Below are 142404 nucleotides of genomic sequence, written 5' to 3'. Positions count from 1 at the left end.
ACACGGCCTGGTGCTTGCAACCAGGTGCTTTCCCAGACCACCCTGATACTTTCATGATATTTAATATCTGCAATACTTAATAGCTGCAAATTCCATGAGTGTGTTTGGTCACCTCTTCCACTCATTTAAGCTTTTAGTGACCTGCCCTTTCTGATGACCCCGGGCCGCAGTGCCCAATGTTGCACATCTCGCTGCCATTGAGTGGCAGAATCTTGCTTGTTTTTTTCTTAATGTTCTGCCTCCTGGATGTGATCCTGGAATATGGCTACTACTTGGCACACCATGGCCTTTCCCATCCCAACAGCTGTCAGAGCATTGCTGAGGTGGAGGTATGTTAGGTCAGGACCTGGCAGAGGAAAAGGTGGCCCTCAAATAGAAAACTGACTCTTACAAAATGTCTCCTTTTGTCTCCAAAATCCAGCAAAACCATCACTTCTCACCTCAGGAGTCAAAATTTAATTTTATTACCAAATTTTCTCCTGAAGTCTGAGCTCATGTTGTGCAAACAGGCAGATTTATGAATTTGTTTGTGCGGAATTATTCACCCCAAGTCTGCTGGCTGTGTATCCACCCTGCTGGTTACTCAGATGTTCTTCAGTGCAGGGATTGTTCTGACTGCACCAGTCAGCAGCTGCTCCCTGGGGTGTCTCATCAGTCACCTACTTCACGAGCACAGCGCTCACTCCTCAGTGAGCTGAAGCCCACAATATTTTCATGGTGCCCACACAAGCACTTTCAGGGTGAATGTGCCTCAGTGAAGAGTGTTTGTGAACCTTCCTTGTCTTTCTCCAAGGACCTTGCCAAAGGAAAGGACCATCCTTTTTCTTTTTTAAGGAAAAATGCTCTCCATTGTACATGAAGTGAATGCACTTGGAGCAAAATTGTTCCATGAAATCTAGTATTTATTCAAGATCACAGATGAAGGTGTTTAAGTACCTGAGGCTTTGTAGAAGCACCCAGAGGCGCCAACTTTCAAACATCCCTTGTTCTGCAATGCCAGGATTTTTTCAGACACTCTCAGGAGAGGTGAGAGAGAGTCTGGAAGACAGCCCAATTCTGAGACAGTGCTTAGTCCATATTTTTCTCTGTAGGTAAAGTTTCTTAAAAGAAAGCTAAGAATTTGGGAGTTTAATGCCTCTGGGGAATTGCAGCTCAACCTCTGTCTTGCTTTATGCATCTGTTTTTCTTACCAATGCTTTGCAGGATTGCATTTTTTTGATCAAAATCATGAAGGATTGGCTCAGCTGGGATGAAGAAAGGGCCCATGAGCCTGGCTCCCATTGCTGAGTTTTAGGCACATAACTCCCTGATGGAGTTGCAGAGAGACAGAGGTGCCTTACTCAAGAATAGTGTCAATATAGAAGCAATTGACAGGAGATCTCTCTCTGATTGGTGTTCAGATTTTCAGGGCCTTTCCTTTCCTAACTTTTCTTACCCAAATTCATCCTGTTTTACAAGCCATGCCATTTTACAGAGTTTTCATTTAAGAGGTTGAGTTCCTGCCTATTGTGTCAGATGTAGCTCCCTAGGAAAGGACACAGGCAGCAGCCCAACAATATCCACTGTCATATGATAACAGTGCACACACAGACATCTACTTTGCAGTGAATTGCATTTAAGGTGAGGAAAGAGAGCCAAGCTTCATTTGCTGCAGGCAAAGCCCAGGACATAATCTTTTGCACCATGTCAGGAGATGTGCAATAGCTCATTAGGCAATAGCAGCTTCATCACACCTCAGATGCGCACATCCTGGCCAGTGTGGGAGGAGGACGGGAGGTAGACCATCCAATTTCCTGACATCCTTGTGTGGTTGTGTCATCACAGTAGCTGCAAATCTATCTTGAAGGTATTTTTACTCAAAATTTCACTCCAGCCCAAAATCAGTGTGCACATTCCTGAAAAGAAGCATGTCTCCAAGCAGGCAGCTGAGCTCAGATCTCCCAGAGTGGCAATAAACGTTCTCCAAGGAGCAGGACAAATTCAGAAAAACTGTTGAAGGGTCCTTGGCATCATCAACTTTCACTTTGGTTTCCACTTAGCATCTTCCTGAGGCAAGGCAGATCTCCCTCCACCTGTGCTCTCGTGTGCCCTTTGTGCTGAGATCACAGCATGGGATATTTTTGTAAATTATCTAATGACCAAACTGAAAAGATAGTCTATCTAAGGTTACCACTGAAGGCAGGGCACGGCTGCAGAGCACAGTATCCAAGCATCTTTGCTTACCCTGGGAGGGTGCTTGGCTGCAGTGGCTGCCCCGTGCACCCAATGAGAAGGGCTGCAGGGCTCAGGATCTCCGTGATATGAGCCCCCATAGGGTTTATGTCATACCTATATTTCAGAAGTTACAGAATGTGGAAGATATTATTACCAAAGAAGCATGTTGCAGAGCCAGCTCCTCTGGCCTAACGACACCTTCTTTTTAAAGGTGTCTGTGTAATGCAAATTTAAAATAAGGGCTCCGGAGTGGTTCTTTATTAGAAGTAATATGAATTCCTCTTGTCCCTTTACACAGAGAATGGAATGGTTGTGCAGCAGTAAATGGGCATCAGGAGGAGTCCAATGTGTAAAGCTGAGATCTGGTTTGGGAGAGCACAATATTAGCAAGGGCAGGTCTCGTGTTCACAATGACACTCACAATCTCCCTTCTGTACCTGATGTGAAGCTGAAATTATTCCAGGACATGAATATTGTCATATTGATCCTGCTGATGCATCTGTTAGTTAAACACACTGCTCAAATATTGTAGTGTTGGAATTCTGATTTATTTAATGGTTGTGAAGTCAGGCAAAATGTTTGTCCTTGTTTTTTAACAGAAAATTATAGCTCCTTTGGTTTGTGATTTTCAGTCTTACTGAATTATTTTGTTTACTTGTAATTCTGTAATGTAAATGAGCTTGCAGTACATCTAAAAAGGAATCTAAAGTTGGTGGGGTTGCTTAAAAGAACTTTTCATCTAATAATTTTCTTCTCACTTTAGTTAACACTGCGGTGCTCGAACTTTTATACTCTTTTAAGCAATCTCTCCTGGTTAGACAAAACATTTCCTTCAGAAGAAGTCTTTACTTTCCATACTTGCTGTACGATGAAATCACCACACTTCTGTCTGCATCCCAGGACAGCAGAGTTCTCTCATTCTGATTATCAACACTGCCTGTGAGAGGAAAGCAGTGATTTTAGTAGTGCTGGGTCTTGGGCTGAGTGAGGGCTCCTGCTCTCCCCTGGCAGGAATGCCAGATCTCTGATCATGCCCAAGAGCATCCATTCCTAAATCTGGTACCAAGCCCTTGACCATGGCTGGAGCATTTTTAGGACTAGGGCACATAGCACAACAAAGGTGGTTGGTCCCAGAAGTGACTTCAATGAGCAAATTGCAAGCAAATGTGGTTCTGTGCACCAAAAACTAACATAGGAAAATTCTGTGGCCAGCTCTAACGGAACAGGAACTTTATTCCTACTTTTTCTATTACTAAATGTGCCCAAGTGGCAATACCTTCTATTTGGGGAGTGGGGAACTCTGAAGGTGTATCTCATCCCCCAAATGCAATGCCAAGAAATTGTTGTAGAATTATTCAGAAAGACTATTATTGCCTTTGCATGGCCTAGTCCCCATCATTCCCCCAGAGCTGGGAAGACTTGGAATGATTCACTGTACCACCTCTTTATACAAATTGGGCTGCTGTGAAGGAGGAACCCCCAAAAAAGTACAGCAGAGAATGAAATCAGGGCAAAGTTCTCAGTCATGGCTCTGAATCAACAGAAATTTTCACTGTGTAAAGGAAGCAAGGCACACAAGCCCAAAGGTTCATAGGCATATGTGAACACTTGCCCCTCAAGTAACAAGGAATTGTTTAAGGGTAGGATACTGGGGAGATCAGGTTATAAGTTAAGAGGCAGAGTTGGGGCATTATGAAGGGTTCTCCTGAAGTTCATCTGGAAAACTGTTCTGCTTTTTGAGAGAGAGGATCATACACAGGTGGCTGTCCTTTGTAGGGATACGGTCTCCTGCAGGAGATACAAAACCTCTTTGGATGCTTGAGGTCCTTATCTGGCTTTGGAAAAGAAAATATTCAAAACCTTTTTTTAAAGGACAGAAAATGGGCGATGTTTAACTTAGTCAGTTTCCAGTCCTAATTCCCTCTGCAGATTTTTGCTTTTTGACATTTTTCCTAGCCCTTTTCCTTTCCCCACACCATCTGTAAAATTGGTTGGACAATATCCCATCTCTGTGCCTGACTTTGTGTGCCTGACAGGCAATTCTACTTTTCCCTCCTCCCAGAGTCATCAGGCCTAAGGGGATGATGGGCAGGAGTGACTGTTTGCAGGATGGTGTGAACTGGAAAGCCCTGAAAGGGTCACCAGGTGTGATCTAAGGCTTGTGGAGTTTTGTAGGGTTTGAGGAACAAAACAGTAGAGGCCCAAAGTGTGTTTTTGCTTTCTCTCTCCCGACTTCATTTACTTGCTCATTAAACTCAGAAGCATGTAGCTACACCCAGAGAAAATTACTGCATTTCGTAACCTTTAATTGATTTGCCTATTTATGGGGAAACTGGTTTCGGGACTATCCAACTGTGCCATGGCTATCACCTTTCCATGGGTCTGTCTGCAGAGAAGCTCTGCTGTGTGTTTGCCTGGCACAGAGCTGGCAGACCCATGGGCTGAATTCCTCACTGCAGGTTACTGAAATTGGGAGAGCTCTTATTTGTAGATGGGGCAGATATTAGTTGCAGCATGCTCAGCTCTGTTTGTTTGCCTGGGTGTTGGTATTCCAGCAAAGATTTTGAAACACATCAGCGTGCTGTTTGCTGCTGGTTATGTTCCTTTTCTGTACTGTTAGGAAAGGTAGGGACATGGCTGGCATGGAAAGCACTTCAGCCCACAGTTACTGACATGGTAATTGCTCCCCATGTTACCTCTCTCAGCCTCCTGGGATTTTCAGCCATTGTAAATTCAGGGATGTGGTAGGATGTCCATGTGAGCTGGGAAGGAGGTAAGGGTCCTCTCAATTCCTCTTCTGTCTCAAGGGCACAGTTGCTAAAAATCCAGTTCAGTGGCCCCAGCCTTTGCTTTGATGGTCAAATCTGTAAGGAGACACTGCAGGACAAGAAAATGCTGCTTAAACCACTTTGTTGATCTCAGCTTTAACTTCTTCTTCTACCTTCTGAGGCTGGAAAGCCTCACAGATAATGTACTGGCCATGAAGAGTGATCACTTGGTGTCCTTTCTGTAGCTGTTGCTGGGTTTGGAGCTGGTTATACTGCTAACCCTGCTGGTGTGAAAGGTATTGCTTCAGGCCTGGATGTTACAAGAGTCTTTCCATGCATAAATAATGATTGAGCTGCCCAAAATAGCCCTGTACAAGACCACCCAACCCAGAGCTGATACATGTCAGAACTGAGAGTCAGCTTCAGCTTCAGCTGAGGGGTTGCAGCTGCTCAAAGGTGGTGCTGGGTACCTGGTCCAGTAAATCCCTCCTCAACAAGCCTGGTTTCCTCAGGGAGAGCACAGTCCCAGTGTGCTCTGCTCTGCTCCAGCAGGTGTTTGGAACATATGATCAGAATAGGGCCCTGCTGTGGGGAAGTCCAGACCTTCTTGGTGAAGCTGCAGCCAGCTTGGGCAAGCCCAGGGTGTGCTGGGGGACAGCAGGGCAGTGGTGGCAGGGAGACCATGGCCAGCTTTAGGAACTGATGTCCAGCCAAGCTACAGCATTGGCAGGAGGACAAGCAGGGCAGGCAGGAGGCTCTGCAGGAAGCTGAGACCGTATGACACAGCAGTGAGGAGAGGAACCTGCAGCTCAGAGGCACCTGAGGTCACTGTGTGGCAGCTGGGATTCACTGAGGCTCTCAAGCCAGGCTGGCTCACAGCAAGCTGAGGGCACCGTGTGACCCTAACGTGACCTGCCTTTCTTTCTAACCCAAGAGCATGAACACTTATTAAATTTTGTATGTCTGGTGGGAAACACCATTCCTCAGCAGCTAGAGCTGATGCAAGAATGCTTTGTGGAAAGCAAAAAGAACATTCATCTGTAAAACACCCTGCCCATGCAGTGAGACCTTGCAAAAGTGTTAGCCCAGGGTTGCTTTGCAGCAGAAATTGGAGCTGTCAGACAGGGCTGTATTCACAAATGCAAACCCAACAAAAGGAACAAAAGAGGAGAAAGAGTCTGTGTCTTCTTGAAAGCATTTCCAACACTTCAGTCTTTGTGGGTTATCTGTTCCCTCCCTCCCCCCCCACCCGCCATTGTTCCTCTCTTCCATTTCTCCATCTCTTTCTTTCTCTTCCTTTTGGATGCCAAGTTATGCCCATTTGTCCAAGCATCTCTGCAAACCCCAGTCTGAAACCAGTCCCATCATGTAAGAGCCTCATTTCACTCCATCCAAAATGTGGTCTCAGAGGGGTCAAACTGACTGGGGCCAGGAGCTGGATGTTCCTTTATTGCTCTTGGCCCAGTGCCTGGAGCTTATTGCTACACCAGAAGCCATCACACACCCTCTCCCTTGAGAAAAATGACCTCAGGCCATGCCACCATCCCCAGGTTATCCCCTGCTAATTGCAGGACATCCTGGGGAAGATGGTGGCGTTTACACCTTTGATCCCAGTGCTGCCAGGCTGGGTTCTCTCTCCTGCAGGCTCGGGGAGAGTGTAGGTGTTTGCTCTAGGCTACGATGACATGAGAAATACCTTAGTGAGGCGAGGCGTGGGTGTATTGGGGCGTGACTCAGAGGAAGTCAATGTACAGGGATTTGTTTTGTGTGCAAGAGATCTATTCACTTTAGTTACCAGCATGGGTGTAATTACCTCTTTTTTTTTTTTTTTTTTTTTTTTTTTTTTTTTTTATTTTGGTTATTAATCATGGCTTAAGAATGGCTGAGCCACTGAAGATTATGTATGCAATTTCAAAATGTCCAAGATACATATTACCAAGGGCTGACTTGAGAGAGCCAGGGAATTTGATGACAGTTCTCTAGATTCTGATGAGGGACCAGTGCAAATCAAAGGGGCTGGTAGCCTGGGGCAGGATATCCTTCTTTAGAAAGAGAATAGTGAAGCATATACTTAAAATTGGGCTTGGAGTAGTCTTGTCAAGACAACTGTGGAGAAGATCTGTATGGAAACAGCAAGATTCAAAGAAAAGGAAGCTGCTTGTTTAATTAATCCAGATGTCCTTGGATTTGGAGTTGGACCTCTTTTTTCTCTTATTTGTTTTAATTGACAATAGACAAGATTAACTACAGTTCTTATACAGGACAAGAATCGCTCCGAGGTTATTCAAGTTTGCAGAGCCCTTAGTCTTGTCTTAATACATGCAGAGTCAATCTCTCTGCAGGAAAAATCTTGCCACAGTTTGGGGCCCTTTTCTGGTTCTGGACCCCTCAATTCAGGAAGAACATTGAGGTGCTGAAAAGGGCAATGAAGCTGGTGAAAGGTTTGGAGCACAAGTCCTATGAGGAATGGCTGAGGGATCTGAGGGTGTTCAGCCTGGAAAAGAGGAGTCTCAGGAGGGACCTTATCCCTCTCTATAAGTCCCTGAAAGGAGAGTGCAGCCAGGTGGGGGTCAGGCTTTTCTAATAGGCAACCAGCACCAGGATCAGAGGACAGTCTCAAGCTGAGCCAAGGCAGGTTTGGATTGGACATTAGTAAGGAATTCCTCACAGAAAGGGTGATTAACATTGGAATGGGCTGCCCAGGGAGGCGGTGGAGTCACTGTTGCTGGAGGTGTTTAACATCCACTGTTGACTGGATGTGGCACTCAGTGCCATGGTCTAGTTGACGCGATGGTGTTTGGTCAGAGGTTGGACTCAGTGATCGCAGAGGTCCTTTCCAACCTAATTGTGACCTGATTCCATGATTCTGTGATTCTATGATCCTGTGATGTGCCAGTAGAGCTGCTGTGGTGTGTCTAGAACAAATGTGAGGAATGCACAAGGACCACATGGCCCTGCTGCAGGAAAGCTCCTCTTGTCACCACCCTGCTGCATTCAGCAGTGAGATCACCACAGTAATACAACAATCTATGCCAAACCAAGTCAGCAAGCAGGTTGCAAATCCTATAAAAGTTAACTTGAGAGAAATATTACTTCAAAGCAAAGGGTAATTCATTTTCCGAGAAGAAGAGGGTAGATTGAAGTGAGAGGCACATGAATCATGCTGCCTGTAATTTGACTTCTGCTCCAGTTTGAGACTAAAATCACCATGTTAGGAGGTGAGTCAAGAGAAGCAGCTGGGCTGTCTTGCGCTGATCAAAACCAAAAAAAGTTCCTACAAACTGTGCAAGCCTGGAATGTTCTAATAGGCAGGTTCAGAGGATCTGATAATGTATTTCTGTTCCTTTGGAAACTCTAAGATATGTTTGCATTCATCCTAAGAGGGAGAAACAGTGTCAAGATATTCAGGAAATAACAAGGGGATTTTTTACAACTAAGTACAGTGTGTTGGTCTGGATATAGTCTATAAAACTTCTGTAATATATTTGATTAAAATGAAACTTTTGTTGGGTCTGCAAGTATTAAGAATTCTGAAGCAGTTCTCAAAAGTTGGTTTAAAATGAAAGGTTTTGGTTTGCTTAGAAATTCCAATTCAAATTATACTTGAGCCAAGACAGGCAAGAGGAAGCGTGAGGTCTGGAGGTTTTTGTCATGGGAAGAACTGGGTCGTTTTTCCATGGTAGAACATAAAATGGTCAACTGGACACATGAGACAGTATGTGCAGGCTGGAAAAGTGCCCTTTCAGTGTGCTAACCCTGTTCAGAAACAGAGTGGGCTTGCACAGCAATGCCTGGAGCTGTGACCAGGCCACTCCAGAGGTGGCTGGTTGTGTGCCATCAGCACAGGAGGATGTGCATGCGCTGCCTTCACAGGTCGTGTCAACCCAAGGCTGCCACGTGCTGAGCTGCTTGGGCATCTCTGCACCCACTGCACTGACACATCTGTGGTTGCTGTGTTTTGGGAGGAGTGACACTCCCACTGCAGCCTGGATGCTTGTAGGTCTCCTGGAGAGTCAACCAATCTTCTTCCCTCATTCATTTCCAGCGCTGTCACAATGAGGTGCCAGCATCTTCCTCTTTTTATTGCTGGAAGAGCGCATGTCACTGCTGATGCTGAGGAGTTCTCAGCCTGTAGTACAGAATAGATGAAATTACAAAAGTCTCTTATCAGGGACAGAAAAGGGAAAGAGACAGGAAGAGGCCAGTGCTGGTGAGTGTCAGGCACAGTGAGGACTAGGAAAACTTCCAAGCTCTTTCTTGCAGTTTGTCAAATCCCTGGTTGACTTTTCCACAACTCATTCCTTGTACCTTATAAATAATACTTAAGTCAACGCAGACAATTGTGGCTACTGGTGAAAACCACAGAGAGCAGCTAAACACAATGGAAATTACTTATTCCACCATTTGGTTTTACTTTGGAGCAAGCAAAAAACTTATGAAAAGAAATGAGTCATTTCTTTTTTTCATCTGTCTTGGCTTTTGCCTGCTCAACAACATGTCCTTTTTGTGTGTCGTTGTGGTCTTGATGTTTTTTTGCTATTTTTTATTTATTTACTTTTTTCCTGCTTTGCTTTCTTGGTTTATGATTGTCTCCCAATGACAACTGCTAGCACCACAGGGCTAGAACCTGGTAAAAGACAAAGCAAAACCACCATGCCTTTGGGGAAATGACTCTGCTACCTTGCCAAGAAACATGTTTGGCTGGTTTATAAGCCAAGGTGGAGTTGGAGTTCTCTGAGCCCTTCTGCCCTCCTTGAGAGATGTCAGGTGGGAACCTCAGCAAAGCTAATATCTTGAGTAGCATCTCCAGGGCTGGGCAAACTGGTTCAGGTAGAAGAAACTGCAGCTCAGAGTGAACCTTTGCCCATTTCTTGATGGGCTGAGCCTAAATTTTGTCTTCTTCCATCTCAGAAATCTAAACCTGGAATATGTCTGTCCTCAGAGCTTAACCTTCACATACATTGAGAAATGTATAGCTGGTATCTTAAAATCTTCCTCCTGCATGTCTGCCCCCCTGCCCTACCTTGAGGCTGATTGTTTGAACATCAGCCAGAATTTGCTCCATGCACACCCATCCCAGAGTGCTGTGGGCTTCAGGCCTCCAGCAGAGATTTACTCCCCACAGGACCACAAACTGATGTGTCCCTCTGGCTCTGCCAAGAGGGTGTTAGAAAGTAGGGGCTGTGGGGATGCATGTGGTTAGCCCAAGCAGCCTCTTGTCATTGTTGGAGAGTCTGTGTGGTTTTTGTGAGGAAAGGGATTGAATAGTATTCCTCTGAGTTGACTTAGAAAAAATAGAGTGAGGGGCTACATGGAGAGGTTTATTTTTGCCCTTAGGGCAATCCTGGTCATTACACCTCCATAAAGAATGGGTCTTTGCACAACAAAGTTGTTTTTCAGTTGTACCAGCCCTAGCTCGCTGCTGGAAGGGTTACAAGCTGCTCACCCAGCCTTTGTCCCAGCTGCTCTAGGAGGAAGAACAATTAGCCAGACTTTGTAAAAGGACACTTGGTGCAGGGAAAGATGATCTGCCTGTTACCTCCACAGAAGTAACATGTTAAAGCATTGGTCCCTCCCAGGTCATGTAGGATGGGCAGTACAAGATGGCCCAGTGATAAAGAGATGGCCAAGGAAGGAGCCTGCAGGGATGTGGCTGCAAGAGGACATGCAGTGTACAGATGGAAAGAAGGGCTACAGGACACAGAGCAATGGGAGAAGGTACAGAAAAGGGAGCAGTTTCTGACAGGGTAATCAGAAGCATTTGCTGGCTCAACATCTTCTGACATTTACCAGCCATGGGAGAAAATGGTGAGTGATGAAGAGCAGGGCTATGTACTGTATCCCTGAAATCTGGGATGGGCTCTGGACTGAGGATGTCTGCATAGATTTTGTCAGTAAGCCATAATGAGCAGGACAACACCAGGGTTTGTTTTAAATTAAATTAAGAATTTTGGTTTAAAATGTCTCAAAATCCAGACTGCTCCAGTTTCTTGTCTTATTTTGCAACTGCAGCTGAATCTATAAATTCCTGATGCCTCTGCCAAAGGGATGGAGGCACCCTTAACAGCTGCTCAGGCCTATAACATCAGCAGCTCTTCTAAGCAGAAATCAAAGGCCTTGAGTTAGCAAAATAATGCTCCTCTGGCCTGAAACTCAGCTCAGAAAATGCTTCTTGGGGTCCTTATGCAGCTCCTGACCTGCTGCAAATTTTCATAGAGCAGAGAGCCTTCTGTTTATATTTTTGCTTGCAGTTGGCAGGGGTTGGCAGGTTATCTGAATACTCTATCTCTGTCTATATTTGCCTACTTCTGATCTGTTGACAGTATAAGAGTGTCAATATTTTTTTCCTTGTAAGGTGATATAAGCAACTGCTTAACTGTTGACTCAACTGAGGATTACTAATTCCAATAGCTAGTTAACAAATCAGCCTACACTCCAGGGAGAAGGTAAGTGCCTGCCACTTCTGAAAGAGCCCTGGGAAGCCAACACTGATCAGTTGCTTGGAGCCCAGGGCTAAGCCAGGGTGGAGCACAACGATGCTCCCTTTGGGAGGTGGCTCACCTGGCCAAGAGATAACCTGGGTGGGGCAGGAGCAGGAATGGTGCTCCATGGGATGCATTATTTCTTCTTCCAGTTGTTCGGATGGTAGTTTCCAGTTACTCTGCATTTAAATTGTGGCAAGTAACTGTTGGATTTCTTTTCGTTCTCTTAGCATGGTTTTATAAAACTCATCCATCTTGCTTGAATCTCTTCAGAGAGAGAATGGAAGAGCAGGCTGTAGTTAAAGTTTGTAAAAATGTTTGTAGGGAGATTGCCAGCCCAAATCCCACCTGGCTGGGTCATAGTGAGGGTTTTTTGCCATGTGGCAGCCGTGGAGTGCTTTTAAGAAATAGGGTGGTTCCATGTTGTGCTGTGTTGTCCTCCTCCAAGCATACAGGCATTGACTCTGAACGTGCACAGTGTGTGCAGCACCTGTGCCTGCTCAGTAGTGCTTCCACTCTAATTTTTATTTTTATTTTTAGTAATCTTTGAGATACCAGAAAGTATCTCACTAGAAATCTCCTGTTCCATTTCTCTTTGTCTTAAAATGCTATTGAGATGGCCATGAGAATGTGGCGCAGGCTGTGACTGAATTTATCTGGCTCTGCTTTCTATTTGTTCTGCAATTATCTTGTAAAACATTGTGTGTGCTTTTAGGCGTGTTTTGTTTTGGTTTTTCCCAGCTCTGCTCATCCCTTTCTTTTTCACATATGCACTTACAGTTAATGTTTTCTAATGGAAATAATGTCCTGCAAAGGTCTTGGGTTGAGGGAAAGGGAGGAGCTGTGTGTGAGCTCTTTTCATTACACTGGAAATGAGTGATGATCAAGTTCCACTGGGGTATTTTCATGTAACAATAGCCTGGAGAAAAGGGGTTTTTTTGTCTTTTTTTACAGTTCTGCCATGTGTGTGAGCAAAATGAGCTCAAAATCTAAGTAGAAGATGTTGTGGTGGTGGGAGATGCCCATCTTGGCAGTTTGGGCACATGCCCACATTAATAGTTAATAGTTGGTCTGGTGTCCCTAGCTTTCATGAATGTTTTTGTCAGCTTCTGTGGAAAATACCACAAAATTATCAAACCTATTTTTATTTTCTGTCAATGCTGAGGGGCCTACAAAGTTGCATTTCAGCATTCAATTACCCACCCGAATGCCCTGTGACACATGAAAAGCAGCTGGCAGCTCTGCAGGACCAAAGCCACAGTTTAGTTACAGGTACTGTTCATTGCCAAAAATTCTGGGTGCCTTGCTTTTTTCACGCCACCTTTTACATGTGGAAGGACTTCTCACATAGATTGACAAGAAAAAGAGTGGGAGAAAGGAAATATTGTCCCTGTTTCTCTCGGGGGGAACTATTGCCCAGACAATTTCATCAATGCATCTGAGGTTGTGTGAGGAGCCTGGAGGGAGCTCTGAACTGCAGCGGAGTGTGAGAACATCACCCCTCTTCTTTCTACACAGCTGGGACAGTCAGGGTGTGGGTGTGACAGAGGGAGCTGTGCACCAGCTCTGTGGTCAGCCCAGGAACAGAGAAGCTTCTCAGGGCCCTCTAGGTCTATGCAGAGACACAAACTGCACCTCCTGGTGACTCACTCTGGGGCTATTTTGAGCACTGAAGACCTTCAATTTACAGACTCAGCTGCAGTTTCAAAATAATCCAATAGAGCTGGATTTTGAGCCACTTTAAGTCAAATCTCTAATTTGGATTAATATAAATCTTGATAGTTTGGATCCATTATTTCTCTTTCAGTGATTAAAAAGTTCCTATCCAGGTTGGTTGGGAAAGCTGCTTGCTCCTTACCTTCTTTACAAGAACAAGTATTTCCCTGCTTATCTCACTCAAAATCATCTATTTCACATTAATCATCTGAATTCAATTAAAAATAACCTGCAGCTGTAATTGTTAAGGGCTGTTTTTAACTGAACTCCCTTCATCCCAGAGCATGTGGGATTTCCCCCTACAGTTTTAAGAGCAGGTGGTCAGTGGGAAATTCCTATAAGCTCCTCAGTGTAGGATTGCTCTTGGGGGCTGTTCTCGGAGTATCAGATGTGATTTAGCATTCATCCCTCCAAAGCAGAAGACTGATTACTTCCCTGCTGCCCTTTCTATCAATACTTGACACAAGCTATGTGAAAAGGGGGGTTGTGGGGTGTAGACCCATCCCTGAGTTCTCCAGAGCATGTGTGGGCTATTTGCAATAGCCAGCCAGAGCATCCTCCTGCAAATACATTGCAGGGGCAAGATGTGCCACAGAACTATTTTGTTTCATTTTGAACATACAGAATGGAAGTTCCCAGAAAAACTTGTGTGACTAGCATAGTTTATATCATACAGCCATTAGAAGTGAATGGTTTTGGAGTGTATGTAAGCATTCATTTGTCATCCATCTCTTATTGTTAATGGGAAGCTTCCTGTTAAGAACTGGGTGAGGCACTGCCTTGCAGAAATGTGTCCAAGCAGCGTGAGAGATTCTTGCTTTTGTTTCTACTTTGTGGGAACTGTGCAGTGTCTGCAGCTCAAACTGAACTTCTGCAAAATCCACATCTCAGTCATGGAGACAGAACTTACTGTAGATGAGAAGAATGTGATTTGGCTCAAGTTGTCTTAGCTTTTCTATCCCCTGTTCTTTTTTCAGGAATCTTGGTAAAATGTACCATCCTTTTATTTTTTTTTTCCTGTTTAATTAGAGTGATTTTTTTTTTGGTGGAAACTCAAGGCTCAGTGGTTTAACTCTCCTCTCTGACTAATAGCAGAGAAAAATGTTAAAACTTGTTACTCTTTCTTTTTATTCAACTTGGCAGGTGAGGAGAAATAGTTTACTCAGATAAAATTTGGCAAGGGAGTTATCTCGATTTCATTCAAGGTCTTTGAGTGTTGTAGTGAAAATGGGTTTTGATTAGACAAAGTTAAAAGCCCTTGAAATTCTAATATGTACAATGTAAGAAGTGGAATCCTTCTCTTGCAACTTGTCATCACCGTGTAAATTTGAGCTCTCGGTACCTCTTTCACTGGCTTTGAAAAGGCTTTGAATCCAAGAGCTGCTCTTAGAGAAAAAGGCTTCTGCTGTCTGCTTGTTTGCTTGACAACATAGTCTTTCACTTGTGGTCCAGGACAGAAACACTGTGCATGTCCCACCCCACTCAAATAGCAGCAGTCACTGTGGAGCAATGGTCCCCACAGCCTGCTCTGAATTAGGGATCTGCTTGCACATTCTGTCATTTTTCAGCTGGAGAAGCTTCATTTCTGCTCCAGCTAGGGAACTTGGTCTCCCCCTCCCCTGCTCCCTCATCCCTTAATGCAACACTAAAAGTGATATTAACTTAGAAAGGTCCTTGGTGTCCAAGTACACCCACACTGGAGCCTGTCCAAATTTACATCTCCAAAGCAACTAATCCTATGCCCACTGATGACTTTTTTCAGTGACAGGGTGGGTGTCCCTGAGGTCCAGAGACACATCTTCCCTGGAGCAATGTTTGGCTCCTGTTCCCACGTGTATCCCTCCCAAAGCCCAGCTCAGGTAGGCAGTTTCACTGCAGCGATGCCCAAGTGGTTGCAGTCAGAGCTGCAATCACAAAACCCACCTCGTGTCACTTGTGTTTTGCAGGGCTTCCCTTGCATATGCACATCTGCTTCGTGTGTCCCCAGGCCAGCCCTGTCCCTGCAGCAGGGACAGGAACCCAGAGCTGCTTCCTTCTGCAGCAAATCCACCCCCAGCTCCCTCTCATGCCAGTGGGAAAGCAAGACTTGTAAAATGAGTGCTTTTCCAGGCTCTCTTTCTCCATGCTGAGACAGACCATAACATTTTTCAATTTTAACAATGGGCAGCTGGGTTTGGTGATTGGCAGACAATGAAGTCAGATTTCCTAGGGCTTTGTCTGGTGGATAATGAAGGGCTGGCTTTGTTTGGGTTTTTTTCCAAAACTTTCTTTCCCCTACTGCATTATATTAAGGCTGCAATGTAATAATAAGCATTATATATGCAGAGCAGAGAGATCCCCTGATGGACAAAGGGATCCTCTGCTGTTCAATAAAATAAGTCTCCCCCGTGGCTACTTCTCCTACATTCTAGTTTTGTAGATGTTCTCATTAAGATTAATTTAAATCTGATGAAGGCTGAACCACTTCTTGCATTCTTCCCTTTAAAGAACATAGGGCACTCATGTTTTCTACCTACCTGATCACCAGGCAGCATAAAATTTGTAAGAATTGGGAATTTTCCTGAGCATCTGTCAGCAGCAGTGGGAACTAACCAGTTCCAAAAGGAAAGTAGGGAAGTTGTAAAGGCAGAGATAGGAAAAGCATGTTATTACAATCTTCTTTAAAGCTTTCTAGCAAAGACAGTACCACCTTCTGCTGAAACCTTTGTAAGGAGAAATGGGAGCAAAGCATTCAGACACTGTCACAGTGCACCAGACCCTGAAGGAACACACCTTAACTGGTGTCTGGAGGTTTCTGTATGGAACTGGTACACATAAACTGGAATACATTCTTCTTTTTCTTATGCTTGAGAAAATGGCTCAGTTCTTGCAGGTCTGTCTCTCTCTAGTGGCTTACATTTCCTGTCCTGCTCCCCAGCACCACCACAGAATGGCTTTCATTCACTGATTCCTAGAAGGCCTCACCAGGTAAGAAGAGCTTACCAGGTTAAGAAGAGCATCTGGATGTGTTTGGCATACAGGTCTTATCTGAGCCACTACAGCTCTTCTTTGCCCTTTTCCATCTCTGCCTGATACCTCTGAAGGGATGTGTGTGCATCTCCTAGTTCTGCTTGAGTCCCAAGCTACAAGGCTTTACAGAACCATCCAAAGCAGTCCAGTAATGTCCCTTTACTCTGTGCTGATCACATGGCAATTTCAAATGACTGGAGCATTTCACATTTTTGTGTAATCTCCTTAATGTGGGGGCACTTGGGGAGCTCTCGGATTGCAGGGAGTTCAGGGTAACTTGAACTTGTTGGAACACTACAAGTTTCCACAGATCTGAGCATGGATGTTTGGTGGGGTTGGGAGCTGCAATGCTTGCCTGGGAAATGAGGAGGGGAATCAGCAGGTCCATTTTCCTTTCTGCTGGAGCAGGCATTTACTGAATGAGTAAGGACACTGGCTGTCACCTAACTGCCACCTTGCAGTGAGGAAGGCACAAGGAGAGCTGCATGTGGTGTTTTGCAGGGGTGATATTTCAGATTGAAGTGGATAATGATGCTGCCTGGAAAAGTTAATGTAGGTATATGCTGAAGAGTTGGACTTCGTTTTACAAGGTTACCATTCAGTCAGGCTTTATTGACAGCAGATTATTATTGACACACAGATTATTATGCAAATTCTCAGAAGTGCTTATCTGTGGTTTGTCGCTGTTGATCTATTCACAGTTATAATCTCCTTGCCTCCATAAATTTTTCTGCTCTTGGGAGATGTAAAATGTTGTAGGAGTAAAAGCTATTTAGGTGGAGCAGTTACCCTGAGTTTCTTGCTCATTATGTTTCCCAGTGAATTTTTGGGAAACATTTAGGTTTCTGGTAATTCAGTCAAGGTTCAAAAGAATCAGTTGATGAGTTGATGGTGCACATGAAGCAGTTCTGATAAAAGAGACAGCTAAGGAGGTGATAATTCCAGCCTCAAAAAAGTGAGGGAAAGGGGAAGAGGAGTCCACTAACTAGTGAGTGACATGGAGAAGGTTATCCAGATGCTTCCTGCTCACTTTCTCTCAGAAGCTGAAACATAAAAGTAAATTGGTGGCTGTGAAGTGCAGAACAATCCAAAGGAAAGTGCCTGCAACTTGAAGCTGTGCATTTCTTTCCTCTTACCAGAGTTGCTCTTGTCACACTTAACCATTACTTGGTGTAACTTGTTACTAAAGAAAGCTGTGAGTACAAAAAGCTCCTTCCAGTTTAAAATTAGGGACCTAATGAAAGATATATGACTGGGTTATTAAATGCAATATTAACATCTCTGACTTGACTCTGACTATTCCAGCTTCCAAAAGTTGGAAAACATTAAAGAATGATAAAGTCCTGCAGGTAGGGTCCTGGTGAGTCTGGTGTGCTGTAACCCACCCCTTTAACCCAAGGATGAGCCTGGTCCCTCTCCCTTAAGCTTCTCTTTGGGGTCCAACAGAACAGCAGAAAATATGGGAGGTGAATTGTCCTGTATCAGCTGCAGGATAATGAGATGTGCAAGGCACCAGCTCAGCAGGAAAGATATTGCTGTGGTTGAGATCCTACCATTCCCAAGTGGTGCAGAAGGAAGCCTGCATTGAAAGCTGGGTTCAGCCCTCAGAGGGCAGAATTTCTGTCAGCATCAGTGGGGATAGGGTGATGTAATAAACTTCAGCCTCCCTCTTTTTGTTTTTTTAAGAAACTGTATCTCCTCCTAGTCCTTCATCCTCTGGCTGAAGCCCAGAACATGAATCTTTGCCTTGTGTTTGTCCTTCAGAAATCATGAAGAGAACAAATGCTGAGCCCAGGCTGAGTCTGCTCCAGACTCAGTCAGAGATAGAGAGTTTGCAGGGTTGTGTGGAACATCTGGGGCTGAACACAGCAGTGACAAAAGCCAGAACATGCTGAAATACAATGCTGAATGTGTGCTGTCTGGCTGCAGAGGAGCTGGTTCTCCCTGAGATCTTAGCTCTTCAAGCAGCAGACCTGAAGTCCAGGAGGTTTCCTGTGTGCCAGCTGCCCCCAAAGCCCGAGGGCATCCTGGTCCTGCTCCATGCTTGGTGGCAGGGTCGGGGCTGCAGATGCTGCCAGCATCCCTGCCTCTGTGACACCTGGGAGAGATGAGAGGAAAAGGAGCTTGCTGCCTTCAATAGCTAGACTGCAGCTGATTGTCAAAGGCAGCCTAATTTAATTAGAGTCAAACTGGATCTTTATTTAATGAGATCTGAGACTAATTAATTTTTGGAGTCACAGTATGAAAGACGCTTTGTTCCTTTTGAATAGGTAATTAAGTGAGGCATATGCAGACAGTCAATGCCCTGCTGCATTTGCAAAGGGTTTGTTCTCCTTCTTATCTTCATCTTCTTTGTATAAGCACTTTGGAATTAGGAATTAATTGTTTTGCTGCTAATGATGTTGGGTATAATTATCTTGCTTTAGAACGACAGACTTTGTCCAGGTCATGGGTCATGGGTAGAGAGCAGAAGACAAGCTGCCTAGGATAATGAGTTGTCTTTGAACTTCCCAGAGCTAAAGCTACTTTTGCTCAGGAACAGAATGGCCAACTGGGATCCACTGCAGAGTGGCAGGTGACAGCATTTCTCAACACCAGCTCCAGCTGGCTTTCCAGTGTGGACAAGTTGTCTTTCATGTGGTTTCTCCTCACCTGGTTCTACCAGAGTAGCATGGTCACACCACAATATTTAGCTGCCTGGTTCTCGGAGAGGGAGATTTTTTTTTGTCCTTTTTCTTTCATTTGTAGTGGTGCTGTGTGTACCACTGCACTGGATCAGAACAGCTTGGCTGTTTTGATCCTCACACCCATAAAAGCCTCAGGGGCTCCAACGTTTGCAAGCACAAGGCAGCATCTCCTTAATTGAAGTGACATTCATTTACAAGCCAAGAATTAATATTTTGAGTTCTGATGTTTATAAATTAATCTTGTGTGACTTGTTCCCCATTGGCACCAGCAAATAACCCACAATGTTCAATATCTAGCAGGTCATTTCCATTAGAAAGCAAACTTGGTGTTTGAGCCCAGCATTTCTTAGCATGTCCTTGATGACTCTTTTTTCATTTGTGATGCTCAAGACAGAGGTTCATGGTCGCTGGCAGCTGAGTTAGCACATAGATGAGAACAACTTTGATTTTTCTGAGGACCATCCCTGTCCTGACTATTTTGTGGGCTCTCTTTTCCACCTCACTGCACATTTATGTACATTATCTATACCTGGGGTATAAATCTGCATGAGTCTACAAGGAAACCAGGTGACATTCACAAGAGTTTTCTTCCATGTGCACATGTTCTTTGTTGCAAAAGCTCAGTCTTTGAAGGTTGTGGGTTGGTACCAGATCATGGCTGTATGATCAGTTCAAGCCGTTGATGTAGTGTATGTACTAAAACCTCTGACCTCAACTCAACCCATTATTCAAAAAAAAAAAAAAAAAAAACTTCTTGGTGACCCAACTTTATCAGAAAGAAAAGGAATAGTTCATACTGACAATACATAGAAGCTAGGGCAATGAGAGTGTTTCCCTGTCAGGTGTCAGGATACCACCCTGACACATACCTAGGTTGATTTCTTATTTTTCCTCCCATCCATATCCTTGGAGATCCATTCTCATGTTCCAATGTCTTTCCAAGATCATAGCTAAACCTCTTCCAGTGGGCTGCTCCAGAATGGCACATATTTCAGACTTGTAGCACAAACAGGTTAAACCATTTCTGCCAACCCTAGTTTCTACAGCAACATATTCAACTTTGGAGGAGACCTGTACTCAAACACATCATCAGAGAATTCCTACAGCCCTAACTTTGGGATTCCAGCCTATCCTCTCTGCTGGGGTCTGTCTGTGCTGAATACAGTTTGCTATAATCATGCTTTTTTATCTTTCATTGCTTAAGGGCTGCTTCCCTATTCCCTGACAGAGTCATTAATTTTTTCCTACACTTATGAACCTCTTTCTACACTTTTAGATGGTCCAAACCTCTTGGATTTTCTTCAGCAATTCCCCACAAGAGGCATCTGGTGCTCTTGCCTGTAGGGCACTCTCTAACCACAGGCAGTCGCCTGTGTTAGCTGGCTGCCAAAACGCAAGGCAGTCCTGGCAAAGTTGCTCTCCATTTCATTGAGACTGGAGCCCGAGAAAGCCATGCTGGTGGCCACACCAGCTGTGTGCCTGCTGCAGGAAACCTTGGCCCATATGGCTCTTGCAGGGCAGGGGATGTTTGCAGAAAGGGGCTGCTGTTCCTTTGATCCTTTCCACGTGGCAAACAAGCAGTGACCACAGGGCCCTTTGCCCTTTCTCTTACCCTTTCCAGCTCCCTATCCCAGCTCTGCCCCTCTCCCTGCTCCTGTTCCTGCTCTGCTGGGAATTCCTGAGCTGCCTCAGGCACGGAGAGGTGCACTGGGCTTGCATTGATGTGGCAGTGTGGGAGGGCGAGGTGAGGGTGCCGAGGGCTGGAGCAGGAGAGCCTGCGAGCAGGTGCACTGTGGTTAGGGCATATGACTCTATCCCCTTAATCACCTCTGAGCAGGTCTCCACCTATTCCTCCCTCTCCTTTTCTGGAAAGTTACTGTAACTTGCATATTTGTGCTGCTTTCTGCTGCTGCAAGCAGGATGACTTGTTTACCTGCAAATAACTTGCTTTTGGTCAGCTGCATTATCTAAGGACAGCCTGAATCTGCTGAATGGCTTCCCCAGCCTGGCTTGCACAGTTGTTGACCATTGTGAAGTGCAGGAGTTTCTCCTACAGCCTCTGGTTGTTCTGAACCGAGATGATGGGGCACAGAGCCCAGCAGGATCAGACCTGGCTGGATTGGGAGGATGGCAATGCAGTGTTTGCAGACAGATGTGAGCCCCTGTCTGGCCTGGACTAAAGCCAGCACTGGACTGAGGCATGGCCATGTTGGTGCTGAGAATATTGGTCTGGGGTCTCAGCCAGACTCAAATAACTGCACAGCTTTGGGTCCTGAGCTGAATCTTACCGGGCTGGGGCTGAGCTTGCCATGGATCTGCTCAGAGACCAGCAGGACAACTCAACATACATGTCTCACAGAATCTAGTAGCTGATCCATCCAGATTCCTCACCATTAATCTTCATCTGGCATCACACATCTTGAGGTCAGCAGCGTTGAGCTCAGCCAAAATCAATATAATTCTACATTGTGAGTGTATGCTCAGTGCAGTGCAGCTGTCCTTGCTGTGCAGGGAGCATAACTTCATCTCCCAGAGCGACGTGTTGAATTTATTGCTTGGGATGTTCAGTGAACATGGGGTGGTGGGTGGGGAAAATCCAGGGGTTTGATTCAGAATTTGTGCCATATCTGTGAGTAAGAACATGCATCTGACTCAAAGCATGCAGCTCCTGTTTGGCTCCTGTGTTCCACTGTGCTGCCTCCTCCTCTCTTGGGCTTTGCAGTACAGAACTGGCTGACTCAGGGGTGCAGCAAAGGGAGATCAGGAACAGAAATAATATTGAATAAAATTGATCATGTGTGGGAAGAAAAACAGGGTTTTATCCTTTTATGCAAGGGGGAGGGGGGATGATTCAAATGAAGAGATTGATTCCCTTTTAACTTAGCTCTTGAAAAATGCCACAGTGAATTATTTGATCTCTTTAAGGAGATTCCTTCATCTGGCTTCCTCGCAGGTATTTGCTCACAGTGTCCATGTCAGGCTCAGCACAGGGAAAGTTGCTCACAGCTTTGACTCCTGTGCTAAGAGAGATTTCTGCATACCTGCTCCCCAGGCTGCTTGCTCTCTGAACACTCCCCAGGGCATGAAAAGTGGGAAAATACAAAAAAGGGAAAGATACAGCTGGAGTCTGTTAATTAAACTGAAAACAATATCCCAGTGGCAAAAACCCTACTGAAGTCAATGAAAATTCTTTTGTGACTAGAATAAGGACAGTTTCAGCCCAGACCTGGATCCATGTATCCTGTTTATATTGGTTTTGGGTCATTTAAACCTCTAATGCTTATATTTAGGTTTTGAACTTCATGTTGTGCTCTTATCCATGGGCTTTTCTTGGCTCTGGTCATTTTTCAAATGGTTCCTGAATGCAACACCAAAGTCCAAACCAAACAGACCTCTGTGGCAGAAAGAGAAGACACCAGTTTTCAGGATCTTTGCAGAGATAAATAAGACTTTGCTTTGCCCAAGGGCATAACTCCACATATGGTTGAGGAAAGCTTTAGGAGGTCTTTGGAGAATGCTAGACTTTGCTCTGCTTCTTCCTTGAGGCTGAAGCAACTGATATTATTCTGCTGTTGCTTTCCTTATGGCCTAAAGTTGAACTAGAATGACAGAGCAGGATTTTCTGGCTCTAGGACCAGCTTCAAGGAAGTCATAATGGAGAGTGGCTTCTTTTCATGCATGGTGTCTCCTGCAGGGTTATTCTCAGTGTGCATGTTATCGCCTTGTGTGATATATAATCACCCAGAGGCTAGGACATGCAAGCACATGGTTATGAATACCCACAGAAACACTGTGATCCCTTGCCCTGATGTCAGAGATAAATACTTTGACTCTGGACTCTATTATATGCGCAGAACCAAACTACTCAGCAAACCTGCCTCGTGATTCCACTCAGCCCTGTCATAATGATTTTAGAAGAAAACCACAAGAAACGTGGTGGTTTTGGGGCCTTGTCAAAGCACAGCAGAGGAGTGTTGGTTGATTACTTTTTAAAAATTCAATTTAACATTACATTCAGAGTGAAAGTCTGGGCGTATACCTAAATTTTAGAAATGTAAAGAGGGTCTTACATATAATTGTGGTGAGAAACCACTGGATATCATTTGAAAACTTACTGTGGATGCAGGAGATGAGATAATTTAAATATAACTTTGTGAAATCCCACCATGGAAACTGTATGAGCTTCTGGGTTACTCTACCCTTTCTTAGCTTTCTCTTTTGTTTAAAAAGCTATATTCTTTCTGGTACACTAACAAATATAAACATTCACACTTCAGCTCTGTGAATTCAACCTTTTCTTCTCCTATCCTCTTTGCCTGTGCTTTCCCCAGACACGCACACAAACAAAGAGTAGCCCATGGCATGTACCTGGGGAGGACATGCCCTCCTCTCCACAACTGGGCACAGACACAGTTGCAGGCAGCTGCTGTAAAACCAAATCTTTTTGTGATGAATAACAGCTCTGGAGCTCAGCAAGCATCTGACTATGACTGGTGAGGGGATTGCTGAGGTCAGTGGCGGCGTGTGCAATTACAAAACACTGGGCAGTTGTCCAGGTGGTTGGTGGAGGCACAAGCACAGCCCTACAGCTACAAGTGTGCTTGAGGCTCTGCACAGGGCAGGGTTCAGCACAGGGCAGTGTGGTGGTGGCAGCTCAGGCAACTGCAGCAGTGTCTTGTGACAGTGAGCAGGGCTGTGGGGAAGGTGACTGAGAGGCTGCAGAGCCTGCAGCAAGCTTCTCCTCCTGGGCTATCCAACAGCCAGCCCCAGCTGTGCAGGGAGAGTGGGTAACCATGCTCCCAGCTAGGTCAGATGTGCTGCTCTGGATGGTTGGGGCACTTTCATGTCTTCATCCAGCCCTCTTCTCTGCTGAGATAATTATTGTTGCAGCAGGCATGGAACACAATGGGGGCTTTGCCTTCAGATGCTGCTGGGCACAGTATGATGTCGGAAGTCCCCCCTTTCTTCATGTGGATGAGAAACTGGCCCATGAAGTGATAAAGCTGAAACACTTTCTAGGGATTTACTAGTAGGGATTTACCCTAGTAATTCTAGGAATTTACTAGTAGGGATTTACCCAAAACTACTAGGGATTTACCCTAGTAGAATGTGTGTGGTGTAAGAACAGCCACAGCAAGAGGAGCCAGGTGGGCAGCTGGGCTTGAAGCACGTTTAGCATCCACACCAAAATCCGCAGAATTTATGTCAGAGTTCTTTCCCAATGCTGTAACTGCTGATGCATCAGCTGTTCTGGATTGCTCATCTTGCTTTCAAGTCCTTGTGGGACAGGAACATCTGGCTTAGAGGCCACCAGCACACAGCACTGCTGTGGCCCTCTGGCACAGGGAAGTTTACAGTCCTTCCAAGAGGTGTGACATAGCAAAGGCCTCAATTAATAACAGGATCTGCTTCATGTGCAGAGGATCCTCTCCTCTTCCCCAGTGCTTAAAAAGGAGGGCAAAGGGCCCCAGTGAAGCCAACCTTGCACACCATAGATGGAGCTTCCTTAGATCTCTTTAACGGTTGGAATTGTGAAATATTTGTTGCATCTGTAATTAGGGAGTAGAACAGATGGCTAAAGCTTAGTTATAATTAAAGTCTAATACACAGGAAAATAACCCAATGCAGCCGGTGATTCAGCAGCAACCAAAGAATTTTAATTCTTTTTTTGCTGGGCTTAAGCTTCAATTGTAGGAACTGGGACTTCAGGGAAAGTCTGTTGCATCACTTATTACATAGGGACATGGCTTTATATTAAAGAATGGTGTGGAAAGTTTTGATTGCTATGTATTAAGTTATATTGTGTGGTCTTGCCTACCTTAGTGACTTGAAATCATGTGTGAAAAAGGCATGTGAATTGTTTTAACAACACAGAATCTGCATGTTGCAATTCGTTTTAGAAGAGCCTTTCTTAAAACCTGTCTGCCTAGTCATTGATTGCCAATGCTTCAGGTTAAGGTATTTGGAAAGAGGCATTAATTAGGTGCTCTTAGACAGGAACATATTTTATTTATAAATCTGTTTTAAAAGGAGCTTTCAGAAATATCATTTAAATCACATTTAACACCACTTTCAAGTAGAGACCTCATGACGTGAGAACTGGAGGCCATTGAATAAGCTTCTCATTTCCTGAGAGGCAGGAGACCAGATTAAGAGTTAGCATCAGGCAAAGAAACATAGAGTGGTGTTACTGTGAGCTTTGCAGACTCTGGAAATGGTTTATATGTTTGGGGTTGGGTTTTTTTTGCACTCTGCTCTTATTAGAGCAGAGGGAGGTCTATAATACATCCTGCCAGAGGTATGTGAAGCCAGCTCTCTCAGAAGGAGAACATGAAGAGTTCTGGACCATTCCTGGAGACTGGAGAAAACATCAGAGGAGTCCTTATGAGCATTCCCCTTCCTCGTCTTCTGAGAAAACTTACTGGAAAGATTCACCTGTATCTCCCTGGGATATGGGGACATCCATTGGTCCATTTATGATGCACTTGCTGAGCTACAGCTGCCTGAGAGGTGTGACAGGTGTGACAGGCTGGAAAGAGCAGTGTTAAGTGACAGGTTTTTCTCAAAGCTGTCATCAGCCTTGAGTGGCCACTGCTCTTCCAGAACCTGTCCCTGGAGGACCTGGGTGACATCTCTTTGATAGTGAGCATGAAGGGAACAAGGGATGCCAGTTATTTGATATTTATTGTGGATTGTAGGCATGCAGACAGCCCATAACTGCTCAGTGGCTAATCAGCATCCCTTGCATTTTGGTTGTCCCTCAGTGCTGTCTTGAGCCTCGGCAGATTTTGGTGCAAGAGTGGTGTGTACTCTGTCTGGGCTCCACAGGACTTGTAAGAGATGCTAGGTTTAGTGGAGTTATTGCTGGGAATCCTTGAGCAGGAGGCCAGTGGTGTTAAGGTTTCTGAACTGATGCTGTTTGACCAACCTGTGCCATGCTTTGGAGCTCTACTCTTAGGACGGGTGACTTGGGAAAAAAATTCAAACAAAACCACCACAAAAAAAAGCAGGAATGTTTCCCATCTCTGCACTTGTCTCAAATGTGGACCCAGGGGCTAAAATGCCCTTGCTCTTCAGGGCTAGTGCACTCCTGCAAGACAGAGCTGACCTCTGCTTTTACACCCACACAGACCATGGTCTCCAAGTGAATCTGGAGCAGCCCCTGGAAAAAAGTATGGAAAGTTAGTGGCCACCATGAAAGGCAGGATTTGGCTCTTGCAGCCTTTTGATGATGGCAATAGGATGGGGAGCAGAGGGACCTAGCTCAGTTTCTCTAAAACCCATGCCTGCAGGACTTTCCAGAAAATCCAATATGCAGGGAGAACACAAAGCACCCCCCTTCACCCTTATCCCTGCTCTGGAGTGCTTCTGACCTGTCACCCCACAAGACAACAGCAGTGAGACTTGGCAGTAAAGGTCTGTGGAGCACAGTGGAGCCAGTCTCACTGGTACCAGGAGTTTTGGGTGCCACTGCCCATCTGTCAATAATGCCATGGGCAGGGATCACCGATGGCAGGGATCACCGATGGCAGGGATCACCAGGGACAGGGATCCTGGGTGACAGGGATCCAGAGTGGCAGGGATACCTGGTGACAGGGATCCCAGGTGGCAGGGATCACCAGTGACAGGGATCCTGGGTGACAGGGATCACCAGATGGCAGGGATCCCTGGTGGCAGGGATCACCAGTGACAGGGATCACCAGATGGCAGGGATCCCCGGTGGCAGGGATCACCAGATGGCACTGTTACTCACACTCCCAATAACTCCCTTTCCTGCACGGCGCTGCCTCGGACCAGGCAGTGTTGCCGAGGTTTTTGAGAGGCTGATTGTTCTGATTGTTAAAAACCAGCTGTTGGTCTCAGTCTGCCCACAGCATTGCTGTCTGGGGGAGATTCGATCCCCTCAGAAGGAGGATCTGGGCTTCTCAAATGTAGGAGTACCTGTGTGTGGGTACCTCTGGTTTTAGCTGTGTTGCCGATGGTGTCACTTCTGGCAGCCTCACCTCCCAAGGATGAGCAATTCTGGCTTCTGCCATCCCGTGGCCGTGGGAAAATTACCCTGGTTTGAAAAGCTGAAGCTGAGCTGGGAGTTTGGGACAGGGAGTTATCTTTTGCCTGCTACAAGGGTGCAGTGTATGACGTGCTTGGGCTGAGTCACAGCAGAAATTGTTTCACTTTGGAAAAAGTGAGGTGCGAAGGTTTGATCATATCACATGTGAGGCTTTGTTTTTTTTCAGGGATGCATGTATGGTTATTAACATCAAAGCACAAGGATGGGGGTAATGCAAGAGACTCTCTTTTAGTTGTTATCTTCTCCACAAAGACGTGAAACACTGGCTCTTCAGCTTTCCTCGGCTTTGCTCTGAGACAGGAAAGAAGGTTTTATTAACTTAAGGGACACCAAACTCTTATTTTATGCCCTGTACTGTCACTGATTAAGTGAATTTTGTGCTCCATCCTGAGGAGGAAGCACCAACGAGCAGAGTTAAGTACATCCCACCCCTAGTGTATTTCAAACTGTAAGCCTGGAAAAGGACCCGTGCCCCTAACTGCAGGCATTCTTGGGCTCTATCTCCAGCACAGACACTGCCTGTGTGAACACACCCACCTTAATGGTGAGCTGGGTACTGCTGGCTGGGGAGGTGTGGAAGTGCAGGCTTTAGCAGAGGATGTGCAGGTTTGCAACCAGGGCTTCCATCGCCAGTGGTTAATGCTTTAGGGATTTTTGTTTTAATTGCTACTGTTCTTGAACTGGCTTTAATCCCATTAGTTCAGGTATGCCTGCAGGAGCTGTGCTTGCACCTTGGATTGCAGGAGAGACATAGCCTTAATGCTGGGAACTAGACCTCTGCCAGCCAAGCAGTGAGTTTTTGTTGTATCCTGTTTGGAAACGAGAAATTCTTTTGAGACCAATGCTTTTGCATTGAGGATTTATTTTCTGCAGCTGCCAAAAGGGTAGAGAGGTTTCTACTTTTGCAGAGCAGGTAGGAGATGGGAAGGTGCAGGAACAGCAGGGTTGATAGCAGCAACATGACATTGCTACAATTCAGCTCAGCTCTGACTCACAAGGAAGAGTCAGAGGCTGTGAAAGATGAGTGATGCAGCAATAAACTTGGTTTACTGCATTTCTGTGTCTTCCATTGAGGCTGACAGTAAATGCTGTTCTTGTTAGGAACTTTCTCTCTGAGTCAATCTCTCCACACGGACAACTTGATTCAGCAAATCTTTTGCTTTGCTTCACGTAGAGGAAGCCTCTTCTTTCATTTGCTGCTGGGCTGGTGCTGCTGGCTGTCACCAGCACTTCAGAAGCTGATACCCTGGAATTCCATGAACCAGCCTCTGAGGCTTCTGATGTGAACACCTGGAAGATGTGAGCAGAGCGTGAGAAAACTCTGGGATGGGTCTGTGGTGAGAGGATGAGCGTGAGCCTGTGCTAGAAAACTGATGGGAAATTGCAGGGAGCTCCCAGTCCTGCCCTCCTTCCCCACCCCCTCCACTGCACAGCTGGGCTGGGGCAGACCTTCACCCACCAGGGATGTGGTCACTGAGGTTCCTGTCCCCAACCTGGGCCTGACCCTGCAGGGTGTGATGACACTGTGTGTATTTGTGGCACAGCTCTTGCCAGAATGCCAGACATGTCGTGCGGCAGCTGAATGGGGAGACCAAGCCTTCCACCTACACAGCCCCTGCCACCCCTTTGATATGCAATCCTGACCCCCTGGCAGGGTGCTGCCACCTGTCCTGGGGCGCTCTGGCCTCCAGACCCGCTTGGGGCCGGGCTGTGGCCCCGCAGAGTCTCGGAACAACGCCTGGAGATGTGGCGCAGCTGCGCTGACGTCAGGCAGGGAAATTCCCTCCCTCCTGCCTCGGGTGGCAGGAGTTTCCCGTGGGAGTTGTACAGTGGCCTGCCAGCTCTCGAGGACAGGGGCCAGAGCTGAGAGAGAGCCTCCTTTTGGCCTTGCTTCTGATTTATCATGTGGTCGCTGCTCTGTGTTTTGCCTTCTTCACGTGTGCCTGAATAACCATAAGGCTTGGCAAGGGACATGGAGCAATATTCCAAATTTGGTCTGTTAGACCTGCTTCCCTCTGCTCCCTCTTCATAGGGAGAAGTGCCCTGATTTTTAGTAACAGTGGAAAGAAACCTCTCCAGTGCTCATATCTGCTCTTCACTGATGGTATTACCCTTATAGTTAGTTTTGTTTGATGACTCCTCAAAGGAGAGAAAATGGAGACTGCAGCTTCCAAAACACATGTTCAGCTTCAAGTCTGCTCCTATGCCATCTCCTTCCAGCTCGAAAACAAGGGTAAAAACTTTCTGCTGCCCTGACTTCTGGAGAAAATAGACACAGTGTGGCCCTCAGTGGTGGGAATGTCCCTAGGAGAAGGGACATCCATGGCTGTACTGAGGCTTAGCCAACAGACTGTGACATAGGAAACTACACCTCTGAGGACCTTGATGGGGGGTCAGTGAGATAGAGGGTGATGGATTAGAAGTGAGGCCAGCCTCAGGCAAGCTTTTTGGCTTGGCCCAATCCCATGGAAACACAAGGAGTTGGTGCTTGCAGGAAGCCCAGAGCAAAACTGAATTAACCTGCTGAGATGGGTGCTCTGGGCTTTCTCTTCCCTGGGACTTGGAAGATGGGAAAGCCTAGAGCAAACAAAGGATGCCACTCAGTGTCTCGTGGGAGCTGGAAGTCTCCATAAGCATGTGGGAGAACAGGAAAAGAGTAAAAAGTGCTTTGCTAGAAGCTGTGGGGTTGGAGTAGAAAGGGAGCCAGTGGGAAACTCCTGTTGTAGCTGTTCTGGGTTACTTTAAAATATTAATACTTTCAGGATTGCTCAAGCAGAGAACTAGGGCATGCCCTGAAAAAACTACAAAGTTTTTGTCGTTGGTGTGGTTGTAGATGGTGAGGAATGAGATCATGGAAGACTTCAGCTTTTCTCCCCCTCTGAGGAGGTCAGTCTTCCAGTCCGTGTCATCTGAGCTCCTGCTGAGACAAGATCCTGGGGACAAACACTCAAGAAGTGGTTTGTGCCTCATGAAAATATCTGTTATCCCTGCAAAGGAAAACACCAATCTATATGACCTTTGCTGTGGGTGGATGATGCTGTGACACTACAGCTGAGACACAGGAGACACCAAAGGCAACCAGACAGCTCTGAAAGCAGTTCCCATTGTCCTGTTGAGCAGGGCTGGAACAGTGCCCTGTCCTTTGTTTCCTCCTAACTCTGCCTAAGTGGTTGATGGCCAGCATGAGGATTGTGCAGAGCTCCAGGTGTGTGTTATTCACATGGCAGCTTGAAGCTGGTGTGCATTTTAAAGTCCACAGTTGTTGGCTCTGAGATGTCCAGGTTTAGCTGGAGAAGGATGTGGGGCGTGGTACACGGGGACACCAGGTGTGCCTGTGGGGGTGTGCTGGACTGCTGGCTCACTGGACTGTCATCAGTCCTGGGCCACACTTGGTGACCAAGCATGACCTGCCCAGATGTTGCACAGATGTGGGGAGCTGCTGCCTGGGCTCAGTCCCTCAGGCCCCACATGGGGGCCTGGGGTGTGAGTGCCCTTCTTTACTGCTTTGTGTTTGCACCAGGGACAAAGGTGCTGGGGGAATGGGCAGGATTGTGTGTGGAATTGCGGTGGTTTTATTTATTAATTTATTTTTTACAGTTTGCTCTCCTCCCCATCCCTTGTCTCTCAATATGGAAGGTGCAGGGGGAAAGGCTTGAAAGAAAGCCAGAAATTTGACACTTCTGAAGCAGTGGGATCAGAAATTAGCCTGAGGCAAAATCTGAATTCTTAAGGAAGCTTTTCCCCTACCATCACAGCATTTGGGTAGATCCTGTGATGGTCATACTCCTGTTTCCTCTTTCCCTTCACTGGAGTTACTGAATAGTTGTCTTTGCTTACTTCTGTTCATGAAACTCCTAAAGCCTTAATTCCTTTGAAACCTTTAAACATCCCTAATATTTAGTTAAAATTAAAAAATGTGCTCAAAAGGCACGCTGAAGTGGCTTTCTGTTCCCTTGGATAGCCAAGCTAAAAACATTTTCTTGATGGTAGGATGGAATTATTTCCTCTCTTCACCTTTTTCTATCAAAAAAAAAAATCCCCAAATATCCCACAGACTTCTTGCTCTTAAAAGAAATAAATTTTAACTTAACCAAAAAAAAAAAAAAAATTTAAAAAATCCAAACAAACAAAAGGACCACAACCACTCCCCTGGAAACCCCAAGCTGTGAATGAATCGTTTCATCTCCTGGCATAAAGGGTGGGTCTGATTTCAGGCAAATCCTGGAGCCAGCAGTTGCAAAGGTGGCTCAGAGCAAAGCATCTTCCTGTCTTCTTCAGCTCCAAGTGGTTCAGAGGTTCCCCGGAGCCACGGAACAGGGCTGGAGGCGCAGGGATGTCAGGGAACTGCCTCTCCCTTGTGCCCTTTTCAGGAGCGGGGCTGCTCACAGGCATCCTGACCTTGGTGGCGGTGCGGGGACCATGGTAAATCCCCCGCAGCAGTCTCCTCCCGGGGATATAAATGTTTGCCTCTCCACAGGATAATCTCCCGGTCATTTCAGCGCCAGCCTAAGGCGGGAGCGGTGCACGGAGGGGTAACGGGAGAGCGTCCCACAGCTGTTTCCTGGCTCTCCGTCTGCCGCAGACGTGGAAGCGGCGGAGCGGAGCGAAGCACCGCATTCCTGCCCACCTACACACATGCTTGGTGCGCTGCCTGCCCCTCGGGCTGGCTGTAAATCCGCTGTCCAGACAGATCCCCGGCAGCCCCGCTTCCTGCGGGACGCGTGCCTGCAGCCCGCACCGCCACCGGCCGCGCCGAGCGCGTCAGCAGCCCCTTCGCCACGGAAAGGAGCTCCCCCGCGCCTCTGCCCCCAGGCTCACAGAGCCGCGGCTTGGCTTGGGTTGGAAGGGACCTCAGAGATCATCCCAGCCCCTTGCGCGGGGAAGGGACACCTTCCACTAGAACAGGCTGCTCAGAGCTCCATCCTGCCTGGCCTTCGGCGCTTGCAGGGATGGGCGTCCACAGCTTCTCTGGGCAACCTGTTCCACGGCCTCGCCGCCCACACAGCAGAGAATTTCTTCTTAAAGTAAAGAATTTCTCCCTAAATAATTTCTTTCCTAAATTAAATTTACTAGTCCTCATGTACCCCCCCCCCCCCCCCGAAATCCCAACTCTCAAACGTCTCAGGCTCCATCTCCCAGTAGGTTTCCTTTAAGGCAATGCAAATGAACTTGGCCAAATACCAGGGACCCCGAGAGCCTCCCAGCTATGCACGGGGCACTGGCAATTCCCACAGGCACACACCCCGTGCTTGTGTTTCCACTGCTGACTGTGCTATGCAGCGTGCCTTGCAGCTGAGAGGAGCTGCATGCAACCTCACTGCACTGGTGAATATCCCTGCCCAAATTCCTGGTCAATAAACCATAGCTATGTGTTGGCTGTGAGCAGGAAGGCTGTTTGGGTTGCAGGAGAGAAATCAAGACACTTGCTGGTTTTTGCAGGGGGATTTTGTACACTACTGCCTCTGAGTTTCCATGGCTCTGTTTTCCAGCTGGGTAAAGCAAAAGATAGATATTCTGAGCCACCTCAGAACATGTCCAGATCTCTGTGGGAGGCTGAAAATGTCCAGTTCTCTGGGAAAAGCAGGCAGCTACTGTGTGCACTGCCAAAGAAAACCAAATCATGAGCAATTTGCATTTACCCAACTCCAGGCATGAGGGGTGGTACAGATCTTAGGCAGCCCCTTTTGAAGTTCTTGTGGAAATGTCCTTGCTAGAAACATCTCTCATCAGTGCCTTGTGAGTGAGAAGAGAGCCCTGCTACAAGCCACTATTTCTCATCAGAGTTATGTGGTGCTGCTTTTTTAAATTAATTTTTGCTTTGCAGGAGAAGTTATTCTTTTGCTGTGAATTGCTAGCTGGAGACTGCCACTTCTTAACTGCAGCACTGTAAGATGTGTTCAGCACTGCAAACAGGAACAACAGGATTGGGGGTTTGGGCTGTAACAGACTTATATTTACTGTGCCTGAGGTACCAAGGCTGTGCAGAGCTAAGGCACTGTAAAACCAGAGGGCAGCTCCACCCTCAAACAGGGGCCAGCCTGCAGCAGCAATGTCAGGAGCTGCCAGTTTTACTTCACAAAGCCCTTGGGATGTGTGATCTGGGCACGTGCTGGGTGAGGAGACTGGCCAAAATCAGAAGAGGGTCTGTCTCCAGCTGGGAGTTATTCCCTGCTCCCAGAGCATTGGCCACTGCACCCAGGTCATTCTGGGAAAGACTCTTCTCCAGCTCCCATGAAGAAGTAGAACAGGATTTCACATGAACAGCACTTTTCTCATGACATTTCTTTTGTCTTTCAGGTTGAAACCTATGAGGAGAGACCAACTTTTCCAGGCTGTTTGGAGAGCACACAATGCATGACCACTCTTCCATGAAGTCAGGCTTGAGGAGGTAACAGCTAATCCCACCATGGGCAGGGTAGACAAAATCCAAGCAGCTTCTGGGGTTTCTCCAGGAGCAAGCACGAGGTCTCAGCAGTGGGTCCAGAGCCCAGCCTGCTGCCTGTGTGCTTGGTTGGTTATCCATGGGTGCAGGTTGAAACCATGTCCTGGAGTATGAGAGCATGAACCCAAGCTCTTGCTCAAATGGGCTGGGCAGGGAGGGCACTTTCTGCTGTGTCTGTGGTTAACGGTGGATGCTCAAGGCCTAGACCAGAGCCAAGCCGGCAGTGTGGACCATGAATTGGTGTGGCCCTCCTTGCCCATTTCCAGGAGGTATTTGCCCACAGCCCTGATTTCAGCAGCAGAAGAGGATGCAGCCACTCTAAAGCTCTCCCTGGGCTGCTTTGTGTGTGTGCAAACCCTGCTGTGAATCTTTCTCTCTTCTCCCCAGCAGATTTGGAGTTTCCCATACCTCTTCCCCAATAACAGAAGCTAAAAGGTTTGCTGTTTATTCCAGGGTTCAGCCTAAGAGAGAGAAGGTGTTTGATATTTCTGTTTTTCCATGGGCCAGGCAGGGGAAGCAGTGTCCAGCAGCAGAGAGCCCTTAACTCCAGTTAATAAACATATCCTTCACTTCCAGCCTCTCTTCCTTGGTGAGTGCCACTTAGTGAAAGCTGCTTGGACTTGGCTGGGGATCAGCCCTGCGAGTTTACAGGATTCACAATTCACAGATGTTAGAAGCTATCAGGCTGAGTGTGGGTGGAGAATGTCAAGTCTGAAATAGCTCTCCTGCCACCCTGGCACAGGCAGCAAAGAAAATGTTTCCACGTGACATTCTTCGAACCAACATTTCCTACAAGGAAAACACAGAGGGGAAAAATAAGAGGCAATTGCTGCCATCTCAGAGGGTTCCTGACTTTTGCCCCAGGGGTGGCTGGAATTAGTGCTGACTGGCACAAAATATTCACTATAGGTGAGATATAGGGCAGTCCCTTACACTTTTCCTTGTCCACACAAACGTATGGGTCTGCTTGAAGATGCAATCCCTCTGGTGCACAGATATGTGGGTGCTATTTTTTTCCTGCTGGAATCCATTTTAATTTAGCTCCTGATTCATATTTCATTCATTCTCCAAATCCACAAAACCAGGATAGGTTTACAGCCTGTACTATTTGGATAAATCATGGAGGGGGAAAAAAACAGGGGGACAAAACAGGTTGCTTTCCTGAATGATTTTCTGTGTGAGTCAAAAGAGAGAAGAAAAAAAGAAAAAGAGGTGGTGGGAAGAGAATTAAAGCCATCCTTTCTTGCATTTGTCCTTCTTTAGGAAAATCAGATCAGCTTTTCATCTTTGGTAGTTTGTTTTGGAGGATTTCACTCTTGTTTCTCTAAGCTTTAATGTCTGACAAAGATGTGATTTCTATTTTCTTACTTTTACTTTCTCCTCAAAACCATTGAAAATATTGGGGGTTTTTTAATGTGGAAAATGTATATGTTATTTAGAGGACACCAGAACAATGCAAGATTTCTGTATCATCTCATTTTTGGGGGGAAAATGAAAAGCTATAAAGGGAAAAATTAACAAATATATCTGATAGCTTTCTCGCAGGGAGGAGGGCAGGAAGGGGAGGCAGAGAGGCAAAAGTTTAAAAAAAAGTTATTTTTGATTGAGGAATTTCCCCGTATTTTGTCATTCCGTTTTGAAACTGTGACCACAACAGACTGTGTGAACTGTGTATGGTGGGAGGGAGACTGAAAATTTCCCCAGGCAGCTATAAGCAGGTACTAACCCCAGAGCTGACAAGGGAAGCTTTCAAAGGAGGATGAAATTCAGCACAGGCACTGCACCCAGCAGAGGAAACTCTGGCCATCTGGAGACAAGGATGACCAGCGGCCACAGCAGTTTGTAAAATTGCAAGAGCTGCCAAAATTAAACTGTGAAGTCAGGCGGGAAGGCAACCAATGACCGGCGAGATCAGAAGTTCAGAGAAGCCCCAGATGAGCTCCCAACAACAAGTGTGGCCAGCGTACACCAAAGTTTATTAAGGATGTTGAGAGGAGGGGAAAATATCTGTGCAGAAGATGCCCAGCTGGCGAGGAGGGAGTGGTGGTGATGCTCGGGTAACTGGACGAATCCCATTGGCCAAGCCCCTGGCAGATCCCACCCATCCGCAAGTGTAAAATAAATCTCTAAAGTTGTACCTCGTGTACCACTTGACCTTATTGCTTTTAGCCTGCCGGCTTTATATCTATTTATTTATTTTATTTCAGTTTGTCCCCAGGGAGGGGTTGGAAGGAAATGAATTTTGAAGCAGCACCTTTCAGCACCTTGCCGTACTACCCCGATCCCTGCATCCCGCGGTGAGTGACGTAACCCCGCTTATCGCAGCTTTGATCGCAGCCTCCTGATAATCGTTAACTTTCCTGCTATCGGCCGCCGGCAGCTGGGCTGCACGCGGAAAAAATGTGCCGCTCTCTTCATGCTCAGTGGAGCTTATTATTATTTTTGGCTTTCTAACAGGTTACTGTTTAATTATAGGCATCCGTTTAAGATATCCCCTTTTCCTCTTTGGCATTAGAGGGGAAAAAAAAAAATATGATAAATAACACGAAGGCTGATAGTATCTTTGCCTGGTGTTTTGGAGCAGAAGGTTACACTGTGCTTTGGGTAGTACAGGAATGGCTTTAGGTTTCTGTTGTGTTTTTGTTTGTTTCTTTAAGTGAAAATACTCCTGGAAATAACACGAGCTGAACTACTGAGCCCAGAGATTTTGGAATTTAAAGGATAAATAATTAATTTAAAAGATCCAGAGGAGAAAAAAACTGCCTTCTAAGAGAGAGCAAATTTTCCAGGAATATTTTTTCCTTCTGTCTAACAGCCAGCGTCAGAGCCTGACAACCACTCTTATTTTAGCTTTGTTGTTACGCCGAGTTTTATAACTTTCCAGCAGATAAAAGAGCATGTCCACACGAGGTGTCACAGTATCACATTGTCTGTTTGTTTGTTTCTCCCAATAGAAGATACTATATTTAAGCATGCAAATGACATGTAGATGGTATTTTTCCAGTCGTAAAGTTTGGAGAGGTGAAATCCTCTGGGCACAGTCACTTGTTGAGCTCCTTTATAAGACTGGTTTCTCTCTGTGTTTTGTAAAAGCCCTGGCTGGTGTCTCACGGAGGCATGAATCCCTGGAAGAGTTAACTATTAACTCTGCATCCTCCACAGCGTGCTGGGGAAGGCTACCCTGCTGCACAGCTCTGTGTTGGAGAAAGGGCTCGGCCACCATCACCCAGCCCATGGCATTGCAGGCAGCTTGGTGATCTCTGGGTTGTTTCCCCACTGTTGTGCTTTGTTACAAGGTTTGTGGGGGCTTTTATCCCCCTCTAACCCGGGTGTTTGGTGCCACTGCTGTGTGAAGGTCCTGGGGAGGAGAGTGGAGACCTGGCAGCAAGGAGGGGCCGTGTCTGGGGCCAGCAGAGGGAAAGGAGAGGCTGGGAAATAGCTCACGGTCCTTGGCAGTGCTGCTGGGGCACAGGAAGGTGGAATGAAGCCGGGGGTATTGGATTCCCCAGAGAGACCTTCCACAACACCAGCCCAGGGCTGGCCAGGCACATGCAGCCAGTCTCTGACCTCCTGCAAATCCACCCAGCCCTGCTGAGCCCAGCAGGGATGTGCCTGTGGCAGCAGAAAGTGTGGGATTCACAAGAAAGCAGCACCACAGCAGTGCCCACCCAGCAAGGTGGGATTGGGCTGGCGGCTGTGGAGTCTTTAGCACATTAATGTCTCCATGGCTGGAAGCCCCAGCCAGGCAAATTCCAAAACTGAAAACGAAGAAAAAGGAAAAAAGGGAAAAACCCTGACATTGGAAAGCAAGAAGATGCACTGGGAAGTGTTCCTGAGCTCCGGGACAGCTTCCCCGCCTGTCAGCTCCTGCCAGTTTGTATCCCACCTCATCCCAAATAACAAGTTCTGAAAATTGGTGCTGTGGCTCAGGAAAAAATTCAGCTGGAGCATATATTAAAGAGAAAGGAATCAATTTGCTTTATTTGGTAGAACTTTTTTAATAAGCCTTTCAACCCCTGCAAATCTGCCTCACCCAGCAAGTCAGGCCTTACAGTAGAAATGCTGCTCCTCACCACATGCCTGAGCAGCATGATGAGTTTTTAAGTGACCACTGCAGTGTGGGAAGCCTCAGGACAAACAATTTGTGACACCCTTCAGTCATAAAACCTGTCTGAGATATAGCTTAGAGTAACAACATGTCTCAGCTGTTATGCATGTCTGTTTACAAGAGCCAAGAGTGGCATTTGTTCAATTGTTAGTGACTGTGCTCTGCCACAGGTCAAAATCAGCTCAAAGCTGATCCCAAAGATACTTTCCTCAGTCTGAGACATAGATGGTCTTCATCTTTAAGCTCCATTGGTTGCACATTCATAATATGTTATGTGACATTTCTCTGACTGCTTTAACATTCAATAGTTTCAGAATTGCATTTATTTTACACAGTTTGAAACACTTCTGCTTTGATGTGGCCAAAATACTTTATTTAGCTAATACCAGTGTGCTTCTTTGCAACTGTAAAATTACATCTAGTAATTATCTAACCAGCAAACTGATAATGTTGAGGTATGCTGGCAAAAAACCAATAGTGAAAAATATTTTAAACCCTGTTAAACTGCTGGGAGGGATGCATGCCACACAGATTTCCCTGTAGTTCGGTGTGAAGGGGGAATAAGTTATAAATCCCAGTTAACTCTAAGATTTGTGGCTTTGATTTACCCTCTGCTGTTGCTTCATCTACTTACCTCTTCAGTTTGGGGGTGTCCAGCAAGAGGACACGTGGGAGCCAGCTAAAACATTTCCTCTGTCAAGAGGTGAATGCAGAGCACAGTGAGGAGCATTAGTTAATGTGCCTTTATGAGGCTCATGTGCCTTATGCCTGCCATTTCACATGCCACTGTGAAATTATATATCCATAGAACACAGTAATTCAGTGCCCTAGATGAGGAAAAACAGCTGAGTGGCCAGACTCTGTGCTTTGTGGGGTTGTTTAAGCCACTTCAGCCTCTGTCTCAACAGCCCAGCTCCCTCATTGAGGCTATTAAATTCTTTGTAAACGTGGGTAGCAAAGCAAAGCATCACAAAAATCATAGGGAACTCAGCTGGGTCACAGGGCAGCAGCCTCCTCCTTCACAGCCTCACTCATTGCTGTGTGCTGGAGATCAGTGCTGGAGCTGCAGCCCAGCTGACAGAGGGGCAAAGGAGCAGTGGGTGCTGAGAAGGGGATGTACATCCTTTTGCAGAAGTGAAGGATGCAAATGTAGGTTGTGACTGAAGTGAGGTTGTTTGGACAGGTGTATCCTGAGTCTGCCCATCTTTCTTCTTCTTAAACAGAAAGAGCTGAGGGATGCTAAAATTCAGCAGACCTCAAAGTCTTTCTCCTTCTACTTCCCTTGCAAAGGGAAATAGTTGAAATCAGGAATATGCACACTCAGTGCTCTGGCTCTGGGACTTGGGAGGTGCTGCTGTAATGACAGAAGCACCTGCACTGAAGTGCCAGGCCACTGACCCCATGAATTACTGCCTTGGATGGTACTGTGGGAGCTCATCCTGTGCTGCAGAAAACCCAGGTCAGCTCTGAGTCATAAGAAGAGTAGATTATCTGAAACAGGCGGGATTTCCACCTTCCAAGAAGTGCCCACCTAGCTGCAGCTGAAAGCCACTAATGTAAGATGAAAAAGGCACTGTAATTATGATCAAAGTCCAGCTGTTGAGAGCTATGTAATTAGTATCTCTCCCCAAAGCTGCTTTTTTTTTCAGCTAATGCCTGGTTGGGGGAGTGATGTTTACAGATAAGTTACTTGTGTTCTTGGAAATAATGGTCATTAGGCTGTGCTTTACCCAGGAGCCCTCTTCTTTGGGGGCTGTTGGGAATGCACCTGCCGGTGCACTGGACTGAAGTCCTGCCTGCTCTGCTCCTCCCTCTCCCCATGCCCAGGCTAATTGGTGGCCTCAGGATTTCACATCAGTGCTGAAGGTGTTCACCGGGGCTCACTCTTCCCTTTTGAATGAAAGGGCTCTCACGCAAACTGCTCTTTCTCCTTTCATTTCTCACTTTGTATTCTCAGCACAATGTGATACAGTCCAACCTCCCAATTCTCACTAATAACAGAGGAACAGCCCTGAAAACCACTGCCCTCTGCAGCATCTGTGCTGGAAACCTGATTTCTTAGAGATGGTCCTGGGTTTTGAGGAGGTTGCTAAAACCAAAAAATCAAACAAAACCTCCCAGCTAGGTATGTAGAAAAAAAAAATCTATTTTTAGAAAGCAATGAGGAAAACTGTAAGAAATTACTTCAGGGAGGGTATTAGAAAGCAGTTGGAATGGAGGGGAGTGTTTGGGCCATGGAAACAATACATCATCTCTTGGGTGCTGTATCTGGACGGATTTTGGTGAGCAGGGCATAGTTCCAGGCAGCCAGAGCTCCAGGGTTCAAAGAGATCTTTCATCAGGAGCACTGCATGTGTCACTTCAACTTCCCTCAGTGGTTCCCACACGTATCAAACAGGGCTGGTGAGCAGACTGCAATGATCAGACAGGAGTCTGGCCAAGGTCAATGCTGCAGCACAGCACAAAGGTGGAAACTCACTGCACCCCATGCTCATCACTGCCAACAGGCACCAGTGACACTGCAGGCTTCTGTCCCTTGGGCTGGGAGGGGACAGACCCAGGCCAAACCTGCAGTGCTGGCAGCAGTCAGCAGAGTGCTGTACCCCTCATGGTTGTGAATCAGTGCTGGAGTAGTATTTTCACTCAGGTATCAGCTGGGTGACATTGCGACAGAGATTTGCTAAAGTTGTCCCACAGGAGCATCTCATCCCACATGCAGGCTCTGCAGAATCCTTGCATTTGGGCAACTGCACATTTTTCCCTTTCCTCATGCTATGCTTTGCTGAGGAATAGCTGAACTCCTGCTATGACAGAGTGGACAAATTTCAGTTGCCTTCACCTATGCAACGGGAGCCCAAATTTGCTGTGTTGGCAGAAAGACCTGAAGTCAAGTAAAGAAAGACACATGACTTGGTATAGATCTGTTTGCAGAAACAGCCAGTGATAGTGCAGGTACTTTCCAGAGACTCAGAGAGGGCCCAGAAATTGTTGTGAGCAGCTTGTGGTGTGCTCAGGGCAGCTGGTGACTCCTGAAGGAGCAGAATTGGCTGGATGCAGGAAGGAGAGGTGAGAGGGTGCTTTTGTTTCCAGCCTTTGTGAGCTCTCCTGTGGTCACGTCCGCAGCTACGCTGCCACCACTGGTAAAAATTCCATGGGGGAAGGACCAGAGCTGGAGGCAGATGCACATGAGAGGACAGCACTCCATGTGCCATAAAACTCTTGCAGAGTGGCCTCCTTGGCAGGAGGGCTTTGCAGAGCAGCTCTATAGGGGATGCCAGCATGGGACCTCTCAGCTGCCTCCAGCACCTCATCAGGCGTGTGTGCTTCTCATGGTGAGGAGGGGGGTATTTATCTCATATTTGAGGTCTGTTCTTTGGCCACTGTCCTGTTCTTGAACTGCAATCTCATTAGAAGATGGGTTTAAAATACAGAATCTTTGCAAAACAGCACTCAAGAGTTGCACATTAAACCCTCTCCAGTTCCCTCTTCCTGGCAGAGCCCAAAGTCTGCTTATCCCTGCTGCCCTCCTCCATTCTGTCTCTGCTGCACCCTCTTTACTCCACAGTCACTGACAAGGACAGCACTTTTTCCTCTTCAAAACAGTATAGCCTTCTCAAGAAAATACTTGTCTGCTTGGAGGTGTTTTTAGTGCTGCTTAAAGGATTAAAGTGGAACCAAACCAACCATTTTTTTTTTCTCAGATCCCAAAGGACTGCAAGGAGAATATGTGAAATCTTTCATGGGGTCTTTTGTACTGTGAGGAGATAATACCTGATTTATAGTGCCTTGCCCAACTTCCAAGAATCCTGAAGGAATTAAAGAAGCAAGTTCTCCATAGTTCATCTGTTCAGAGGTGTTTAGAATGTTCATGGTGCATGTTATAAGTTATAATTCCATGCTGATTTACATTGTACCTTCTGCTACAAGCTAATTTGCAAAAGTTCCTCTCAACAAGCACCAGGATTTCTGGTCTGATACAAAGCAAAAGGGCTCAGCTTTGATTTGGGGAAAAATAAAACCCTTTGCAGTTCAACGTGTGTTCAAAAGAGTATTGAAGCCTTCTGCATAAAAGCATTTCAATAGCAGTAATAAGGTATGGGGGAGGAAGGAGGGGCTTGGATGAGGAAGAAATCAAGGAAACTTGGCTTTCAGTTTGGTGCCTGGCTCTAAGCTAGTTTGGCACTTACGTGAAAACCTTCCTGGGGACATTGACATGGTGATGGGAGCCAGTGGTTATACTGCTATACAAATTTTTACTTCTTTTTACCTTAAAATTTTGTAGCCCATGATCAACACTGAAATAATCAGAAGGAAAATGTTTTGTAATAGATTTCTGAGGTTTGACTAGCTCTGCTGGTAATAGATAACATCAGCTCAGACAGCTTCATGAAAACATCTGTATCTGTTCTTAGGCCCTGCTTGGGAGTTTTTGGTGCCTGTTTACAATCACTCCTGTGTAGCAGATCACCTCCCCACAGGATTTTGCTGCTGAGTCATTTCCAATCAGGTGTTTAAATGCCACAGGTGGTCTGTGTGATAAATACCAGTACACACAAGCAAGGGGAATTCAGTTAGTGCATGGAGCTATAAAGAGAACAGCCACCTCCCCAAGTGAGAAGGGGGAAACCCTGCAGTAAATGATCAGGGCTCCAGCAGGTTCTTTGCAACATAAAAATAAGCCTGCTTACAAAACCTTGCCCTGGGAGGTTCACTGCCTGTGTGGTCTAGCAATGTTGATAGGCACAAAAGTCACTGCAGGCTGAACAAATGCATGGAAAGAAGCTTGAATTGTGCTGGTGAGCTGGATGTTGCAAACAGCAGTGGCTCAGCTTGTATTGCCAGCAGTGTCTGGGGAGCAGGAGCTGGGAGGAAATATCAGTGGGATGGCTGGAATTGCTGTCAGTGGGGTATATGAGGTGAAACAAATGTGAAACTGTTGTTCAGCTGGCTTTGAGAGTTAACATGGGCATTAGGTGGCCAAATATTGCAGGGTTAAAACTCTCCACATAAAACAACAAAATTTCTTTACACAGCTTTCCAAGTTTGGTTGTTCATATTTGTGAATTTTCATCTTAAAATATACAGGCTGGAAACATCATTCCTTTTTTTGATGAAAAAGGTGATGCTATATGTATTTATAGCACTGCAGCAGCTACAGCTTTAAGATTATCACAAGCAAAAATCATAAATCACATTAGGTGTGGCAATGTATTGATAAAATTATAGGGAGCCAACCCTGTAATTTCTTAGCACCCGGCACAGTTACAAAAGCAGAGATCCTGTGAGCGCTCCAGGTAGCATTGCCTTACACCAGCAGGGTTCCTGACAAACAGTTCATTTCTTCCTGTCTTCCAGGACTATAATCTGCTCTTAATTCTTTGTCCTTCATCTGCCCTGTCTTGGAGCTATTTTGTGACACACAGGAAGGTTTTTGTAAGTGCTCTTATTTTTGAGAGGAGGATTCTCTGCCCTTGGGTTTAGGAATAGCTGCCCTGCCACAGAGTTGCTACACGCTGAAAAATGCATCCCACATGGTATTTAGCAGAAGAGCTCCTTTTCCTGTAGGAGTACCACTGGTAGCAGGGGTGAGGAATGGGAGTTAATGCTTAGTATCCAAAACACACCAGATTTCACAGGCTGGCTGGGGGGGGGACAAGTTTGGGGAGCTTCAACAAAATTCATATTACAGGAATCTGCACCTAACATCTGCTTTGCTGGTGTTTCTGTTTTGCATTTTAATTATTTACTGAAACTCAGGATGTTGCTGTTTACAGCTTCCTGCTTCTAAAGAGTTCTGGGGACTTTCTGTATTATCATGATGATTTATTTGATATTTTTTTAAAAATTCAGCCTGTGAGAGAAAGCTTGTGAGAAGGACTTTATAAGTCCCCTGAGCAGTTCATAAGGGGGTTTTGTAACTAAAGATAGAAGCAGTTTTTGTAAGAGTAGGTACCTTAGGGAGTCAAGTGTCTTACCTGGCTCAACACAAAATGTCACAAACCTTTTGCAGTAGTCAGTCTGAGAAGTCTCCTGTTCTAAAAAAGAAGCGTGTATTTCATGCTCCCTGTCTGTCCCTCTCTTCTCTCACTTTATTTATATGACTAAATGCCCTGCAATGCACAGTTTCCCAGGGCTGAAAATCAGCTTGGGCTGCATGATTTCTCTTGCTTTGCTTCCTCTTGTTGGGGGGACTATCCTGAGATAGCCCATGTGGGATGTCCTCTCCCTGCTGCCTCCTCACAGTGGCCAAATTTGGGAAATGCCCATTCTGTGTGCACTGGGACAGCAGCAGCTCAGCACCTGCTGCTCAGCATGCAGGGGTGCCCAGTGCCTTCCTGGAGGCTGCAGCTGCAGCACACCAAGCACTTGGCCAAAAAAACCCCAGGAGCTGCTGGGGCAACCCTGGCAGAGGCATGATCTGACTCCTTGACATGCCAAAAAAGTTCAAATCTCAGCAAGTTTAAAAGAAGCTCCACTCTTGGCAGAGTGTGTTACTGTCCCTGGGACCGTGTGCCCTTAATACTGCTGATAGTGATATGGTGCAAGCAGGGAAGAGGCTGCAGGCAACATGCCAGACTTTGAGCAGAGCTCAGAGCATGTTGCAGGGCCACAACCCCATCATGAGCCATCGGGCCTCAGCCTTTTGCTCTTTGCATGACAGAGTCTCCACTTGTGTTACCAAGCAGGGCAGCCAGGAACTCACAGAGATCTCCCTTGCAGGGCCCTTGGTTTGGGGGCCCAGCCATACTTGTGATGAACCCTTCATTGGGGGTTTCTCTCAGGCAAACAAACAAACAAACAAATAAATAAATAAATAAAGCAATTTTTCATTCTGTGTTGTGGTCTCTGTATTGGTGTGATGGAGATAGACCAGTGAAAACTTACTGATGCTGGTTTCACTCAACACTGTAAAAGTTTGGCAGACAATTATTAAGAAAGTCCCATTTCTGTGGGAAATGCTGAAAGCTCCTTGTAAAAAATAGCAATGAAATCAGGTAGATAATTTTACTGGGTAAATGCTACGATAGCAGGAAAAATACTAATGACCAAATCTCAAAAGAGGGGAATTTGATTTTGCAAGCCTCAGGAATATGAGACTTCTGGCCATTGCCTCTCTAGAACTTTGCAATTTTTGTGATTAAATATCTAAAATCACTAGAGAAGTGCAGTGCTGAAGAGCTGTCATAGCTGTATTTTTCTCATGACTGACACCTCCTGAAAGTGACCTTACCCTTTTTTATTTCTGTGTCTGTTGCTTTATTTCTTTTAAAATTCCCTGGTGCTACAGAGATCTGAGTATCTGAAGGGATATGGTAAACTGGTTTAGGCTGCTTTGGACACTTCACACTGCTCCTCCAGGAGAGATGAGGGGTTTCCCCATCTTTCTGTGCAGCAGAATCCAACAGCAGAGATGTCTGCCCCACGTGCCCCCAGGCACCTGCTGCAGATTATTGATGGTGGATGAGTGGTCCATAGTGTGATTTTGGGTTAGAGAGACAAAAAATGGTCTTTGTTGTCTTCAGCTGTAGCTGCAGCTGGACATCAGAGGTTGGCATGTGGCAGCAGGGCTGGAGGTAGCACTGACCCATCAGGAGATGCCTCAGCAGCGAGCTGTGCTTGTCCTCTCCTCTCCTGAGGGGAGGATGCATCACTGCATTCATCCTGCTGTGAAACTGCCAGGGCTGTCTGGCTACAAAAGTCCTCTATCAACTTCCAAAGTTAGACCCAAATACGTGTTCTCATCTGGGTATTTGAAAGAGAGAAGATAATATCTATTACTTAGACCAAAGAGATTTTTTTTTTTTTAAGGGACTTGCAAATGTTTTGTGGCTTCTGGACAGTTTGCCTGTGAAGTTTTTCTTACAGCACTTATTTTTGGACTTGGACCAAAAATACCTCAGAATTTTGAGGGCTGGGCCTGGATTTCCCACTTGTGCTGCTTTTGAGAAGACTTTCTCACTTACTGCAGTAAAAGATCTCATCTCTGTCCAGCAGCTCTGACCCTTCTCCAGATGGGCACTGCTTCTCACCACCACTACAATAGGTTTGGGAAAGGGATTGACTGGAAAAGTGAGTTACAAAATAATGCAAATGCTTTTAATTGGTTTTGGGTTCAAGGCTTTCTTAAAATTGATTATTTACATTTTCTTTTATTATCTAAATTTGGAAAGTCATGTTTCCCTGGAGATGTACTGATTGTTAGCAAGTCTCTATGTGCTTTACCAGTTTGGGGATTATACCTTAGAAATGGAAGAACAAAGCTGGACAGGTGACCCAGGGGCTGGGGGTTGAGCTTGGGTGTCCTGAGCTCCAGGTTTGCATTCTAACTCTGGGCTTCTCCACACAGGTGGTCTTCTGTGGGTTATGAAGAGTTTGTACTCCAGACTAGAAAGCACCAATTGCAGTGGGCAGGGGGGGGAATTGCTGTGGCAGTGCTTCACCTTGGCCAGGGCTGAGAAAGGGAGTGGGTGTCAGGGCTGAGCAGAAAGGAGGGGATGTCCATGGCTGAGCTTTTGTGGATGGATAAGAAGGGGGTTGCCAAGAGTGTGAGATAAGAGATGTCTAGGAAAGTTCACAATATGCTGAAGGAAATCCTGAAGAAAAAAAAAAAAATAGGGTTTACAATTATGGGAGAGAGTCTCAAATGCTGGTGGAGTGCTGAGCTTCCTGAAGCCCAGAGGATGAAATCTCTGTTATGCAAAAGCAGTCCCTGTTGTCAGGCTGACAATGATGATATGTAGATAGCTGATTAGTCGAGCTGTTGATAGGAAATGCAGTGGGTTCCTGGGTTGTGGATGTACGGAAATTGCTCAGCTTCAGGAGGCCACTCCCAGCAGTTTGCAGGGAGCAGGCCATGCAGGGCTCATTCTGGGAACCCCAGTGGGAATGCAGAGGGAGTCTTTTCCTCCCAGAGGAGCTCTGCAGCCAGCACTGGAACAGGGCACTGGTTTGGGACACAGGGCTACTTTGAGGGGCTGCCACAAAGCTGCAAATGTTGCCTTCACTGCAGGCAGTCTTACTCAAGATGAAAGGAGATGATGAAAGGAGAAAAATCCCCCTTGTGTTTTGCAGCATGGTGAATTAGGAGGATTACTCTGTACAGCCAGTTTCACTTTGTTTGATTAGGTCAGTGTTGCCTGTGCACTGAAGACTTGAGTAAAAATCAACCAGGAAGCTGAACCATCCCTTCCTACCACTTTCCATTCATCTCACACATGTATGCTTCCAAAAGACAAATGTAAGTCACAGAGAGATCAGGAGGCACTGTTAGAGTAGACCCTAGCAGAACACTCAGCATTCCTGTGAGACAGAACTGCTTTATTGGCCCCCAGTACCATGCAGCTCACAGTTGAAACAGAGTGTGTGCAGGGCAAGCACCCTTCGCCTGGAGAACAGGAGAAGCTAACAGTCCTCCCTGGTCTGTCCTTTACAGATGCTGTAGGACACCAGCAGTGTCACAGAGCCTTTGCTGTTGCCACTTCCTGTTCCTTCATGTGTTCCCTACACCTCCTTGGCTGTTGGCCACTTCTGAGATCAGGGTTCACCCTTCTGGCAGTCAGCTTCTTTCATTTTCTAATGCGTATCCCTGTGCGACCCAACAACTTTCTCACTGCTGCTCCTCCCCATAACCTGTGCTGCTGTCCACATTTTTTTGTGAGAGACCAGATCAGTGAAACATCTGACAAATGTGGGAACTGGGGAAAAAACTGAACTATAGGTGGAAGTTCTGTTCTGTCTCAAAAGAATCCTGTGCTGGTGTTTGTTATCCTTACATTTGTCCTTTCTAACCCATGCATCTGTCAGTACTCTCTTGGAGTTATATTTTAGGACTGACACATAGGAGCAGCATTATATGCAAAGACAATCTGAAGGGTTTAAAGAGCTTGATGGAGGTCTAAATTTTGAAATGCTAAACCTGAAAGCTCGGCTTAAAATCGAAAGGAGAATAACGACTTGTGAGCTCAGTTCAGCACAACCTGCCTCTGCCAGGATGGGAGTTAGTCTCTTTTGGGCTTTTGTGAGTTAAGACCTTGGAATATGGCATCAGGCAAAGAAAGAAGCAGAAAAATGCATTCTACAGTGCAATTCATGCTGGGAAGAGAGGCTGCTTGTTGATGAAGTAGACATAGAAAGAGGTGCAGTAGAGGTAGATGAAATTCCACTGCAATCTTCTCCGAGGGGCTGGAGAGCCTGCCTGTCTCCCATTTGGCTTTCATCCTGCCCCGCTGTTTAGAGGGTAGCAACGAACCTGTTTCATTTCCAAAGGCCTCCAACCTTTGGGAAAGGGTTACAAGGGGGTGCTTCCAGGGTGTGCCCTGCTGGCTGAGGGTGGCTGCTCCAGGCAAGGGGACAAGAGCGCTCCGCAAGCCGGGGAATTCCAGATGACATCGCCTGCCAGGCGCAAGCCTGTCCCGTGCTGCCAGACCCAGCATCCTTCTCCTCTTGCACAGCTGTGAGCTTCATTAGGTACCGATGGCTACAAATCACTGCAGCGTTACAATGCAGAGCAGGGGGAATTCCAGCAGGACGAGGGCTGCCAAGTTCCTACAGTTTTAACGGCGTGATCTGAAAAGGAGCCCCCTCCCCACGCAAAAACTAAAAATACAACTGACTCCAAGATTCAGGCATTTAGGCATAATGCTCATGAACTTTAAATCCTTTACCACTGCTTTTGATGCGCTTCAAGGTGTAACTGGAGAAGGCAGGGACGAGCATGTGGATTGGGATTGCTGGAGCTGAAGCTGCTGACTCCTCCGTGACTTAAATCTCTATCCAGCTCACACCCTATGGTGGCTGAGGGCTAATGTATTAATATGTACACAAATGAAGGGATTAAGGGGTTAAATGCTGTATTAATTCAGGAAGAAAGATTAGGTTTTAGTCTGGATTGGAATTCTCATTCCACCCTGAACTCTGTGTGTTTCCTAAAGCTGGTCACAGCATTTCTGCAGCCCCTTGATTTTCATTCCTGGGCATCAGCATTTTGGTGTCTGAAGATAAATGAAGTTTGGGAGTTTCTTAGTGCAGGAGGAACAGTGTATAGTCTACCAGAAGAAATTAAGGCCTTTCTGAATTTCTCTACCTAAACACCCAAAATCACTAGTTCCTTTTAGAGCAAGCGCCACATTGCAACTTGGGTGACCAAGGTTGTATTTATGGCTTGCTGACTAATGGTGAGTAATTCTATAACCTCCTGGTGTCTTCGTTTTCTTACAGGTAATATGGGAGTAATCACACTATTTTCCTTTGTAGAGCACATGAATAAAATGAGGCACGTTCGCTATCATTATGTAGACTTTATTAATCATTTCTTGGGTACATTTGTATAATGTGGAAGTGCTGTCTTCATAAGAACAGATGTTCTTCTCTCTGCATCAAGGTTTCCTGAGTATTCCACTAGTTTATTCCTTAGGGGACTGTAACTTGTGAAAAAGAGTGAAGTTTGTAGCTTACAGACAAAGACTTTGCTGACCCCATCTTCATGTCCACTGACTGAGAACTACAGGCCAATGATAGAAAATTGTACATCATTGATAGACATTTCATAGGGAGAAGCAGAACGGAACACTGTAGTTTTGGAACAAGCAGAAAGAAAGCTCCAAATCATTTTGCTCATCCCTGCTGTGAAAGATTTTATTTTACAAAATTTTACAGTGTGGCTTTACACCAACATCAAACCACAAAGTTCTGCACCCATAAACCATACTGATAATTTCTGAGAACTTGCATACCGCTGGAGAAACACAAACCAAACCAGACCTCCAGTTTTTGAGGGAAGTTATGGAGAAATTGAGGTGCTTGGACCTCTTGAAACCCAACACAGCAGCTTCACTGAGATACCTTATTGATTTCTGGCTTCCTCACAAACCATGCTATCACTCCAGAGTAGTTGAGAGTGTTGAAGCACCAAGCCCGTTTTTGATGAAAACACAAAGGAAACCAGCTACCTCTTGGTTGCGACAGTCTTTATTTTTGGAAGGAGGTTGCTGGACTCGCACTTGTGCCAGCGGTGCTGGGGCTGCACCCTGTGTCAGATGTGACCCCTTATCAGTGCAAGCAGGTGGCATCTGCCTTTAAGGTTCAAAACTGCAGAGGAGGGGCTGGGCTGTGCATGCCCAGTCTCAAGCCTGGGTTTTGCTTTCCTCGGGAGCCCGTGGCTTTTCCCCAGTGGTAAGTCAAACCTGGGTGTTTTGGTTTAAGCCCTTTCTAAGAAAGATTGCTTGCAGTGGAAGGTGGTATTTTGGGTGAGAAGTGTTGTAGTGTTGCAATAGTTGAGTTTAATGGCTTTCTGTCATTGTTTCTTGGGGTGGTGAGTGGCCTGTTTGCTTTATCTTTAATCTCTTTAATATGAAGGTAGGAAAGGGGGTAATGTGGTGAAGAATGGAAGGATGTGCTTAGACTGAGCAGTGGGAGCAGAAATGGTCTTGTTTTCTCTCCACTTCACCACCACTTTTATGTCATGCTTGGCCAAGCCGTCAGGGCTTTGTTTCCTCCCATGATGGGACACTCAGCTGCAGGGAAAGGCGACAGCAGTGTGGCCACAGTTTATGAGAAACAAATGCTGTGCTTTTCCTTTTTTGGAAGGGTGAGTTGGTTTTGGTATGGGTTTTTTTCTGTAAACTCTGAATTGGAGTGCTCTGTGGGCACAGCTACAGGTGCGTGTTGTCATTGCCGTGTTTTCAGAAACGTCACTCATCAGTGGGGTGGCAAGGGGGATCAGCTGGGGCACATCCCCACTCAGGGGCTGTAACACAGCTCTGCTGGGGGAGTGCTCGCTCAGGAGGCAGCACAGCAATCACTGTGCCTGGGGCTCCAGCCCACCTAGTGAATTTGGAGAAGTGCTTTCACCTGGACTCTGGGCTGCTCCTGTTTCAGCAGATAAATGGGAGCTCAGTGGGAGGGCATGGTTGCCTGAAGCCTGTTCTGGGATCCTCCGGCTCAGGAGCTGTGTGCCAGTGCTGCACAGAGGAACGCTGCTCTTGGTGAGGTGCTGCTTCTGGGAGAAGACTTAACTTGCTATTAATAATCCCCTGGTGGTTTTTAAAGGAGGGGCTCGTGGATGCAATGTCCTATTCAGCTTGCAGTTTGATGGGGGCTGTAAATCCCCCTGTAGCTCCTGGTGCAGTTAGTGCTCTCTGTTTGTGAGAAGCATCCTGCCAGATAGTTCAGCAGTTGGTGCAGGGACCTTGCAGACTTTGAACAGAGACAACCTAGACAAGACTTACTGCTGTGCCTTGTTCTTTTCTAGTCAGTATTTTGATATAAGAGGTTGTGTTCAGTAGTGCTATTTCCTGTGATGGCCTTTGGGATGATCAGATGTAGGTAAAAGGATGTTGTTTAAGTGCTTGTTAATAAAAAAAGCATCTGGTTCATAGAAGCAATTTAAGCAATGCAATCTTGTGTTTAACTTTAGGCACTCAACAATTATTTTGCTGAAAGGAGAGATTTGCTGATGTGGGAAAAGACAATTAACTAAAGTAGTGAAGTTTATGCACAGATTTTATATAGACTTTAGCTATTATTTCCCAGTGGAAATTCAGACACTTAAGTATGTGTTTGATAGACAGAAGCTTCTCCTCTTTGTTGAAGGCTGTTAGTTAAGGAAAATAGATTTTGTTGAGGTTTAGATTTTGATTTTAGGTTTAGATTTTTTTGAGACCACAGGGAAGGAGACAGTTTATCTGGCATGCAGCTTTGTGCTGAGCTGAGGTTGGTTTTCTTACCTTTTGACAGCTCTTTCCTGTCTGAGAACACGGTGCACCAAACTGAGTTTACTGTAATGCTGGGGCCTCCTCTGTAATGCTGTGGCCTTGCCAGGGCTGACTGCCTAATCTTGCTGCCTCCTTTGGAAATAGAGCTGTACAGGTAGTAAAGGTGCTGAAGGAGTCTCTGTAAAAACATTAACCAGGAGACTCCTTGTGCTTGGTATAGGGAAATGTGCCCTTTTGGTCATCAGGTAAAATCTTGCAATGCTTTTCCTAGAATGAGTAAGCTAGGAGTTTGTCTGGCTACAGGGACAAAGATGCTGTAGCTGGAAAGTATCCCTCTCTGGAGAAATTCAGAGTTGTGGTTAGCAGATGGATGCACCAGCTGTGTTCCTAGCTGGTGCAATGCTTTCCAACAGCTCGGTTAGCTACAAAGGTGTAGAGGAGCAAAGCTGGCTCTATCAGTTTGTGCAGCTGGTATCTCATGCACTGCTTGTTGGGGAAGGTTTGTGCAATTGCATCTGAGCAGGACCACCAGGAGCAGAGCAGGCAGGGTGAACTGGGACACTTTGCCTTTTTGAGACAGAACTTTGTCCAGCAGTGAAACAAAGCTGGGGCGTGCTGAGGCATGCAGGAACCTTGTTGCACTGAGACTTTCTGAAGGAAAGGTCTCTGAGAGAGGTCTGGTTTGGTATAACTCTTTTTCCCTTGAAGTCAGTTCCTGTCTGTGTAGTAATGAAATGTGATTTTTAGTGTACAGTCGAAAGCAGTTGTTTTAAGTGGCAAATAATTGTTAGAAATGAGCACTTTGATGGCTTGAGAGAACCCATTGTGGGGTTTCTCTGCCCATTCCTGGTGGTCAGGACTGGGTGCAGGGTATTGAGCAATGCCTGTGGTCTGTCTGGGTGTAGCAGCAGAGGAGGTTGCAGGCCTTCCCACTGTGCAGCTCCAAGGCTCGTGGTGGCATTGATCTGCAGTTTATATGACAGGCTTTAGGCCAGAGCTGTTCTTCTGGGTTTCAATATGGCATTCTTGAAAGTGTCTTACCTGACTGAAAGGCTGAAAGGAGTAATTTTGGGTACTTTGTGGGATAACTGCTATTCTCAGAGGATTTGTGATTATTTTTTCACATGTAGTGTGGGCATGTGCTCCTATCTGTGAGGTAGAGCTATTACCCATGCATTTCTGCCTTTCATTTTTGTTTCTGGCTGTTTGTGAAATTTTGAATTATGCTGGAGGTTTTTTCCCTGATTGTAAAAAGGATGAGGAACTGAAGTGATGCTTTCACCTATTTTGAGGCATGCCCAGCACTGGCTCCAGGGGGCTTTAAAGCCACTTTTGTTTCCTTTAGCTTAGAATAACAATCTGCTCTTTCCTGAGAGCAGAGGTGAGGAAAACCCAGCTTTTTGCAGACTAGAGTCATCCTCAAAATGAAAGTGGCTATAAATATTCAGTAAAGAGAGCTAGATACCTCTATGACAGCAGCCAGAAGTAAATACTTCAGGAAAAGTGAAGTAAAAGCACTATAGTGTGATCTTCCCTCTGAAACACTTTTTCTTAATTTTGGCAGCTTAATAAATTAGGGTCTTCCATGCAATTTGTTTAGACCATTGTACTAATCAGGACCAATATGTGCCAAACCAAATATTAGTCCAAGTCTCTTTGGAATCCAGTTGTAACCTTGGCTCCTGCCATGGCCATTCCCCTGGCAGAGAATGTGGCTGTTCACTTGCATTGTGCTGAAATAACTCTCATATGGAAATTGTGCAGGACACCCCCAACCCTGTAGCAGGAAAGATGGTCACCTGCCTCATATTCTGAAGTTGAGCTGAGACTTTTTGTCAACTGCAAATATACTGGAGAAATTCCTCCCACCCCCTTTACATCTGTCAAGTATTTTGACATGGGTCTAAAAGCTGCTGTGTTTGAATTTAGAAATTGCCCAGTGGGATGAGAATGTGCAGCTGTGGAAGGCATGAGTGCTCCAGCTCTGTCACTGCTCCTCTTGGGCCCACCTATTTCTGTGAGGCTTGTGGGAGCTTAAGGGGATAAAAATGGCCAAGGTAATTAGCAGATCTGGTGGAAATCAGTTGGTCTGGCTCAGAAATTGGTGGAGGTGAGAAAGCAGTAGACAAGCAGATAAAATCTGATGTGATTTAACTTACTTCCATAGAAAAGAAAACAAAAATATTATTTTATTCTTGTTATTATTCAAAATAAAAAGAGGAAAACAACCAAAAAAACCCTAAACCAAGCAAAACCACAACTGAATACTTAGTTCATGACCTCAGCTGCAGTGGCTGGGTGTAGAAGTCACCTAAATCATTCAAGGGCATGCCATTTAGACAGGCAAACAGCCTGGGACAGTGGTATCCCACACTGCTTAGCTGCTTCACCCACTGCAAAGACTACCTGCTTCAGATGGGGAATTGATTATTTGGGGGAAAAGGGAAAATGGTTTGTTTGGGTTTTTTGTTTTTTTGATTTTTAAGAATCTCTGGGATTCTAATGACGCAGCATCCCAGTGGACTCTGATGGGTATTTAACTTACTGGGAAGGGTGGCCAAATTCTCTCCCATCTAAATGCAGCATCTGCAGCAGTGTGGAATGTGTGTTGTACAGCTGTGAATGTCTCAGGCATTCAGCGTGTCTCCTTTTTCACACAATAGCTTCTATTTATGGGTTTTCATTGAGCTGGACTCATGAATTCAACATGTCTTTTTGTGTGTGTTTCTCTTTTTCTTTTGGTTTGTTTTATTCTTTCTTTTTTTTTCCCTTTTTTTTTCCTTCTTTTTTTTTTTTTTTTTTTTTTTTTTTTTTTTTTTTTGTTGCTTTTGTTTTTTAAGGTTTGTAGAAACTCCGAGCCCCTTCTCCTGGAAGGAGAGTTACTACCGATCAGCCATGTCCCAAAGCTCTCAGCCCAGGGAATTCCTCAGCCCAGAGGTAATCCAGCACATCTGGGACTTCCTGGAACAGTAAGTAACCCTTATGTGGAACATATGGAAGGTGTTTTAGGGCAGGATGCCTCTGTAATTAGGCTGCTCAGGGACTGATGCTGGGGAGTTTGGAATCCTGTAGGTGTTGATTAGATATGGCTGGATGTGTCTGTCTGTTGTGACTGACAGCTCTGGAGCTCCCCAGAGGTCCTGCACCGGGCTGTGGGGACCAAGTGCAGGGGTCAGCAGTGGCACTGATTGTCTGCCAGGCCTCTGGTGCCCGAGCTGGCTGCTTCCTAAGGCTGGTGGTTGGCATTTCCCCTCAGGAAATGGGCTCATCACTCTGTGTCCAGGCTGCATGTTTTCCCCCTTCTGATGCCAGGGAGGGAGAGGAGGTGAAGATGGTGCAGAGTTCACCCTGTCAGGTCCATTGGCTGAAAGAAAACTGACTCTGTTCCCATTCCTGACTTGCCATGACTGATGCTGAAACAATCACTGCTGTAAATCCTCCATGAGCTCTGTCTTTGAGTGGTTTGACTCTTCTGCTCTTGCCTCAGAGTGAGTGAAATGTGCCTCAGGGCCCTGTCCTGTTCAGGGCTGCTGTAGTACAGTGGTGAGGAGGTGGCTGCTCCTCAGTAATTCCTGACTTTGCCATGAGACTGGCTTGTGGTAATGCCCAAATCCTGGGCACAGGGGAAGGGAAGGAAGGTGGGGTGGTGGAAAACAGAACTTGGCCAGTTTTAACTCCATTACTGTGTTCTTTCCAGGCCAATATGCTCGGTTCAGCCAATTGATTTAAACTTCATTGATGGCCCATCTGAAGATGGCTCCACAAACAAAATTGAGATCAGCATGGATTGTGTCCGGGTGCAGGACACCGAGCTGAATGACCCAATGTGGGTGAGTAATGAGAAACTTCCTCAAGCTTTGGGGGCAGAAGGGGAGTTTTTGCAGGAGCTATTCCAGCTGCATTGCCCCAGGGCCATCTTCCCACCTTGGCTGGCTCCTCACCTGCTCCTCTTCTGCAGCAGTGGCAGGAGAGAGGGATGAGGCAGCTGAACTGGCAGGAGAGCTGAGGAGCCTCTTGCACAGGCTACTCAACCATCCCTGCACTCTCCCTGCTTAAAGCTAGTTTGACCTCAGGGTTAAAATAATTCTGGGCATAGTTGCAATTTTGCTGACCAAGGCCAGAGGTTCTTCACTGGTTTTTCTTCTCTTGAGGGCCATATATGAATGAAAACTTGTTTTCAGACCGTGGTTGGGTTCTTTTCCCCTCCAGTTTCTTCAGACTAGAGAGTGTTTGTAATGAGTCTTGGCCATGGGTGTCTCAGGGATATGGCTCAAGACTGGAATGCAGATGAGGCACTGGTGCTTGCTGGTTCATTGCCTTTGGCACTAACAGACTTCTCTTTCTTAGCAATAGCTCTTCTGAAGAAGCCATGTGCTGTTCTTGCAGGCTGGAGCAGGAGGTGTTTCAGGAGTTTGAGTTGCTCATGTCCTGTTTCTGTTCTTCCTGGGTTTTGTATACTTCGGGGTAAAAATAAAGTGTAGTTTGGAATTTGTGTTGGTATCTGTAAATTTTCTTGTTGTTTCTCAGGATGTTTCCATCCTGAGAAACTGTTGTTGTTTAATTCCCTGGCTAATCAACCACAATTTTTGATGTGCCCAGTGATGGTGTGTTGGCAGTCTGTGTCCTGGTAGTGTTTGTGACCTGGAGGATTGTGTCTGCAAGGAAGGAGCTCCTGGGTCACTCTGGTTGCAGTCCCTGGTGGCAGGAGGTTTGACCTGTCAGTGCTGCACTGGTGTGACTGCTGGGGAGGCTGCAGTGCTCTTCCCTTTCCAGTAAGGTTGCAAAGGGTTAAAAAGTTGCTTTGAGGTTGGGTATGCCTGAATGATGTGGTGAACTAATCCAAGTGCACAAGGAGAGGTGACCTACGTCACATCTGGTTATCTTTTGATTCAGCATTTGGTGGGGTGCAAGCTTTCCATCAGCATCTGGATCTTGGCTTTTTCCACTATTAGAGCACAGCTCCAGTGAAATGGTGTCTCTTCAATAGTCCAAAAGATTCTCCATGTTTACAGGGGATTCAGATTTTCAAAGTGAAGTATAAGGGTCTGTTTGAACTGTCCCCCTGAAAACCAGTTCCTAACACTTTAAAGGACATTAGCAGTAACTTTTCTCCTTCCATGCTCAAATCTAGATTTGTGGCATTGAGCACAAGCTCACCTCCCCATCTCCTGTCCAGGCTGCCTGCAGAGCCCTGTGGTGGCTGTTGGGCTCACTGAAGGCCTGTTCAGTCTCCCCCTGCCTCAATGCTGCAGTGGAACATGAATGGAAAGTCCCTTCCCCTTGTTCTCTCTGAGCACCGCTGCCTGGGAAGGGGACAAGAAGCTTTCTCTATGCAATATTTCTTGCTGATGATGAGTTTGAGCCCAGCCTTGCAGGAGGCATTTCTGGAGAGGCCAGGCTGCAGGGTGACTTCTTTTAAAGAAGTGTTTTTCACTGACGTGACAAGCTGAAGGGGGAGCGGGGAAATTCCATCCCATCCTCACCCTTACTGTAAAGGCAGCAGCTCGGAGTACATTAATGTATGTACATTTATAAATGTTCCAGTTTGTCTTCAGTGGAAGACAGCACCTTCTCTCAGTTGAATGCTGGACAAAAGCCTTCACAAAGCAAAATATGCACTGCAAACCTGTGCAAACAGCCCGTCTTTTAAAATGAGGAAAGCTCTTTTTATTCCCCTTACCACCACCACCACCTCCCTATAAATTTGCAAACATCCCTGACAGGTGACAACTCCCCTTGCAGAGAAGTCTGTGTTTGCTTTGCTGTTTCTGGGGCTCGCAGCGGCTGCAGCTTTCATTGGCAGAGAATGTGTAGCCTGGGGCAAGGTGTTTGCTTTAATCTGAAATACCTTACAACTCTCTTCCCCTCCAGCTTCTCTTTTCCTTTGGATGGCTCCGGGGCACGAGCTTCCCTTGCACCTGTCTCTCCTGTAACCTCAGCCATGTCACTCCTAGACACGAGGTGCTGCATGCAGCTGATTGCAGCAGAGGGTTGAAGAGGGCAGATAAACACAAAGGAATGCAGCAGAAACAGAGGGGCCCGGGGAGATGAGCACTGAGATCAAGGCAGAGTGCTTTATAGTATTACATTTGTCTTAGGAAAAGAGCAAAGCCAGTTTTTGTCCAAAATGCAGCACCATGTGAGATTTAAATGAGCACAGAGCAGCTAAAAGAGTGGTTTATTTAAGTTGATTGTCCTTGCGTGGACTTTAAAGCAATTCCAATCAGCTTTTAAAATAAGATTTGCACTTTCTTGTAATTTATGGCTGAAAAATGAAACTTGCAAATGAAATGTCTTAAAAGATGTCCATCCTTGAGCCCAAGAGTTGTGTTGGTAGAACCTATGATTTTTAATTTTTCTTTTATTATTTGACTTTTGGGAGTGCAAATCTGGTTGTTTGGGAGTCCAAGTGTTGTTCTATTGTTCACAACAGAACTAGTAGTGGGGAAGGAGCTGCAGGGCCTGAAGAAACTGTCCCACAAGTGGGCTGGAAAATGAGCAGGAGTCCTGCCCTGTTGAACGCCCATCAGTTGTGTTCGTTGCCTTGAAAATGCAGTTCTTTGGGGAGAAGGCTGGCTGACACAGAAACCCCTCTCATCTGGGCTGTAGCCCTGTCTCTTGCTGAGACCTTGCAGTTCTCACTCACTTGTTTTGAGGAAGAAATAATCTTCTGCGTCTGTGTAAGAAAGGGGTAAGAGAAACTGGTGATCTGCACTAGCTTGGGATGAAAAGATCTGAAGGGGGCAGGAAGAGGTTTCTGGCTCTGGTATGACATTAGACAGTCAGCAACCTTCCCCAGCCGTGTGACCAGCTCTTTCACAATGTCCTGGGTGGCCCATCCTGGCTGTCAGCTGTGGCCTTTCCTGTCCCCTGCTGTGAACCACAGGCAGCCTGGGAAACCCCAGCGAAGATCTGCCTTTTTTGCATAACTGGAGTGAAGGGTTGGTGGTCCCTGTGGGTGTGGAGAGCACTTTGTGCCATGGCCCTGGTGTGGGAAGAAGCTGCAGATGGCCAGGAAGGTGAGTTGCACGTGTGTCCTTGTGGGCCTCCTGCCATTCATTTAAGTGCACCAAAGAAGGTGATCCCCAGCCTGTCCTTTGATCAAGCATGTAGCCAGCAGCTGTGGGGTGTGGTGGGGTGATGTCTAGTTCCCTGCATTCAGGATGAACACTGATTGCAAAGCCTGTATCCTGCAGTGCTAGAAATCAGGTAATGTTACAGCAATTTTATATTTGTGTCTGACTGGTTAAATGCCCTGGGGCATCAGGGAGGAGAGGTCTGGAGATCCATCTCTAGGAGTGGGTGTGTGGCAGTGCAATAACCCCTGCCTTGTCCCGGAGCCTTCTTAGTGCTGTCAGCCTGCTCTACCAGGTGCAAAATTGCTTTCTCTTACCCTGTCTCAAAAGTCCTGCAAACTCATTGATGCTAAGAGATGCTGGTCTGGACCCAAAGCTGCTTTGGGCTAAGGATTTCAGCAAGAGCCTTGTAAAGTAAAAGTGTTATTTGAGGGGCTGGCAGAGTTTGTAAATCTTCTGCCACCACCCCAGCAGCGTGGCCAGGGCCGCGGGGACGCTGCTGGCAGGAGCTGGAGTGCTGTCCCCAGGGATGGAACAGCTCATCCCCCTCCCCCTGTACATACCTTCCTGTCATGCCCCTGAGCGAGCCCAGCCGTCCTCCCTCCCCAGCCCCTTGCCTAACCAGTTCAGCGGAATGCCTGCTCCCCAGACACTGCCTGGCCAGAGTTTTCTTAACCTGGATCCATCCCTCCCCGTAAAAGGCAGAGAGAATTCCTTGCCTTTTTTTCCCTTTTTTTTTTTTTTAATTTATTTGTTCTCCTTCATCTTCTGCAAATAATTGTGGGGATTTGCTGTGTGTGGCTTGATCAGGCAGTGCTGAGCAGCCTGTGGAGTGGGTTTCTACCCTGGGGATGGTGGTGTGTGTAGGGCTGGGTTTGGGTGTACAGCTTCATGGGCTGTGGGTGTCCCAAGCGTGGTAGCTGCAGAAATTTTGCAAGTGCAGTGTGTGTTTCATAGTTTTAAAACTGAGAGCTTCAGCTCTGTGGCTCTGCTGCTCTCCTTTATGCAGAGAGGTGGAGGTAAGAGTAGGGTAGATATACTGGGTGCATCTTGTGCAGGAAATGGAGGTGTTGAGGCTCTCAGCCTCAGTGCTTTTTACCAATGACACATCTCAGAGTTGGTATCTGATGCTTCCCAATGGAAACAAGCAACCTTTCCCATATTTAATCTGCTGTAGGCTCATGAAAGTGCCACCAAACCGCCTTGCACAGAATACAAAGACCTGGGAATTCAGGCCGCAGCCCAGCAAGCTGGCTCAAGGTGGCTGCTGGCTCTCTTGTGCATGCTCTCAGCCTTAGCACCCTGTAAATCAGTAATTCATATTTGATGGCCATGCACAGAATTCCTGGTCCCCATCACGTGGGAGCTGTGGTCAGGATCAGCTGTGCACCTGATGGACAGACACAAAAAGCTCCCCCCCTCCTGTCCTGCACGACTGCTGCATTCTATCCAATGCTTTAATATTAAAGTGCAGGCTCTGAACTCTGTTGATTTTAATTGCTTCTTGAAAGTGTTTTTCTGGGTCTGGAGAAGAGAACTGCACTTGTTGCAAGGTAATGGCTGAAGAAGCAGCTGGAAGCTGGTTATGGGGTGGTGGAACTGTGGGATGAAAGGATGTCCCTGTGTGCCCACAGCAGGGCGGGGAGCTGATGTGGTGAGCAGTGCAGGAATGGTGCTCTGTGCAGGGACTGGCTAACACGTGATGTGTGCTGCCACGGGCTCTGGCAGCTGCCACAGCCCTGCATTTTGTTGGGAAATGGTTTTGCACCTGGAGGACGAGGCTGATTTGATAAGGAGGTGCAGCAAAGTGCTTGTGTGGCCATCCGTTTCCATGCCTAAGTATTCCAGGACTGACCATAGCAGAGAAGGAAGGAAGGACTTTGTACAGCACAGGGATGTGATCAAAGCTTTTATTACTGTCTGGTTTTTGTTTGAGAGAGTTTGAGGCTTGCCAAGTTTCTCTTCTTTGTGGTTATTTATTCGTTCCATAGCTGTGCAAAGAAAGTTGAGATTATGCAAAGACATTTCCATAATGAGCAAAGGCATTATTCTATTGGAAGCTTCCCTGCAGCACCTCTCCTGTTTGCAGTTGAACTCAGAAGCTCTCTTAATTTAGGCTTGGCTTTGTAAGCCTGCTGATGTTTAATCTTCTGCTTCATAGGTCCCTCTAAATGATCTAATCATCACATTTAGGGCTGCAGATCCAGATCTAGAAATGGTCAGTTCTTTCAGATAAGAATGAATGTAAAGAATGTATCTGTATGTTCAGTTTAATCAGAGTCTGAAAACTTCCCTTGTCTTGTGTCTAGCAGGGCTCTAAAGACATATTTATGTTTCTTTAAAATAATTTTTCCCTATTTCCCTTTCCTGTGCTATTTGGCCCTAGTTCTGGCTGCAGACCAGGGATGGGTATGTTTCTTCTTGGAGGAATGTAGCCAGTTGTGAGTTGGATCCTTAAACCAAGTGTTTTGTTTTCATTTTCACCTCCCAGGATTCTCGGTGGTACTGAAGAAAACTAATGGGTGATCTGTGTGCTGCGGGATCATTTTAGAAGCATATTTAAAATTCTGTTAAATATTTCTTCCTTTTCAGCATCTTGCTGTACATTCATCTTGGGAAGGAATAAACTAATTTTAAGCTGAAAAGCACACACCTACAGGGTTTGTCACAGTGAAATGGGGTGTTTCAGGAGGTGTGGCTTTGACTCCCCAGCTCTAGTGCTATGAACACCTGATGTGGAAGAGTGTGGTAACTGGAGTCCTCTGCCTATATGCAAATGCCTCCAAACAAAAGAAGCAGTCACTTCAGAAAACATCTTCCTCAAGCGGCTAGGCCTGCCTCCAAAGGTTTCCATGGTGCTACATGTGCTCCTTGAGCAAGTTTGGAGCAATAATGTGTTAATGCTTATTTTACATCTTTAAAAGGTCTGCACAAACACCTCCTAATTAAAAGGCATCTTGATCTTGAAACAATAGATTGTAGGCACTTTTTCCTACATTGGAGAATGTTTAAGGCTTATGCTGTCTTGATGGGAGCTTCACTCATTGTTTCTATCTAGGTGATAGGATCCTCTTTTTTTCCCCAGAATTCACCTTCCTCTGGATGTTTTGTTTGTTTTTTGTTATTTTTGTTGGGTTGTTTTTTTTTTTTTTTTAATTATAAACCAGATTGTGTGTAGAAGGAAAATAAGGTCCTTTTCTCTTGTTAGCTGGAAGGGTGATGAATTGAGCTGTCCATGTCCAGCCAAAAGAAAGCTTTATGGTACCCCTCTTTGTGGGGTGAGGTGAGTAGAGGATGGGAAGCACCTCACAGTGCTGTTTCCAGCTGCAGAGCTGACCATGCCAGGGAGGGGTTTCTCCTTCCAGGCTGAGACAACCCTGGAGCACAGCCCTGGGAGTGTCCTGCTCCCCTTCCTTGTCCAGCACAGCCAAGTGTCTGTGCTGCAGCCAGCTGTGGGGTGTAGCTTTTGTTTAAAAAGTTCTCTCTTGCATTAATTGGGATTCTTGCTTTGAAGAGAGTCTCAGGCATCCAAAGTCTCACTGTATAAGTTGCTTTGTGGTTGTGCAGATTCTGCCCACAGTCCTCTTAATGACTATTATTTTTTCCCTCCAATATTTCACGAGGAAACTTTTGGACTAGGTAATGTTTTCTACTGAATGAATTTCTACCATCTGCTTTCCACTTCACTGTCACTGATTTGATAGCGCTGAAATTAATGAGGGAATGAATTGTCAGGCAGTCACAAAAAATTAAATCTGTCTCTGTGAAGCGTGGATTGAAGGAGTGGTTTGTGGCCTGGGTTCATTTGCTCACTGCTGACTGAACTCTTCTTTAATCAGCAGCTGAATTTGCAGAGATTAATAAGAGATCAAAGGAGTTTTCAGTAACAAATATAACTGTCACTCTAAAAAGTGTGGACTTCTATCTCCAGCCTGTTTAAATAGAAGGAAAAGGTACTCTGAAGCACTTTTATTCCTCCTTGAGAGCATGGATGGGTATAGTGGACCTCATGGTGACATCCAGACTGGATTAAAATTAAACAGGTCTGAAGCAAAAATGATCAATCTTCTGGGGAAGAGCAGCACTGCAAAATGCAGCATTTCTTCATAGGAAAAAAAGGCATAAGCAGACTTCTAGGCTTCCTGCCTTGGGAAGTGTGTTGCACTCCAGAGCACCTGGGCAATATTGGATAACAGTGATGTTTTAATAGGAGAACTGTGAATTGCCATGGGTTGCAGGGTCAGGGTGTAACCAGGCATTTGGAAGACTCTTCTTGAATTATTGCTAAGTGGTAACTTTCTTTTAAATACTGGATTATTGTAAAAGTGCTTGGGTGGGAGGGAGTTGGCAGCAGAGCAGAGGCTGGTTAGAAGGAGCTGCTGTGGTTGTGCAGTTAGAAACAGTTGTGCATTTCAGGAGACCTGTCTGTAGTTTATAGAAGATAAGGGACTTTCCCCTCATCTGCTTGTGCAAGAACTGCCCTGGTCTGTCAACAGTTGCTCCTTTCTCTGAGTGAAAACAAAAGCTCTGTAATCTGTTGCTATCTCCTTCTCCCTTTCCCTGGCTGAAGTGCTTGGTCTCTGGGGATGTAGGTTTGTGCCATGACCCTGTCCTGTCTCCAGCTGGAGGGATGGGACTGTTTATGCCAATTAGGATCAATTTTCATGAATTTTCTTGTGTAACTTCCTCTCTCTTAACTTTTGAAAAATATTTTATAAATATGGAGGGTTTGGGGTGGTAAATTATACTGTGCTGAGCATGCAGAGATCCTTGTGAGGCAAAAATGCAGTTTGAGTGTTGAGGGTTGTTGCTCCAACCAAAGAGCTGCCCTGGCTTGAGCCCCCAGAGTCCCCTGGACACATCTACATGCATGAGTGTCTACTGACCCATGGGTTTGCATTCATCAGTGTGAAATTATCTGCTGGCTGGTAGTTTTGTAAGCTTATGTGCTGCCTTGTCAAGATATGTATCCATATGGTTTTACCTCTAAGCTTCCATAGTGAAAGCAAATTCCTTTAAAAATAATCACTAGGGTACAGTAAAAGTGAGAAAATTAGATAAAATGTGTGCCACAGATAAGCAGAAACACTTTTTGATAAATGATCTGTATGCTTTGTCTGCCTCCTATGTCATACCCCAGCTGTGGGAGGGCAGTCACTGCTGGCACGTGGGTGGGAATGACCCTTGATGGGGTTACAGGCTTTTTGGTTGTGCAGACAGTGAGGAAGGTGTGGGGACCTTGCATCACCTTGGCTGGAGAGCTGAATCTCTCCGGAGGAGTGTCTTGCTCTCTCTCATTAAATGGAGCTCAGCAGCCCGAGGGCAGAGGCCCAGGGGCTGCGTGAGCCCTTCCTAAACCAATATTGCACAGTGGTTGTGAAGGGAACTGGTTTTGTTTCACAATTCCTTTCCACCTTCCCTCTCCCTGCTCCCCCACCACCTAGCGTTATCTCTTGACATGATGCCATTAAGTCTCTAATTAGCCCTAGGGGTATTCTGGGGGAGATAACGAGACTGTAGGAGCTCAAATAAGCAGCGTGCGCAGATGTTTACCCAGGGTCGGAGGGCAGGGCTGTTGTGACAGGGATTGCCTTGGGGAGGGCATGTTCCTTGGGAAGGAGAAGCCAGCCTGCACCATGGGCAGAGCTAGGAGCTGGGCTCTCCTCCTGCCTTTTACCCTGCCCTTTTAAAATGTGGAGAAAAATGCAGTTAGGAGTCCTTGGAAGAAGGGATTGATCCTCAGTACTAAACACTTGCAGACAGGGCGTGTTTCTAATGTGAAGGTTTGTACATTTGAGTGCATTTCAAAGAAATTTCTGTACTTCAGACCTGTCCCTGGGTCAGTGGTGAGGAACAAGGAGGTTTGAATTTGTGCTCCCAGGTGCACAGAGAGGTTTCTCTGAGAGCTGGGGGTGCCTGGTCCCTCTCTTGTGTGTGGAGTTCCATGCGGTGCTGGGATGCACACAAGGCTGCAGCCAGTAGGATGCTGTCTTTTATACCTCATCTCTTTTTATTTGTTCTGTCTAGCCATAAATGGTTCAATTAAAAACAAAAAAGAGGAAAGTCCCTGTTTCAGGGACCACATTGTTTTTCCCTCTCTTCCTTGTGGTTTGAGAAATGAAGATCAGCTCTGCATGACTTTTCAAGAAGGCGGGTTGATTTTTGCTTTTTCCTTTGAAAGTATTTTTTTTTGGCTTTTTAACCTGGCTTCCTGCTATTGCAGAGTACACATCTGTCCCTGCAAGATCTGCACTGGAAAAGCTGTCAAAGCCAATTGGCAGAGGCTTGTTTTTCAAGCGTTCAGCAGTTACTCAGAGGTAACAGAAAAAAAATCCTCCAAAAACTATGTTCTATTTTTTCCCTCCTCCTCCTGTTATCTCCATCCTAATTTGTAAACATTTCTGAGTTAAGTGAATGTCACAGTCTGTGGTGACGCACTCGATCCAGATGCTATTTTTATATGAGTGGAGAGGTCTGAGCAGATTTTTTTCATTTGATCTGCAGGAAATTCTGCATGAACTGCCTAACACGCAGGCAGGTGTGCATGCACACACCCCCCTTCTACAAGAAATTACACAATCTCCAATTAACACTGCAGTTGTGATAATGACATTTTTAATCGTCACATTTTGTGCACTTACCTTGGGACCGGAGAGGGTTATTGAGAACTTGCCCATGGTACTGGTGAGAGGAGCTGGGATGAGCCATGTAAGAGCACGGGAAAAGCATTCAAACAAAGACTCTGAATCAGCAGTTTGACTTGGCCAACAGCTCGTTTTGGAAACTTAGGGGTCTTGTTTGCATTTTATTTTGTTCTTCGGCATACCAGCAGGAGCCACAAAGCATTGCCAGAAGCTTTCTAGAATATCTGAGTCAGACCTGAGAGGGTTGCAGCTAAAACTTTCAAATCTAACTAGCAATTATTATTTTTAGTTTCCTACAGTATTGGAGGTAAATTACTTTAAGACTTCCTTTCCTGAGGCTGAGCTACTTTTTTAATTTCAATCCAACTAAGCATCCAGAGCATAAGTGCCAGGCTCTTCTCTTGACACTGTTTTCTTTGTTTTCTACTTTATTCTTTTCCTGTTTGGGGTGGGGGAGAGCTTGTTGGACTCTAAAAGCAGAGTTAAACCTTGTTCATCTGCCCTCAGTGTGCAGTCATTCTTACAAATGTGTGAAAGGAGGGCCTTTGCCTGAATCTGTTTGCTTTTTCTGATTAGGCTAATTGGTATGATAAGGCATAATCTCTGTTTACAAAGATTGTCTTGCCATGACTTCAGACCGTTACAGTTGATGATTCCCTTGCAGACCTGTCCAGAAGACTCAGACAAATTATGACTATCGCTGTCCCAGAGCTGAAAAGTGAGTGTGCAGTGTGAGGAGGGTGGGGGTGGCCTTTTTTTTTTATGACTCAGCCATTTAACCATATGATATTTCAGGAAATCAAGTTTTCCTCTGAGAACCCCAAAGAGATGCTGCCTGGCCACCATTAGGTTGTTGTAGGTTCATCTATATGAAAATTTTGTACCTGCAAAAGGAGAGAATCAAATAGGGTCTGGGAATTTTTCTTCTTCATGATAAGGTAGAAAGGTTCAAGCTTTACTTTTCACTGGTGCCAGTGTGAATATCCAGAGGATGGCACCAGCCAGGAGAGCATCTTAGGAGGAGAGTGCATTTAGATCTGAAGCCAGTGAAACAAAGGTTGGGTCCCTGGGGTGATGAGAGAGACACACCTGTGCCTGGCTGTAGCAGCATTGGTGGGCACAGTGTCTGGTGCCTGCTCTGTTACCTCCTTCCACCCCTGCTGGTGTGGTGGTGTCCTTTTTTGTGTCCTTTGTGGATGGTGGATTTGCAAAAAGCCACTTGTCCAGCATCTGATTCAAGGTGACCGCACAGGGTAATGCATCTGAAACACCGAGCCAGGTTGGGGCTGTGTGTACAGAGGGCAGGTATTTGTGCTGACATGTCAATTTATTCATGCTATATACACCTCTCCTCGTGTTTGACATGCAGATCTCTTTGGATAAACTTCCACGTATCTCTCTGTATCTGGGTGTTGCTTCACCCACAGCCACCTGTGGGGCAGAAGATGGCAGATACCTCACACAACAATGCTGCATTAATGACCTGGAAAAGGAGGATCTTCTGAGTTTCAGAGCATAGCTATGAAAGAGGATTTTACAATGACCTGCTGAGGTTGGGAGATTTATGTACCTTTTCCTGCTCTCTCCTTCCCCTCCACAGTTTTTGAACTTATGGGCCAATATGAAAAAACTTGACAATATTTAGGGATCAAAATGGTCATTGGAGCATGGCATAATGTATCCTCACTGTTAGACAACAGAAGATCCATGGGTGACATGAATTCTTGCTTCATGTCCAGCTCTGTGTAAGCTTTGCAGTGGTGCTGCAAAGTGTCCCGTTTGGCTAACGGTGCTGTGGCTGCTCCCTGCAAACTTTACCTGGATCTCCACATTAGCACTGGTGTGGCTTTTTGGCTTGTGCCCATCCCAGGTGAGATCAGATAAGTACATTGGGCACAGTCCCTGGTCTCAGGTGGTGCTGGAGAAGATGGAGAGGAAGGCAAGGGGCCCTGGCAGTGGTCTGTTGAGCTGTTCCTGTGCTGTGGGAAACTAGCTGTGTGCTCGGCAGCTCTTGCTGGTAGCTCAGGAGCACTGAAGGTGTGTGTGAAGCTCAGGTGGCCCCGACCCGAGCTGGGATATTGCTGGTCCTGGTAGGTCAGGAGCGCTCAGTGCTCCTCTCTGCAGCCTGTTCTGGGAAGTGCCTCCTTGCACTGTGCTCGGTGAGGAGGAGTTGGGAAGGTGCGCTGGAAATGCTTCCAACCTTTTGCTTGCACCCAGCAGCTCCCGTGAGCTGTGCTTGCAGGGTGAGAGCTACATCAGACCCCTGATTCTTGTGGCAAGGGGCTGCTGCAGGGGAAGGGGGGGGACATTGTAATCCTCTGCTCTGTGTTCTTGTTTCGCTTCCTGCCTGAAGATGGTTTTGCCCCGTTCTATTAGTGGCAGCCTTAGGAATGTGCTGGCCGCTCCAGCCTGGTGCGCTTGCCATGTCCTTTAATTTGCAGAGCTGCCGTGTGCTGGGAAGGCAGTCCAGGGGCCGCCAGCCCCGTGAGCAGCACAGCCTGCTCCAAATCGCTTCCATCTCCCCCGAGCCCCGTGAGCAGCACCGCCTGCCCGCTTCCATCTCCCCGAGCCCCAGTCCCTCGCTGCGCGCCCGGGGAAGCCGGGGTTAAATGATGCCCGGGGCCAGGCGTGGCAGGAGCAGCAGCCGCTCCGGGCAGAAGCGGGGAGGTGCTGAGGCTGTGTGTGGGTGGCAGCCCTCCCCAGGACCCTTGTCCCTCCTTGCAAAGCCCCTGTGGTCGCTCTCTCGCCGCCCGCAGAGAGGCTCGGTGTTCCCTGGCAGCGCTGGCAGTCCGTGCTTTGCCTTTCGGCAGAGCCCTGCGGGAGCACCGGTCCTCAGATAAAGTTGGGAGCGCTGTCATTATGCTGGGCCGCGCTCTGATCTGGATGTTTGGTTTCCTCTCTCCCCCCTCCCCAGCCCTGTGGAAAGGTGTTCTGTTTCGCCTGGCTCGGTGGCGCTCCGGGAGCAGCCGCCTTTGTTCTGCCGCGCATCCCGCTCGCCCGGCCGATCCTCACGGGGCTCGGGTGCCGCCAGCGCAGCGCTGAGCTCGCACCCCGGCACCCCCGCTCCGGGGGACACCAGGGCAGGGCAGGGGGCTTGTCTGCTTGTCCAGAGTAAAATCACAGTGGGGATCTCTCCTGCAGATCTCGGCTAAGTGCTCTTCCTATCTTTTGGAAAGTTTGCCGTGGGCATCCTGTCCAGGTGCTTTTTACTGAGTGGCACCTGAAAACTTGTCCCATATATTAATTTAACACCGTGAATCCCTTTGGATGGGTTGGGTTGTTTTTTTTTTTTTAACTTGTTTTTAAATCATGATGCAAGTTCGAAGCAACCGCAGAGGAGCGGAAAAAATGTAGCTGGAGTGATGCCCTGCAAACACAGGACCTGTTGGCAGTGAGTGTGGATGGGAGCACACAGGTGACAGAGAATGTAGCTGGATTATGGTGCATGGAACCAGTGATTGATTCTCAGAAAGGCCCTTGGGGCTTTTGTCCCAAATCTGCACACAGCAGCAGCCAAATGCTCGGCTGCATTACTGTACCACTGGTGTTGGTCTCGATCCCTTCGTGAATATTTAGGTTCTCGGTAGCAGCAAAGCCTGTGCCTGGAAAAAAACAGCCCTGGAATCTTTGTAGTAAATAAATAGGAGAAGTTTCTTGGAGCAGCTCCTTTAGAGCAATTCCATAGCTCTCTTTTGAGTTCCTAAACTTGTAGAAAAGTGGCAGGGGAAAGTTATTGTTTCCTTTCTTTTCCCTGCCTGTCTTTCTTTTTTTCTTTTCTCTTTTTTTGGCCATCCCCCCCCCCCCCCCCCCTTCCCTTCCCTTCCCTTTGCTTTTTAGAGATTGGTGATAAGGAATTCTAACTACTTAATGAGCTGGGAGAGGCCTCTCTCCATTGGAGTGGAGGACTCCAGGTGGCACTTTGACAGATTGGACAGGTAAGGCAGGAGAGCCCCACCTCCTCCTCCTTGCCTATACTTAGGTATATAAGGGAAACTTCAATTATGCAGAGAGGCACACTCTGAGTCCTGTTATCTCCACAGTAGCATCCCATATTTTTAGGGTCTTCTAGGGGGTGGGAGGTGTTTGTCAAAATCCTGGAGCCAGAAGAAAGAACAGCAGCGTTGATCAATTTGACTGCTAACATGTTGTACCTGGAAAACAATGCCCAGTCCCAGTATAGCGAGGTAAGGACTCTAGGTTTCAGCTGTGATATCGCTAATGTATTTTTATTTTTAGTGAATACGTGCAATTTCTTCACCCCAGAAGTTAGGTGCAGAATATACACTTGTTTTTGTGAGACTTTTGCATTTTACAATGGGAAGCAGAGTTTGTTGGGCTAAATATCTAAATGAGAGCGAACTTCAAATCTTTACATTTGGGGCAGCAAATTTGTTTTGGGAAGCCTGATCAGCCAACATAATTTTCTTTCATTGGAGAAGCAAGGCAGTTTTTATGGTGGGCAATGCACACAGATTGCATTCCTATAGCAGTCTGAATACTAGCTGTGTTGTCTGCATTATAACTCTTTTATGAGTCTTTTATTGCCAAAATTACTGCTTGTGGTTTCAAGTGGATGGTATCTAGGAAATAACTAAAAATGTGTTAAAAATCCCTTCTTAGGTTACTTTTCAAAGCAAAATAATATGCAAACAAAGGTCCTCCGCTGCAAATGCTGCGTTAGCGTCTGCACCAACACCTCTGTTACTCAGTGCTGTTAATACCTTGCCTCATAACTTGCAGCAGCAAGGTATTTTACACAGGGTGTTTGTAGAAGTATATTATATAAGGATAAATGCGTGTACAATAGGTGCATTTTACTCTCTACAGCTCTCTGCACTTCATGAGCGTGCATGGGACACAAACTTCAGGTGCAGCTTTGATTTCATTTTTAAAAATTATTTTTTTAATTGCTTTTAACCAGCTTGGGTCGATGCTTCGTAAGGTGGCAGCGGAGAGGATTGCCACACGCTGTGCAAATCTTGGAGGAAGTTACCAGGGGTTGAGGGAGATCTAACAACAATATTGGTTTACATTCCAGCGGAGACAGCAGCTGTGTTGACACTTGCCAGAGTGGCAAAGCGGCCAAAGCTCTGTGTGTGTGTGTGCGCGTGTGTATATTCCTCAAGAAAAGGCTTCAAGTGGAGGGCACGGGGTACGAGCCCCAAAGCAGACAGAACCTCAGCCACTTGGGAGAGAAAACAAAATAGAAATTGAAAGGCTGAGAGCATAGCTAGGAGATGAGGCAGGTGGTGAGGAGAAGTCTGTCAAAGGTTTACTCAGGGCTTGCACGGCTGGGATGGCGGGTCTGTGACTCGGGGAGAGCGAGAGGTAAACTGAAACCAGCGTGCTCTCCCCGTCCCTGTCTGCAGGGAGCCCAAACCCCCGTGTGCATGCACCGGCTTCCTCTGCTGCCTCCATGCCCGAGACCCAAATGGGTGACTTTTGTTTTTTTAACTGGGTTAATTATAAACTCTTAAATGTGGAGAGAGCACTTCTTGGAGTGTTTGCTTGGTGTTATTTGTCCGCTGCTATCTGATCAACTTTCGCTGAATAGCAGCAGTGGGGCTGTGGAGTCCCTATGGTTGACTGGCTGGGCTCATCTGTCAGGAGCAATGTGCTCAGGAGCGTTCTCGCTCTGCTGTAATGCCACTCGTCGCTGTTGCTGTCAGGGGAGGTTTTTAAAAGTCTTTAGCTCTAATTTTTTTTCCTCCCCCACTCTCCCTCTTACCTCCTTGGATTTGAGCAAGGTGCACTGACTTTGTTCATCCAGTGAAGCATTGTACTCTGGGGAAGGCAAACCCCATTAGCATTGACTTGGCTTCATTTCTGAGGAAGAGCAGCCTCGCTAATGACTTGTCTCAAAAGAGAGGGAGACTTGTTAATGCTCAATTAAAATATATTGGTGATGATGAACCTCACCCATCTTAAGCTCACAAACAAGAAGTAGACTTTGGCATGATTTCCTTAGAAAAGAAGAAAAAAGTTCTCAGTGTGCAAATAGAAGCAGCACTTTGTTGTCACTGGTAATTGCAGTTCAGATTTTAGAGCTGTTGCTGGGTTGGTCACAAGGCAGACGTACCAACTCATGAAAGACTTAGTATCGGCTAGCTTCTGCGTTTAGAAATGGACCTCATTTATGGGAAGGAAATTATTTCCCCTGTATTAAAATCAAGTTTTAAGATGAAGAGCAGGGATTCCTCTCTCATCCCAAGCCCGTTTCTTGGGGTGCTGTGCCCAGCCACCCCAGGATGTTGGTTGCGTACTGGCAGATGCTGAAGGCTGTGTGGTGCCTTCAGCCCTGGGAATGCATTCCCAGCCTGGGAACGAGCCCTTGCACCCTTGCACAAGCCCCAGTGCAGGCTGTGTGGCTGGGGCGGCGAGCTCGCACCATCGCCCACGGCCCTGGGCCGCCCGTGCCTGCGAGCGGCGTGCCCAACACCACGGTCAGATGGGTTCCTTCCAAATGGGTCAAATCTGCCTGGGAAAAGCTGAGAGAGGGGAGAAGAGTGTTAAAGTGAATCACAGCCCTGGGAGGCTGGAGGTGGAACCTGTTTGAACCACTTTTTCAGCTTAATCTATCCCAGTATTTGATCTGGGTCAGCTGTAAGAACAATTAAGCTCTTTGTTGGTAGAGCACTGGACTTGATGACCCTGGAGATCTGTTCTTGTGTGCTTATGAGTAGGAGATGTGAAAAGGAGAGAGACTTTAGGTGGTTATTAATAGGATGGTGAGGTACTGATGAATAGGAACCCTTTGGATGTTGTTGTGTCTTCCTGCCTCATCTTCACACGTGGAACTTTGTGTTGTGTACAAACGTTTGTGAGGAAGCATGGACAAAATTTGGGTGTGAAGGAGAGAACCTGCAAGTTGTCCAAGTTTCCTGTGTCCTTGTGAGGGGAGATGAGAGCAATAGAGATTCCCTTTAGAGACTCTGGGTTCCTCTGCAGTTTGGCTGAGTGATGATGCAGAGTTTGGAGTGCTTGCTAAAATCAAATTAAATCATTGCCAAAAGAATAAACACATCTTGTTCAAGCACTGATAAGAAATATGTGCCATGCCTTTTGATTATATCCATCATCCTTCCCAAAGATCTTCCTGCTCTTTGTGGGAGACAAATTAAAGAATCTCTTTCCGTTAAGATTTTTATCATCGTTTTGGGAGGGGTGGGGGGGAAACTAGTTTTATACCAAAAGAACTTGTGCCCTGCTTTATGGGTTTTTGGCAGCATTCCTTCACGCTGAAAATTAAGAAGAGCTACATATATATGACTGCAAATATCTTTGAGGGTTAGGATAGCCTCTTCAGAAGGGTGCATTTTTGTTTTCTTTTTCTTTTCCCTCCTAGCTTTTAAATAAAAATTCACTAGTGTGTGTTTGAGCTGCAGTGCCCTGGGTGTGAGCCCTTTCTTTGTAAGAGCAGTTCAGCAATCCTTAGTTTAAGGTTAAAGACTCTGAGGGTTGAGATATAACTAGTATTTTGAACATCAGCTTCATTTGTGTGCAGTAAAAGTGTGTCCAGGGTTTATCATGCTTGTTGTCAACTTGGATTTGGCTGAGAACTACCAGAGGACAAAGCCATGGCTTTCCTTGGCTGATTTTGCCACATGGCATAGTTGTCATTTCACAGTGCTCTTTCCCTCTTGCTGCCCCTTCTCTGTGGCCCTCAGCCAAACGTGGGGTAAAGGAAGCAATCTCTGAGAGATGCTGCCTGGTTGTTGCCCAGAAGAGCAGCCCACCTGCTTCCTTCCTGGAGATAACAGGAGGAAAGGATTATCTGTGCATTGCCCTCTGAACCCCACATCTTGTCCTACCCCAAGATGAAAACACTTGGATAGATGCTGTATAAAGCCTAATTTTTTTCTCAAGGCAGAAGGCTTTGGCTAAACATGACTCTCTCTCCTGCTTTCCTATTTGTGATGCTGTCTTGGAGTTTTGCTAGTTCTGAGCAGGCAAGCAATTCCCAATCCCTGGGGAAGGAAATCTCCTCCTGAGCTGTGCAGGATTCAGATGTGAGTTCCATGCCTTCCAGTGGCCTCTCTTTATTTAAATGGTATCAACACCCTGCATCTTTGGGCACAATCTGTCATTAGGAGCAAGAAATAGGGAGATGCATTGGAGGTTGTGTTTCATGATGGTATCCCTGCAATTCCAGCTACGCTTCTTGTGCATTCATCCTTCAATTTTGCTGTAATTGCACTTAGGGGATTAAAGTTTTTGTGATGTGGTGACATCTGTGCAGGCTTGAGAGGCATAGTTTTATCCCTGAGCTGCAGAGGTCTTCTGCAAGATTGTAGAAGCCCTATATAGCCAGGTTCTCTTTTTTTCCAAGACGTTTTCAAACTGCATTCCAGTTGCAAAGGTTTAATCTGAGGTGGAAAAGCCGAAGGTTGGAAATGAGTTGATATTTTGTTTGGAGAGATTAAATGGATGCTACTGCCCTGTTTGGGTTTGCCAGGGAAGAGGGTTAAGTAGAGCAGAGAGATGGGTAGTGGGAAGCTGAGACCTGTCTCTTGCCGTGTGCCCACCTCCCTCCTGGCTGAAACAAGGCGATCGCGCTGCAGGAAAAACACAGGGAAGGGCAAGAGTTGAGTATGCTTCCAGTAAAGATCCACCCCTCACTGCAGCAGGTTTGTCATGCCATGGATGGCCTTTTGTTCTGTCCTAGGGTACCAAAAATCTCCTGTGGTAGTACAGGTAATATGACCACCATGGTGAGCAACAAGTTGAGGATTTTGCCTGGAGAAATCCTCTCCTTGTTTAGGTGGAGGGACGAGACCTCAGCAGATTGTAACCTGCATGTGGATGGAAAAAATAAAATGTGTGCTTTATCACACAGAAATGAAACCTGCTGACATTTGACCATCTGCACTGCTTTAACTGTGCAGTAGTTGTGCAGAAATCAGGGCAGTCTGGCTGTGTGTGAAGTGTTGGTACTGCTCGGTTACGTACATGCTCTGGGGTTTGTGCAGTCATGTAATCACACTTGAGATCAGATTGGAAATGGCAGCTCCGTTTTACAATTTTCCATGGTCAAAAGAAAGATTAGTAAGCACTATGAAATCAGGGACAGATGATCTTCTCAGTTTCTTGTTTCATTTGGCAAAAAAAATAATACTAAGTATTTTCTAGTAATAAAATACAGTTTTTCAGTATGAGAGATGAAAAAGAGCTGCCATTGCAGTGTGGTCAGGATGTTTTACATTTTGAAGTGGTTGCAACAGATGATCCATTTTCTTTGCTGTGAGTTGACATTGGTTGAGACAGGATGAAATTATTCCTATATATGTGTGTGTGTATATATATATAATCTCCATAGTCTGGTAATGTTTTTTCCTTGGGGACTAGAATTGCTCTTTTGACTAGTTATTTTTATTGGTCTGACTTGAATCTTCGGTGTCACCAACACCCGATTTCTCTGATTTCTTCCAACATGAGCCCAGTTATGCTATTGCCTAGCTCCCTCAGGAGCTATTTTTCTTTCTTTTACCTGCTTTGTTTTAAATAATGATCTAATGACTTTAAGTTGAGTGAAATAGCTTTTTTTTTTTCTCCTTGGGCATAGAGAAACACCAGAAAGAAACTTTTCCTACCTTGTGTTTCAGCCCATCTGGTGGCAACCTTTTTGTCTGCATTTGTCAAGTTACGCCTTGTGGAAGGCATAAACTCTGTAGAAGGGTTTATTTCCAGTTGCAGCTCTGTTTACTGTGAGACAGAAGCTTCAGTAGATCTATGAAGAAGACATGGCATCTGCAACAGGAAAGTTGTGGATGTGGGATGTGAGAGGGTGTAAACCATTTGCTTTGCACTTTTTCCTCTGGAAGGCATTAGTTATAACTAGTGGAGAAACTACTTATTTCATTATCGTGGAGGGCTGAATAAAAGCGGGTGTTGCCTGGCTCAAGGCAAATTTTAAATTCTATTTACAAAATGTTCCCACTGAAAAAAAAATCTGGAAACGCTTCAGAAAGGAGCTCTTGCACCGATGGATTTGTGCTAGACATTGTTAAACCCTGTTATTTTTCTGGCACTGCCTCCAACGCCTCTTGAGAATGTGCAGAGTAGGCAATAAAATGAATGCAACTCTTTTAAAGCTAGGTTGCATAAATCATGAGAAAGGAGAGGAGCTTCTTGTACTACAACAGCAGCACTCACTCCATCCTCTCCAGCAGAGAAGTGAGCTCAAAGCTCTTTGTGCCACTTGGCCTGGATTAGTATTAAGTCACTTTTGGTATCAAGTAGAATTAAGAGGAAAATAATTACTCTCCAAGGGTGTTAAGGTTCAACTTTTTTCTCCCTTGCACGTGTTTTCTGGATTCTCTGCTGTCTCAGTGCCATGATCTTTGCAATCCCCTGTCAGCTCTCCAAGGCAGTGATCTTTAGAGTGACACACGAGCCCAGCCATGGTCCGCCATGCGGGTGGGTCTCTCCAATGAATAAACTTGCTGTTCTTCAAAATCTCCCTGTTTTGTTTTGTCTTCTTCAGTTACAGTACTAAATTATTCCTGAGAAATCTTCCAGTTTTCAGTCTCCCAGAGCTTCCCATCAGAACCTTGCTGTGCTGGGAGAAGAGGCTGTGATTGTCAGATGGCTTAAAGAGCTGTAGGAGCAGACTGTGGCATAAAGCTTTTTGTATAGCAGCCCAGAACATATTTTGCAAGTGATGATTTGGCTGAGAGCTACTGACAAGGAAGGTTCACCCCTGTTTCTCTGCACTATTTCATATAAGCACACTGGGTCCTGGGTGAGATCTTGGCTCTCTTCTAAAGGAGAGCCTATGAGAGGCTGTCCAACTTTTAGCCTAGCTGCTGGGGCAAGGAGCAAAGAGCAGGGTGACATTTAAGGGTATTGGAGTTTTACTTCTGTAAGGCTGCTAATATAAGGAGTAAACCCAGTAAGAAACAACTGTTCAGGAAATCTCAGATAAGACACAGGAAAGGTTTAGGTCCTTGACGTTGGCAAAGTAAACTTGGATCCTCTTTGGAAACTTGAATTTAAATTTGGTGATTTTATTTGAAATTACTGACCATTGTTATCAGCTCCATGCACAAGCAAGCAACAAAAACATGGGAGATGTGCAGGGCAGCTTTTTTGGTGGTTGCTTTTTTTTTTCCTGGTGCCTGTTGGATTTTTTTTTTTTAATTTGTACTAGAATTGAGTCACCTGGGAGTTGATCCAAGCGTGCTCAATGATATCTTGTATTTTTGCAAATCCCTTGCCACTGCTGTTTCACCTGGGGTCTTAGTGGAGCAGCTAAAGGAGCAGTGTTTTAACCAAGACGTGTGTGTTCTATCTTGAGTGGATGGCTTGAGGTGTGATGAATTTCTGGGCTTGTGCACAGTCCGCTCACTTTGGAAGTGGACCCAAGTGGCAAGGCTGAGCATGCTTGAAAATTAATGCATTGATTGGAGCCCAGCAGCCTCTTGGGATCGATTCCAGAGTTTGGATCCGGATTAAACTTCCCCCCAAGGACTTTGGGAAGTGGTATACAAGGGGACCTGGTGAAATTTGAGATGAGTCCAACTTCCTCAAGATGGCAAGAAGATGAATGTTTTTACCAAGGGCAAGAAAGTGGGAGGAGACGCCCAGTTTAGGGAGGGAAGGGGAAATATTTTATGGTGGGGTAGTGTCTGGGAATGAAAGGGATGGATTGTGTCTCAGCAGATATGAATCTTTCAGTTTTAATCCACATCTAGGAAGTAAATACACAGAATCTTGCCAACTTGGGGGAGAGGGGAGGAGGTGCTGGGCTTCTGGGCTGTGCTGCTGAGGCAGAAATGCCTGTGCTGCAGAGCCGTGGTCCAGCTGTGTCAGGGGATGATGCACAGGGCTGGAGCGCGGCGCCTCGGGGGCCAAGGGGAACAGAACAATAGGAATAGGTGGATGCCAGCAGAAGTGTTGAGTCAGCAACTGGATCTCTGCTGATGGGAAATGACTGAAAAGTGTATTTAATAATTTTGCTTGTTTGTTTTAGCTTTTTTAGGTAATGTCATGGGGTCTTTGGGAATCACAAAAGTATTTTTTGGAGAGCGGTGGCACAAAAAATTCTAAGTGCTCTGTAAAATTTGGATTCTGCAGATTTAAGTTATGTCTCTGAGATTCTCAGTAGCCTCTGCAAGCCTTTACTGTGACTTCTCACTGCTGCAGTTCTGTATTTCATCCATAGTCAAAGGATTGGCTCCCTCCAGAGTGCTGGTGGTGATTGACTAGAACTGAAGAGATGAGTAAATCTCCCTCCACCTTCTTTCAGCAGCAGGAAAGTATGCAAGAAGTTCTTTTAAAGGAAACCAGAATGTACCCTGCCTAGGCATCACCAGGACTTTGCCACTTCAGTATCATGCAGTAGTTTCCTGTTTCCAAAGTTGTTGAGATGAGCCTTGGTCAGTCCACTGTGTTTTGTGTCTGAAAGGAATTGTGAATGTTCAAGTTGGAGGGGTAGGGAGTCTAATGTGGTGTCAGATGGAAATTAGTAGGTATATTGTTGCTCAGAAATCTGGAACAGCTTTCTGTCTGCCCAGGGAAAGGTCTGTGCATTTGAATACCTCAAATGTAAATCTCTGAAGCTGTGCCTTGCATAAATGACCATGGCACCGTGTGTCCTGGTGTTTACTGCAGTCAGTAGTATTGGACAGGGAGGGAAGTGCTGAAAACTGAGTTTAGTTTTGCTGTTAGACATTGGAAGCCCCATGCCAGAGAGCCCATTGGAAATCCTGCATCTGCAGCATATGTGGCAAACTGATTTCAATAGTTGGGGAAAATATTCTTGATGTTTGTAAAGCTGATGGAGTGAAGTCACTGTGAAAGAAGCAGTGCCTTTGCATGCATGTTGTGTCTGTGTACACTCACACCCCCCCCTCTCAAGGACTAGCTTTTGTGCTTCGTGTATGCACAGCCTGGCATCTTTGGAAAACACCACAGAAAGTTCCTGCTCACCCCTGAATAAGCTGCAGTAGTGATGTGAAGCTGTTTCTGATATAGGTCTCCTGGCTGTGTGTATCCTGCTGTACTGAACCCCAACAGATCCTTGGGCTCAGGCAATGCCAGCTTGGTGCAACCCAGGAGCTGCTTTCATACAAAAAAATAGCGTTGGAAGGCAAAGCCCTGCCTCCTTTTGTTCTCTGCAGTTGGGATCTAATCAGAATTTGGCATTCAGTCCTCTTGACACCCCCCTCAACCTTGAAAGCTTTTCAGTCTGCTGTTTGGTGTCCAGGCTTTTGGGAACACCATCCAGGAATTTTCTTGATTTGGACAGAAGAAATGGCCAAATACATTAGCAAATCCAGCAGATCTTCCTTTTACCTATAAGGACTCTGATGCTGCCATGTAACCCTTTTCCTCTGCTTGCTCTAACTTGTTTTAATCTGCCCTTTGCCCTCCTATAACTCTTCTTATGAATTCTTATATTCCATAGTTGCACCATGCTTCAAAGAGTGGGCGTGGGGGGTTTATGTGTGTGGCTTTTTTTTTCTTCTTTCTTTTTCTTTTTTTTTTTTTTCCTGTGTGTTTAACTGCTTGACTTATTTAACTTGCAGATGATCTGAATTTCTTGTTCTGACTAAAATGCTACTAAGCTGGAGTATTTTACTTTCATGTCTAAAAGATGATGCATTTGGATTTTATTGAGCATAATGACGACTTTGGGAGCTAACTTCAATTCCTGGTTCAATTCTGACCCTGGTTATTCACTGTCCTTGTGCCCTTTGGCCATACTTTGGTGGTTACTGAGCCTGCAGCCTTTCACTGTGGATGACACACAGATATCCTGTCCAGCCTAAGCTGCCCTCTCAACACAATAAAATGCTGCATGTCTGAGATGACTGATAACATCAATGGTTACTGTCCAATAAAGAGTTTTAGAAACAAGGCAGCTTTAATCAACTACTGGAGTTTTCCTCTCCAGCCCCTGCTTCTCCTCCCCACCTCCCCATTTGTATTTTAATTGGTCCCTCTTAATGTTTAAAGTTCTATTTTTATTTTTTTATCCAACTTTTCAGCATTGCTGTACAAACTCAGCACACAGGATTTCTGGGCAGCTGTCTGAGCTGGGATCTCACATTTGTTCTCAGCCACTGAAATCAGGCAAAAAAAGCCTTGCCAAGACCTTGGCATCTTTTTCTGGTTTTTCTGATGCAGGTCTTTGTCTTCAATTATGTTTACATTTCCAGGGAGCGTGAGGGAGTGCTTTTCCTATTTGTCTGTGCTTTATGGCTCTTCAGATCTTTGTTGATGTTGTGTTGTCCAGCTGGTAATAGGAGAACATAGGAAACTCTTGGCTTCTCTTTCAGTTTTAGGAAACTGAGTGTTTGGGTTATTAATCAATTTCTTTTAAGATCATGGAGTTGTAATGTCTTGTGATTTCATGCATTTCATAGAGATGATATTGTATGATTTACTTTTTTTTACTACCTTCTCTTTTTTGTTGATATGTTTTCAAATTACATGTCAAGTAAATTGCTGAGCACAAGCTCAGGGTCAAGAAATGACTGTGTGCAGTGGGGGTGGGTCTTGGACTTTCCTGTTTTAAACTGTCTGAATTTTCAAAATAACTGAGCATAGCCAAGATACTCTAATGAAAGTGGTTTATGTTTATGAAAGGGATTTTTTGTTTTATGGAAGCTTTATAGTCTAAAAACCCTAAAATGATCTGACTTTCAGAAACACCGTTGCTTTCTATGCAAGTAGAACTTTTTTCAAGAGCCCGATTTAGAAATATTTTTAAGAGCGTAAATTCTGCTCTTGGGAAATCAGGGGTTTTATTTTTAAATGCACTGGAAAATATTTAGAAGTACTTACACAGTGTAGGGTGACCAGCCTTAATATTTCTGTGGAGTGGGATGCACTGTCACTCTGATAATCCTTGAATTAGACAAGGTCTCTTATGTGAACCTGTGGCAGGTGGTGGGAGTCAGGAATTACAGGCATTCCTGCTTTGGGCTGTACTTGTTTTAAAAGACACCCTGCTCCTGGCTGAAAAACAAAATGAATTAACCAAGGGGCACAACTCAAAGTTTAGCTAAAACAGAAAACTATTACAGCTGGGGGGAGCAAGACAACTCCAAAGCTTACAGCCCTTGTGAGTGGACAGGAACTCACCCTCACGTTGCTTTTTGTTCGTTTGTCTCATTCTCTGAGCCCACAAATACTTGCATTTGTGGACTCTAACTTGAACATGAAGTTGTGCTGCGTTCAACAGTCCTGTGGCTCAGTGAAATGTGACCTGCAGCTGTACAGGGTATGGCTCTTGAAATTGTGCTGCTCCTGTGAACCTGAGGGGTGTAGATGTGGCACTGCGTGCCTGCTGGAATAGCTCATCCCAGTGAAAATGGCACAGACTCTTCTGCCTCCTTCAGTGTACAAGCCAGATTGTTGTTCAAGTGTGATTCTGTGTGTGTTTGCAGATCACTGATGTGCACTGATTTCTCCTGTTCAGCTTCTGTGCTGTTCACCAAATGGGCCATAGGGCTGATGGGGATGGCTGGGGCAGAAGAGTTGCTCTGGTAAAGTGGGCAGAGCAGTCAAGTTTTTAAGCTTGAAACATAGTGGTGTGATTTGAGTTGGTCATCTAATGGTGGGTTTTTGGGGGGAAGAGAGTAGTTATGGGGGCTGGGTTTGGTTTGTTTTTTTCTCCTCCCCAGCTGATTGAAATGGAGTGTCTTCCTTAGGCTTTCCTATGTGTTTAGGTGGTGTTGGAAGCTGTCCAGACAACTCCTAGGTTTATCTAACTACTTAACATGAAATACCTGTGCAGAAGGATTGTGTGTGTCACTCATGGGGTTTTGGTTTTTGTTCTTCTTGGAAGAAGAATTTTTTTTTCAATATTAGTCTTGAATTTAGTTTCTTAAAATTACGATGGTTGTGCATATTCTACAGCCCTGTAGATCTCAAATGGATTCCCTTCTTAATAGTAAAGGAGGAAAAATGCAGAAATATTTGTGCTCCCTGCTTACAGGTGGGATTGAGCTGAGGAGAGGCTGTTTGGTTGTGCTCAGCAGGTCTAATATCAAAAGTGATTGACTCCAGGGCTTCTTTTAATTCAATGCCCTCCATTGCACTGGGAACTTGTTATACCACTGGGATGGGAAATCGCCTCGTCTCTTCCTGGAAAAAGCAATGACCCAAGAGTGGGATTACTCAAATCAGATAGGTTTCCAGGCACTATCCTAGAACAAATCAATCTTGATAACTGTTGGTATCTTCGGTTCAACCAAAGTTACTTGTCCCCTTGCTTTTCACATTGGGTATATGGTGCACATTATCATTTTATCTGAGGGTTTCCAAGTGCTTGGTGTATCCAGCTCCACAGTAGTTCTGTGGAAATGCCACTGCAGAATAGACCCACAGGATTTGTTTCCATTTTAGAACTGGAGCTGGAGGGAGTGTGGCTGAGCTGCTGTTGAAATGAGCTGTGCACTTCTTCCCCTCATAGCTTGAAGGGGACCAGAGCAGTGTCCAAACTGCATTTGTAAATTTTTCAGTCTTTCTCTCCCTCTTTTTTAATTTGTTTTTTGGTTAGTTTTGTTGTTTGTTGGGGGTTTTTTATGTGAGAAAACAGACTAGAGAGGCAAAATAAATCACAGCTTTCATTGCGATGAGTGAGCTGTCTCTGCTTCAGCCCTGATCTTAGCTGAGGGCCATAGGTGGAGCCCTTTATTTCTTGGCACTGCTCTGTCATGGCACAAGCAGAGTGCTGACATGGGGTATTGTATCAGCTGCCATCAGAGCAACTGGAAGTCAGCAATATCTTGGTTAATAATTATGATAGAAGGCCTTCTGTTGAGCTTAAGGGACTTATTTCCCCCTACTAAAATCCTTTGCTAGGGAGGTTGGAAAACTTAGGTGGATTTAAATATTTCTGGGTATATTTGAGTTGTGTATCATCTGATTTGGATAGAAACATTTCTCCTGCTGCTTTTAAGATAGCTGTTCTCCAGCAGGAGTCTGAATGTTTCCCTGGGCCAGCACTGAAATATTGCTGTAAGTTGCTTATTAGTCCTACAAGAGATAGCCCTAGTGCATCATTGTGGTGTGGTTAAGGACAAAGCACAGGATGTCCAAAGTGCTGTGCAAATGTTCTTGTTGCTAATAACTATGGTAGTTTATTAGTTTCATCATCTCATATCTTTGGAGAATAAGCACCAGGTGTTTTGCAAGGCTTTTGGGTAGTTGGACACTGCTCTTGAGCTGTGTAGATAGACCTGGTGGTGAGAATTAAAACGTAGTCAGTAGGTGTGTATGGTAATGCTTGTTCTTTTGGTATTAGGGAGAAGGGTTTTGATAGGGGTGGAGGCATCTAGGTGTTCTACACCTGAGGATGGTAACTTTTCGTCTATTTTCTCAAGTGGAGAAACCCTCAAAACTCTCAGAAATGCTGCTAACTGGGTAGTTAATAGCTGGAGCTGTGTATTTTAGGGGATTTTTTGACGTGGAAGTCCCCTTCAGAGCTTTTCATGACTTGCACTAGTTACTTCCTTTCCAACGGAGGGTCTTTTTGCAGATCTTTCTCACAACCTTATTAATTTACACAATGGGCTTTAGGCTGGAGAGCCAGGGCTGGGTTCTTGCTGCAGGGCAGGGTGGGAGAAGGGTTTGGGTGGGCTGGGGCATCTTGCCCTGCTGCGGCTCTGCCGTGCCGGAGCATTTGCATTGCCCTCTGGTGGCAAGCGCCCCGGAGCCGCTGGCCGCCGGCTCTGCTGTCCCCCCGTGCACCCGGGGCACATCCACCCTCCCGGCAGCACAACCGTGCTCAAACCATCGCCGGTTTCCAGTCTGGTTTTAATTCAGCAACCCCTCCGGCAGAGCCATGTTTCTCCTGACCCGCAAGCATGAGTTAGCGTTAAGAACCCGAAAGTGAAGCTGATGGGATGTACGAAGCGAAACTGATAGTTCAAGATGCGTTGTTGAGATGATGTTCCGAAATACGTGGTCTAAGATCTAATTGTAGCTCTCTAATTATTTGCTGTTAGACTTGCCTGGAGGTTTTTATAATGGTTCAGTGATATTAATAGTTTCGGAAACTTGGTGGAGGGAACAAAATAGCAAACAAAGGCACTGAAAATTAGATAATCTGTTCTTTCAGCTTTATATGCAATTCATTTCTTTCCACCGAATAGCTTTCTGTTTATATCAGGAATTGGTGGTCGGGCTACATTTCAGTCATTTAAAACAACCCCACAGCAAAATATGAGCATGTGTTAAGTTCTGTGCTCCCAACCTACCAGGAATTAATTTCTGGATGAAATGCTGTTGTGTTCCTTTCTGTCAATGGTGAAAGGAAGCAGTGTGTGTGCAAACACACGCCCTGCAGCCCCCTCCTGAGGGGCAATACCTTGCAGACAGTCTGCAGCCTCTCTTTGTTCTCCCCACCCCAGGGGCCAGGGGGGTGAATTCCTGCGTGTGCCTTCCCCGGGCCTGCTGCCCCTCTAATTGTCCTGTTGTCAGAAGGCGTGTGCCTCCCCAAGCCTTATCAGATTCCTCCAAAACCTTGCAGGCAGTTCAGGTGTTGACCCCTTGAGCGCAAACATCTCTGTGCCTGCCTTGGGGCACAGCTGGGAGACCGGGCTTAGTGCTGGGCTGGGCCAACCTGGTGGCTTTGTCACAGGGATGGAGCACCTGCCTGGGGAGGGGACGCAGGGGCCAGGGAAGGTGAAAGGCTGGCGGGACTCGAAGCAGCAGAAGGGGAGTCCAACAGCTGCTTGTGTCAGCATGAGGATAAGTGCAAGGAGATTAATAGTTATTTAAAGAGCAAATGGGGACACGGCATTCGGCTGTGGCATGTGAGTGTATAAATGCACTGGAACGGCTGCTCCGCCGATAACATTTAGACAGATGGTCCCTGGACTGAAAGGAATGAAAAGGATCTTGGAATATCTGAAGGATATCTTACATTTTAATGGGGCACTTATTTTATTATTTTTGTTTAATTGGATCCCAGGCAGCACCTTCAGCATTCCAGGCTGTGCTGTCTTGTTAACACTGACCTCTTGTTTGGCCATCTTTCCCCATTAGTTTAAGTGGCCTGGGATTAGAGAAATAGTTTTTAAGTGAAAGTTGAAAGACTATTGTTCTGCTGTCTGTGTGTCTGAGCTGGTGTAGGAGACTGTTTTCATCACAGCTGTCTTCTCATCATTTGCTGGTTAGGGAGTGTGTCTGATTATAATCTCCGTGAGGAATGAAACAATTGAATGATACTTCTACATTTTTGAGAAGGCTTCAGGTCTCACTAGGAGATTCTGGGGCAGGAGGGTTGTTATTTGATTATATGCAAAATTATTGATAAGGAAAAAGACTCTTCCTGGTACAGCACATCAGAATTCTGGCTCTTTCCATATGGAATTAGCCTTGAGGGAAGACGTGCACCAAAAGTCCGTTAAATAGGTCTTGGTTGAGTGAATAGCCTGCAGGAGATGAGACATAACTGTCATCTGTGTTGCCAAAGCTGCAATCTCCTTTTGGAGAAGAAGAACCAGTCTGGATTGCTCTCTCCCCCATCAACTATTTAGCTTTGAGTCCAATTAAATACAAGCTCTCCCATCTAACAGGGGTGCTGGGCACTAATAACATCCACACTGCTCCAGAGGGGGAAACTGAGGCAAGGAGGGCAAATGACTAACCTGAGTCACTGGTTCACCCAGGATTAGGACTCAGTATGTAATTGCTTTTATTACTCTGGTGCCTGCAGGCCTGAGACAAAGGAGGCCCATTAAGTCCAGGGCTTTTTACAGGGTGAGGAGCAATCCCTGCCCTGCAGACCTTGCTGCCTGCAGTAGGGTGAGGGTGGAGGGGGAGGAGAGGTGCCTTGCCCAAGGACACAGCGAGTCGCTGACAGAGCGAGGGAGGGAACCAGCTCTCCCTTCTCTCTGCAGCCTATCCCAGCTTCCAAAATTAAGTTTTCTGTGCTGTTCCCCCATGCCCAGACCTTCACAGCACAGCTCCTGTGAGCTGATCCATCTCTGGAAGGTCCCATGTGCCTCACTGAAGACCCCCAGAGCACCAGCCTCACCTTGAGTGTTTAATAAAACCCCCATAAATTATTAGCTTCTTCTAGTGAAACAGAAACCAAAGGAAGAGCTGCAGTGAGTGGTTTAAATTTCTCTACTTCCATTTTGGAAGTACAGCAGAGAGTGTGAAGTCTTTGGGCATGTGGAAGACACTTCATCTTGGCAAAGGGGCCATCCTGTTTTCCTCTGTGAAAGGCTGAAGTGACTGGTAAAGCTGGATGTTAAATGGCTTATCCAAAGTTCCCAGGAGAGCTCAGCAGATAGGTTGTGCCCTTCCCTTTCAGGTCTTTGGAGGAGTGTTATGCTACTCGAAGCTTCAGTAGGGCTACTGGCAGTCCCAGTATTGAGAAAGCTTTTTGTTATGGATCTTTTGGTTGATGCTCTGACTCAGGGAGCCTTTGCTTTGTGGCTGATAAGAGCAGGAATAACTGCTGGAAAGATGAGGGAAGTTGTGAGCAGAGTAGCTGAAATACTGACAAGATAGCTTGATCACTCTGGTTGGGATTGGAGCCAACAGGATGGTGAGGGACATGAGCTGCTTGGAGCCTTGGATCAGAGAAAGAGCCTGAGTCCCTTCTGCTGTGTCAGCAGCTAACAGCAGAACCAGGTGCCTTTATTGCTGCATGTTCTTGGCTGAGCCCAGAACTGCTGGGAATAGGCACCACAAACCTTTGTGATGCTGCTTGCCCTGAGATGGGCACAGTTAGTGGGATGAGGCTGTGAACCCAATGTACCTGACTGAATCCCACCTGCCTGCTGACCTGCCACTCTGGCCAGTGCCATGTCCTTCGGAGGATTAAAAACGTGTGGCAATTGTGTAACTTTCTCCAGAATACTTTCCCAGCTTCCAAGTGTTGGTAGTTCAGATTTTTTAAATCAGATACACTTGTTTTGATGTATTTTTCTCAAGCAGAACTTGTCTCCTGCCTTTTTGAACGTATGCTTTTAGTATTGTGACATTTTGTGGCAGAAAAAAATCCATGTTTATTTGTGGGTTTTGTGAAGCATACATCTTTTGTGAAGAATAACTGTATGTTTAAACCAAAATTATGCTCAAGATGTTTGCTTATTCCCCAACTCCTCTTTTAAGAGAACATGAAAATTAATTTTGTGTTTGCTGTTTTTCCATGTCGCCTAGGAATTTTTCACCTTCTATCATGCTGAGTTCCACCTTTCTTCTCATAGTCTTTTTTCCAGGCTGAAAAGTCATCCTGTCACATTACAGGATGGCATTAAAAGGATTTTCTTATTCTTCTCACCTTCCTCTAAACTGTGTTCCACTCTCTTTGATGTGGGGGACCATGGCTACACATTGAATTTAGGGTATTAGATGTATTTTTTTGGTTAACCTCTCCTTAATCTAAGCTTTGCCCTTTCTGTACTCTGTTCTCAGAGGTTTGTAGTTTTGATGTATTCCAGTTGTTTCATGTATTGTTTGTACTTGAAAGCTTTTAAAATGCTAAGTAGCACTTAGGTACTACTTAACTGTACAACTGATACTTCTTAAGAAGCCTTCCATGCTGTTTTCATCCTACTTGATGAGAACTTTGATTCTCCACCACCGTTTGTGACTGGTCACTGGGAGTTGAATGCAAGGTTCTGATAGTGGCACCTAGCAGTTTTTCCAGTGAGTCACATTTCAGCACAGTTACCACCTGAGTTAGAGGTCCTGATGTCATCCTGTGTAGTGGGATCAGATCCATAGCCTTTGTGTAGAGCATCAGACTGTTGAAGATGGTGTAGCCTTGTACAAGTTGCACTGTATAGGGGACCTGCTGACTTTTACCACGTTTCAGCTGTACCTTTGAAAAGGTCTGACTTTGTTGCTAGACATAGCAACCCTGTCTCTCTGTCATGGCTTTCTGCCCTGCAAATCACCTCCTGGTTATGCACAGGCTGTTTTCCCAGCTCTGCTGTTGATCCAGTGTGTGACTGAGGAGCTGTGCTCCTTTCTGTTTCAGTCACCAATGTCAAGTGGGGGATATCCTTTGCAAATCTCCCTCCTGGTGTGACACGAGCAGTGGTGCTGAGATGATGCTGTGCATCCTCCATGGTGGAGGCTGTGCCATGTCTGGCCAGCCCGTGCTGATGCAGCTCCTCTAACACTTCTGTGCATCTCTCTGCCTGCAGCCACAGTACACGAACCTGGGGCTCCTGAACAGCATGGACCAGCAGATCCAGAATGGCTCTTCCTCCACCAGCCCGTACAACACGGAGCACGCGCAGAACAGCGTCACGGCCCCCTCGCCCTACGCCCAGCCCAGCTCAACTTTTGATGCCCTCTCTCCCTCCCCAGCCATCCCTTCCAACACAGACTACCCAGGACCTCACAGCTTTGATGTTTCATTTCAGCAGTCCAGCACAGCAAAGTCAGCAACGTGGACGGTAAGGACACAGCATCCCTTCGCTGTCTTTGGTCCCCCTGCTCATAGCAAGTTTATCATGTAATATATACCCAAGCTTGTGCAAGAACAAAGTGACCAGAGTCCTCTGCAGGGCATGATGTGTCACACAGAAGGGAGACATTTATCTTGGTTGCTCTTAGAGGGTGTGGTGGGAATTTAACCCTCAGTAATACCACTAAATCCCTGGAGACTAAAATGCCTTGCAAAAAACCAGTCACGCAGAGATCACGCATGATGAACGAGTGGCTCTCTTTTGGGCCTAGCAGGAGCACTGGAGTAAAACCTGAGGTGGGCATTAGCAGTGCCTCAGTGCTTCCCTTGGCTTTCTCCAGCGTCCGTGGGTTTGTGTGAGGTTTGGCATGCAGGGCCATGCCAGTAGGGTGGAGGTGGTGCTCCTTGCTCAGACCCATGGAGTGTGAGGCTGGCATTTTCTGGCATTTCTCCTCTTGCAGCTGGTATGGGAACCCCAGTGTGTCCCCATCTCAGGTCAGCCCTGTGTGTTGCTTGGGGTTTTGTTGAAGGGAGTGGGGTTGTTTTGTTGTTGGTTTGGTGTTTTGGGTTTTTTTATTTAACACTTTGTTCTCAGAACACTTCTTAACAAAAAAAAGAGGCAGAAGCTTGAAGCCTGAAGCCCAGCTCTTGATCCTTGGTGGCACTGGCTTGATTGTTCAATCTCTAGAGACTTCATAGCTCAGAACACACCACTGCTGAAGCTGAAGGTCCAGCTGTTGTGGCTTAGGGCTCTAGAGAAGAGATGTTTGCAATGGAGAATATTGCTATCTTAAAGATGTTCAATATTTGCCTTCCCCTCCTGCTGGCACTTGGAGAAGGTGCAGTGAATAATGTCCTGCCCCACACTATCTGAATAAAAGCAAGGACTTAATTTTATTTTTTAAGCAAAAAATGAGAGACTTTTTACCAAAAGCTAAGAGCATTAAAATAGTGTGGGTTTTTTTATTTTTCTTTTTAATCTGAGGAACTGCTTTGATCTCAGATACAATCTAGCTGCAAATGCAACTAAAAAAAACCTCCCAGCTACTGCTGCCAGCAAAGCAGCAGAGCCCTTGTGCTCTCATGTGGAAAAAGATGCCATATAACCACAGATCACTATAAGGTTATGTCCCTTATATTTTAAAAGCCTTTTCTGGTAAAATTTGTCTAGAACTGACACCAATAACTTTGTTCAGAAAATCATGTTAAGTGAGGTTAAAATGTGATAGGTCCAGTCACAACCAGATTTTCATTTGTTTATGCATAAAAGGGTGAGGTATTTCTAAGTGAGGTTGAAATTGCATTTTTTTCTCATCAGCCTGGGGAGTGATGCTGTGCTGTACTTCGCACTTGTTTTTATGTCCTTGTTTCTCCTATTACACTACACACAATATTTATTTTCAATTCCCTTTAGGTAAGGAAACTCTTGGTCAGTTCTTCTTTGCATTTCTCAGGGCAAGAAAATGCTGGCTTGGATTTTTGCTAGCTGTTCTGGAGAGGGTCCTTTGAAGGAGATATGAAAAGACGTTCTCTTTTGATACGTATGGTACAAAGAATTATCTAACGCAGCTGCAAGGAGCCAGAGTGTTTGATGCTGTCCTTTCAACTATGAAAAGCAGTCTTTTGAAACGAGGTTTGAACGTATGTAGTAGGTTGCTCCAGCAGAGATGAAGGCAAGAGAGCTACTAGCAAGCTTAAATGAGATGTTTCACCTCAGTGATAGTGGCTTTTTGGGGTAGAAGTGAGGGCTGAATTTCAATGTGGATCTAGGTAGTGGTCAAAGCTCACATTACATGCTGACTTTGAAAAAGAAATTAAATTACTGTTTGGTGACTGCAGTCATCAGATGTGTGCAGCCTGGGGAAAGGCTCATTTAGCCTTCCCTACTTTTTCATTGCCCTGATGTGGACCAGCAGATGAAGGTGTATTCCCCACGCATGTTGCAAGTCTGTTCAGGTCCAAATCCATGTATTTTACTAAAGGAATGGGCTCTTAAACAGCTGTCTGATTAGGGAGGAGGGAGTGTGGTCCAGGTGTCCCTGCACTGAGCCAAGTGACCCAGATTTAGCTGCTCGTGCAGGAGCTGGCAGTGAGCTGTACCTTCACAATGGATTATGACAGTCCTGTGGTGCTGGCTGGGGACCTTCAATCAATACACCTTGTGAAGTGGAGCATCTATCCATCTTCAGAGCTCTGCCCTTCTGCTAATTAATCCACCAACTCATTTCACATGAGCTCTTGAGCAGTTGGTAATCTGCATTTGACAGCTTTATCAGTGGGGTGGGTGGGGAAGGACGTGAAGGCTCTGCTTCCCACTGTCGTCCTGAGAAGTGTGGAAACACGCATGAAATGTTGATGAAAGCAGGAGTGATTGCCCCATCCTCTCAGTAAGAGCATGTTCTTGGAGTTGCTCCCCCCCACCCCCCCCCATGTGACTTCATACACTTTGATTAGTGCCTGTCGTCTTTTTTAATGATGGATTAGGAACTTACCCAACTGGAAGAGTTTCTTCCACTGCAGTGACCTATTAAAAGTGTAATTACTTGATGGCCCCACCCTTATTAAGAGTCCAAAACTTGAAAGCCTTGTTTCTTAGTTTGTTTGGTTTAGTTTTTCTATTTTTTCCCCATTTTCCCTCTTGCAGTTCCCCGTATAACAATATTAAGTGAGGAAATCCATTGTGTTGCACTTTCCCCCTTTGTGGAGGGGATGAGCCAGTCTGATCACCTTGTCCTTCTGGGAAGGGGTTGGTGGTGCCTGGCAGAGGATCTGCTGTCCTGGCTGACAATGTGCTGCAGCAGAGCTCCTCTGATCTTCTGGGCTGAGTCATGTCAGATTAGGTCATGGGAGTGAAGGCAGTGAGCTGGGTAAGAGCAATGGATCATTTCTCCAAAAGGCAAGCACTGCTTTCATGGTGTGATTGGAGACCTGTGAAGGTGCTTCAGGTTTCTAAGCCACTTTGTGCATTTAGATCCCAAGGTTACTTCTGTTGGAGGTGGGGGAAAATAGAGAGTGTACTTGCTGGTTATTTAAATGCTATGTTTCTGAAAACAGACCTGGAATAACTTTTTTCTTAAAACTTTTTAGTATTGTTTTTTCTCTTCCAAACTCTGCAGAGGGAGAGGTTTATTGTCCTAGGACGGTGGACACCCTTTGCAAAATCAGCATTATTTGTGTAGTGTAGGCTGGGAGGGAGATGAGTGTGACAGCTTCTCTGCTCAGGGTTGTGATGGGGTCTTAATTAAGGGGCAGGGGAGGAATAAAAAAAGGCCAAAAATTACAAAGAGAAACACTAGCTGATGCTGGGTGACAGGGTGATTCCATATGTATGAGCAGTTCACTTTGAAAATATTGCAAATTTTCTCTCTGAAGTCTTTCACGACCGTCAGTAGGAATTCCAGTAAAACATGCTGTCTAATCAGGTTAGGTCTCATTTGTATGCAATGTTGATCTAATTAATGATGACAAATTGAGATTGGATTGCAGAGGACTTTATAAGCATCCTTGATTATTTTTTTAATTAATGACCTCAGAACGTGAGTAAGGATATAAGCAGGTTAATCAGCCTTTTCAGAAGGAAAATCTTTAACAGTTGAAACTCTATTGAAGTGTTTGAAAACAAAAGCCTTTATAGTCTAAATTGAACAAAGTTTCTCGCATGTACCCTCATCTAACAAAACCTTCTTGAAAACCATGCTGCAGAGGAACAAAGTTTTTGTTTGTAGAGATGAGACAGAGTGGGTTGTTGAGGTTGAGGGAGAAGCCCTCTGAATGGGGTGAAGTAAGAACTTTAGCAGAATAGTGTCTCATTTATTGTGGGAGAATTCCCATATGCCCATGCATTGCAGTATCTCCTCCTATTTCTGCAGCAGAAGAAAACAAGGCATTTCAAAAGTGTGCCACCTCAGATTTTTTTTGCTTTGTGGAAGTTGCATGCCGATCTTCCCCACCTGGAGCTCAAATAAATAAACAGCTGCACTCCCTTTTCCCCCTAAAAAATATTTGGCAATCACCTGCCACTAGCAGAACCTGTTAAATGGGGGAAAGCATGATTGCAGTAGGAAAGTAAAAATTAGAGTTGTATGTCAAGGTAAGTAAAAGTTAAAATTACTGCCAAATACAAGCTATCAAAAAATGAATCTGATCCGCCCATCCCCAAAAGCAAGATACCACCTTATAAGTCATGGGACTCTTTTTTTAAAAGATAAACAGGTGGTTCTTATTCTCTCCCAGGTTTTTGAGCCTTTAGGGTGCATCTGCTAAATATTTTAAAACTTTTCTTGATAATCACAAGAAGGAAGAAATTGCTTTAAGTTTTTAAATGAAAACTGAAATTTATTTGCGAATTTTTCATTCTGCTGAAGAAAGACACCGAGCCCTGCAAGACTTGCATAATTCAGGTGTTGGCAATACCTGAGTTTAGCAGTTTATTCTCATGCCCTGCAGTAGGTTGGAGCTGAGCTGGGTTGGTCCTTTCAGGGTTTGTTATGAAACATGGAGCTCTCCAAAGCTGCAATCTGTGTTCCAGACAGGCTCACTGGTTTTCCTGTTCTCAGTAAATTCAGCTGTACCTTCAACCATCAGAAAATGCTCAGATTTCAGACTCTCTTTGCTAGCAAAGTTGGATAATAGTGTGTGTGACATGCATGAAAGCAACTAAGTGGATTGTGCTGGCTGGGGTTAGTGAATTTGGAAAAGCTGCATTTTAAGGAAGCTGAAAAGAATGCACTTAAATTAGTCCACACAAGCAATAACAGGTTTTTGTGGTTGAGAGAACAGATTCCTTGGCTGGGCTATCTCTGTATTTCTATTTCAGATTGACTCATTCCATTTTTATTTTAAATGCATTCTGTTTCTGATCCATGTAGTAAACTTGGGATATTTTTTGCCAGTCTCTATAAAATGAATTAGAGGACTGTGCATAAGCATAGTGAAGCAGTGCAAGGGCAATTAGATGTGTGCATTGCCTTGACTCAACAGTTCCTAATTATGTATTCAGTGTTCTCTTAAATAATCTGCTCAAATAGTGCCTCATTTCAGTAGCTGGGGTTGTGTCCAGTATGTCCTGACTGCTGATTTTCTCTCAGTATCATAAGGGAAAACTTTTTTTAAAGGCTGGTGATTCTCTCAGTGAATATACCTGGAGGCTGTGCTGAGTGTTCCTGTGGAATCTTAGCTTTGTGCATCCTTGGTGGTGTTGGTCACTGTCATTTGAGCTTTCCGGTTTCACCCTTTAACATTGTATTTAAAGCTGTCGGGAAAGAGGGATTGAACGTGGCCTGCTTAGCGGATTTTGGGTTTTCTTCTCCTCAGAGGCTCCTGGTCAGCAGGGGTGTAGGCTGTGCCTGTTTGCACAGGGCACTTGAGAGGGGTCCTTGTGAGGCTCCTTTGTCCAGGGGCTTTGCAGCCCTCCCCGGGCAGACAGACCGGGCACCTGTGGGCCTCTCTGGGAGGAAATGTCTGCAGCCCAGCGGGTTCCCCAGCAGCACTTATTTCACTGGTGATAGCCCCACTTTTTATGGCAGAGAGGAAGGGAGAAGGTGGTGCAATCCAAAGGGGAAGAAGCCACCTGGAGGGATAAGGCACTGGAGGAGAGGATGGGTTGCAGTTTGGGATGCAGGCGCTGCGGGCTGGTGCAGTGCTGGGAGCCGAGGCCTTCGTGGCAGATCAGCAGTGCTGCTCTACTTGGGCACTTGGCTCAGGTGAAAAGTGGCTCAGATTTGGGTTCCTTAAGCCCTCAGCAGCTGTGCCTGCCTCAAGAGGCTGCTTGCAGCACGTGTGGGCTCTTGGCCCACAGCAGGTGTCATTTGCCACCATGCAGGGAGAGGTGGCATTTGTGTTTTCTTGTTGAGGAGCTCCTGAGGTGTGTTTCCCTCTGTGTGACATTACAGAGCCCTAACACCAAGGCTGTTCAGGCATAAGTAACTTGTCCTGGGTCATCTACCTGGAAAGAGAGGAGCCAGGCTGATTGTCTTTGAAGGAGGTGCCTTTCTCACGGCAGGGAGGTGTTTTCAAGCTCACAAAGCTGGGAAGAACCAGTTCACCTGTGAGAACCAGTCAGGAGGGGACTGCTGGCTTCTGTTTGGGTTTTTATGCTTGAGTAAAATGAGATCTCAGTGCATTAGGTTCCCATTAGAATGTAATTGTGTTTTTTCCCCATAATATCTTTGTCATGTATATTTTGTTTTTATTACCAGTTATCTTCTGTTACTCCTTACAAGCAGCTGTACAGACCTGTGGAGCAGTTTCTAGAAAATGCCTTGTGATGTACGCTGTCTTGCTTTTTTTTCTGCTTTTTTATGTCCCAGATTGTTTTGTAAATCTTACTAAGGCAGTATATCCTCTCTGTGTGAGCAGGAGTTTTGCTCTATGCTGTTAGACCAGTGCCCTCCATGGTGACAGAGCTGAACTGTGGTGCAGGACTGTGCTGTAAGGGACATCTGTACTCCGTGCAATGAGAAGGGAAGTTATTTACTTACTGTATGAACTGGTACTTGTCAGCACTGGGAACTGAAAGTTTGGCTTTCCTGCTTTGAGTGTGATCTTAAAAAGCACAGTCAGTGTGGGGCACCCAGTCTGCCTGTCCTGCTGGGAGAAAGCATCAGATGGTGTGAATGACCTCCTCTGCCCACTAGGATTTAGCTTCTTGGTTGCAATGTTTGTGGCTGACTCCCTCCCACTGTAACTGGAGATGAGTTAGAGCTCACTACAGGGATCTTACACTACTCCTGGGATCTGCAAGTGAAAAACCATGAGGCATTAGAACAAAGGATGTGGAGGGCTTGTGTCCCCCACTAGGGCAGAAGATCCCTCTGCTGTTTTGTACAAGCAATTTATAGTTTTGCTGGCATCATAAATTTTTTCTTCATAATTTTAGTTTTAAGGTTTGAGCTGTTTTTGAAGGACAACTCTGAGGGGAAAAATTAGGTGCAAGAAGCTTTTTTTGGTCTTTAAGGAGACTTTTTTTGTCTATATGGAGAGGAAAAAGCATAATTAAACATAATTTTCATCATTGCAACTTGCACAAAAAAAGCCCCACCTACTTTCATGAGAAAGGAATAAAGAGAATCATAATCCTGGATTAGGTATCTTTCACTACACATATATAAAAACAACACTGTGTGAAAAGGGGGAAAATATATATGTGTACATACACACACCAAACATACCAATGTGCCTCCAGCAGTATTACCAAAGGAATTAACTTTACAAGAAACAGCCACAGCCTGGAAAGAAGCCATTTTTCAAATAAAAGCTGAATGAGACTTGTGGTTTCTGAGAACTGTGAGAAGGAAGGGTTAAAAAAACATTTACAGATAAGAATAGCTGATGTTGGGAGATGAGTGAACATCTTGAAGTAGGGGAGGGTCACTATTTAAATCAGCTTTTCTTTTTTTTTTTCCTCTTCTTAGTTAAAAATTGGCTTCCACTAAGAACAACATGTAGGATTAATGTAGTACTTAAAATCTTCAAAGTGCTGCACAAACATTACTTCCCTAATCAGCAAACACCTTTGCTTGGTAGGCAAATCAGGAGTGGAGTCGCCATTTTAGAGAAGGGAAACCGAGGTGCCAGAAGTGCCAAAGTTTCTGAACCAGCAGTTTTTAGAGTGGAATTTTTTTTTTCCTTTTTATGCTTTGGGTTTTTGGTGGATTTTTTTTTTGTTTGGTTGGTTTTTTGGGATATTTTTTGTTGTTGTTTTTGTTGTTTGTTTTTTTGGGTTTTTTTTTTGGTTTTGTAGCATTCAAGACTGGGACTGCCTCTGGGCTGGTGGTGTGTAAAAGCTGCTGAGCTCTCCTGGATTTCACAAGTGCTAGGCACGCAAAGCAGCCTGGCAGAGCTGAGAGAGGCATCGGCACAGTTGCCTCCTTACCTTTCCAAAGGTCACGGCTGCTGGCCCAGAAGGGAGGCAGCAGCTCCAGGGCAAGGAGGGTTTCCTAATAGGTTGCCGGTCTCCCCCACACCATTGATATCTCTAACTTAAACTGCACCAACTGAGCACTGTTAGAAGATATTTCAACCCTACCAAAAAAAAAAAAAAAGAAAAAAAGTAGTGCAAAAACTATTTGAGTGGCTGTTGAATAAGTTGCTTTTGGGTAAATTTTTTCAGGGAGGCTGGTGCAAGAGGTATTGCTCACCACATAGACAAAGAGTGCCCTTGGAGATGATCATTCCTTTCTTTAGGTCAGCTGAAATGCTGATTTGTCATAGATTTTATGTTCCTGCCAACTCTACACAGAGCACACAGCAGTTTGGAGGTGAGTTGAAGGGAGAATAATTCTGTGTGTTGCATTGGTGATGCTCTGTGTGCTGAGGGTTTAGCTGCAGTGCTTGGCAGGCCATATACTGTGAAGAAATTCCTACTTTGTTTTAAAAAGAAGCGTCTGAGTAGGGATGGCTTCTATATAGAAAGAGCATGAACTTTATTATGCAATGGAAATCTTTTCATGAAGTTTTGCTATGTGCAGGTGTGTCAGATTTGTTATTGTAAACACAGCAGGATAGCTGCCCAAGTAAAGAGCTTAGATCCTCTTGCAAACAGAGCTGAGTATTGATAAAAAAGTTACCATTTCCAGTTGTTCAAGATAACACTTAAACATTGGAACAAAACTTGGTGGAGCCGTAGGAGGAGGGTGCTACTTCTCCCTCATTTGTATTGTTTTATTTCTTTTTAAATATGTTCTGTGAGAGTTTTTTTGACAGAGCAAAATATTACAGGTCTGATATGAAGCAATGTTTTATGGTCTGCTATACGTGTTAGCTGCTGAAGTCCATCTAAATTCAGCTTTGTGGAAAGGTGAAAAATGTGCTAGAGGAAACAGGAAAACGGCACCTGAAGGCTGACCTGGCTTTCCTAAACAAATGAGACAGGACTTGGGTCTCCATTTTGTGGCCCTGTTGTTTTCCCCATTAGCCACACTGCCTTGGGGCTCTCCTCCCTACATGTGTTGTGCCCTGGGGTGCACCACGCTCTGCTCCTGGGGAGATGATGCCCTGGAGAGGAGATGCCCTCCCTGTTCAGGAGCAGCCCTGCCTGTGTTTGGCTCCCAGCCCAGCCTCGGAGCCACTCCTGCCTTGTGATTTAGATGTGATCTGGGTAACATTGTGCAAGTCATTCCCTCTGCCTCTGCTCCCCCTCTTCCCCCTTTCCACATACCCACCCTCAAATACAGAACTGTGATTCCATGCTGTAAAACACTTAGACCCCTGACGTGAGATGCCTGAAGGGGGCAACTGGACATTGCTGCTTGCTGTGTGTGCCCTATCACTAGCTTTAGCTTTCAGGTCTCTTATTTTGCTTTGTTTACAGGACATCAGAGTCTTTCTACAGACTAGCTTTTGAGGCAACTGAAACGTGTCTTCAGGCTAAAACGTGCTGCTTGGGTTATTGCTTCCCCTGCTTGAGATACTGAGCTTTACCAGCACTGGGCCTGCCAGGTGTGAGAATTCCTGACACACAGGCCATTTGGGGGCTGTGGATAGAGGGAAAGCCTGTTCCTGTTCTCTAGGCAGAGCACAAAGCTATACCAGTGTTGTGTTAGCTGTGATGCTGGGCCTTAATAAACTCACCCTGCTGCTTGTCAGGGCTCATTAGCTCAACTGTGTGAGCTGTGGTTGGGAGCTGCCTCCCTCCTGACCTTACAGTGGGAGAAAATGAGCTCAGGTTTGCTATCTGACCTTTACCCAGAACTCCTTGAGACCCCCTCCCCTTAAAAGTCAGGGCTGGAAGGGATTCCTGTGGGGAGGGGATGTGAGCAGTGCCACTGGGCTTGGTGCCCAGCCTGAAAGGTGTTTGCAGAGCCAGGGCAGGCAGTGCATCTGCTCTGTCTGCATTTGAGCGTCAGCACTGCCATGGGTGGGAGAGACACAGTCTTCCCATGAGATGTTTGTCCAGTGTCTGAGCACTGAATGATCCCTCTTCGTTAATCAGCAGGGTGGTGGCTGGTTTTGCAATGAGTTCCTTGTCTCCCATCTCCTCTCCTGTAAACCTCTCATACAACTCATTCTTAGTCATTTTTTTAGACCCATACTTGGTGAGTTCTTGTAGGCATATGAGCAAACAGGACTTCAAAAAAAAGGAGTCTGCACACTTCTAGATATCCTACTAAAACCCCTTGTGGTATTGGTGCTCAGAGAAGAAAGTGGTGAGGCCCTAAGAAAATCTTCAGAAGTGTTATCATTAGTTCTGTACGGTTTGATGAAGACAAAGCGTGTGGACTGATCAGTTTCTACAGGGAATTCATAAATTTGACCTTTATTTGGCATCCCCTTTGTGTGCTGACTTCTCTGATGAGTCATTTTTGCCCATTTCCTTTGCCATGCCTCTTGAGGTTGGAGTCTGTCTTTCTGGGCTTGTTTTTCAGCAGCCTGATCTGTGCAAGATAAAGATGGGGAGAGCTGGGTTGTGCTGATGCTGCTTGGCACTCAGAGGGAGCGCTGCTGCAGCACAGGAGTAGCAGCTGCATGGGTGAGATGAGTTCCAGGGTGAATTTGCAGGGACACGTGCTGGAAGAAAACCATTTCCATGCTGCATGTCTGGTGTCAAGAAACAAAAATGTTCTGATGCTGTTAGTCACCCTGCTGATCTCAATCTGTTTAATGGCACTATTTTGATTCAGTGCACTGATATTCTGATGCGTGTTTTGCAGCTAATTTCAGAGAAGCTTCCGAAACACAGAATTCATGGGGGCCTTTCTCTTAAGGAAGATGGCTTGTTAGCATGTTAAACGTTGATAAATCACCTGGCCAAGACTGATTCTGTTAGTGATTGAGAATGAATGACTTATGACCTCTTCTCTCTCCACCACATAGGTCAGAGCTGTTGGCAGCCCTTGCCTCTGAGCGGGGAGCTCCTGGGGTGCCCCTTACACGGGACCCCCAGGATGGCACTTTGTCCACAGTGTGACCCCAGTGTGACCTGCTTGCTGGGGAAGTCAGCATTTCTCTGATCCCGGGAGGGGCAGAACTGAGCACACAGGCAGGTGCTGGCTGCCAGGGGGTGGTGCAGGATGGCCAGGTATTCCTGTATGCTGGGGTCTCAGGGCAGCTTTGCTGCCTTCAGCCTTTCCAGCATGGCTCAACAAGGGTGTAGCAGTTCACTCAGCCTTTTAAAATGTTTTTCTTTTTTTTTCTTTTTTCTTTTTTTTCCCTTTTTCCACTGGCCATACCAATCTGATTACACCTTCGAGGGATCATCTGCCCCTAAAGCTTAATTAAGGAGCTCGTCTGACTTGTCACTGACTCACCTGCCACTGTATGAGCTCATGTCTGACTTGTCCTAGGAAGATAGTGAAATATGTCAGGCTTCTCTGAAATATAGCAGGTTTTTTGTTTTATTGCACCCCTGACATTGCTGTTGGCTCCTGCAGAGGTGAGCAGAAAGATGACTGCCCCAACTTTGTTACTTTTATCTAAACTTAGTTGCTTGCCTCTTTGTGCCTTGAAAAACCAGATGGGGTTTTGCTTGCACAGCTGTAGGTATGTTAGAGTTAATAAAAAAAAATATTAAAAATTAAATAACCTTTGAGTTTTGGCTTCAGGCAAACTAGGTGAAATGATGTGTTTTGGAGATGAATGCTCTTGCAGGAGGCAAGATGTAGCTTGCAGGAGAACATCTGCAACCAATCCATTCTGTATGAGATGGGGCCAAGACTTGTTTGTATCTCAGTACCTGTTCAAACATGTTATACCATAGCAAAAAGAGATTTTGAATGCATTGAGGAAGGGTGGGTAAGAAGGAAAAGAGACATCAAGCTGAATGTTTGCTTAATAGCCTTGATTTCTTCATTAAACTTTTAAGCACTTTAATGATCTGATTAGCTGCTGCTGCTTTCAGAGCATGGAACAGTTTTTTCTTTCTTTTTTTTTCTTTTTTTTTTTTTTTTTCTTAAAAGAGGCAAACTCTCCTCATCTTGGTGCTGTGAGATGAGCTTGCTTTGTGACCTGGAGCAAATCCGCTGTTTGCTGCTTTTCTGTACTCACCCTGAGGACTGTTGGTGAAAGGATGTTCTGTAACACATTTGATCAAAGGCAAATGTTCAGTTACCAGGCTGCCTGCCTGGACCCCAGAATGCAGCTTCCCACCCAAAGCTCCTTGCCAGCTACTCCCATCTCCCGTCCCCTTTGTCCTGTCAGAGCTGCATGTAGCATGAACGTCTTGCAGCTTGCAGAGCTCATTTGCCTGCCTTTAATTGAGCATTTGAAATGCCTCTGAAGGCCTGTGGCAGCAGAGAACAGTTAGATGACTCAGGAGTGGCTGGAGTGGTGAGGCTGGCAATAGAGGCTCTCATGCTGAGGTTCTCTTATCATTGCACTGATGGCTCTCATCATCATATTGGGCTCTGCATTGCTTTGGGGTTTTTTTTTGTAAGACAACCCCAGAGATGTACATGCAGCTGTATTTCTGGTTTGCACGTGTAGCTAATGTGGGTGTTGAAGATGCGGACTGTGTATGACTGGGATTTGTTGTCAGTGGAATGTAGCAACTGTTAGTCAGATCTTTTTGCTTGTCTAATAGGCTGAATTCCTTGCTGAGGAGATGAGAGAACTGATTTGGGCTGATTCAGGTGGAGAGTGTGAACACAATGCCTCTAAAATCTTTCCAGAGGAAAAGTACATGCATTCCAAGTGGTCTGTTCTAGGAAGAGATGGGGTTGTAGTACTACCTGGGTAGTATTTTGCTAGTGCTTAAAATCAGCAGACTGTTGAGGTCTTTTCCACCCTTTTGTCAAACCAAATCCTGCTGTGACTTCACCAAAAGTGCTTGTGTAAGTGGGGCAGCCCTGGTCATGTGCTGATCTTTGTCAAGACCTCAACACAGAAGCAAATTAAAGAACAGCAAGATGCACATATGCCTGTCCTCTGCCTTTGATGTCAGCAGGGCTCTTCCACTTTGCACTGGCTCTTCAGGGGGAGGTTATTCTGACTCCCAAGTCTTCATGCCTTTGTCAAAGGCATGAAGATTACTTTTGGTGCTGCTATTCACATGTGGCCAGCTATCAGGAAGGCCTCCTACAGCTTGTCCACACTTGGCAGATAAACACCCATGGGGAGGCATGGCCTTGGGCTCTGTGCAGTGTTGTGTGGACACGCAGGCTGTGCCTAGAAGATGTGCTGTGTCTGTGTAGGGCTGCAGCAACGGGCAGGGTCATTGGCTCTGGCACACTGCAGCTGGAATGTGATGGTTTAGGGGCTGTGCAGCGATGGCTTGCTGTGCTTGAACAACTTCTCCTGCATGTCACACACGGGGTCAGCATGTGGCCAGCCAGCAGCCCCTGTAGCTGCACCATGACCATGCCTTGCCCTGCAAAACTCATCTTGACCTGGAGAGACAGTCAGGGTTGTGTTCAGGTGCAGATTATACCTCGCTCCAGTGTGCTTAGGGCTTCAGACAAGAAGAATTTAGGTAGCCCTCTTGTCCTTCCTTGAGTTTGCTCTTGCTGGGGCTGCATAGAGTGCCTGATATGTATTTCAGGCTGCCCAAATGGGTCTCTGTCCTGATGCTCTGGCGGCTTATGCAGTCTTCTTTTCTTCTTTCAGAGCTGGGTTGCTGTGACACTTTTGAGAAATAGCAGGGCTCATCTCTGGAGAAATCCTCTTTTAGAAGGAGTTTCCAAAGTGATTGACTGTCCAGGGTTCTGTTTGCTAGCTTAGGAGCTCCATCCCAAAATCACTGAGAAAGATGGCTGAAGCCACTAATGGCACTCTCTTAGCCAAGCATTGGCTTAACACTCCAGTTTTATCCCTGTTGTGTGCAAACATTGCCTTGTTCCCAGAAATCTCTGTTGGCTCCTTATCTGAATTGGGTGATGTAATTATGCCTCCCAGCCCACTATTGCAATGGGAAAATGGGTTCCTCTTGTTGGAATTTTCAAGGAGCTTGCTCCTTGGAGAAGCACACAGCCTGTGTGGGAATGGGGTGTTGGGGGTGTGTGTTTTGTTTAGTGTTTTTCCCCTTGGCTACACAAGCAGCTAAAACCTGTAACCTACAGGAGTTGGAAGCTTCATGCAGAAAATTAGCTTAGGTTGGTGGAAGAGTTGAGATCACATTTTTCTTGGCTAATTAAAGGATTAAAGGTGCAGAGATTTAGAGAGAACTGTCGGTGTGCTACAGGAGAGAGCCTTTGATGGTTGAATCCAATTTGAGATTAAACAAATTGTATTTAAATAAGAAATACATGGCAACAGTTACAGTCTATCTGGGCCTCTCTGTTTCTTGGTGTCCTTCAGGGTCAGATAGATGGTGTGCTGTGGCTAGGGCTTCTCCTCCCTCACCAGTTTCCTTCTTCCCACATGCTTCCTTCTGCAGTGTTTGAATCTGTTGCCTCCACACTTTGTAAAATTGGGAATTTTTTCCTTCTAATCCAGTGCTTAGCACAAAGGAGCCTTGCACTCTCCCTTAAACAGCAGTGAACTGCTGTCCATCGTAGCAGTAGCATGGTCACATGCTTGTTGTGTGTTTTGTAGTATCTCTGATGCTCTTTAGGATTTTTCTGCATCCTGGTGCTTTGCTGTCTGCAGCTGGAGAGCTAAATGTTTACTCCCCTATGAAATTCTTTTTGTTGTTCAGTTGAGAAGCTGATAGATGGAAAGAGTTGATTGTTCAATGGTGTCTTCCTCTACATAATGGCTGGTAAAATTCTAGAGAGGCAGTGAACTTGTGCGGGTTCCAAGTCCTTGACTTCTTTGATTCCAGTTAATTGTATTCAGTGGGCTGCACTTGAAAATGGCTTGCTAGTGTTAGTCCAGCCCTTCTCCTGCCTTTTCATTTGGACAGCATTACTTTCAGAGTTGCTAAGGGGATGCTTTTAAGTGTTGCCCTTGATAGCACTTGCAGTGGTGCAGGCTTATGAGATTGATGGTAGCTATCTCAGAACAAAGCTTGCTTTCTGCCAGGGCAGTAATTCATCTGCACAGCATGGTGCAGGGCAGCAGCCTGTTCTGCCCGTGGAGACTTTGCACCTTTCTCTGATGCACCACGTATGAGTTGTAAGGAAAATGGGAGTGCCAGACAGTGTGAGTGAATAACTTCTGATGTTGCAACTCTGTCTTGTTTTGTTGCCTTTTGTTTTACTATTTTTAGTGAGGAGGGGACTTGCCTTTTGTTACCTGCCACCTATATGAGATCATGAGGGGGTTTTGTTTCCTTTTTTTTTGCTGTTGTTGTGGCAATAGAGAAAATCACAAAATTGAAACTGGTAAAAAATCTGCTGGGACTCCATAATCACTCAAAAACATGGCATTACTTACTAATTGGGTGTGGTTAGTTGGGAAATCTGACTTTAAAATTATGTTTCCCAGGGAACTATTCCCATTCTCATTGTTATCCAGTAACAAAGACTGCTTTTTGGTTGGGAAAGCAGTCTTGCTAGGTCTTCTCATAAAGCATCTGTTGCTTGGGGTCTTCAGAGCTTGCAGTTTGCAAATGAAGCAGTGCAGAGTAGTGAGGTCTGCAGGGACAAAGGGCTGTTTGGTGTTTTCCTTGGAAAGCTATCTTCAGGTTGTGGTTGCAAGGATTTGCATCTGAAGTCCACGTTAATTCCTTTTATATTTCCAGTTAGATCATGCAGATGGCATTATTATCTGCGCTACCAAGTGAAATAAATCAATTGCTAGGTATTGAGAGACTTGATGTAATCTGTTTCCAATAATTTATAGATCTGTTGCTGTGTCATGGAGTATTTGGGTAGTCATTCCTTTGGAGTTTACCTAGCAGGCTTTTGTAGATCTGCCTGTGAAGTGCATCCAGCTCCATGCAAGCTTGTTTTATACACTTGTGCTTTCTTGCTGAAATTCCAAAGCAGCCTAAAAATCAGAGATCTGAACTATGCTGTGTTCAAGCCTTCCATTTCTTCTGTGGCATGTTACTGCACAATTCCCCTTGGCTTGCATGTTCACTGGGATGTGGTTTTACATTCTACTCTTAGGGGGCAGGAGATGCAAAACTGAAAATTAGTTATTTCTCTGAGGGGTAGGAAGGACTGCTGCTAACATTTTCTGACCTCATTGCAAGCCCTCCTCCTTTTCTAAAGGCTGTTCTGTGGGACACCTTTCTTCCCTTTGCTGCAGTTGTACAGCTCCAGGGAGTATGAGACAAAATGAAGGAGTACCCCAAACCTGGCATGGGCTTGTTGATCTTCCTAGCAGAGAAGATGCCACAGCACTGACCTCACTGGCTGGCTGGAGGTGAGGTGCTGTGTTTTTGAGCAGGGAATATCCTGATGGCTGCTGCAGCAGCTCTGCTGTGTTCCTCAGCATGGAACTTGATGAATTGTTTCCCACGGTACGTAGGAAAATGAAGGTCTCAGTTCAGTAAGGCACTTGAGTGAGTGCATAACCTCTAGCACGTGAATATTCCCAGTGAAATCTCTTGGGTTCTGTTGGAGTCAGCAAGGCTGCTCCCAACCTTAAAGGTAGGCATCTGCTTAAACACCTTGCTGAATCATGTCTTGACTTTGAAAGTAGGCTCAGGAGAAACCACATCAGTTGACTCAAGGACTGTGCTTAGCTAGGTCATTGAGGATGGAAGGAGAAGGCTGAGGAGGAAAATCTGGGTAAAATAGAGATCCCAGAACTCTGCAGATGCTGGTAATAGCTGACTTTCTTGCCATTCATCCCCAAAGCTTAATTGTATGAATAAAAGGTTTAAAGGTTTGACTTAGTCATTATTCATCCTAAATATTCTGGAGCTGCTGTCATGCTTTATTGACCTAAGATCTGAGTTACTGCATCTTTATGACTTGTTCAGTTAGGTTTAATTTTTGTCTTTCCTAATCCTTATGTTTTCACTGTGACTCAGATCTAGAGTGTGGCCTCGTTGGGTCAGTAATTCCAGAAAACAGAGTGATGTTTGCAGAAATGATTTGGTTCAGTCTGGACTCTCTATTGCCTAGTAGAAGGAGAGGGCCCTTTTCTGCTAGTCTTCATTCATGGGAAGAACATTTGTTCCTGCTTGGTGTCTCTGTATGAGTTTGTTGCCTTGCTCACCATCCTGGACAGAAAAGCTTTTGCTGACTTTTCACTTTAATTATCAATGAAATGCTCGACAAGCAGGAGAACAATATTTGCATAGATGTAATTCTGGAAGTTGAGCGTAATGTGATCAGGAAATGGGACAGGCCCTGGCTGTTATCATGGAAGAGACTTGCTGGTACTTGCACTTAGCTTAAAATGTAATAAGATCTGACTCAGGATAGTTTCCTGGATGTTAACAGAGAAGACTCAATGCCATTTTGGCAAGGGTCTGGCATTATCCTTTCTGCACAGGAACAAAAGAGATTTCTGGCAAATTCATACATTTGTTCTGAAAGGGCTTCTAACAGTGCACTGACGATTTACAGGGAAATGGTGTCCCTTGGAGCAGAAAAGCAGGGGCGTGTGTGTTTTCAGGACTTTCTTTTTCTGAGATAGAAGCCAAGGAACAAGGCGCTTGCGTGCTGTGCCAGTGAAATCTCCCTGGGAAGACATGATGCTACTTGCAAGGTATGCACAAGACAAGACCAGAGGCGCCGCAGTGCTTGATTACTGTCAAGGACTCAGTTGGAACTTGCCTTTGCTCTTTGGCCTGCAGCATTTATGTAGAAACTGGGGACGCTGCTGCTTGCTTCCAAAGCTTTGCCTTGATGGGTCCTGCCCACATCTAGGCAGGGAGGAAGGAGCGGGGGGGCTCAGAGCCTATGAAGTAAACAGGAAAATTACTCACCTTAATGATGCATTTCACTGGCATTGCCACTCTGAGAGCCTGTCAGATTTAATACTTTGTCTTCCCTTCCATCGCCTCCCATCGGTGTGATTAATAGTCTATTAGAAGGATGAAGTGGAGAGGTATCCACACCTTCCCTCAGGTGGAATAAACAGGAGGGGAAGCACAGTGAGTAGGAGAAAGGGGATCACCTTTGTCCATCTGAGCCATTTGGTCTTTGTTGAGAGTGCACATCCAGAAAAGCACTCATTTTCTGACTTGGTTGGTCGCCCCTTGATTTATTCCAGTTCACAGGTGAGCCCCTTGGCCTCCCAGTTAGCTACCAGCCCTGCTTCATGGGGTCCATTGGCCAGTTCCCCATCCAGAAACAGTCAGGGAGCAGTCCTGCACTTGGTCACAGCACAACAGCCATAGCTCTCTAGGAAGGCAAGGGAAAAAAAATTATTTGTATGTGAAGTTCTTCAGGGATTATTTGCCCTTTTTGCAGAGTACATTGGATCTGAAACCTAAGTTCAAGAAAGAACAAATAGGACAGAAAATGTACCTGGGTAAATGTGTTTAGTATGAGAGGTCACAAGACACTAAACCTGTTTTTATCTTGGAATTGCTTGAACTTTCTTCCCTGTATCAGAATGAATGTGCAAAGACTGGTTTGCATCTCCTGTGACCCTGTCCGTGCCCCAGCTAGGAAGCTGGGCCAGCATTTGACGTAAATACTCTTACCCTCACAACGTGCTGACCCTGTGGTATTTGACAAGTAGGCCAGTCCTTTGGCATGAGCCAGAATTTGGGTGGAAATCTGTAACCATCTAGTAAAGTGTCCTGCTTCCCAGGGTGTTGAATGGCTGGTGCAGTCTGTGGCACGGTGCCTGATAGTTCTGAGCCTGACTCTGACACTAATGTGCAGGCTTAGGATGTTGCTGATTGAAAAGATGATGTTGCCAGACTAACTTTGTTGTTGTTTTGTTTTTTTTTTAATGTGTTTTCTTGTCCAGCTTGGCTTCCCTCTGGTGTAACAGATACTGTACAAGTGACTCATTCACTTTCCTCTGAGTTATTAATGAAATCCCCTTATTTGCAGATGGAGGAACTAAAAGGAGTTTTGTACTAACATCTTACATTGGGCATTTGCTTGTACCCTGCTTCTTCCCCTGATCTTTAGCTGGTGTGGAGCTACCTGAATCTGTGGCTGTGTCACAAATTGCAGTGACAATCTATCTACTATCTAGTCTCTATGGGACTGCAAGATCTGACCTGCTTGTTTGGGACTTCTACTGCCGACTCATGCTTTTGAAACCAGGTTAGAAATGGTGGGAGCAGATTAATTTTGGAGAGCTTTGGGATTTTTTGCTTTGCTGTCATAATTGAGCAACCTTTATGTATAGCTGTGCTTCTTCCCTCATGGTTGAGTTCATCACCCTTTGACTTTCAGCAGGGGACAAAAGTGACAGGGAGATGCACTAAAAATTGGTGTCTGGTTACTCCTGACAATGTTTCCTCTAGCTGATTAGAGTTTTTGGAGTTTGGCTGGTAGGATGGAGCATGCTGCAACACGCAAACTTGAAACAAATGGGATCTGGGAGGCTAATAGGAAACACTCAGCAGCTTTCCTCTTTGGCTGAGCCTGGAACATGTGACTGTAAGAAAGTTGAATCCCCCACACCAAGCTAGGAGGAGGTTTGAAATGGCCAACCTGGGCTTCCAATGAAGTAGTCCATGAGCAGAACAGGTTCTGGTGCTCAGTATCAGAAGCCAAGGCATGTGAGTCAGGGGCAGTATGTGATGGGGAGGTTTTGCTGTTGGGAGCCTGCATATGTTCTTTTCAGTTCATTTCTGGAGTCCTTTATAACAGAAGTCAGATTTTCATTAAAATACAGGTTGAATCAGATCTTAAATTCAGGTTTGAGCTCACAAATTCCCTTACACAGAGGCACATTGGCTTGGGCAGGCAGTGCTTAACAGTGCTACCAAAAGTTAAGCATATGCTGAAGATTTTTTTACTAAATCAAGTCCTGGAGGTTTTTGCCTGCAGCATTGGAGTATACATTCTGGTGTAATGAGTAGAATTGCCTGGAAGGACTATTGCTGGTTATGTCACTGTTGCAGTGTTCAGCTGCTCTGATACTTGAGGTCATACAATCAACTTAGTTTCATGTAGGCAAACATGTGGTCATATGTGTACTGTCCACTCACTTGCATTACCTGCAAGCAGGTGAGTGTATTTTATAGAGATGCAAATATTTGTAACTTCAGTGTAGTGCTTTGTTAGCAGTGGGTTACCCTCTTGCTAGGAGGATGTGAAGTAGCCAAGTGTCTTTGAGAGTAGCAGGCCTGTAGAACAAGGGAAAAAATGCAATTATCCATAAATCTGCTTTGGCACTCACTGTAATGATTAAAAATTTTGCTGTTGAGTTTTGTTGCCATACTAATTAATTCTTAATAATTGAAGTGGATGTTTTCCAGATCCAATATTAAGTAATTCTTCAGACTAGCGTTGATCACCCCTCACTATTCTGCTGGAATTTAACACATCATAGCCTGTAGGTGAGTTTGGGTAGAATGAGAGTGAACCTCCTATAGTGTGTGTTTCTTAATGTTGTATTTTCTGTGGTAGGCAAATAGGTTGCTAATTTGTTGTGCATTCATAGTGGAGAATTTGCTGGCAGATGTAGATATTGAGGACGATGTTCAGCATCAGATCAGCTTGCCTTTCAGCAGATTTGCTGTCATTTCATACTTCTACCTCAAAAAGTCTCTGCTGCAAAGCAATCTATTGGAAATGTAAATTACTAGGCATTGTTAGCATCTGAAACTTGTTTGCTACTGCTGAAGTTTTGATTTAGAAACTGGCAGAGAAACTGGATACAATACACAAGCAGTGTGTGAGCTGGGTGCACAAGCTAAGGCCATTTTACTGCAGGAGTCTTATGATTTTGGTTTTTAAATAAATTAATTTCAAAAATATTTAAATAATAGACCATCAAAGGAAGGGAACTCAAAACCAAAGAGTAAAGCCTTCCTTTACACCTATCACTTTGTATCAAAAAATGTATAAAGCTTGCCTCCAAAGTTTTCCATTTTTCCATTCCATCAAGAGATTTTTTCCTCTTGATACAGGATACTTTTTAGTTGATTCGTTGTTGTTGTTTGTTTTTAGAATGGTTTTCAAGCTGAACCTCAAGAGGTTTTCATTTGTTGATGAAGTCTGTAGATCTGCAGCTGAAATGTAAAAGCTGCCATATGTAAAGTTTTCACAGTTACAATAGTTTCATAATGCAAAAGCAGTATGGGAAATTATCAGTGTTACTTCTGTTACTATCGTGGCTTTGCCGACAGTGTTAGGGAGCGGTGGTACATCCTGATGGAGGCAGTTTTGAATTAAAACCCCTGGGGAGCCTCAAGTGAGATGCTGAATATTATCTTTATTATTCTAAAGATGTGAGAGACTCTAGCAGATGCTGTCAATTCAGTATTTTTGGGAATTCCAGGGGGTGTTCTGTACCATGTCCAGGTGTGCATGTCCCCTTTTCATCCTGCCCTGCGAGTCGGGGTGTGTTGGCAGGCGGTGGGGCCGGGCAGTGCTGCTCACAGGCAGCTCCTGCGGGCAGGGCAGCGCGGAGCTGTCAGTGTGCCAAGGCCAGAGGTGGCTGTGCCTCTGCAGAGGGGCAGAGCTGCTGTTCCCCGTCGCTGCCCTGCGGTGGGACGGGGCCGGAGCGGCTCGGGGGCCGTGCAGGGCCGGAGCGGCTCGGGAGCGGCTCGGGGGCGGCTCAGGGCCGGAGCAGCTCGGGGGCGGCTCAGGGCCGGAGCGGCTCGGGGGCCGTGCAGGAGCAGCTCGGGGGCGGCTCGGGGGCCGTGCAGGAGCAGCTCGGGGGCCGCTCAGCGCGGTGCCCGCGGCCGGGAGCGGCTCCTGAATCCCTGTCCGCAGGCTACGTTTCTGCGCTCTCCTCCCTGCCACCCCTCCCCTTGCCCGTTTACCTAAGCAGGTCAGCACACACACGCGCGCACCCATATATTTATTTTTTCGCTAAGGTTTGCAGGCGCAGCAGCTGCCGGCTGGGAGTGCCGCCCGCCCCGGGCACCCCGCGCTGCCCGTGCCCGCTGCCCGGCGCTGTGCGCGGCGCTCCGGGCCCCGCACACCCGTGGCTCGCTCGCTACCCCCGGGCGCGGGGGGATGCGGGGCCCACCTGCCTGATGTCAACATCCCGGCGGGCGAGGCCAGCAGGAATGTGCCGCTCCCCGCCCGGCGCAGGTAATTAATCCCCGCGACTGACAGGTGGCAACAGGCGGCCCTTGGCTGCGGCTCCCGGGGAAAAGCGCTCGGAGGAAGGATTTTAATAACTCATCAGCGCCGTTCGTGAGCGCCTGGAGAGGCGGTGGGGACAGGGAAGGGGGCAGGAGAGCCTCAGGGGAAAATGAAGTTTAAGTCTTTGCGAAGGTGAACGCCCTTGGGTGATTCACTGCCCTTCCTCAAGAGGGAAAAGTGTGACATGGTTTTTCCTTTGCCCCGGGGTGGAGAAATTTGGTAAATGCCTGCAAAGCACTGGTGGGGCAACATCAGCATCCCCTCCTGCTCCCGTGCTCCGGGAGCTTCCCTTGCAGATAGGGGATGCTCACAGGTGTGCCTGGTGTCCGGGGCTGTGTGGCTGGGGGTTGTTGCCACACCTGGTAGATCTGTATTACTGGACCTGTTGGCCGTGCCCATCCATGGTTTGAATGCCAGCTATGCCCACTAGCAGCAAGCTGTCTGCTTTTCTCTGGAGCCTGGTGGGACAGAGGACTTCAAACCGAAGCTGTAACAAGTCAGCTCACAAGCCATGTGGTTATGGTTATGCTGAGCTGAAGGTTAAATCTGGAAGGTGTCCATGTGTGCATCACTCCTCTTTCACTGAGTGTCCTCTGGGTACAAGTTGGTTCCTAAGAGTGTGTGTGCATTTGCACACGTGTGTTTGACATGCCCCCACATGCTCCCAGCGGTTTTTTGTAAGTGAAAAGTTAAATCATGGTCAAGCATAGCAAAAATGTTTAAAGTGGTTGTGTAAATTTCACTTTTTGTTCTTAGTTGGTAGCTTCCTTTCTTCCCACTGCCTTTTGTTCTCCTAAATAATTAAAACATGTTCAAATTATTTTCTATTTCTTTGTGACTCTCCTTGTTTTCACCTGTGAATACTTCAGTGCAGATAGCTATTCCATTCCCACTCTTCTAACCTGCTCTTTTTTTTCCCCTTCTTCGGGAGTTAATTTGGTAGGGGAGAAAGCATAGCTGATTGACAGCTTTGAAAACATCAAGTAAAATGAATCTAGTTAACTGAGTTGAACTAAAACATGACTGCTTGAAAGAAGCTTGCAAAAGATTTGAAAGACCTGTTGATGTGAGCAGGAGGGGTTTCAGGGAGCTGTAATGCCTTAAGCCAACCTCTGGGATCACCTTCAAGCTGACATCTATCAGCATTTGTAGAGCTGACTGAACCCCACTCCTTTTAAAGATTTAGGAGCCATAATCCCTCTGCTGGATCAGATGGTAAAACAGATATTAGAGGTAGATTTCGAAAGTAGTGTTTGGGGGATTTCACTGCATCAGAGTTTTGCAGAGGAATTGAGTACTCAGTAAAAAGCCATTGTGGCTTGTATTACATTGAGCACTTCCTTTCAGGAGACTACAGTCCCTTCTAGCAAAAATTTTCCATTTGAGAGTCAAGAAGTGTTTTGTTTGTTTTGTTTTTGCCTTTCAACTCTTTGTTGACACACCTTCAGTAGAAGGGGCTTACTAAGAAATCAGACAGGTGTTGCCTGATGGTAGCTGGTGTGTGTATTGTGATACTGAATTACCAGCCAGGGTGCCAAGAGTGGGTAATACAGTATGTCTGCACAGGCAGGTGGGGAGAGCAGAGCTGCAGGCACTGGAACGTTTGCATCTTTCATTTTAAAATGTATTATTAAGCAAAATGCTAAATTTCTGACAGGCAGCAGTCAAACTCCAAGGAAAAGTCCAATGCCAAAGCTCCTTCCTCTCCCTCTTGAGTAGATAGCACATTTTCAGGCTCAGCTCTTTTGTTTTAAATGGCTTTCACATCTGTACTCTGGTGGAAGTGGTGCTGCACCCCTCAGGCTCCTCACAGCTTTGTTCCTACTGCTAGATAATGGTTGTTGTCATCTTGTGACCTGATAGGCTTTTTTGTTTGGTCAAACTCATTTTTTATATTGCTACTCCTAATTAACTTAGTTTTCCTGCTCAAGTGTGTTGATTAATAGTCATGCTTTGGGTTTCTGGGAATTGCTCACGATCTTAGCCCTCATACAGTAAGTGTCAGTTCACAGCAAAATGGTGAGCAGGAGGACGGTCACCTCCTGCAGGGTGGGGTGGGGTGGCACCACTAAGGAGCAGCACCTGTGCCAAGAGGGTGATCCTTGCTTTCAGGCACCATCTGAGTGCACAGGCAGCTTCTACCTTGGGTTTTCTTTCTGAAGTGCCTTTGCTTTGAAATCTATATACAATATCCTGTCTTCCTCTGTGGATATAGCAACTATCACTGATCCAGGACGAAGTCACTATGACCTAGTTGTTGGCATCTATTTATGCCAGTAAATGGCTGTGCATCAGGTTACTCCTGGTTGCAGCAAAGTTGGCGGGGTGGGGAAACTCAAGCCCATCTCTGTCTGACAGCAGGTACCCCGTGGACAGATTTACACCGGTGTTAAATGACTGTCCCTTCAGTGATTACATGCTCACAGGCAGCTGTGCCTGGGGTAGATGTGAAATCATGGCTCTGTGCCATGTCCCCAAGCCCTGTGCAGTGCCTGTGAGGCTTGAACTCCTCTTGCAGTCAGGTGACAAAAAGGCAGCTCAGCCCCCATTGCCTCTTTTGACTCTGCCGGGCACTGTCACTAAATCTTCCCACGTCCTGACTGTGCTCTGAGGCAGAGGTGGGCTCCTGGGTACCTCCTCTCCTGACATGCCAAGTTCAAGTTGTTGGCTAGAACCTGCAGCTCTTGAGTCTGCCCTGCGTTTCTTTGTTGGATAGGCTTGTTCATCATAACCCATTAACTCTTGACTGTTTGCTTTCTGTGAATTTGGGGTGTAGGTCCAATGCCTTCCTTGCTGATTGTAGCCAAAGGGGTCCAGCAGCTGGGGTGCCAAAGGGTAGATGAAGAGCAGATCCCTGTCTCTGCTCACAGAGGGGCTGTGCTGTTTGATCACAAGCCTCAGTATTTGTGCTGGTTTTGTGTACATCTCAGTCCTTCTGAAAGCAGTGATTTTTGGTTTTCCCCTTCCTTGTAACCCCAGCTTTCTGTCTTTGAAGATACTATATGTAAAATTACAGTCAGCACCAGGAGTCCTGATCAGTGACTGAGGGTGTGTATCTCTTTCCATTTGTTCAATTCTCTGGATGCCTGCAGACACTGGACACGTTGCCTCCTGGCATATGCCATGCCCTCTGTGCATCCCTGCTCTTCAATATTTATCTTTGCATTTCAGCCCATCACCTTTGGGTGCCCAATTCTTTATGCTTCAGTGATGTTAAGGCATCCAAGTGATTAGTTGGCTTTTTGAGATTTTTGAGGCTTTCTGTCCTTGAAACCTTCACAGTGCTATGAGCAAACTGATGTGTTGAAGGAAACAGTGCTTTACAAGTTTTCTTCCTTTTTAAATATAAGTGATTCTTTTTCTACTACTTGAGATGGAAAGACAACATGGTGAGCTCACTCTTACCTTCAGTAAGGAATTGCTTTTTAATTAAAAAACAATAAGGAATTTCAGGTTTAAAAGATGTATGATACAAATCACCATCTAGATGTGTTTCGCAACTTTTTTTTTTTATAATTGTTTGGCATGTTCCCCGTTTCCGCAGGCTGGGTAAATCCTTTGTGGGCTTAATCTCTAGCCTGCAGGCACATAAAATACATTGCACAATTTGGCCTTTGCATTTTAAAGAAATCTTTTTTTGTATCTTAAATACCTGTAGCATCTTTTCTGCCACATGGCAGGATGGTGTTGAGTGAGGAGGGAAGGGACTGGCTTGGCTTATGTTTAATCCCTCTCTCCTACCCAGTGTCTCTTGCAAGTTTGGTTTTTCCTATGTTAGCAGTGTGTACACTCTGAAATGCAAATAATCCCCGACTATCACTAGCTAATCCTTTTCCTGCTGCATCATCTGCCACCCACCCTTGCACGCGCTGGCTCTCCCTGTCCCAGTGGGTCCATGGCCACAGGGTGCTCCTGACCAGTATGAACCTGTCACTGCTGTGTTTGAACAGCTGGGAACGGGGCTCTATTGGCCCAGGGCTCCTAGAGACCTTTTCCTGTGAGGAAACAACCACCTTGGGGCTTTCACTTTTCTTTGTCTGCAAGAACTGAGGACATGGAGATGGGGAAATGCCAGCAATTCCTGTGAGCTAGGTTGTTACAAGGAGAGCTCTGCACTCAAAAATGTCTGAATATCAGGAGAAAACTGAATGCCTCTGGAGCAAGGTTCTGAAAAACCTGCTGTGTTTTGGAACAGCCTTACACAGGAGGGGAGACTAAATAGTCTCCTTCATGGGAGATATCCAGCAAAATGGGTTTAGGTTCTACAATACTGAACCACTTGGGAGTAAGCAGATGCCTTTATTTTGGTGAGGGATTTTGAAAAGAAACCAACTTCAGCCTTGATTTTTTGCTGAGTTAAGGTCTCCAGATGTGAACGCACTCCATGAAAATGCCTCATTAGTTTACTGTTGTAGTGGAGAACATCTTAAGAGAAATCTAATATGCTCCAAATTAGCACAGTGAATAAGAGCATCTTGTTCTGTTCCAAGCTCGTTGCATGGTCACAGCATCCCTTTTGGAGCCAGCTGCTGGGTTATGCTCTAGGTTTTGGTCACTGTGGGCTGGTCTTTGGGCTGCTCAACTCTTGTGGCCTTTAAAAAACAAAACACTGGATTTTATTTACCTCATTTTTGGATGTAATGATTTGAGTTCAGAAGTGAGGGGATTACTACAGAGATGTAGGAGATGATTTTAAAAGATGGCTGAAATGTCAGATTTGGTATAACTCTCAAATTGATCAGGGTGTTGTTTTTGAGTACTGTTCAGTTCCACGGTTGGTGTTTTTATTTAATCCCTCTGCAAGAGTAGGAGGGCTTCTTAGAAAACAGGATGAAACACTTTTATGTCTGTGGTTTTGAATGCTTCCAGGATTACAGGATGCTGTGAAAAGAATAGCATCTGTTTTGTTAGGTGGGTGTTGGGTGTCCTTTGCAAGAGGGAGTGTGTGCCCAAGAGAAATAAAGGCTTTATTTGTTCGAGTAAATGAAGTGCTCTTTATCTGAAGATTTCTGCCTTTGGGGAAGCTAGGATGTAGATTTATGCTCTGCTATTTTACAGCAGGTAAAGGTCTAGGAGTTTTGTCATTTCTCTGGAAGCATGGTTGTTGTACAAACAAATGCAGTGCCTGTGCGCTAGTGGCTGGTGCTTTCAGTTACATGTACGAAGCCATCTCCATGTTCCTGGTGTGCCTTCATCCCTAGCTGAACTTCTGACTCTCTTTTGCTCTGTTCCCCATTCAGTATTCCACCGAACTGAAAAAGCTGTACTGCCAGATCGCCAAGACATGTCCCATCCAGATCAAAGTGATGACCCCACCGCCTCAGGGAGCTGTCATCAGGGCTATGCCAGTCTACAAGAAAGCTGAGCATGTCACTGAAGTGGTCAAACGCTGCCCGAACCACGAGCTGAGCCGGGAGTTCAACGAGGGTAAGGAGGGCAGTGCTGTGCTGGCAGTCCCTCTGCAGAGCTACTTGGCTGATGAGCAGCCACTGAGGGATGTGACAGCAGCTTCAGAGCAAACCTTCTGGAAACAGACCTCCCTGTGACGCCTTGTGCAGCTTTTTATTTCCTGTGCTTGGCAGGAAGGATCATGCCATCAATGCTTTAGCTGTCCCTGTGCACGCTCGTCCTTGGGAGGAAAGCACTGAAATAAACCTCGTGCCTGCCCAGGTCGGATGGATGTCTGTCCCCGTGGCAGGCACTGCCCCTCTGGCAGCCCTCCTCTGCTCTGCTTTTGCTCCTGCAATGAGAAGCAGCTGTTCTTGTGCTCAGGAATGAGCTTCCATGTGGCTGGGACAGGGATCTAGTAACAGGATGCAATATCATCTCCATCCTTAATCCATGCCTCAGAGACGGAGGGGCTGTTTATCTCTGGCAGGGAAATGCTAAGTGCCAGCATCAACTGTAGGGAACGTTCTTCTACATGTAACACTCCCAGTTCAGTATAAATGTTTTAATCTTTTACTTGCTTCTCCTCATGTTGGTGAAGTAGCAGCTGTTTTTAAAATGTCCTTTGGTTTTCTGCAAGCTCACAGGCTGGGTTCCATTTTGCCTTGGTCATTTAAGTTCATGTAAGTTCAGATGAGCATCTGTTTTATTCTACATACATTATTTATCTCCTACTGTAAAAAAACCCGGTTGGTGTCAGTTAGCAGCATGTCTTAGGAGTCTGGATCCCATTGCTGGTTACAGTGCAGCCAGATAGACAAGCCCCAGAAATAAGCAAGGACTTGGGAGTGTAAAATTAGAGTGGAGCAAGACAGTTCTTCAAAATGGTTTTTTATATTAAAAAGTGCTTTTCTGATAGGACTGGATTTATTGAGGTTTGACACCATTCAATAATGAAGTTTTAAGAAAGAATTTATAGGATTTTTTTCCTTATTCTGAAATAATTATTTCTGTAGAAATAGGCTGTATTTTGAGTAGGAAATGAACAGTTAATACCCAGAACAAATTCTTCAGATGAACCGATAGCAGGCTCCTCTCCTCAGAATTTAGTTGCATGTTTTAGAAACACTAAAGATAATTTGTAGGAAGGAAGCTTTTAATTATTGGATAGTGGCCTAGGAACCAAGAAGATCATGTTCCCTTCTGCTGCTGCTGTAAGCAAGCATGATTTTTCAAGCTGACCATTAATTAAATGCATATTTCTTTTGCTTCTTGGTTCTTTTTTTTTAAGGCTTAAGACTAATGAAAGGGAGCAGAAGAGGGCTAGCAACTGATAGGAAAATGAGTGGGAATTGAGACTTGAAGTAATTTGCTTTGTATATGCATTAGAGGGAGGAAAATAAAGGCTTTCAGCTGGTGTGAAAATCCAGCAGGAGTTATCTGCTGGAAGAACTGCTGTGAGCTGCCATTCAGTTCGCATTTTGGCTCACTTCTTCTGGGATCTTGGGAAGCCCTTGTTCAAGTTTAGCCACAGGTGTCCAGAGTGAGCTTGGGAAAGCCTGTGTTGCCTTTGGTGTCTGGCAGCAGGGATCTTGGGAAGGGATGCTTCAAGGGCTGAGAGGCACCTGTGTGTGCTCTGATGGACCTCTGGGGCCACATGCATCTCCCTTGATGGTAGATCTTACCACCCTGTGCATGATCTTACTGAACAGTCTCTTGTTTTTTTCCTCTTTGCCTTTGCAGGGCAGATTGCACCTCCCAGCCACCTGATCAGAGTGGAAGGGAACAGCCATGCCCAGTATGTAGAAGACCCCATCACTGGGAGGCAGAGTGTGCTGGTCCCCTATGAGCCACCCCAGGTATGTTGTGAGCTCGAGCTGGTGCCATCCTGGCATGCAAGGGTTGGGGGTTGTAACCCTGGTCAAAGGAGTTGGGATCTTGGGCTTTCCCTATCCTCAGCACAATGAATCCCTTCTTCCTTTCTGTCAGAAATGAGCTGTGAAACCTTCCTTATCCCTTTTAAGGAAGCTTTGTACTGGGGGCCTATTTCATGCTGGTCCACTTGCAGCCCAGCTTGGGAAATGCAAGAGGAGGACTTGGAAAAAGCAGAGCTTTCCATCCACCACCTCTTCCTCTCCACCTTGTCTCACCAGGTCGGTACTGAGTTCACCACAGTCTTGTACAACTTCATGTGCAACAGCAGCTGCGTTGGCGGGATGAACCGCCGCCCAATCCTTATCATTGTGACCCTGGAAACCAGAGAGTAAGTTGTGCATCATGACTGTAACCCTTCTGGCTCCTCTTCCACTTAGGACATCATTCCATATCCTTAAAACAGCGGAATTCAAGGGGCTGTAGGATATTTTTCAGATCTTTGCAGCTGGGAGTTGCCCAGCGCCTGGGAAATGCAGGCTGGAAAATGGCAGGTGCAGAGTGTGGTGGGGCGTTGAGGAGAGCTGCTGGCCTGTGTCTGAGATGCCAGCTGATGTTTCCCCTCACCTCTGTTCGCAGTGGGCAGGTCTTGGGCCGGCGGTGTTTCGAAGCCCGTATCTGTGCTTGCCCAGGCAGAGACCGCAAGGCAGACGAGGACAGCATCCGCAAGCAGCAAGTGTCCGACAGCACAAAGAATGGTGATGGTACGAAGCGCCGTAAGTAGCTGCACAGCTGGGCAGAGGGGGCTGTCTCTGGGTGCTTGTGCCACAGGGACAGAGTGGTGCTGTGCATGGCCTTGCAGGCAGGAGGGCATTAGGGATCTGTTCTCCCAGGGTGAATCAGCCTAGAAATTGAGCTGGTGTTCACAAAGCAGTGTTTGACAGTCTGGGTGTGTGGGCTCCCTTGCAGCATTGCTGGTGTTAGATTAGCCCCGCCATGGTGAGTGGAGGGGGTGTTTATTTGCCACCTTCCAATTGTATGTCTGGAACTCTAACCTTTTGAACCTTTACTGCTTGTTTGGGGTCGTGCTGTTATTCTTTGCTTTATCTAGCCAGTGTTCTGTGCTGTGGCAGGTGTCTTCCAGCCACAGGGATCTAGACTGAGGCTGCACACAAACCCTGCTGTGCATCACAGACACCCTGGCAAGCGACCTCTCTGTGCTCTGAAGGGAGCCAAGTCCTCGCTGGTCATGCAGGGTGTGGAAATCCACCTTTGGTTTCCCCTGTACTCAGTGTAGGCAGCAGGCTGAACAGCAGGCACAGGTTATGACTGGAGGCAGACTAGAGAGGAGCTTTATTTTCTCAGTGAGTTCTGCTCCCTGCCAATGGTCTCACCTTCATGAATCACTAGTTCACCAACAACTTGTGAGCCTTGTAATACCAAAACTTGCTGTAATTTTCCTGTAAAGAGCCAGCACTTGTTCAAAGTGTGGCTTGCCAGGGTTTGTCATATACCCAGCACTCCTTGGCTGATGAGTTTCCCCAAGTGACATGGCCAGCCAGCATCTGCAATCATGTCTGCCTTAAGGAGCCTGGAGCTGCAAGGACAGTTCTGGAGTGGCTTAGGCAGAGATCCCTTCAGAGCACTGCAGATCTGAGCTGGTCATGCACTTCATATCTCTTGTATCTGTCTTTTTGTCTTTTTCTTTTTTGTGTGCTACTCTCCCCCCTCTCCCCACCTCTTTCTTTTTTGGTAACGGGATGTGTTTTGGGTTTCTCTTCCAGCTTTTCGACAAGGAACTCATGGCATACAGATGACATCTATCAAAAAAAGACGTTCCCCAGATGATGAGCTCTTGTACTTGCCAGTGAGTTCTCTCTCTTTTTACTTACCCTATGTTTAGCATCTTTAATGGTGACTTGAGGTTCACCTAGGCTTCAGAAAGACCTGAGGATGGGGTTGGGGTGTGAAAGAATAATTATTATTTTCTTTAATTCCATGAACTACTAATTTTAAATACATATTCCAAATAAACAATATTAAAAATCCAACTAGGTTGAGAATGGTTTATGCAAGGCATATGAGAATATCCCAAGGGATCTCTCTGTCCTGGTGGAAACACTGTCTTCAAGATATAACTAGGTTTCCTCCTCTGTCATTTCTGGGTCTGTGGTACATGACCTTTCTCTAGAAAACTGATAGGTGGATGCTTCTGTGGCTTTTATGTGTATTGTAATGCAGTGATAGAAGTGAAATATGCTGTATTAAGTGCAGACTCAGAAAGGGCAAGAAATATCTCTAATTGGCCATTTAGCTCCTTCCCATGAGCCATGTTTAGTTGCTTAAATCACAAGTCATGGTGTGCTTGGAGAAGATGGGAGAGCCAAACCCAGCTCCCAAATTTATGTGCTGTCTTTTCTGAGGGCATGTAAGATTCAGCACCAGATCTGCTTACATCTGAGGCAAGTAAAGACATTTTCTGTCTAAATAGGTTGGATCAGAATGTTGCTTTTGGCTGGCATAGATTCACACTGAGCCATATGACAACCCCAAGATGTTCATCAGCCTGCAGTGTGAGATTATCACTCTTCAGCATTATTTGCTGCACTTCTAGAACAAAGCTAGCATTTTTATTGTGTGAGCATACAGTATAAACAGATTATTTGCATCCTGCTCTGGTTGTTTAATTGACATTTTGAAGACTTTCTAAGGTGACTGTCAACAAGGTCTATAAATGCAGTCCTTTAAAGCTTTTCTTTCCCCCCAATCCCTGTCCTTTTCCTGTGACCCAGGTGAGGGGACGGGAGACCTACGAAATGCTGCTGAAGATCAAAGAGTCCCTGGAGCTGATGCAGTTCCTTCCCCAGCACACAATTGAGACCTACAGGCAGCAGCAGCAGCAACAGCACCAGCACTTGCTCCAGAAGCAGTGAGTACCAGTGTGCTTGCAGTGTCAGTGCAGTGGGGAGAGAGGAGAGAGACACAGAAGGCTTCTGCACAGGTGTTCAAAGGGACATGGTGCTCAGCTGAGGGCTGGGCAGTGGACAAAGCAGTCCTGCTTCCCCCAGTGTACATCCTGACTGCTGGCAAGGTCCCTCTCTAGTCTTTAATCTTACATATTACAACTTCTGGCCCTAGAGGGTGAATGAGGATGGGCTCAGTGCCTCATTTGACTTCCAGCCAGAGCCCAAGGCAGAGGCATTGACATTCTGTGGTCAGAAACCTGCTGTGTGTGCCCATCCCAGCTGGGGGATGGCTGCACTCCTGTCCCATTGCTCATGGGAATGGCAGCAAACATGAACCATCTCCAGGGTATCCATCTGACCACCTTGCTAAGAGTGTCTAGAGCTGGGACTGTGAGCACGAGCTCAGCTGAGCTGTGCATTGGAGGGCTGGTGTTTCAGTGGTACAACACTACTTCAGGTTGTTCAGCTCAACTACTGAACTGCCTACAACAGGCAGCTGGAAGTCGAGAGCAAAGCTGAAACACAAAAAATTTCCTTTGCAGCTAGTGGGTACTTCAAAAAAAGATTCTATACATACTTTTGAATTATTGTCACAAACTGCCCTTTGCCAGATGACTCTTCACATTGCTCATGAGAAATTTTCCATCCTTTCTGAGCTCAGCTGGCAGGGATTGCTCTGGGTGCTGTAAATGTGAGGAGGATAGGGAAAAGAAAGGCCAGATAGGTGTCTGGGTTCCCAAAGCTTTGCAGTCAGAGGCTTGGGCAGAGAATGACTTCCCAGGCTGCAGTGAGCAGTGTCATTCATGGGCATTGCTTCACCTGCTGTCTGGGGTGACAGCAAATGGCCCCGGGCTGTAGGTGGCTGCCAGTGGCAGTGCTGGGATCTCGTGTCAGGAGGCTGTGGGTATAACTCATTCCTCTGCAGAGGTTAGTGTGGGGCCAAGGCACCACATAAGTCCCACTTGAGCCTGTAGGGATTTATTTCAATGCCTTGGCCTTGTCTCAGGACTTCTGCAATACCACAGCTTTCTGCCAGATCTCTGCATGTGTTCACATTTTGGCCTGTGTGTTTTTAGTGTCAGCTGGAGTCTTGTGGAGGTGTGAGAAAAGCCCTCTGCCAAAACGTCTGGAGCATCCAGGGGCTCTGGACTCCTTTTTTGGGGCACTTAAAAATCTCATTATTGTTATTTACTTTTATCAGTCATCTGCACTGTTTGTGTATACTATAGCTTGTATTTACTAGCTCCTAGGCATTGTGGCATTTGTGTGCTCTACTGCTTGTCTTCAAAGCTTCACCTGAACCACAACCATTTCAGCTGAGAAATGGTTTTGTAAGCAGAAATGGACAGCGGCAGATGACAGCTTTCTCTTGGTGCTGACAGTTGGCTTTGCCATAATTACTTTTTTCATTCTATCTATATCAGTAGAATAGGTTCCTGGCAAATGAGGTTGGTATTTGTGTTACTTTTAAGACCAGCATGTAGAACTTCAGTCATTTAATTTAATGAAACTTCTTTTGGCATGTCTCCTGGCACTTGTCCAGTTATATACTCATTTTTCTCAGTTGCTGAGTGTGCTCATGCAGGGGAGAAAGATTAAGAGCTTTAAAGGGTGCCAGGAGCATGGAGAAAAATAACTTTTTTGTCCAGAGCTGCTGCAGTTGTCTCTGTCCACAGCCTGCCATCAAGCAGTGTCCTCTGTGCTGAAATGCATATTCAGGCAGTTTGTTAGGTGCACTTTGGGTTTTGGTGCTTTTTCTTTAGTAATCCATGGTATGACTTAATATCTGAAGGAATGTGTTCAGGGCAAAGGGATGTTTAGACTGAAAAGACTCTTAAGATGCAATTGCACCTCAAAAAAGGAGCCTCAGGTCTCAATGTGAGAGTGGGGAAAGCAGCTGCTTTGTAGGGCTTGGTTGGGATAAGAGCAGCCTTGCATGAGAGCAGGTTGCTGGGAGATGTCTTGCCACTGCTTCCTTGTCAGAGTGGCCAAACTCAGGAGCACAGGGGCTCCTTTTTGAGTCTGTTCTGGCCTTTCACTTTGTATGCAGGGATGTACTTTGAAGTTTTGGTCCCAGTTCATGTTTGGTCACTTTCCCATGTGAAAAGTGGGAGCTGGGAAACTGTGTACGCTGTGAAGGTGGAATGTTCTGGAAGCTGTAGATCCTAGCAGGGCTCTGTGGGAATGGAATGCTTGAAAGTTTCCTTGGATTCTTCCTTCTCAAAATGGAGCAGCATCCACATGTGCTCCAGAGTCACACCTTGGTGGAGAACTGCTGGATTTTTCAGTTTATTTTTTTGGGGCAGTGGTAAACATAGAGAAGCTATCCAGGTGTGTGGAAAGAGTTTTCCCTGTAACTCCTACAACATGGAAACTTCATCTTTTTTGAAGAGTAGGAAAAGTAAGGTTGAGATGATCATGGTGAAAGATAGTTTTAAAAATAGAAATCTGTCATTTTGGAAAGCAATTGTATAATGGCTCTCATGCACATACAGACCAGCATTGCATTTGACAGGCCAGCAGATGCAGCTGTCTGACTGTTCTGGAATAGGAAGGACAAATCTGGTGACAATCAGCATTCTTGTGTCCCACTAGTTGACCAAAGTACTGCAATGCTCCACATTGTGCCAGACCACAATATTTCTCTGTCTCATCTCCTCTCTCTGCTTGCTCCTTTGTGCATGGTTTTCTCCTATTTACTGTTATGCCAAATACCTTCATGATCATAGGTGGCAAGTTGTTGGGATTTTTGCTTTCAGTTTCTATTCTTCCTTTTTCACTGTCAAATCCTGGGGCCCTTAACTTGAACTGCAGCACACACATTTATTTAGAAGAGTTCATAGTCTGCTACCATTTGTGTAAAACATAGATTTGCCAGATGATTACTGCTGCAAGAGAGATCAGAGGTGGCTCATGCTTTGGGGAGGGAATGTTTCCTCATTACCCTGCTGTGAAATATGTTTGCCATCAATATTCCCACAGAGCTACCTGCACAGTCTTTAAGGGTTTCATTAGGAAACACCTTTTCATGTAGTGGGTTTCACTCTGCTGAGCACTGTTTTCAAAACTATCTGTATTTCAATTTCCTACAGCAGAGAATTACAAAATATTTCAAATTGGAAGAGACCCATAAAGTTCATAAGGAACACCCAACCCAACTTCTGTGATTGAAGGGTTTTCACAAAGTCTTCCAATGGCTACCAAGAAGGGGGCTCTTACATCCAAGTGGGATCTTGTACCCCAGCAAAGATTTCTTTCCTATCAGCAGGGCTGCAGCTATGAGCCCACTGGCTGCCTTTCAGTCTAGTGAGCAGCACAACTCACTATCCAAATGAGAAGGAATTAACCTCATTAGTGATCTGTGGCAGAACTGAGCTATCTAATGCCTGGAGTGCTCCAGCTGAGCTGCGAGGATCCCAGTGCTTGCTGTTGTGGGAAGGGGGCTGGTGGGGAAGGCATTCTTTGTACCTTCACCTCATTAATCTCACTTTTGGTGTGAAAGCTAACAGTGGATTTTGCATGATCTGGTTTGGTTTTGTGGTGCTGTGCTTGCATGTGAACTCCAGGCAGCTGGATAGTGTTCTCACTACAGAATGGCCAAGATGAAAGGAACCAGGTAGAAGTGCTTCATGGGCTCTGAGGATGCAGTGCCCTCTGCATCAGCTGGTGGCCCCAGGGACCCCTCAGCTTCTCAGAGGAGAAGAGTTGAGCTGTAGTCAGTATGGCCAATAGGCACTGTTCTCCCTCTCTAGCACCAGCTTCTGGGTTTGAAGTGATTGTAGTTAAAAGTGGACTCAATGGAAGCTGCTACTCCTTTTCCTCTTTGAGTGCTTTTATTCCTCCTAGATTTGTCACTGGAAACATTATCAGGACCTTATTTGTACCCACGAGACTAGGACAGCATCAGGTTTCTCTATCAGCTGGTTGTTTTCCCTTCCTTGCCAAGCACTCGCTTGTGCCTGGGGCTTTCCAGCTTCCTAAATCTCCCTGTTACATACCCTCCCTGTAGGTGCTAAGACATCTGCTTTTTCCCTCTTTGAAAGCCCGTACTGTGATCATGAAGGTGAAAAGTAACTGTTTCTCTCTTGGTGGCTGGCAAAGGGTCCTGTACATTCATCTTTTTCTTTTCTCTGGTTCCTTCTTTACAGTCTCCTTTCGGCCTGCTTCAGGAGTGAACTCATGGACTCAAGGAGAGACCCTCCCAAACAGACCGATGCCATCCTAAAACATTCCAGCCCCCCAAACCCATCAGTATATCCCTAAACCGAGCTGGCAGTGTCACTCTGCCCAGCTGGCAGGACTAGGAGCAGTGGGGCAAACACACAGCCTGATAGCAGCAGAGTGAATAGTGAGAGTAAACTTCTGAAGGGACTCAAACTTTGCAAAAACAACAGACACTTGTACAGACCTCTTAGCTGTAACCCATAGCCTTGTGAGGTCGGGAACCACAATTTTGTCTGTCTTGGTGTAACTTTTCTCCCCTTGGTGTAACATTTTTGTAATGTGTTAATACTCTTTCTTCCTACTTCTGTATTTGTGAAACTCAGCAGGGTTTCTCTGAGCAGGTCTCAATTTTAAAATGCCTTTTGTCTTGTTTAAGTTAAAAAAATGTGTCCATGGACTGGGGGGATGGAAGCAGAGGATATGTGTTTAAATGGTCTGTGATAGTCAATTTGGCCTGTTTCAGTGCTGGTCGTGCACTAGTATAAGTAGATGATGTATTTTTTACTGCTGGACAGGGAGAGGTAATAATTATATGAACTGGCACTGCTAAGAAATCTTTTTTTCTGCAGAAAAGCCCTCAACTTTGGCATCATGAGTTGTTTCCACTTATTTCCAACCCTAAAGGGTAAAGTACATCAGAATTGTAAGGAAGGCAGAGTGATTTTGACTTTGCACCAGCTCTGCTGACTTTGATCCAGCTTTATTGAACTTAGGGAATTCCTCCTGACTCTGTGGGCTTGACCCAAGTGGTGGGCTGACCTGCACAAGCTGAATGTGTGGTAGAGCTGTAATGATATCCATGTGTGCCCAGTGTCCCTGTCCCTTTGCAGCCCGGGGTGTCCCAAACTCCCTAGTGCCCTAGCAGTGGAAAGGGGTTGGAGCTAGCTCCTCTCCTTACAGATGTTCAGAAGTTTAGATGTTGCCTTAACATTTTCATCAACCCTCCTATCTTTTGCCCCATCTCTCCAAGCCTCATAGTTCAAAGGAAAGCAGTGTCATCACATGTTGCAGTTGACTCAGCCAAGTGGCCTCAGGCCATGTCCACCTTGCCCATTAATCCTGCAACCAGAGGGTCTTGCTAATTGTGTCTGAAGTGCTTCTGGGCTTAGCAGTTCCTGCACAGAAGACTTTTTCTCAGCAAGGACTTGTAAATTCTCACACTGCTTTTATTAAACTCTGTCTCTGGAAAAAAAGCCTGATGCAGTTGGAGAAGACTCTTCTCTCTGACCATCACAACATCTGCTTCCAGGCAGCAAAGCGGGGATCTGAGCAGGTGATGAGTTGTACTGACATCACCTTTGGGAGCCATATCCCATCTCTGGCTGTCTCCAATGCCTTAGCAAGACTTGCTCTACCATAGCAGTGTGGAGGAGGGCTGATGGAAAAGAGCCCCCAAAACTGGGGTTAAGTCTGTAAATAACAGCTAATTAAGCACTAGCAGTGCCTGTGTCATATAGTTGCAGCTCTATGGTCCTTCCTTGTGTAAAGCTAATTAAAATCAAGTGCCTTGTTACCTTGTCTGGAAATTCCAGGAAGTTCTTTCAGATCACAAAGCAGGTCACTATTGTTCTGTGCCTTTTTATTTGGGAAAAGAAAGGCAATGTGATTCCTTTCCCTGTGAGAGGTGGGAACCTGAACTGTAAATGCAGCCCAGACATAGGATTATATTTGGCACTATTTTCTGTTCTTCCAGTGAAGGTTTATTCTTGGATTTTTGCTTTTTCTGCTTCTGGATGGCAATATGAAAATACTGTGACAGGGAAATACTGATCTGTATTTAGAGCACTGCTCCTGGACCTGTTCACCAGCAAGTTTGAGGAGGCATCCACAGCCTGCACTGGAAGATTCCAGTTCATCATTTGGTGTGGCCTCTGGGAAATGCTTTGTACTGTAATGAGCAATACAACATCTTAAACTTCCACTGAACAAGAATGTAAATTATTTGGATCCTGTTGTTTTCTGGAAAGCCTTTCTGATTTGTCCCACTTGGCAGTAAGAGGATGATGATTGTGATGCTGATCTTAGTGGTGACTTGATTTGCTTTCCAACTACCAGGTAGTTATATTAGAAGGTGCTGTTCTTTTTTTCTTTTATCAAATACCTGGAGCTGAAAGCAATTTGAGTTGCTTTGTAGTCTGTCCTCTGCAGATAAAATGTAAACTTTATCCCAGCTGTCTTTTCATTGCTTCTTTGCCATCTCTGTGTCTTCAGGAAAATAAGCCTTTTCCTTTCAAGGAATAACCAAGTGGACTAATTGGGCCTTATCAGGTACTGAGGTCATATCAGTCTGTGTCAACTACTTGATATATATCCACTCCCTGTATTACAGCTCCATTCCCTGGAGAGCAGATTGCATCCATGGCCTGCCTTGAGAAATTCCCATACCTGAAATCTAAGGGGAGTCATTATTGCCACCCTTGGCCCTGTGCTGTAGTTCCTGTCTGCCCAGTAACTGCTGGAGCTCCTCCTTTCCCTGCTCCCAGTGAGGTACCAAGCCTTCAAACCACTGGAGTGATTGAAAAGGTGCACTGTTATTTGCTTTAGAATAGATGCAGTTTGGGATGGGGGGAGTAAGGGCATCTCTCTGCTTTTCAGTGTCCTGCTGCTTCATGGGCCTTCAAAGCAGAGGAATGAAACTGAGCAGCATCTGTGTCACTTGTGTGCCCTTATTAGACTATACCAGTGACACCCCAGTGTTACACAGCCCTATGGGAAGCCTTGCTTTAAAAACCCTTGTCCTTGAGCACTCTGGCCTTGTGTGAGCCTGGGATGTGATCCTTGGTGTGGCTGCTGAAAGAGAGGGCAGACACAGAACTGGGCAGCTCTGATTCTACTTGTGTGTCTCTGCACTGACTGGCTCTGGGTCTGCAGGCACAGCAAACTGCAGGCACAGGGGCTTGGGTGAAATCTTAAATTCTGAGCCTGATCTGCCCAATTGCATTTAATGAACCTTTGATGTCATTTAAGGTTGCTTACGCAGCTGTGTGCTCCTCTAGCCAACAAGAACTCTGGTCTGCTCAGTCAGGTAGTTGGTCTGTCCCAGCAGTTTTCTGCCTCTGGTGAAGGGCTGGTATCCTGTGAGCTGGGAAAATGTAGAGTTACACGAGGCTGTGAACTGAACTTTGTTCATATATGGGACAGGAAAGTTCCTTCCTGACCTCTTGAGATGATCAGTATATGCCTTGAAGCATGAGAGACTGATTGCCCTCATATGAGCTTGCATAACTACAGATGTTATTTGTTAAATAATTACATAGCCTCTTGAAGAGAGAAAACTCAGTTGCAGAATGTGACTCAGTGCCTTTTGTATCAGACTGTTCCAAGAAGTATAATAGTCTCTTAATTGAAGCCCTTATACCTTGATATTAAAATGCATTTCATTGGCATTGATATCAAAGAAATGTTAATGCTCCGACTTCTAATCTTTCTTGAGACCTAGTAAGTAAAATTTTAATGAAAATCACTGTGCATGACATTCTTGTATCTGTTTTTAAAAATCGAGGAAAAAAGCAATATATTTTAAATGGGTCCTCAAACACCATGTAGCTCTTGTGCTTAATACCAAAAACATTTTCTTGTGTTTCTAAGGCTCGTGCTATATTGATGTGTGACATTAATTTTCAATAAAATTTTGCATCTTGGTTTATCTTGAGACTTCTCTTTGGCTAGATGGCCTTTTAAACATCTGCTCATGTGATGAAATAGCTTAGTTGTAACTAGTGTGAGTACAGAGAAGAATGCTTTTGTTTTCTGTTTTACTCCCTTGAACTTGATGATGTTAATCTTGACTCTTACGAGTATGAATGAGATAAGCATGGAGTCCCTAAGCTATATGTTAAAGTATGCCTTTGTTTTCTAAAGTTTTGGGCTGGCTTGTGTTTGATTGCTTTTTGTTTTTCTTTTAGCCCCAAAAATTTTGTAGTCTCCTAATTAGCTTTGCTGAGATCACTACTGGTGGTGGAGAGGGCAAAGGTAGGCCCACTGCTGACCTCAAACAATGCAACTCAGAGTCCTTTGGGAAACCTTTGTTGATTTAATTTGGAATTTTGCTGTGTTCATTGACCTCCTCACTTGCAGATCATGCAGATTTTGCCTTAAGAGACTCTTCCAGGTGTGTGTTTATTTCAGCTGAAGCTTAAGATAAGTGCATGAACCCATGAAGTAAAATACTGATTGGTCCTAAATCCAGAAGCCTTTTGGGCTAAGGGTGGTGTTAGCTTAACTTGAATTTCATGGCTGGCCTCAACTTTCATAATTGGGGAATGAAAATGTCAGATCTGAATCTTTCTCTTCTCTCTGAAAAGTCAGGTCTGAACTTCATGGCTCGGTTTCACTTCCCCTTGGGAGCTGCTGCCATTGTTAATATTAATTTGTGAAGCTTCTTGTGCTTTCCACTTCCTTGAGTCTGTGAAGTTTGCTGGATCTTGTCCTGCATCTTCACTGCCAAAGGACAGTTCACACCCTTCTGTACCTCCTGTAATTGTGTAATTAGGTAACATTTCTTCAGGGCCTTAGATACTCTAGCCTGTTAGCATAGATGTTTTCTCCACCCAACACTGCAAGTCTTGAAAGTGCAGGAAGCTGGAGACAATGTAATTGTGTGGAACTTGACCTTGAATGCTGAAGGTTTTAATAAATTGTCTAGGAATAAGCCTTTTCTTTCCTTTTACACTTTGCTTATTTGGAGTAATAATTATTTTATTTGCATAGAAGAAAAGCCAGTTCCCAGGAATTGGTGTAACCAGTTATACCCAGATGGGAACAAGTTTCCCAGTGGGAACTAAGATGGGAATGTGCCCTTGGACACTCACCATGGGGTCAGTGTGATAGGAGTGCCAGGCTCTGTGGTGGGTGACCACGGAGCCTGGGTGACCTCTGCTCTGCAGGGTGACCACAGCTTGAGGGTACTTGTGCCAGGGGAGCAGGCACATTTCCCAAACCTTTGCCCAGTCCTACAAATGCCCCTGATGTAAGAGGGAGAAAAACCTGCTCCCTTGTGGCATGGCAGTGCTATGCCAATTGTGCTGTTGGGCCAGCTTTAATGATAATTTTCTGCATGTCCCACATAGGACCCCACTGTAAATGGGATGCCACAGCCATAACTCGATCTGGGAGCTGGGCTGCCCTTCAGAAGCAGCCCAGTCTTGGCAGTCTGGATCACTGACATGGCAGGATTGCAGCTGGGACCCTCGGGCTGGGCAGCAGGGAGTCTGGCAAGCCTCTCTGGCCCACTCCATGAGTATGCTGGGTGGAGTTTGGGGCTGGATGGACTTGAGGGAGGCTAGTGCTCTTGTCAGGTGTTGGCAGGAACCCGATCCTCTTTGCAAGCAGCCTGCAGGGTTTGGATACCAGGTTTGCATTAACACCAGCAAAAGCTGCCTGTTGGCATCCCAGGCAGCTCTGACCATCTCAGTAGTGGTCCCTGAAGTGCATGGAATCTGCCTTCAGCAAGGAGCCTCTGGCTGTTATAACTAGGAATTTTGGAAAAAACAAGGTGATAAGCAGACCCAATCTGAAAACTGTTTCTGCAGTCAGGTTTCAGGGGCATTTAGGATGGTTTGAGATGGTTTCCTTGGTTCTTGTTCCTATGAAAAAGTTTTTGACTACAAGGAGAGTTTAACTTAAAAATACTCTTCAAATCTTGGCACATGTTTGCTGGAATTCCATATATACTTTTCAACTGAAAAACTTGAATAGACACTTCTTAAATAAAAAGTTTCAACCAAAAATTAAGTTTTCCTTTTTTTGGTATTTCACTTTTTTTAAAGTGCTGAGAATATCTGGGAAACCTTTTATTTCCTGTTGACTCATTCTCCAAGGATCTTTCTCTGTGATGATCCTGTGGTATCAGTGATTTCCCTGGCCATGTAGCCCTTTGGGTGCACACTCTCAACAACCAGCTGCTGTGATCACTGTCCTAACATCTCTTTGGTTTGCAGGACCTCCATGCAGTCGCAGTCCTCCTACGGCTCCAGCTCTCCACCCCTCAGCAAGATGAACAGCATGAACAAGCTGCCCTCGGTCAGCCAGCTCATCAACCCCCAGCAGCGCAACGCCCTGACCCCAACCACCATCCCCGACAGCATGGGAACCAACAGTAAGAAACTCTTATTCCTCCTTCTCCTGGTGCCTGTGTGCTCTCTGCTAGTCTGGACAAGGAAACTTGGCATCTCCACATGGCTACTGTTAAGCTGGAGAGCCTGGAGTCATTTGCTGTAAACCTGCAGAGCCAAATAAATATTGCTCATTGGTGTGCCACAGGGCAAGGCTTCAGCATCCTGCTCAGAGCCTCACAGGGTGATCAGAGCTGCTTCTTGCTGCAGATCTAGCTGGCTGCACTGTTCTCTGGCTTTTGAGATTTGTTTCTTCTTCCTTTCCCAGCAGAGGAGATGCAAACATTGGCAGCACTTTTCCCTCAGTTCAATTAAGACAGTTCTTAATTTTAAAGGAAACATCTCGCAGTTCTGTTCCTCCTGGCTGCTGCTGTGTGCTCAGCAGCCCTGTAAATCCAGGATGACAGACATGGTTCTGGGGCGGAGTTTTGGTTGGTGTTTTGTTTTTTCATTTATTTCAAAACAGCTGGACTCTTGCCCACACCTGTTGCTGAGCCCCTTCTGGTGCTCTTGCTGTCTTTGAAAACAAAGCTGTTTGGCTGCTGTATTGGGTTACTCTGCTGGCTCTGTCCTGCTCCTCTCCTGTGGCAGGGCAAGCCAGGGTTTCTATCCAGCCTGTCTGGGAGGGAAGCTGACATGACAGTGGCACTTTCTCCTGTGAGGGGAGAGCTCCAGAAGGACTGTCTGTCATCTGGTCCTTGGCCCTGCCTGAAACTTCTCATGAGCTCATCCTGTTCAGGGTTTTCAGGGGATTTCAGGCTGCTTCAACTGTGGGTGCTGTCCTTGGGTGCTGTGCTGGGGGCAAAGCCAGGGTCTGGGCATGCCTGGGTAACAATTTGCTCCTCCTTCTTCTCTCCTCCAGTTCCCATGATGGGCACCCACATGGCCATGACCGGTGACATGAATGGCCTCAGCCCCACGCAGGCGCTGCCTCCTCCCCTCTCCATGCCTTCAACGTCCCACTGCACCCCCCCTCCTCCATACCCCTCAGACTGCAGCATCGTCAGGTGAGCAGGAGCAGGCTGCCCGGCACGCTGCCCACGCCAAGAGAGAGAGCCCTTGGGTCTGGAGCCTGAATGATCCTGGAGCACTGGATCCCACTGGGCTCTTGGCACCCTCTGGGCACCGAGCCTCAAATCCCCACCTCTGAGCAGCTGAGAGAAACAGGGATGTTAGGAGTGTGAGAAAGCTGAGGGATGCAGCATCTGTTGGACTGGTGGAGTTTGAGGGTGCCAGGCTGTCTTGCAAACATTTCTTGTTTTTCTTTTTTTCCCCCTCTGGCCCCTTGACAAGCCGTGGCTGGGGTCAGAAGCCCCTCTGCCCTTTGTGAGGTCAAACCAGCTGAAAGATGCTGCCCGTAAATGAGGAATCCTTTACACTTAGGGTAGAATGTGCTGATTGGCAGTGCATGATGTGTCTGAGCCCTAGACCCCATGCCTTGCTGAAGCCCTCTGTGCATGCACCAGGCTGCCGTGGGCTCAGCCACCTTCTGGGTGATGTCACCTGGCAGGAGGATCTGTGTGAGCCCTCCTGCCTCAAGACCCAGGCTGTGCAGCACTGGCTCTTGACTTAGGCAAGATGCTGCCATGAGGGCTGGGTGCTGAGCTGAAGGACTCCCTCATTTGTTTGATGTGGCAGCGATGTGGCTTGCTGGCCTGGGATATCTTGGAGGAGGTCAAGCCAAGGGTGAAAGCTTTGTTTCCTGTTGCTGCAGATTGGCTGAGTGTTTGGTTTTTCTGAGGTTTGGGCTGTTGCAGCCAGGGTGATCCTATTTTCTCTCTCCTTCCTTCCTTCCTCCTCTGCAGCTTCTTAGCGAGGTTGGGCTGCTCATCCTGTGTGGATTATTTCACGACCCAGGGGCTGACCACCATCTATCAGATTGAGCATTACTCCATGGATGTAAGTAACTCCTCGCCGTTTCCTTTGTTTGTGCTCTTGGCCCTGCTTTAGGAACAGGTCAGAAATCCAGACTCAGTACACTTTTATTTTTACACAATTAGTTTGATTTAAGGCTGTTGGACATAGAGAAGAGATGTTGTGAGGTGAAGAGAGGCTGGACTTGGGGCCAGGACTATAACTGCCTTGCCTGGCACAGAGAAAGAGTCTCCCCTTCCCCAGCTCTGTCTGAGCCCCTGAAGTGGCCCCAGCCCACGTGCCTGTTAATTCTGCAAGGCTTGGTTTCAGTTTACACCTCACTCGCCTGCAGACAAGTAGGCTCTCCAGAAGTGGTCTGCAATTTTCCCTCCCTCCTTCTGTTTTCTGGCCTTACCTTAATCATCTTCCCTTGCCACTGGCATCTCATCCCTGTTTGTTGTTTTCACTTTTTTACTCTTGCATGGCTTTTGCTGCAGGGTTGCTGCTTCCTCTCCAGGGCCATTGCTCTCTTCTGAGCTGGCTGTCCCTTTTTTTTTCCCCAAGACTTTGGGAGACTGTGGTGCTGTTGCTCCCTAGCATGGGCTGCCTTCCTTTTGCTGCTGCTCTAATTAGAAAAGCTTACTCAAATTAACTGAAGTTGGTGGCTAATTTTTTCAGAGCTAATACTGTGTATCCCAGAGTTCAGGTAACGCAACCCTCATGTTTTGCACCAGAAATGATGGGGCCTCAAACTACAAGTTTTCTAAGGCTATGTGTCTGTTACTAAATTTGGTTCTGTTAATGTAATTAACATGGTTCCTATAGAGTCATACCCAGAGCTCTGGATACTGGAGCTCAGGCTTGGATTCTAAAATCCTTTTGCCGGCTTTGTAATTAACATGGAAATTTTGAAGGTCATTGACCTTCAGGAGCCCAGCATCCCCCACCACTGACAGCCAGCAGATCTACCTGAGGTTGTCTTGGAGGCCTTGCAGTCCAGTTAAGCTTCTAGCTGTAGGTCACCACGTCTTATGCATGAACAAGTGTTTTGTGCAAGTTAAAAATGGAATTTGTGCCTTCAAAACAGGCCGTTGCTGCCTCGTGGCCGCACATGCCTGTTCCAGAGTGGACCACCACTTCCAGGAGCAGTGGTTTGTCTTCTGCTGCGCATCGTGGCCACCTGGGTTTTAGCAGCTTTAGTGGCACTTGGTGGCGCAGAGGCTGTGTTCGCTCCTGGAGCCCAGCTTGCCCTGGGACCCCCCTGCTAAGCCCTGCTCTTTGCCTTGCAGGATCTGGTGAGCCTCAAGATCCCGGAGCAGTTCCGCCATGCCATCTGGAAGGGCATCCTCGACCACCGGCAGCTCCATGACTTCTCCTCCCCTCCCCACCTGCTGCGCACCCCCAGCGGCGCCTCCACGGTGAGCGTGGGCTCGAGCGAGACGCGCGGGGAGCGCGTCATCGACGCCGTGCGCTTCACGCTGCGCCAGACCATCTCCTTCCCGCCCCGCGACGAGTGGAATGACTTCAACTTCGACATGGACGCCCGGCGCAACAAACAGCAACGCATCAAAGAGGAGGGGGAGTGAGACCCCCGGGCCCCCCTCCACCCCGCCCCGGCCACGAACTGCTCAGCCCTTCATTGCCTTCCTTCTGCTTGGTACTGCACCCCCGGACGGAGGGCGGAGGGAACCTTCTTGCTCTCTCTTGCTACGTCATGCCCTGGGTGCTGTTTAGGTCATGCTCCTGGACTGCAACCTCCACCCCAGCTCTTGCAAGGGGAAGAGCTGAGCAAAGGGGGAAGGTGGGTGGTATTTCCTTGACTACCGTTGACCTTCTCAAGAAGGCCAACTTGTTTTGTGTTTTCCTTTGGGGATAGGGCTTCTTTTCTTGACTTTTGAATCCTCACACACCTTGTGGGTGCCCTGACCTTGAAATATGTTTCTTTCACCCAGCTATCCCACTTTGTAAAGCAGGAAGGTTGAAATAAAATTATAAAAAGCCTAAAAAAAACCCCAAAACCCTGGGAAAAAAAAAGCATCCAAACATGCTACAGCAAGGAAACCAAATGCAAAAAACCCAAAGCAACCCAACCCTGAACTGACAGTTAATCTGAAAAATAAATGGGAGTTAGTCTGCTGAACGCTGCACTTAAACAGCCTCTTCCCATGGAGCTGAGTGCTCTGTTCATGTGTAATATTCTCCAGCGGAGACGGCACATGCACTTTGCTGGGCAGGCCAGCGCTGACAGCACCTGCATCTGACTTTTGCCTTGTCCCTCACCTTCTCTGGAAAAACCACGCCGTCTGCTTCTCCTCGTTTTGGGTATACATTTATATGTATGTCCTGGTTTGCCTCTTTGAGGCTTGAAAGTGTAAATAAAACTACTGGTCACTCTTGAATTGTCCCCACTGGATCTTTAACCGTATACTGTAATCCTGTACATATAACCATATGCCACGATACTACTGACATTTAAGCTATAGAATATTAGGCTTTGCCACACATGCAGCCTGCCTAGTTTAGCATAAGGATTTGCCCACCTAGCCTCCAGTTAAATGGAGGAGTGAGAGCTGCACACCAGCTTGTAGGACTTGAGCTGCGCTAAACTCAGACTACCTTTTATTTGGACTGTGCTAGATTACTTGGGAGGAAGGCAGGCTTGTCTTTAGATATATCTGTAAAAGGGATGGAACTGGTTGTGTTTGTTGCTATAGGTTAAGTGACAAGCAACTAGAAGAATAACCATAAGATGTCTTAAAACAAAGATAATTTCTGGGAATTATGAGTGTTGTGATCACAATAAGCCATGTTTACATGAGAAATTCATTTTTCTCTGTTTTTTTCTTTACTGGTTCTACCACAGTAGTGCTCTGAGGCATTTCCTCTGACTGCCAGTGGTCCTGTGCATGAATAACTGAACAATGTGTGTTTTCACATTTTTATTAGCCAAAGTACTCATACTTAAAGGTATACAACCTAAGCTGAGGAGCAAGGCTCTGCACAGCTGCTTTCAAGTTGGCTTGTTCTTTTTTAACAGTAAGCCTGACTTTTTTTTTTGGCTGGGGAAAAATGGAAAAAGCAGCTTAAATGACTTGTTATCCTTCCTTACTACAGCTGAATATTCCTGACTCAATGCAGTGGCTGTTTGTGGGCCCTGCTTTGTTGTGTATTTCATGAGTATGATGTCATTAGGGTGCTCCGTCTGTTGTGCCAGAAGTGTATTGCATTCAAAGACTGCCTTTTGGTGGCTCTGCATGCCTCTTTTGGTTAGATATAAATGGTAATGCCACCTGGTTACACTGTCAAGTTTGTTATATAAATATTTTTTGTATGTGTATTTTTTGGTTTTCCTACAGTGCCTCGTGATCTGTTTCATTTCTTCTTCAGCGACTGGGTCAGACAGAACCACAATTAAATGTTGTTGTTTGTTTTTCTGTTTTTTAATTATTATTTTTATGCGTAAGGTGTATAGTTACAAATCCTGTAACAAACAGCCAGTCAGTGGATTGAATATATTTGTATTTTTCATACTGAGATTACTGTGTTACTTTGCAGTTGAGGGGGGAGTGAGCACCTACTGAAAGCCTGTGGTACCATTTTATTTTGTAACACTTCAAAGAGCAGTGTCCTAGATTTCAAAGTATTTAACATGCTCAGTGTGAGAACTTACTATAGCTCTTTATTTTTTTTCTATATGGTATAAAGCACGAGAGTCGTTCTGCTCTTGACTTGATGCAATGATTAATTCAGCAGGGCAGTGTTAGTGTGGGGAAAGAGAGCAGATACTTTACAAATCCCTGGAGGTGAATTAGGCTGTGCTCTTCTCACCTCCAAGGTTTTGCATCTCCATTGTGTAGTCCTTCTGAGCTGCTTCAGTATTGTACATACATTGATGCAAAAGACACTGTCATTTTAGGATCTAGGGAGCTTCTGACTATAAAGGTTAATGCAGTTAATGGTGTGCCCAGAATCGGTACAAGAATTCCGTATCTGCTTTTCAACTCAGCAGCGAGATGGAGCTTTTCTGCTGCATCACTAATGATTAAAATAGATGCTGTGAAAACCTTTCTACCGTATGCCACTATGGAGGCCACTTCTGTATAACTGGAATCCTTAAGTGAGTTTGAACTGCTGTAGCTTTTGCCCTCCCCTGTAGAGGTGTGATTTTGTTTTGTTTTGATGCATCAAAGTGTTATGGCTTAATGGAGCTGAGAATCTGCCAATGCTTGTAGCAATGACCATGTTACCTGCACCAAGGGGCCCCTGTGTTTTTGAACACCTTGTTGTTGAAGTGAATGACAATAAAAGCCAGAACTGAAAATGACGCTGAATTCCCAAGCACCTTCTTTTCCTTCCTGTGCGCCTTCTTGGAAATATCCTCCTCTGACCAGCTGGGGCTTAGTGTCACCCTTGCCCATGGGTGAAATTTTCTGTCCCTACAGAATCTATGTCCTGAGGGTGTGGTCCAAAGTGCCATCACACATTCATCTGCTGCCTTTCTGACAGATGCATCAGGTCAGCTCCCTAAGCCTCTTTCTTGCTGAACTGTGAGGTCTTCAGCCTTTGGCATGGCTCTTTTTTGGCCTTTCATCAGATTTACGTGGTTTTTTTCTGAGCAGGGCACCAGTTAGTGCCCCACATTCCATGTCCTGCTGGAGGGGAAGGTGTGTGTGCTTGGAACAGACAGGGTCGGTGCTGTCCTCTGATGTCCACACTTGGGAAATAGCCTTACACGAAAGGCTTTGTGCATCACCCTATGCATCCTAGCAAAGCCGTTTCCTTCTCCTTTGCATCTCAATTTTTCTTCCAAGGATTTGAAGAAACAGGTCAGAGCTGATGGGATGGTTGTCCTGAAGGGGATGGGAGTGGAGTCCCTTCCATCAGCTGGGAGCTTCATTCTGTCCATGGACCACCACATTAACATCCCAGCTTCATCAGTGGTTTCTGACATGGGCCCCATGGCTGTCTTAGAGTTTTTATGGGTTATGGTTAGGGGATGATGCTTAGGAACGGGGAGAGTGGAAAGAAAACCTGTCAAAGGTCTTAAAAGAAGAGGCTGCCCCAACCTCACTTGGGAGCAGGTTTAATTGGGGTAGGGAATGCCTGCCCGATTTCTTTGGTTCTGGTTGCCGTTGCTAGAGAAGTAGTTGACTCCAGATATCAATATCCAGAGGTAACAGCACCCATGTTGTACTGTGGCAGAATGAATGAATGTGGTATTAAAAATTAGTATGTTGGTCTCAAAAGAGAGAAGTGCTACTTACTAGAACAGCTGTGAGAATTTGCTATTTCAGCTGATGCATGCTGCCTCTAGATGAGTGAATTGGATCACGTAGAACAAGATTTCAGTTTCCATTAACGAGTAGGTTTCAAATATGGTTGTCATTTCTGACTGCTGTGTTCCACTGCTGAAGTGGGGAACCTTTACATTGCTTAGGTTACAGCAAGGCTTTCAGTACTGAGGAATCCCAAGCTACTTCTCTCCCTTTTGCCCTCCACCCATACCCATTGGAATTTTGGATATTGGGATGCTTAGTAGGCAAGCACAAAGTTTTCAGGGCAAGAATCCATGGTGAGCTTCCAGCTGTGTTTTGCAAGCCTGGGTGGACCTCTGAAGACGTGCATGCCCTTCTCTGCTGTTAGTCCTAAGTGTGCTGAAGCTGGCAGTCCCCTGGAATGAAGCTTTCCCGGACACAACAAAACTTGGCAAGTGCCTGAGTGGAGCCTGTGGAGGGTGTCTTGCTCATCATGTTCTTCCTGTCCTGTGTGCCTTAGCAAACCCCCTTCCTGATGGCACAGCAGCTGCCTGTGCCGTGGGGGAAGGATTGCAGGACCTGCCTCCCACTCTGCCTCTTCCCAAGTTGTTTCTCCATGGGAAAACCATGTAGGCAGCCCAGCCCTGCATGGAGTCAGAGCTTGGGCTGTTTGCCCTTCTGATTTACTGAGCTGTGGAATGTGTACCTCGTGTCATTTGCTGGGTGGGGGGCGGAGGGGAGCCATGGCAGGCCCTGCAGGGCTGCCCTGCCTGGCCCCTGTGGGCTGTGCCTGTGCTGAGCCTGTGCCATGGAGATTTGGCAAACAGCTCTCTCTGCCTGCCAGGCTCCAGCTGGTGGTTTCTGGGTCCTGAGTTGTTTTGCCTCTCTGTGACCCATGGCAGAGTTGTCTTCCTGAGCACATAGCAGAAGGTGGAGGCTGGAGTTTTGGAGCCTTATTGTTGATATTTGGATACACTAGCCATGAAGGTCAAATAAACAGGAAGGAAGATAATCTTTATGCTCTGTTGGCAAGGACTGGCTGTGGCTTTCTCCCAGCTTGCTTCCCTAAGATGAAGGAGCCAAAATTTTATTCAGAGGTATACAGTAGTTGTCCTTTGCCCTTCTGCTGGGTGAGTGTTGTTATGGACTTCCTTGGCTCAAAGTCGTCAAAGTTGTTTTTTTGGGGGAGGGTTTGGAGGATTAACTGGTTTTGTTAAAATGTTTTTACTTCCTTGCAAACACTCCTAGTGTCATATGTTTTATTCTTAGGAACATCAGCTCTGCCTTCATGAAATAAGCCAGGTGCCTGGGGCCACAGGTGAGTAAAGGAAAGATGTTGTGGGATTAGGGGGCAGAAGATGCAGGAATTGGGGCAGGACAAGGGATCTGCAGCTACAGGTCCAGGGCATGGATGAGCACTGAGAGGTATCACTAAGGGTTCTATACAGTGGCTGTGTACCTGTAGCAGTGAAGCCAAGGCCTGAAGGGTCCCTGCTACACCTGAGGACATTGATTGTGCCCAGTGTCCATCTGCCTTGGTCACTGCAGTCACAGCAGTGCCATGCCCCACCCTGTTCCCACAGCCACATCCGTAAAAGGCCCATGAACCACTGGTGGTTGATTTGAGTGCTCCAAGATTGTTTGGGAAGGGTCTCCATGAACCTTTCAGCTGATTTTCTCACCAGTGTTGCAGTGCCCTGCCCTTGCCTTTGTGGTAATGTGGGCACAGCAGCCAGTGGCTTTTTGGCTGTGCCACTTCCCCAGATGATGGGGATACGTGCTGCAACAGGAGGTGTGTGCCTGCTGGCATGCTCAGCAATTACTCACCAGCAGCTGGGCTGATACCAACCATTACAGCATGCAAGGGAGATGCTTACATTGTCTCTCCCAACAGCCTAGGGTAGGAGATTAGGCTCTCTACATCAGCAGTGGCAAGAAAGTCCCTGGGGAGCCATTCAGGGGATATTAGATTCCCACTCTGAATCATGCCCTGGAACATGCAGTCTCATTATTGCCTGCATCAAGGCCAAGGGAAGACTAAGTTTGTTAGTTAATATTTAGCAGGGTGGCTCTGTCCATACAATCAGCTTTGCTAAGTTTGCAGGCTAAAACAAAAAAAAAAACCAAAAAAAAAAGAGAGAAATCAAGAGAAGAGAAAAGAATAAATCCAAACATGTATTAAAAACAAACAAACAAACAAACAATTGAGACAAAGTGAGAGCTGGCTGCACAGAAGCCAGGACTCTCCCGTGTGCCGTCTCCCGCCGCGTTGGTTCCCTGTCGAGGGGATTTGCGGGGCAAAAAATGACAAAAATCACGAAAAAGAGGGCAGAGCCCAGCGCGGTGCCGGGCAGGCAGTGCCCCCTGGCGGCCCCGCGCGGCCCCGCAGCCCCGGGTGCGGGCTCCGCTCCAGCCCCGCGGGAGCCGCGCGTCCCCCCCGGCCACCTCCGGCGCTCACAGCGTGGGCACGAGTTTATAAACCCGCCTCTTCTCACCCCCTGCACCCCACGTGCAAGGGCAGCAGCAGCAGCAACTCCTGTTTATTTATTTTATATGGGCGGAATAAGCAAGTGACTCGTTGGTGTTGCAAAACAAATCTTCCTGCGGCCTCCTCTTGGGAAAGCTGCTGCTCTCCTGCCCTTTGCTGTGCACACAGAGGGTCCCCCAGTGTTGTGCCCATCCCAACCCACTCCAGCACAAATGGGAAATTCAGAAGATGAAGACCTAAACCCATCACCTGCCAAAGCAGGAGAGATGACTCCTCTCACCCCAGGCAGTGAGCCTCTGCCCCGGGACGCCTTCAGAGCCAGAGCCCACCCACCCCAGGAGGCACATTGGAGGCAGCAGCCCTGCATGGGTGCCCCGTGCTGCAGCCCCCGCAGCCAAAGCCCCGGGTTCGCAGCACCGTGCGTGCCGTGCCCGAGGGCAGCAGGGGCGCTCCCCCTTCCCCTCACGCACACACAGAGCTCGGCTGCAGGAGTGCTCATGCCAGAGCGATACACATCGCTTCTTCCAGCTGAGAAAACACCGGCGGGTGATTGCCCAGAGCACACGCCGCAGCCAGGAACTCCCACAGCAGCACCTGGCTGCAGCTCCCACGGCACAACCGGGCTGGGTGGGGAGCCCGGCACCCGGCCAGGCCCGATCCGGCTCCCGGCGCCCCCCCAGGCCCGGCCCGGCTCCCGGCACCCGGCCAGGCCCGGCCCGGCTCCCGGCACCCGGCCAGGCCCGGCCCGGCTCCCGGCACCCGGCCAGGCCCGGCCCGGCTCCCGGCACCCGGCCAGGCCCGGCCCGGCTCCCGGCACCCGGCCAGGCCCGGCCCGGCTCCCGGCACCCGGCCAGGCCCGGCCCGGCTCCCGGCGCCCCCCCAGGCCCGGCCCGGCTCCCGGCACCCGGCCAGGCCCGGCCCGGCCGGGCTCCCCGGGCGCACCTGTGCGGCTCCGGGCTGCTGCTGCCGGGGGCTGCGAGCTGGCGGCGCCTCAGATTGATGGTGCGTCTTTCAAAGCTCACCCTGGCACATGTGGGTCCTGCTCTGTGGAGGCCAAATGTGAGAAGAGGCCCCAGCGCTGGGCAGGCACTGCTGCAGCTCGAGGCTGTGCTGTGGAGATGTTGTGCAGCTCCCAGGGAGAAGCTGGGGAGCTGGAGAGGATGGCACCCATCTTGGCTGGCAGGTGGAGGGCGGTGCTGTGCTGGCAGCCATGGGCAGTGCTTCGGTGGGCCACGTCTCTGCTCAGCAGCAAGGCACTGCCACTGTTCACCCCTGCCTTGGGCTCCAGGTCCCAGTTTTCCTGGCTGGAAATGTTCAGAGACCCTGGAAAGAAGTACCAATTTGCACTGAAAGGTGTGGGAGGGCTGCTCAGCTCTCACGTGTGGACAGGTGTTTTTCAGGCACTGCTGTTCAGGTATTCATCATTGGGCCCAACAATCTCCAGGCTTTACTTGCACTTCCCTTTTCCCCATCAGCAGCACCAACATGAAGCTGGGCAGAAGAAGGTTTGAAGGGGAAGATGTTGTGGTGGCCCCTTGGAAGGGATTTTCAGCTCTGTCCTAGAGCAGTGAACTCTAGCAAGGTATTTCCCAGTTTTTTAGGAGCTTCTCTGATGTCTTCCAATTTTTCCTGAGCTTCCTAATTGAAACCCCAGGAAATCTGCTGACTTCTTCTTGTTTTCTTCCTGAGGTTGTTTTCATTTGTTGGCTGGTTCTTTTTTGTTTTTGTTTTCCCAAATGTCTTTGTGAACCTCTGATTAATTCAGCTTCTGTTTCCTTGGCAGTCGCCTCTGGAGACAACACTGAAGATTTCCACACATGTGATCCATCTTCTTCTTGGCTGCATAGCCCTCAGTGCTGGAATTGGGTAAGAAATGTTACAACAGACCCTAGTACACTGTAGCAGGGGTGTTAGGAAATAAAATATTGCACAGTGCTGCATGAAAAAACTCTTTGATTAATTAAAGGCATGGGTGGCTACACAATTGCATCTAATTATCCACGCCCCGTGGCAGAATGCGAGATAAAGGCATTGATTTCTTATCCCAAGGACACGGTCAAGCAGCCCTTGCCAAGCCTGCAGAGAGCTGCTGGCCTGAAGGTGAACAGGAGTGTTTCCATGGAGATGTTTTCCACAGAAACAGGAGGTAAGGGATCACCTCCACCACACTGTGCCTAAAAGATGCCACAATGCCCGTGTGTAATGAGCCTGGCCCCAGAGCAGTGCCCAGTGCCCTCCCCTCAGGGCAGTATTTGCCATCTCAAGGCTGATGCTGAGGCCAGTCCTCCCTCTCTAGGGAGCCTCAAACCCACAACATCCTTTGACAATCCTGATCAGGGCTTCCCTTAGCTGGAGGAGCAGCCTGTGGTGGCTTCTGCCTGCCACTGAGGGTGATTTGCTCTCCTTGGCGAAAAGTTTTATTCCAGCTTTAAGTGACTGGGTAGCAATACAGTTGCCTCTATTATGGTTTATATTCTAGTTTTCCCGCTGCTTAATTAGTGATTGAACAGGAGGAAGTCAGTTGTTTAGGAGCTATCAGTGGGCAGGATTGTGCTGTGCATCGGAGGTTTAGGGCTCACAGTAAAAAGGCAAGCACCAGAACCACGCACAAACTTCATTTTGCACAACTCTAACAGCAGAGACTCAGCTTGCCCCGAGGAAGAGATGTCTTAACGTGTTCCACTTGGCCCAGAACCTTATGATTTCACCCAGGGGTAAATATGAGCCAGTAACCATTAAGCCAAGTGCGTTAGCCAGGCCATGGGCAGCAGCTGTCTCAGGTGGTTTCAGCCTTGCCTCAGAGGTGAGGAAATTGGACATGACTGAAAGCCCTGCCAGGGGTGCCAGCAGCCACATGAAGATGGGCAGGTGAGGAGGTGAAGGCACCCTGGATCCTACACAGGCAGTGACCAGCTGCTGTC

The 142404-nt window shown here is 46.2% G+C and overlaps 1 protein-coding gene across 1 annotated transcript; it reads left to right on the top strand.

The window, feature by feature from the left end:
- Window positions 1–35624: 35624 nt before the first annotated feature.
- On the top strand, window positions 35625–133326 carry TP63 (tumor protein p63). Its single transcript, XM_066556514.1, has 14 exons — window positions 35625–35686; window positions 54050–54178; window positions 54907–55039; window positions 87054–87308; window positions 114564–114750; window positions 116455–116570; window positions 116865–116974; window positions 117223–117359; window positions 118368–118450; window positions 119376–119512; window positions 129713–129870; window positions 130749–130893; window positions 131692–131785; window positions 133030–133326. Exons 1-14 carry the CDS (start codon window positions 35625–35627, stop codon window positions 133324–133326), a joined length of 2043 nt encoding a protein of 680 aa, XP_066412611.1.
- The last annotated feature ends 9078 nt before the right edge of the window (window positions 133327–142404 follow it).

Source organism: Molothrus aeneus, chromosome 10 (assembly GCF_037042795.1).
Source record: "Molothrus aeneus isolate 106 chromosome 10, BPBGC_Maene_1.0, whole genome shotgun sequence".
Classification (NCBI taxonomy): Eukaryota; Metazoa; Chordata; class Aves; order Passeriformes; family Icteridae; genus Molothrus; species Molothrus aeneus.
This window is presented reverse-complemented; position numbering and strand designations above follow the sequence as displayed.

Coding starts and splice junctions, on each gene's coding strand:
- TP63 (XM_066556514.1), top strand. CDS start 35,625: ATGAATTTTGAAGCAGCACCTTTCAGCACCTTGCCGTACTACCCCGAT. Junction 129,871..130,748: donor CGACAGCATGGGAACCAACA/GTAAGAAACTCT, acceptor TCTCTCCTCCAG/TTCCCATGATGGGCACCCAC. Junction 130,894..131,691: donor TCAGACTGCAGCATCGTCAG/GTGAGCAGGAGC, acceptor CCTCCTCTGCAG/CTTCTTAGCGAGGTTGGGCT.